The sequence below is a fragment of the Aphis gossypii genome, chromosome 2 (genome assembly GCF_020184175.1).
Source record: "Aphis gossypii isolate Hap1 chromosome 2, ASM2018417v2, whole genome shotgun sequence".
Classification (NCBI taxonomy): domain Eukaryota; kingdom Metazoa; phylum Arthropoda; class Insecta; order Hemiptera; family Aphididae; genus Aphis; species Aphis gossypii.
Window position 1 is genome coordinate 52,633,816 of NC_065531.1, and position 108,268 is coordinate 52,742,083.

Here is a 108,268-nt window from a genome sequence, read left to right on the forward strand (position 1 = left end):
GGCTCTTAAATCTTATCTAATTTTCTCGCTATAAAGTATTTATGAAAGATAAAAACCCTTTTACACACAAATAATCTAATACCCATACTATAAAAAAATATGTTAATTTTATCTTAATTTATAATATATATTTAATGATCTAACCTAACAATTATAACCTCTATCTGGTCATACGGAATTCAAGTTTGGAGTGGAGCCAAGCAAAGCAATTCAATAAGACTTATAAAGGTACAAGCTTTCCAGTTTATATGTCTTAAAAAAAAAAACTATAGCCCTGTGGTATGTAAATCAACAATACATTAGATAACGACTGATACAAATCAAATCAGACAAATCAAATTAAATAGTAACTAAACAGTTAGTAAATAGAATTCTACTCAAAACTTCATCCAAAACAATTAAAAATGGTTACCCTACGTCCCTACCACAGATATCAAATTTGTAAAAAATGTTGTTATTTTTTAATGATTTTCCTTCTCGTGCCCATTCAGCCATTTGTACCTTTTAATTTATATTATTACCTACCCACTATATTTACTCATTATACATAATATAGATAGTAAATACAGCATTTTACAAAAAAAAAAATAATGAAAAAAAATTCTTAAAGGACTTAATGACTAGCTATTTTTCTTTGAAAATATGATACTATAAATTATCCTGTCCATTTTCATTCATTATTAAAATAAGAAATTGTTACTTTCTTATTAATTTGAATTTTATAATTAAAAATAACGTTCCATATATTTTCATTCATAATAATCAAATACAAAATAAATTAAAACTGTAAGTTATTGTGATCAAATATAGTCTAAAATTATTTTTTCATACCTAATAATAATTTCAAATTATTATAACTTCAAATTCAAATATAATATACGAGTACATATTGTTATTATTTTTTTAAATTTTATATTATTAATATTATGAGTATTATATATCTATATATTATATTATATACTTTATACTTTTATAAAAAAACAAATTATTTACCTTATTTGTGATATAAATACTGTAATTTATACCAACAAGATTTATAACCTACAAGATAACAACATTTATAACAAAAAATTATGAACATTTATAAAAAAGAGCTATCATACAAGGCAAAATTACACTTATAGTTTCCCTTAAATTCGTATCTGGTCCCCAACTCCATGTGGCGTGTATTACAAAACGTAATTCTTTAAACAAGCACAACACGTAATCGTTTAAACACATTTTTATGTGCTTCCATTATATGCATCTATTCAAATTCTGATCTTTGGCATTTTTAAAATTAAAAATAAATTTAAGTATTATAGTTACATTATTTTAACACACCTACATATTCTAATTATATAAATGATTGAGTTGGTTGACATTATTTAATAGTACCTAACTATATTTTAGATATTTTATCATAACTTATAGTCTCAAATCACTAATCTTGCCTTATTTTTCTTCTAAACTTGTCGCTTTCTTTTAACATTATATACATCTCAAATTCTCCAAATTTGATATAGTTATGCTTAAAACCTAAATATTTCAAAAAAAAAAATTAACAATCATTTTAAAATTTAATGTATTTTAACTGCTCTTTGTATTATAATTTTATATTATAATAAACATAAATCATTATTTTAATTAAGTAGGTACTATAATTCAAATAAAAAATAAAGTTGAACTCGATTACAATTAAGACACATTCACCTATATAATTCGGTAAATAAATACAAATAAAAAAATATTTAAAGGAATACAATAATAACAAATAAATAGTTGTAACATTAAGAATATTATAATATAACTATAAATTAAATTTAAGGAAAATATAACTATAATATAACTTATTTTATATTTTAATCCAATACTAACTCCATTTCGTCGGGATGTTTCGAATATTTAGTTTTATGTTCTTCAAATAGTTTAGTCAGTTCGTCGATAAATATATTGTGGTACTTCTCTATGTCTTCTTTTTCTGGCTTAGCAATTTTTGGTACATCAATTGGCTTTCCCACTGAAAATATATATGGTTAATTAAAATATATAAAATATATATACTTATCAGTTATCACAGATATGAGGTCAGAGGTTTTGTTTACTTTATAAGTTGAAGGTGAATAGATAAGGGAATATAAAAGGCAAAATTACACATAAAAAAGTACTAACAGTTATTTATAAGAGCCTAAATAAAAATGTATTTTAGGCTATAAGGTTAAAATGTCTGTATAATTAGATAATATAACACAAATTATTTTCATTCCATAAGTATAATAATAAATTACAATGCAGAAAATTATTAACTAACAAATTTCAGTAATCAATAAAAATATATGTATATTATATAAATTTACCATATGGACATACGGTCCGTATATTTTCTAGTTAATTTCTAAAAGAGATAATAAAAAATTTATAAGACCATTAAATTAACATTTTCCTCCTCATCACAATTGTTCAAAATATCAAAATTTGTATTTTGTCTCTTTCATATTTCAATAATAAATTAACCAGCGTCCAGCATATTTACATAATAGTCAGAGTAGATTAAAATTCACAGTAAAACAACATATAACAAAAGTCATTCTTAGTTTTTTTAAAGGTCTGGATAGTTATTATATTTTATATTTATCATTCAAAATTAGATGCATAAATAGATTGAAAATAGTATACGGGTATTTAAATTTAAAGGCTCCTAAATTAACCATGATTTAAAAAAATCTGTTCTTAAAGTGTTTTATTTAGTTATTTAGTATGTATTACTTTTATACAAATATTTACGATGTATAATAAAACTAATCTGATTTCAAGGTTATAAGTTATAACTATTTAACTATAGAATCGAAATAAAAAAATTAACCAATATCATTTAAAAAGGGTGTTAAACATACCTATTCACATAAAATAGATATTTAATATTTTACATTAGTTACAGTAATTATATTTCTTGTAGTAGAACGAATTTACATAATTATTTAGCTACCTATGTTTTTATTTATGGTTTAACTAATATTTTTATCAAAATGACTTGGCTATTTTCATTATTTCTTACATGAATAAATACTTACACTTAATTTATTGCTAAATTTCGCGAAAAAATTATTTACTATAATATTTTTTTATCAGAATGCCTTTCAAAAATTTTATCTACAAGGGGACAAGATGTCAATAAATATTTATACTCATAAATGTACACTAGTATCGTTTTAAATTAAATTCAAGAGGAAAAATTGTAGTTTATAACAATTAGATAATAAGTTGAGCATTTTTAATGGATCTTCAAAAAATATAAATCATTAAATCAGGCAATTTACGTAAAAATAATAATACTGGTCAGTTCATATAGTCACATACCAGATTCAATAATTTTAATTTATTGAAAATTCTTAAGCTGTTATTTAGTTGTTATCATTAGATTTGTTGGCTTCTTAAATATTTTTAATAAAATTGGAAAAATTATTAAATGACTATATATGAAGTATATTTATACTTTTTTTTTAATGTCAAACAATAAGGTATAAATAAACTATTCTGTCCAAATTTTTATGATAGATCAACAAAAGTATACATTATAATACAGTAAAACAAGTAATATATCATATATTGTATTGTATTACTTAGGTATTAAGATATCTTAAAATAATAATGTAGTTGTACATAATAGTACTTATACTTACCAACAGTAACAATCGGATGTCTACGAGGCACAATACCAAAACTATATTGGAAAAATCCACGTCCTACTGGTACTCTATTTCCACTTTTCCATTTAATAAATTTCAACACTTTCTCCCAGAATGAATTTGGCTCAGCTTCACCCAATCCGTACACATTTGTCTCACCAAAAGAAAACACGGGCACTAATGACGCTCTATAAATTAAAGTTTTCGATTTATAATAACGATAAACATTATTTTATATTTATATTTCAAATTTACCCAGTTTGTAAAGCTACTCGTATAAATCCCTTCCTTTTTTTTAGTATGAGATGGTATGGTCCTGGAAAAGACTTGAACGCTTCGGAAACACCACCTACCATAAGAACGGCAACCTTACCTTTCTTATTATCCAATAAATTCACCAAACTTTTTTCAGATGACTCTTGAAGACCTATGAAAATAGGTTATTTATTATAACTTTTAATAATCTTATCGGTGTGTATTGTATAATTACATAATAAATAATACAGTGTTAATATAATAATGTGTAAATTATATTTTTTTACTGCCCCAGTTTCACCATGCGTTAGGTAACTAATACTATGTTATATGGGAGAAATTTTAAAATGCTATCTTTTAATATATTGCCCATTCGTCATTACAAAAAAGTAAATAAGGCTATTAACCTTTAAATTAATATATTATTTCATATATTCTAATATTTCATTCGTAAACATACCTACACTCATTTATAAATTCGGCAAAGGTGAGAAAGTTAATGAAAATAATTAACTGTGGCTAGTTAAGCTAATTCAATTAAATTTCCTTCAGTTACAGTTTAAAAGTTAACAAAAAAAAACTAGATAAGTTAAAAGTTAAGATAGAAAATAAAATTTACTTAACTCAGTTAAAAACAAGTTAATTTTTTTTCAAATCATAACATTCATAAGTCATAAATTGCACTATTATTTTGATTTGTACAAACTTTTACCAAGACTCTTAGCACTGTGTAAACATAAAATTTAAAATTATTATTATAGTATATACTACATTGTTACTAGAAATTTATGAGCTACATCTATACATAAAAAATTAAAATTTACTTAACTGTACAATAATGACAATTAACTATATAAAAAGCTAATTTAGAACAAAATACATTTTAACTGAATAAATTAATAAGTTTAAAATTAAAATACCTAACAAGTTAAGTTAAAAAGTTAAAAAAACATTAACTTTTTAACAAGTTAATGTTCACCATTGAAATTCGGTCACAGATTTAGTATTCGTCGCTTTTCACTCCAATTAAAAATATAATTGTGTAATAAAACATTAAAATAAAGTCTTTTGGCATTCAATTAATCTCGTATTGACTTGATGAGAAACGATAGTGTACTAAAATAATTACGGGTTACTACATAGGCAATGTAAAAATAAAACATTTTAAGTTGTTATTTCAAATGCAATTATCAATATGGAAAATCAGGGAAATATGAAAAATAATGCTTTATAAGACATACTTATACAGCTGCATTTCTATATGGTCCTATATTATTAGGCATAATATAGATAAAGTAAATTACTTAAGCCAAATATATTTGTTAAATAATTCTTAGTTAAGTAGACTATATTAATACAAAATTAAATCATTATCCGACTTAAAAATGCGATTATATTTGAAGATTCACGAAATGTAAAATCTAATAATTGTGATTAATATCAAAACCATATCAATACATTATACTTAAATAATAACTGTTGCTTGTTAGTTGACAATTTGTAATACAATTAGTATACTCACATAAACCAATGCCAATTTCGCGAGTGAATGGCATGCTAAAGTGTAAGCTGAGAGTTATAAGATGCGACGTTAGACCAGGAAATAGTTCTGAAAATTGGCCTGCATCTGTCGCAAAATTAGAAAATGATCCAGCACACAACACTCCATGAGGGTAAGCAGCAAATAAATATGATTTATCAGCTGGCAAATCATGAGTTTTTACTAGAGATACTGGAAAGTAATTCTTAAAATAGGTCCACCATGTCAACCTTCTCATAAAACGGAATCTATAATCATAATATATTATATACATTATACATTATACATTACATACTGATTACTGCTATTACTTTACAATTAATAATAAAGATTTAAAGAAAACTGTGAAAATTATCGATTTCCTGTATAGAAAAAAATTTAGTGTTCCTCTTTATTGAGTAGGTCACTATAATAGAAGTTTTAAATATTGCATACGAAAAACGATTATGAATGGAGACGGCCTATCAGCCTATATTTCTAATGATATTGTATAATTTATATTTATTTCTATTAGTCAATTATTATTTATCTATTAATATTATGGTATGTTGAATTAATTTTTATCAAAAACGAATCACATAAATTATACAACAACTATTACAAAATTAATTTATGTAATGGATTGTTATAAATTATTTACTTATAAGTCAATATCGACTTGCTTCTGGGTACCATAGAACGGAAAAAATAGGTCCATAATATAGGTAAATAGCTTAAAATTTGTCTAAATATTTAAAAAAAAAAGTTTTTTGAAAATTTATACAGTCTAAAAATTACCACCACCCTTAAAGTTTAAGATCGAACTATTTTTTTATTATGCGTTTTCGAGTACAAAGTTTTTTCAACACATATTATTATTGTAAGACCAATGCAATCATGGTTCAGTTCAGATTTTCAGAATCTAAAATTCTATTAGCACCTATAACTATGTGAATTAGTTCACTCAAATGTGATATTATTTTATAATATCATTGGATCTAGATGATAGTAAAATATTTTTTACATAAATTAATGATAGAAGATTATACATTATACCTCAATTAATTTTAAATATTGATCAACTTATTCATATTAATACTTTAGTGTGAAACCTGGTTAAATTTATTTAATATTTGAATATTGACCTATTACGCACCAATATTAAGTAATAACTAAAAGTATTAACACGGAAAACGAACATTATTCTGATTATTTTTCAATAAAGAACATAGGTATTAAAAATATAATAGCATTACATAATATCAATTTTAAAATAAGAACAATTATTTTTTTAGTAAAATCAAAAATATATATATTATTTACTGGTACATATAGGATTTTTTATTTACCAAAGAAATATTTTAATAACTTCTATAAAATATTATATTTAAACCTTCTTTATTCGATAAAATATTAATAAGTATAATTTTTTAAACTTGAAGGATCATTTTTATGTTTAATAATTGATAAATGTATACCATTATTATTTAATTAGTTAATTAATTATATCATACAAAAATAGTTTAAATTTTGAATACCCAACATGGGTTCGTTTTTTAATGAATGTACAATTATTTTTCAAGGCAATACACATTTGGCAATATCTGGCAATATCTATGTTGTTAATAACCTAATGACTTATAAATATTTACAATAATACAATTTAAAATTGTATAGTTTTTTTTATTGTGTTATCACGTGAATCAATATTTTTTAACTATAATTTTTTAATGGATAAAATAATGTAATCCAATATTGCAAAATAATAATTTAATAATTATAATATTATGAACATTTCTAAAATACTAATGTCGCTCTGTACTAAAGTGTAAACTACATTTAATTATGTACATTTTTCTCTTACAGATAATATATAGATTATAGATAGGTATGTATTAATATATGTACCTATATAAAAGTATCCTTTAAATTTAAAAAGATAATTTTATAAATGTCTATACATTATTAACTTTTATAATAAAAATAAATGTATATAATAAATATTTACTTGCCGAGATGAATATCAAGTTTAATCACTATAAAATATATTTTTTAAACAAAAATCATTAAATGACTTTTGGTCGTATTTATTTTATGTCTCACCTATTCGGGCTAGTCCACGCTACTGATCGGTCGAGATATATCCATAAACCGTATAAGAGTGCTACCCACCAAAATCGAGTAGCCAGTAAAAGGTACAATAGTGTAGCCCATCCGGTTAGTCCTCCGAATACTACTAAGTAAATCCATGCGGCGGCCGCGAGCGTCTCGAGCCTTCGCCTGAGTGGCACACACAGAGGTGCAAATTCCACGTCCTTTAGCTTCATTGATAAAATCTGCAAATGGCATTTTGATAATATAAATCTCATTGTTCTCAAACATTGAACTTGAAAATCAAAAAAATTACCTTAAAAATACACTGCCAATACGAGGTGAAACGTGTTTTGTCGTCGTCGATATGAACGGAATCGATCTAACAAGACCTAAGGCGTAAATGTTAACAATCTCTGCAAAAATTATGTTTCCGAGAACGTGTCAAGTTCAAAACTGCACGTACACAATCATCGTTGTGGAGCGCATCTCGAGTCTGGCATAGAATTAGAGAGGTGGCATTTTGGTTTGTACTTTGCCTTGGCCGTTTATCTGATAGCTGGTCATTAATTTATTTATACTTTTTTTCAATACAGTACAGTTAACTCAAATAAAGAGATAACGCATATAAATGATAACCAGATGACGTTATATTATGTAAAATATACATTTATACACCCTGTACACGCAACACAGTACCTACCTAAACCACTAATATAATCTACCGAATGTCAATAATATTAAATATTATAATAATTATTATTGCTACTTATTAGGTAGTATAGTAATGGATACTTACGTCCTATAATATTTAATAAATCAGTGTTAATTTGTTCATTATTATACAAGCAGGCCGAAGCATGCATGCAATAGTACACAATATACTGTATAGCACGTAGATAAGTATTAACATTTAAATTATAAGATAGGTTGAATAGGTACCTATTCAATTTTATTTTTTCAAATATACTTTATTGCGAATTCAATCTTTTTTGTCTGAATGAGAATTATCTACTAGACTTTTAAACTCAAATCTAACAAACGTATGTTTCAATTTTAAACATATATGAATCACGATTTATAAGTTTTTAAAACTGTAATAACATATTAATATTATCTTAATATTTTACAACTAATATTTTATTTCATGTATATAACACATATTATATTATTGTATTACCACAGGTACAACGTACGAGTACAGTATATTTGTTGTTTCATTTTAGATTGCCCATAGTAAAATGATTTCACTCACATATTAGTCACATATAGACCCCTATCTCTATCTGTGTTAATTAGTGTGTTCTAATGTTATAACTCTTTAATAATATACCTAATTAGAGCAGTCCTTAAGTAAGAATCAGCGATACCCCAACCCTGCCTCGTGCTTTTATATATGACAGTTTGGGGATCTTGTTATAAAAAATTATATTCTAAGGCATCGCCTAAAATTGCCCAGGTAAATCGCTCCACCTTAATTCCAGCTCTCCCTATTATCAATTAAAAACTTTATTTATTATTGATTTGTAGGTAGTGGTAATTAAATATACCGGTATACTATACAGATTATAGGTATACTAATATTATTTATTTAAAATGTTATTGCTTATTGTGTTACATTATTATTTAAATAAATTTACTGTTGTTTTTTGTTTAAAAGTTTAATGGAAAGAAACCGTCTACTATTTTGCTGTTTTTAGTTTTTATTTTATTCTTTATATTAGTATAATGTACAAATATACCATAATAATCATCACTAAACCTTTTCTAATCTGTTTCAACGTCCAACGACCAGTACGACAGTGCAAGACTGTTATCTTACTTAGCATTATCATTAACTTCGTACCGGCTACTACTATAATATTAATCAAATATATACAAGTCAAAACAAATAACAATATTGATGTTTGATGCACTTACCTACGTATGTGAACTATTAAAATATATAAAAAAAAGCCATAAAACAATGAAATATTACACAATTTAACTGATTTAAAAAAATTATAGGTTCTCAAAGTCTAAGGTCACATATACGTACTGTATAGTAAATAATCGTATTTAATATAATAATAAAATAATTACATTAATAATTAAGCTCGCATTACAGACCATTATATATTCATAGGTAGAATTAAATTTAATACTTGTTCATCAAACATTTTTGTTCAAATATTGTACTTGACTTACACCATTTATCCTTTTTTAATTGTAATTTATTTACCAATATTGATTTATTATACATCTAATACTTAAAAGTAATAATATTTAATAAAACTTAAATGTGTATGCTGTACAGTTTATAAAAAAGGCCTAAATAGTAAATATATGCTATTTTAAATAATAATTTGCGAATTATGCATGAATTTGTGTAAAACCAGTAATATATAAAATATTCATTCTAACTAATTAAAACTTTTTATCGTCTTAATTCTCATTTTTTTTTCAGCTAGGAGTAATGACTTTTATAAATGCGAAAACTATCCAAAGAATATGTAAATATTTTTTTCTTATTGAACTATAAAGTTTATTATTTTTTATGTAGGTATTTTAGTTAATTGTTATATACTTATATCGGAGGCGAATCTATAATTGGAGAGGAATAAAATAAAACTACACGCTCATAAAGAAATCAAAATTTTACCAAGTTTTATAAAAAAAAATTCTAAAATCTTTTTATAATTTATATATAACATATAATACTATGTACAAAAAACATTTTCCCCTACAATGGACAAAATCTTATGTCACCGCTCAACTCTTTATATTTTATAAAAAGCATATTTAGGAACTTTTGTATTAATAATTAAATCAGTTTGACAAAAATATATTCTATACTGCTAACAGTTTACTATTAAAATTTACAATAGTCGGATGAAATTGGACACCCATCCCTCCTGGCGATCGTTTTTAATGAGCAAACCGTTACATGATTATCTATCTACATGTAAATAGTTAACGCATTAGCTCTTAAATGTTGAAATTAACTTTATACGTATAATATGGTTCATAGAGCATTAACCTTTAAGTGAATCAATTTTATGATAAATCTTATGTGTTTATTTTTAAACCCGATAAGGCGTTTCATTAGATATACGGTTTGGTGTTAAGAATATTGCCTATCTTATTTTGATAAGGAAAAATAATATTATGTTTTAGACTTTCCTCATTATCTACTTACCTATTTATTTATTGAATTAAAATACATTTTGTACGTAACAACGAATATATTAATATCATAATAAATATGAATTTTAGATTCTGAACGAAGTGATGAATGCATTGATTTTACAATGATGTATGTTTGTTTTGTGTGTGTGTGTGTGTGTGTGTGTGTGTGTGTGTGTGTGTGTGTACAGTATAACTTATCGAAATAATGCTTCAATTTCAAACTTCGGGGGTGGTTTTCGTTAGCAAAGTGAATATCCTTTATACATTATAGGTATTATATACCGTACAGTGAAGATCAAATGGTAAGATAGTCAATGTTAGTATGTTCATAGACCTTAGACTTAGTCCTTATACTATGTATGAGGTCCTAGGCCTAGAATCCATGGATATCTATCAAAAACAGAGTGGAGCTGGTTATTGTGTTGGCCACTTGGTGAGTGTCATGTAGTTTATTTGCTGTTGCTGTATGATTGTCGGTGGGCGGATAGATTCAGCGAAGTGCAAGTTGATCGTACGATCAGCATTCCATTTCATGCCTGAATTCATCGTAATTTGCACAATTGACCCAGCAAAAAACACTGTAGTTACATAATAGCCTCTCCCCCTTTGGGATCTCCTACTAATGTTTCCAGAACGTTGGTGGGTGGTAATTCCCTCATAACAAAACGACAATTGTTTTATCATCACCTTTGATTACAATTTCACATGTACTTTACTCTCATGTATTTTATATGTATTTGACGTCTGCTAATTTTTTTTTTATTTTCCAACAAAAATTTAAAACATCTGAAGCAATTTTACTAAAATCTTAAACCACGTTATCATTTTAAAAACCGCTTAAAAAACTTATCTAAATAAGAAAAAAAATTAACGTTGGGTTCTATCACTGACCTCCCTCCTCGTGTGTTTCATGCTGTATAATAATTTATTGTATGCTCAAATTTGCTTGTTATGTACCTAGCATAGATTGTAAATATTCTTTTTAAATAAAAAAAAAAAAATTATATTTGTACAAATATGAATCGCTATTAGTGAATTGTGGTTAGTAATTAGTTTATTAGCCTTTAACTCTTTTTTTTTTTAATTAAATACTAAAATGTATAGTATTCATATACCCATTAATTAACTGATAGTTTAAAAAAAAGTAATTTAATTTACCTCATTTAACAAATATAGTCAATAACATCCTAAATATACATCCTAAATATTATATAAATACATAATTGAACATTAACCTTGAGGTGATGCATTAAAAGTTTAAATCTTGAACCACCTAAAATGATATAAGTGTACACCTAGATGAGAGTATATAGATTGTCAAATAAAACAAATACTTGCATAGACTTGTATAGACACAATCATGAATAGACTCTATATTTATATGGATCTAAATTAGGGTGTTGTAGTAAAAAATAATAGAGTATCACTGATATAGAGTGAATATGAGTTGTTCTCATAAAAAAAACTAAAAAAACGCTTAAATACAAAATCACAATTTTTTATATTAATTTCAAGTTCAAATTTCAATAAAATTGGATATTTAAATAAAAAGTCAAAGTTTTAGTTTTTTTTTTTGAAATTCAAAAAAAATTTATTTAATACTATTTTTTATGAAATTAATTAGTATATTAATTATAATATAACTATCTGACCTGCGTCAGCTTCGCATGGAAGTAGTTACTTATATTATTGCTGTTAACAAAAACTGATATCAACGAAAATATTCATACATGAAAGTCACTTATAGTTTATAATTTATAAGGTATGTATAATAAAAACAAATATAAATAAAAAAGTTTTTTCATCACCATTAAACGTGGTTCAGACTACTCTTTAAATTGTTCAGGTATTTCTTTAAAGAATATTCTATGAAATTTCCGTCTTAATTGGTCGATTAGATTTTAAGCCTGTAGGCTACAACAAACATTGGATTATGTATGTATACATACACATTCGTATAATTCAATTCAAATTCCAAATTTTTATTTTTCACTCAGAAAATGACCAAGCCCCTTAAAAAAAAAAAAAATGTTTGATAAAGTAAAAAAAGGAACTTATTAGCAAAGTTAAAAATTAATTCAAAAAATAAAATAAAAGTTAATCTACATAGTTAAAATTAACTTAAAATATTAACTAAATTTTAATTCTCAACTCATGAATTAATGTCTAGCTTTGCCGCACGCTGCTACCGGACGACCGGATGCGGAAGCGGTGACACACCTAAATAATATTAACAACACACGGACATCGTCACCCCCACCCTCCGATCCACCACCTATTTGGTAGCCGTGGTTCCTTCCTGTCATTTGCGTGGTACGAGTCGGAGACACGGTTCGAGGCACACACTAATTCATAGACATAGATGAGGAGTCAAATGTTATGGAAAGAGGAAACTATACATAGCATAATCAAACAATTTACCGTACATTTTGTGTGAACTATGCTCTTCACAGCTCCCTACATGACTTACTAAAATGTTGGCTCTGGTATTAAATTTATAGATGTTAATTTTTTTTATATAAATTTACAAAAAACACGACGAAAAATCGTCAACAAACGCATATCATAAACGTATAGGTAGTCATTTTAAATAGTAAAAAAAAATGTCACTATTATTTATCACTAATCAAGAATGAGCTTGTTTCACCAACTGTACTCGGGTTTATTATTTTGACTCATTATTAACAAATGGAACAATAAATTGTAGTAGGAAAAATGTATCCTACAAAACGTCATTGTACAGTTTATTATATTGTTATCAATTATCACGCGAAAAAATAAAATAGGTATCTATACAATATACACATAAATACAATAAAATAATCGACATACTGTAGAATGATTATTACATTTTTTAGAATTTCGTCGAGTGTAAGAATTAAGAGCAAAGCCACGATAATATTTTAATATAGCGTTTGAATTTTGATTTGTCAAAATCGCAAAAATTTTTATATCAACAAATTATTTTGTAATTTAAAAGCCAAGGTACCAATCTATAAGATTTAAAAATTGAATACAAGGTTCCATAAGTTTTACTTATAATAATTTTAAAAGTTCTATGAATATTTTTTATCGGACGTTAACATTTTGACGAAATTGGATATTCACGTAAAATAACGATTTCTCTTGATGCCATTTCTTATTTTATTTTGTTATTCAAAAAGCATTAATCGTAGGAACTTGAAACATTATACTATTATTAAAAGTATTATTTTCTATGATTAGGGAAATTTTTAAAAAAGTATAAATAATTATAAGATATTTGTTTTTAAATTTAAAATTTTTATTAAAAAAATCTGATTTTCCAAAAAGCTTTAAAATGTAATATAAGTTTCCCCATAAACTGTTCTTACCTACTGTTATTTATAAATATTTAAAATATATATAAACAATTTATTTTAAAAACATGAATTTCAAATCTTGAAAAAATGTCATTATATTCAAACAAAAATAACTATTTTAAACATTACTTATTTTATTGTTATTCGAAAAATATATTGTTTGTTATGGCTAGAAACTTATCGGTATGGCGTATATCAATGTTTACTACTCACGATAATAGATTACGATAACTTGGTATTATTTATTTCTATACAATAATATTTGTATATACTATATATCTTATCTGTTATCGTAGTAATTGTCAATCGATAACAAAGATAAAGGCATAATGACGTTGTGAAAACGAGTACTCTAAAGTTTTAACGACAAGAGTCTACAACTACGGACCTTTTACGTCTAAAAAATCAAGTGTCGGAGAGGTTTGGAACTGAACTTCGAAGTCGTCGGACTGACAACCTGCAGTGCCTAGATCGAGGTCCTATACCTGACCGGGAATAGCTGATTTTCATCGCTGGAGAGTGGGTACCCAAGTCTCTCGCTAGGTGTAGTGACTTAGGACTGCTATCTTACACCAGTCACACATCCATCGCGTTGCAGCCGAGGTAGGATCTTCAATCTTGAGAGCCAGACAGAGCCATTATCTTCGGAGCGGCAAGCCAATCCGGAAAATCGTAGCCATCAGTGAGCTCTACTTCTCCCGTGGCACTAACTGAGTTTGAAATTAATGTCAGTCAATCAACCCGAGATGAAAGCACCTCTTCTACTTTTCTAGATTCTCAAACCGACTGACGATGTGGACGGTCACTTTTCTGCTATGATCTATTCGTCAATATTTAGCTCCCTAGTCCCTATACTATAATATGTATTTATAAATTGAATTCTACAATATTGAAGTAGACAGTACTAATATTAAATCAAATGTTTTAAAACGTATTATTTGATAATTATAATATAATTATTTAATAGTTTTTTAAAATACCAACCGTTTTTTGGTTAAGATATTTCATCACAGTAATTGAATATAAACTGGAAACTGCTTATTTTAACCAAATAGAAAAAAATATTTTCGAATATATAAAAGAGTACCTATAACATGGAACATTGATATTTTCGAACGGGCTTTGGTCAATACTTAGGCCAGGTGGCGGATGGAATAATCCCTCTTAGTCCATCCCCTCCAAATATACGTCTATTATGCTCACCGTACCGTCACGTTAGCTAGCCAACCCGCCCGTTCGCCACCGGTTCCATCCGTGTCTGTCTTCCGTCGACCGTATTACACGTTTACTCCAGTACCAAAGCAACTCGTTCCGCGTGTCGTTTATGTACGCGAGTGTACTCACTCTCGTCGTCGATTGTTGATGTGTTATAAATTATAATATTATACTTTATTGTCTGTGATCCGATAGTGTCCTCGCCGGTCGTTAGTTAACGGTCAGCCGACGATCGTTGATACCTTATATGTAATAATTTTAATAATGTGTATATATGTGTGATCATTGCTGCATTGTTATTACGATAAGATCGTAGCATTAATAAGTGTTACTACTCCACAGTCTTCGAGCTCAACTTATACCTGTTGCCATAATATTTGATTGTCGAGACTTCATCGAACATCATAACCAGGTTAATACATAATAATTTTTTTATTCAATTAGTTTCGTAGTTACACCTATCCTAACCTACGGTTTAGGATCTTTCATAACACGGTATACGATGAGTCGTTAGTTAAGGATTTCTGATGACTAATTTGTCTCAACGTAAAAAAAAAATGTGTAGGTATATTATTATAAATTCTGTGATCGGGCAAACCTTCAAATAATAATAATAAAAAAAAATGCAATCATTTCCACTCAACAACTCTGTTGAAAAGAGATGCACTTTTCTACGTCTCCAATCGTACTTTAAACCTCATATTTGCATGTAATACTCTCTCAAAACCAACGTCCAACCTTTATTAACTTTTCGATTCCACTTAGCCATTCATCAAAGGAGACTTTTAGCCATGTTTAACACACAATGTATTTACAAAGTTTATATTTATATAATACAACCTCGGCTAAAGAGAAGACATCCACAGGCTATAACCATATTGTGGTAAATAGTTACTAAATACATTTTAAAAAGATTAGGTACCTGGTTTTGTTTCATTAATATTTATTGGTTCGTGGTCGGTGACACTTAGGAATTAAATGTTCACTTAGGTACTTAGAAATATTCATTATTATTCTACTCACCTTATACTAAAACAACTAACTAAAAATTAAAAACACGAGAATGTAAGAATGTATTCACAATTCACCGTAGCCGTGCAGCTATGTATAAATAAGCATAATATGACACTGATGTAGCACCTCTACTTGAATATTTGTAAACATAGTAGTATTAATAGTGCCTATTAATGTATAGTATTATGTTATATTGTTATAAACTGTATCTAGTTATTCTTACATAAATAATGAAAAATAATTTTTTTTAACGAGAAAATTGCTCCGTTAATAGCAGGTTTTTAGTGAATCTCGTCATTGAGTAAGTCACTATACGGTCCATTACAGACGTACTAATTTAAATTCAACGATAAACCATCACATTATGTCATACGATTTTACGTTAAGATTATTTTTAGCCTATATTTCTATGGATATTTTATGTAGCATTTAATATTAGTGAATTATTTGTTTATTAGTCGTATGGTATGTTGAAATAATTGTTGTGAAAAACATCTCATAAACTGTACAAGGACAATTATTTTATTATTTATAAATTATAATTGTTTGTAACTCGTAAGTGAATAGTGAATACCGACATACACTAGAGTAATATGAATATGTTGGTACGTGGTTTAAAACAAAAATATTAACCGTAGATACTTGAAATATTTTACAATTACTTAAATTATATTTGTCTATACACGATGATATTTTCAAAATATTTAGACTAAATTTTATAGACATGTGCAATTTTCGAATTTTTTTTAGTTTTTTTATAAAGGTATACATGTATATAATGATTATAAACATTTTTAATTTTTATAATTTGTAATAAAGATGTGAAGTATAAGATTAATCATAAATTGTGCAAAATACAAATTCACAGTTATTTAAGGATTTGAAATTAAATATTAACTAACTTCGTCGAAATCATGAATATTTACTAACTTTAATAGTTAAAAATTGAAACTTAATACAATATTTCTATTTTCTAATAAGTTGTTCTTTTACCTAAAAACTTTAAAATACTCCAATTGCTCGATTTTCTTTATAATCATTTCAAATTTAAATTTCGACGAAATATATTTTTTAACCGTGGTCTAATCGCTCACCTCTAACGCCGAATCGGCTTGTCTGATGCATCTTCATGCAGCCAATAACTGCTAATAAGTATAGAAACTACAATTAAAATATTCTACGAACATTTTACCAATCAATTTATTTTCATTCTCAACATTTAAATCATCGTTCAGAAAATCGTGCTGTGAAATAACGATGATATTTTAATCACAACAATAATACACAGATTGTCGCGACTTACAATGAGGCCAATTGTTCAGTTACATTTATTATATTTTATTATACATTTTTACGGTCGTGTTTCGCTACACATCTAACGGTTGTTTCAATTTTGATTGGATTCTGCAGACATCTTGTATTCCGATTCTACAGAGTACGAGTAAATGAGTACATTTCAAATAGGTATATCTCGACTAGTGTGAGTATTCAGTCGTGCACGTCCTTAATGACTGAAGACATTTTGATTTTTAAATATATAGACCGCTGACTGTGGTAATGTGGTGAATTTCAACCTGGATCGATCCCACATAAAATAATAGTTATGAATTATGATTAAATAATTTATTAGTTGACATCACAATGTCACGACAACAACCATTCACGTTTATTATTTTTTTTTTTTTACCAAATCGTCGCAATGGAATAGCTCGTTAGTATTGTTCAATGGTAGCCTATAGGCTTCATCGCCGCGTTCGTAAAATAAAATTATATATTAAATCAAAACCACTATCGAATTGCGTGAAACCGTAGTCCGTAATAGGTATGCCCGTTTTCTATAATCCGTTTTTTTTTTATTTATTTTGCGGGTAAACCTAGTGCTTTTACATGATTCAAATAATTACCTTCGTTTCCTATATATTAGGTGAAAATTAAGAAAGTTCTTTATCGTGACACTATATAATTGCATCGATATATATATATAATATACGATAATAACATAATATTATATACTTAAATAACCAGTAAATATGTATATAGTGTATAGTATTATATTATATATAGTAATACGAATTGTAATTAATAGGTACGTACATAATAGCCAGTAGGCACTAGGCAGTAAGTTCCTATACTTGTGTATATATACAGTAGTAGGTACCTAGTATAGACGGTATTATTAGCAGTAATGGATAACTTAAAATGATATATATATGTGCTATAAACCTGCCTAGTACATACCTAGTTTCTTTTTTTGAAATCATGACATGTGATATACTGATATACGACAAACTTCCTGCTAGATTTATATCGAATATATGATATATTACCGTATAGTTCTTCGTCGACGCACTCTTACGCGCTAATAATTTCTGACTGGTGTTATATATATAAATACAAGGTTTACGTGCATAAACGTTCTTTACAATAGAGTTTTTTTATAATATGAATACATTATTATACGTTATATATAAAACTCTCGTATAATACGTTATGTGCGAGTGGTGTGTTCGATGTACGCAACACTTCAGTCTGCTCATTTTCGATGTAATAATACACATGTTTTACCATTTCGTTTTTGTTTTTTTTCCGTTAACTCGGCAGACCAAAACCATAATAATAATAACATCGGTATATATTAGGTAGATATAATATAAAATAGCGCTAACACCTGCATTTTATAATAATCGGCTTGCTGCAACTGTTTAAACACATATTATCGCATTAAACATCGTTATTGCATTCAAATATTTTAACGTCATAATTTTTAACATAGGCCATAATATTATTGTTGTGCAATACTGATGAGTAACGAATGTTTTACCGGCACAAACTTTTTATTTATAAAAATATGTTTTATAATATTATTTGCATTATTTCACCCAGTATAATATTATTTATTAAACTATTTATTATTAACAAGTTTATAACATTAAAACAAACATTGTATCGGTCGTCGACTCATCGTGCCTTCTGACTTCTAGAAAAGAAGCCTACTAGAAGTACCGGTGCGTTTGCAATATGTCATTGTTACAATAATCCGTTATATCTTCCACTGACTCAGCTGTTTATTCTACCTACTTTTGTAGTTTATACAATATAATATCCAGACGCGTAGCCTGATTCCCATAGGTAAGCGGGTGTTATGAGAAATAATTACCCTAATATAGACAATTTAAAAAATAAATATTTTTGTCAATACAAATATTTATTTTTGAAAACTTATTTATATAAAAATAATTTTTAAGGAGGAAGATTGTTACTACGCTTACAACATCCTATGGATAAATTAGTAGTTAGGTAAAGAATTATTTCAAATAACACGCTTAACAAATAACCTTTTTTTCTTATTAAATGAATAACTGAAGTGAATTACATTTATTTGATTGTCACAATAGAGGTTGTACAAAAATGTACTTATAACCGATCGTTGACTTCTATAGTTTATATTCGAATAGTGTAAATCGATACGCTTCACTAAGAATTGATGGTTGGTCATCAATATATTTTTTGATATTGTCGTCAGCTTCTACTATACTATTACCAGCAGTGACGTAAATGAAAATGTCTCATGATGTAGGTAAAAATATTTCTTACAGCTTTTAATTTTTTTTTTTTTTTGTAATAATTTATAAATTATAGAATTTGGATACACAATAATTTATAAACAAAGCTTAAAGGAGTAGAGATTTATTCCCCACATCCAATTCCCACAGTTATGAAACCTAACCTTAACTCTGTTACAGTGAAAGTATATTTTAAGTTCGTTTGTCATATAAAATAGACAAATGGTAGATACATTATTTACCTGTGTTCTAACTGCTCTCGATAAATAATTATAGATAGTAATCTAATTATGTTGGAAACAATTGTTGCTGTTTTTTAGAGTCGTAACAGAAATTGTAGAATAATTTTTATAGACCATAAAGTGAATGCCATTTTATTCACATATGATATTATTATTGTTTTAGTACGATCACTACTATCGTATTGCAAGTTACTATGTTACAATATATAAAACTAAAATAAACTATAAATTGTATGATGTACATTTTAAATGTTATTCATTTTGAATTTTGCAATAATAAATATCACAGTCATATTATTATCATTCAATTATTGAATTTAATAACATTTGTATTGTACGTTAGTAGTTTAGTACGTACTTAGTTATGTGTAAGTGATACAGAATATATATAATAAATACAATATAATATGTAATACTAAGTATATACTAATACATTTATTGCATGTATTAAGTACACGTGTATATAGCATTATATGTCCAATATACAAAGTAGTACATTAAACAATACAATATAAATATAATATGTATAACAATAGTATATAGCTGTTGAAAATTGTTTTCGATTCGTTTCGTTAATTTTGATACGGTTCTTGGAAATTTAGATACGATGGCCTACGTTCAATGTACAACAAATAAATATTTGTATAAAATAAACTCTAAAAACAGTCAAATCGATTGTCAACAAATAATAATTTCTAATTGTAATGAATTTTTAACTAAAATATGTCAATTAAAGAAGTAATGATCTAAAATAATTTATGCACCTATTGTATCTACTAATCACTAAAAATCACTAAGTATTTTAATTTCGTTTCAACGATTACTGTCTAGAAATTCTTTACGCACCAACTTCAAATCTGATAAAAATTATACGTCTTCAAAAAATATCATGCTATGACTATAAATATATTGAAAACTGTAAAACAAAAAACTAATATTGTTTGTACCGTTTTAAGTTTTTAAAGTATTACATTTGTCATGTTTAATTTCTTTATATATATATGTTACACTGTTATGTAAATTATAAATATTAAGTAGGTAGGTAGAGTCCCAGACAGATCTTAATTGCGTATTATTATATAGTTATATTTTATCAACATACATTTTATGTACTCAACATATATTTATGGTTTTAAAGTTATGTTTTTCCTTTTTTACGTAGATAAATTGATTTTTAACATTAAATTTATAATTTCTGCTTAATTAGTAGCCTGTTCTAGATCATAAGTATCTATGAAATGGATTTGTTACATAAATATTAGTTTAAATTCTCATAAATTCATAAGCTATAGAAATCAAAATATTTTACCACAGAAACGTAAGATACAAGATGTATCAATACACCTTAGTAAGATAATAATTGTTTTAATGATAAAACTTATTTTACCCTACAGATATATACAATAACATTATTGTATATTATATATGTGTTTGACCCATTTAACTTTTATCTGATTTTAAAATTAGAATATAATCGAGTTTTTTTTTTTTAATTTTCTATACCAATTGAGTTTTTATTTCTATTTAAGAAAAACGATTATTAAAAGCATATTTCGTCGGTGAAATTAAATATGTCATTGAACTTATAACCATATTTTGGAATAACTATATCTATATAGGTATATAACTATATCTAATCTAACCATCAATACTTACTAACCGCTTGACAGTTGGTAGTATTATCAATTATCTATTCTCCATATGGCTATGTATATTATTATCTCTCATAACTCGTGCATAATATAAAGTCTGTAATATTACTTTATATTTATGTGGTTTCTCATAATAGTTATAAATTTTATAATCGTCTTAAGAGGACAAGCCGAACCCACACGAGTACGTTACGTGTTATTGAAAACAACGTAGACAAAACAAACGTCGTATTAACGTAAACCATTAATTATAGAATAGAATATTTTAAAATCAATGGTAAAACTTATCAAATCTGAATTTAAAAAGCAAACCACAATTTTATGTTATTAGCTTAAATATAAGAGTTGATAAATTTAAAGGTAACAATTAGGTCATCTTTAAGAGCTGATAAAAAGATATTCGATATTTAAATTTACTAAACTATAAACAGTTTAAGAATCTAATATTTTACTTAGTACTACAAACAAAATTATTAATACAAGTCTATAAAATGCAATAGATATTTTTTTTTTTAACTCATAATTTGATAATTTATCAATTTTCACTCGATTATTCAATAGCTAATTACTAAATATTGAGATTCTGTACGTTTTTACAAGATTAAAACAATCGACTTGTTTAAATCCAGTCACGCGTAAACCGCAATCGAATAATTTACAATTTAAAGTATATTATTGTAGCGTACTCTGAAAATCTAAAGTACTAGCTAAAATTATCTATGTAAGATATTTTATATATGAATAGATTTCCAATATGATCTTATCATCTTAAAAAGAAAATTCGTATTCGTGGGTATATTTTGTATACAAACTTCTACTGCCCACAAAAACGGAACCTAATCATCTTTAGAACTCGTAGTGCGTACTACACGTTATTATAAAAATTATAAATATGTTTTATGTAATGCCGTAATGATATAGAGTACTGACAATACTTAACACAATATGTATTATGTACGTAATTGTACCTATCAAAAGATGGAATGGTGAAACCGTGAAGGACAAATTATAACATCTCGTACTTTGTATAGATTCTATGAGTTGGAGTTCTTTCCCGTTATCCTAATCGTGGTTTCTAATACAGTAATTCTTAAAAGAAAAAATTGGAGAGTAAATCACAGTAAAATAATAATTTATTATCAGACAATTTTAGTTTTTTGTTTATAATTAGATACTCTCATAAAAATTTTCCAAATATTTAGACTAACTTATGCTATGTATTATAAATTTAATTTTTTGAAAAAAAAAGTCAAAAAGTTTGAAAATTGAATACATGTATCACAAAAGTTGTTTTTTTTAAAATTTAAATACACATAGGTACCTACGTTTTTTTATAAGCACTTGAAGTTTAAAATCACGAAAATATATAAATTGGTTAAAAATGTATATATAATGTTCAATTTTTATAGCTAAAACTTGGACATTTGATTCATAGTTCCTCGTAAATAATTCTAACTGAAACCAACAAATGTATAAGCACATTTTTTGATGTGTTAACATCTTTACGCACCATCCCCAAAAAAAGAGTGTGTGTAAAAACGGGTTTAGAGTGAATTAGTATTAATTCGATGTCACGAAAAATTGTAACGAAAGTTTAATGGTTGCCATGGTTGCCCACCAATAATTTATTATGATATAATATCTTTTTAGTACAATATTATATTTTATTATAATATTATAAATTTATATCTCCAGAAAGTGATACACAGAGGCAAAGAAAACGGCGCGGCGAGCTCATATTAGATGTTAACACTACAATATTGAGCGTTAGATACAAACTCTGGTCTCTGACACACACATTTTTTTTATTGACATTCATTCAAGAAAACAATATAGGATATTTAAAGAAATAAAAATGATTTTACTTATTTTATTGAAATTCAAATATATTCATGTGTCGAAAACTTATAATTTTTGAATATTATACTATTATATTTTACTAAGAACATTTTCAAAGACCAAAGTATTTAGATTAATTTTAAATTATTGCCTATTTATCAGTATTACCTAAAGTAATTTGTTTCTCGGTTATTTTAAGAAGTGATTAGCATGTTTTACTTCTGAGTGTTTGATCCCCTCAAAACTCAAAAGTACCGACTAGACTGAATAATTGTCTATACCATAGGTCATTTTACTGTTACGAAAGATGATAAGTAGAGCAAGGACTTTCAAACATTTGCATATTTTCCTGATTAACTTTATCGGATACTTGGTAAGTACACAATACATTTCACAACGTTTATAATCAAATACTCAAAGTTTTTACAGCATATTTTTGCATATTCTGACATTTAAAAAAAAAGTAAAAAATTTAAAAATAATTAAGCAAGCCAACATTTTCCACCACCATAGTAATAATAGTGAAATGTAGAAGTAATTTCGGACATTTACTAGTGAATAGTGATGGATAATACATATACAAAAATCCTACAATAATAAAATTAGATAAAGGTAAAACTATATAAATTTATGAACTTCTATCTCTTTTAAATTAATAGCAGTCATCATCACTCATCAGCAAGTATTTGTATTTATATTGCTCATTATAATATTACTTTGAATCTTGATTACACTGTCATTACTCATTATCTATAAATACAAGTATATAATTCAAATATTTAATTTTAGCACCTTCATTTAAAATGACTAATATCGGAAATTAAAATCAAAATTCTTAATTATACTTATAAAGCAGAAAGCAATAAGCTATAAAAAAATAATTATGTAAGTTGTAAGCAAGCAGTTATTTGAAAATCAATAAATTATTTGGAGTTTGGATAAATTAAGAGCTCTTCAATAATTAACAAAATAAATAACGTGAAATTGATTTTTACTAATTTTCAATAATTTATATCACAATCTTAAAAAATTAGTAAGACAATTATAAATATATTTTTGACTGTTAAACCGTGATTATAATCTTATAAAGTTATAACTGTCAGTTTTGTCAACTACAAATAAGATGAAAACAATACATTATTATAATAAAATATTTTTCAATATTTTTCAATAATTATGATTTAATTAATATTTTAGCTGTACCGACACAGTATAAAATTAAGGCAAACCCATATATGGTACAGAAAAAATAAGGCCACTAATTATGTATACATTGCGATACTCCAAATTGCGCATCTATTTTATGATTATTATTATTATTACTTTATTATTATTTTATGATCTATGAAAAATGACTTCAAATTAACATAATAATATTTCAAAATACGTTAAAACTTTATGATAAAATTAAGGTTTACTTTTTAACAAATCACCCCGTAATCTGTTTGCCTATGAATAATAATATTATATTTTATTATGTTCATTCGCGACTGCGTCACCGTACAGACACCTTCGTATTATATTACTCACATTTCGCGTGAGAACACAACTCAAGATATTATTATTATAATACTTTTTGCTGGAACACACGGTTTTTATTCATCAGTTATCACGGTAGTATGTCCAAGTCGCCATCATTATGTCACGCGACAATACATCCAGTGATGGTGACAACTGTAACGAAACGCAGTAATGAGTTTATGCATACGATATAGGTACTATCATATGCACTTATATTATAATATATATAAGCTATACATAAATAACTACATAAGAACCTAGTGAATACTATCACGTCAAATATTACAATATAAATAAATACCTAATAGTATAATATCAAGTACAATAAAACGCGTTTGTATATGCAACACCGCCAACACTAAATTAACCTAGGTACTTATAGTATATTATACAGAGTGGGGAAAAAAACGATAGTCTTTTAAAAGTAGGTATACCATTTTGATTATACAGATTTCCCACACATTTCGATTTTACGTGATGCTTTTCGAGCACTCAGTCAGCCAGAAAAATTAGCTTAAATTGTATAAAATACTCCTTCTCGGCTTTTTCCTCAGGAAATAATTGTATAGTAGAATTAAAGCTATTTAGTCACAATACTTTCAAAATTAAACTCTACCAACCGATAAAATTCCTGCATGTGTTATTGTGAATTTCTACTTCACGTTTGTACCCAGTGTGAATTACATCTTAAGATCATAACTCATAAAGTCATGACTACAGTCTGCAAAGTAAGTAATAAAAGAGACAATGAGTATAATATGTGCTCTTTCATGATTTTATCATTAACTTAATGTACCATAGAAAATAATTGGACGTTTTACTTTTCTAAAAACAATTGTTTAATACTTTATAACCATTAAAGTATAAAACAAAAATTTCCTTCATACTCTTTAGATACACACCGCTTATGGAATCTAAAATAACAATACCTACTCTATTGTGCATACCTACGTGAAAAATACATATGCCAAACTACATCAAACTATACTTTAATAGTTTAATTCACAATAGATTATTGTTAATAGACACAGTTAATACATCTTAATCGTTAATCAGTTTTTTACACATCGTATAGTCACATTGGGTGTGTGTAGTATTTGTTTATTTTCGTAGTTTTAAACTAGTTAAACTATTATTTCAGCTATTATTCTATTAAAACTTACATAATATCTTTGCATACCTACAAACTTCACTGTATTATGCATGTTATACTATAACAACTATTTATTCAAAAACCTATATTTATAAATTATATTTACGCAGAGGCGTGATTTCAATGAAAACTCATATGATAATACGATAAGTAAATCAGTATGACGTATACTATAATGTAATTTAAATATATTTTATTAATTTCATTCATAAAAATACATTTTTTAGTATACCTACTCATATTATGAGTTAACATGTATTAATATTTTTTTAAATTAAAAGTTGATGTTTATATAGATACATAATGGTTAAAAGAAGAAATAAGAAACATTAAATTATTTTATATTTTTATTATCTATTTTTTACAAAAAATTATTTATACGTAGATACGTTATTTTGGGAACCAATGTGTGTTCGAACGCAATCGAGATACTTATATTAGAGACGCAATAACACTACCTGTATTCGGATGGCAACCGGGCATTACCGTCATCCGTTGATACACTTACAGGTGAACGAAAAGTTTAATTAAGTATACAAACAATATCATCGAGTATAATTATGTATTTTATTATAATATACTACATATAGATAATGCCACAATGGTAACTGTGTGATTAACTCAATAGTAATAAAGATTAAAGACGCATATTATTATATGAAAATAGAACGTTCTATAATATGTACACAAGTGTAAAATGTATACATTATTAATCAAAGTCGCGTCGTCGCCGCTATTATCGCTCACCGATGACAAAACTATGAAATATAAATAATATTAAAATATATCCTTATCCTATACCTATACATACAGACACAGGTACAGTGTACGCTGTCTACCTATACATCGACATCTGCGGTATTTATAAACAATAGTCTTTCATAAATTAATTGTAATTTTTTTTCGTCCGTATACCGTAAATTTTACATAATAATATATCTATACTAACCCACATATTATGTAATCTATTATAATATCCACTTTAGTGAGTATAGTGACGGTGTGGAGAAAATCATTTAATCTATATCTCATCTGCAGATACCAAAAATGTGTTAAGTTAAAAGTATCTATACTGACATTTGTTATAATTGGAGAAAATCATGCTGAACAGTGAGCTAATCCCTACAGGCCCTACAGCTCACAGAATTCTAAAGCTAGCCCCGCGAATCCATCATTGTAAGCACGTGCTACGTGGCACATATATAATAATAATATGTACTGTCTTAAACAATTCATTTTCTTTAAAGTTCCTTCTCGTTCAGTCAATCACCAAGAATCCAAGTTTTTGTACTGTTCCTATTTACAAAACTAATTACTTATGAGATGAGAGTCTCGAGAACCAACTGATTTATTAAATGATGCGTCCAAGCAACGAGCACCCTTTTTAGTAGGTTTAATACCGACCTACGACCTATCTATTATAATTATTGTTAATAATATTTACCAAAAATATGTAATAAGTAATAATATTGATAAGCAAAAAATGGTTCAATACGCCAAATAATTTTTAAAAAACTTAATTATCTACAACTTACTATATAATAGTAAGTAATAATATTAATAAATTATACAGGTTGTGATACACCGAGCGAAGAGCTTGAAATCGTTAATCGTTTTCAAAGATATCATTATATTGGATGATGAGGTAATAGTGCAAGTAGCAGGTACTCTCGAATTAAATTATACAGCAAAGTGACTTCCTTGATTTTTTTTTTTATACATAGATAAAAATGATAAAATGTATAAACTTATGAAGTTATACGTAGTTTAGTCATATTTTAATTGTTTTTCGGGAAAAGAAATTTTTAGAACGGAACGGTAGGTTAGGCGAATGATTGCCCTCTATCCTTATATTTAATAATGTAATATGTTAGCACCTGACTGGTTTTTTAATACGGTAATAGTATACCTTCACTGCGTATTATAATACAGTCTAATTGTATAACTTTTGAAACCAAAAACTAATTTCGAATCCTTTAAAGTGCTTAGGATTTAGGAGCGTCAAACATTGATTAACAATGAGTTATGTGTTTATGACGTTTTTAATGTGTACAAATCTGTTCGTTTATACAACTATTATGTCACTATTATTATTATTATTTTTTTTTATGTAGTAAATTACATACAACACCCGCATAAGCTATAATTTAAGCTTGAAATAATGGACATTATGCCGACACTCAATAACTAAACGCCAGTAAATTCTATATAATTATAAAGTATTAGGTAAATAATATTATAATGAATCACCAAAGTACCAAAGTATATATATTATATATCTATTAATTATTATAATATTACCTATTTTAATATTTTATTATGATATTTATAACATATGGTTTTAATAGGTTTTGGCCAATCCATAAAACTAAATACAATAAACTATTAAAAATTAAATAATGTTTATGTAGAGCTAATCGATATACCTTAGGACACGGAAAGACCATGGCTTAGATATACTCGTTTATATAAATAATAAATACATAAAACCGTGCCCCGTGAGAATCCTAACCCATGATTGCCCGTTGACATTAAATTCTTTATTACTTATGTGGCTATGCCCCATGGGTATTATGATATTTTAGTGTATCACACAGGACAGAGAATGTTATAATACACTCGAGTACTCGACGTACTTACTGACAATTATTACCTAATTTTATTTTCAAAATAGGTATACGACGCGAACGGATAATATTATTTGTAGCGATATTTCCACAGTAGTCCGTGTGGGTATCATCGTAAAACGTAACAACTAGAAATGACGTTATGACCGTAATGACGATGTGACCGTGGTTATGGGTCGAGTATAGTAAACTCGTCCGGCGCGGCAGTAGTAGTACTATCATTCGCCTCCTCCCTCCCCCCACACTCGTTGCCCACCTGCAGCTCCGGCGACCTTATTGCCGTGCGAAACTGCAAAATGTTACGTTGAAGTGTTGAACTTTCGTAGGCGACCGTCGTACGTTTATTGTGATGGCCTTGGTCCGTTGCGGCCCCCGTCGTCACGGAATCGTTCGGTGTGTTTGTCGCTCTTCAGTTTCCGCCGTCACACATGTTGTGGCCATAAAAGGCCGAACGCAATAAGTTCCACACCCCAAAAATCGCAATGGCTAAAAGGTAAACCAAAAGTCTCTTTTCGTGACATCGGTTACCGTCTACATTTGTCTAATCCCCGGTTAGGTATTCCGTCGCCACGCTACATCGCCCGTTACATCGTTTATGTGCTATGATAAAATAATAATACTTGTCACTTACCCTTCTAATATGCCTTGTCCATAGGTTTTCTCGACTGTCTTGTAATTTATTTTCAACTGATCAAAATATCCGTGTTCTTTTTTCAGAATGGAACAAGTGGTCTGGGTGCCAGACCCCAAAGAGGGCTTTGTACTGGCCACGATTGTAGATCTAGGAATGGACGAAGTCACCGTACAACCTGTAGGAACGTCAAAAGCTAATTTTACACTGCCTTTAGACCGCATGTATACAGCTGACCCTCATTTTGACAATAAGGATGTCGATGATAATTGTAAGCATAATAATATATTGTACTACAGATCCAAGACAGATATAGTGACTTAAGTTGTATTCTCAATTTACAGGTTCTCTGATGCATTTGAACGAAGCCACTTTATTAAACAATGTCAAAATAAGATACTCAAAAGATAAAATTTATGTAAGTGATGTCTAATTTTTTATTTTATTGTACTTATTCAATTTATATCTATATTTTAAAACTAATCAAAGTTTAAGTTAACTGCAATAATTATTTATAAATAACCTTTAACAGCCATTCATTTTATAAAAAATCATTAATTAATACCAATTTTTTAACAATTTTTCAGACCTATGTTGCTAACATATTGATATCTGTTAATCCATACATAGAAATCAAAAATCTTTATTCAACTGATGTTATGCAAAAGTATAAAGGAAAATCTCTTGGCGTTTTACCACCGCATATATTTGCAATTGGTAAATATTACTTTTAATACATTAAAAAAAAAAAAAAAAAAATCAAGTAGGTATAATAACTCATTATCTGATTGATATGTAGCCGACAAATCATTCCGAGACATGAAAGTACTTAAACAATCACAATCTATTATTGTGTCTGGTGAATCAGGTGCTGGAAAAACAGAATCTACAAAACATTTGTTACGATACCTATGTTATCAGTGGGGATCTTCTAATGGGCCAACAGCTGATCAAAAAATTTTAGATGGTAACAACTTTAATTATTTAATACTAACTAAAAACTGTTTTTAGTACTTGTGCTTGTGTAATATAAATACATATGTATATTTTTTTTAGCAAATCCTGTCTTGGAAGCTTTTGGGAATGCTAAGACAACACGTAACAATAATTCATCACGGTTTGGAAAATTTATGGAAGTTCATTTTGATAATTCATGTTCTGTTGTTGGAGGATATATCAGTCATTATCTTCTAGAAAAATCCAGAGTTTGTATTCAAAGTTCAGAAGAACGTAACTACCATGTATTTTATTTGTTATGTGCTGGCGCCCCATTGGATTTACGTAGTAAATTATCACTTGACAATCCTGATGCTTTTAATGTAAGTTGACTTTTAGGAAATATATATATATATATATATGTATAAATTGTCTATAGAAAATCAATATTATATATTTTTATAGTATTTGAGGAAAGGCTGTACTCAATATTTTACTAACAATCAAACTAGTAAAATGTTAGAAAATGATCAAAAGAGTAAACTTCAAAATAAACAAGGAGGTCTTAAAGATCCAATGTTAGATGATGTCAAAGGATTTTCTATTATGGATGAAGTTAGTTACTTTTTTAAACAATATTTTAAAATTGTATAATAATGTTTCTTCATTAATTGTAGGCTTTGAGTAGACTTGGACTATCAAACAAAGAAAGATGTGACATTTACACAATTGTAGCAGCTGTTTTACATTTAGGCAATATAGAATTTGAAGAGAACATTGAAAGCACTAAAGGTGGTTGTAAAGTGACAGAACAAACTGAATGTAGTTTATCTGTAGTTGCCAAATTACTCTCTGTTGATGTTGATGAGCTTCGACAAGCACTAATTACTAAAGTAATGATGACTAATCGAGGTGGACTCAAAGGGACTGTAATTATGTATGAAAAAATATTAATAATTGTTTTAATTTTCTTTACTAATTATATTAATTTCAAATAATAGGGTACCATTAAAACAATATGAAGCAAATAATGCTAGAGATGCTCTTGCTAAAGCCATTTATGGAAAACTATTTGATAATATTGTCCATAGGATAAATTCAAGTATACCATCTAAGGCATCTAATTACTATATAGGAGTATTAGATATTGCTGGATTTGGTAAGAAATTAATAATAATAATAAATAAATAAATAATAAAATCCTTACACGTGCATTTTAAAAATCATTAATTTTATAAATGCTTTATTCCTAATGTAATCAATATGATGATTGAAAGAGTTTTAAATCAAATAAAACACCTTGGTCCATAATTACATTTCTACGTGATACATTTAAATTATTTAACTTATAATAAAAAAATAGCATACTTAAAAAAAAGAGATAACAGCACATTTGTTTATATTAAATGACATATTATATACATATATAAATTGATTAAATCCTCCTGAAGTTTTATTGCATCATAAGTCTTACTATAGTATCATATTATAATATTATAACTATGAAAATATTTTTATAATTATTATTTCTTTTTAGAATATTTTACTGTTAATAGTTTTGAACAATTTTGCATAAACTACTGTAATGAAAAACTTCAACAATTTTTCAATGAACGCATACTTAAAGAAGAACAAATGCTTTATGAGCGTGAAGGTTTAGCTGTAAGAAAAATTGAATTTGTTGACAATCAAGATTGTATAGGTAAAAAATATTAACTAATAAAAAAGACATAATTGATAGTTAAATATGGTGTCTTACTTACTATTAAATTTGGTTGATTATGATACTATTCAGATTTAATTGAATCAAAAAATGGTGGTATATTCAATTTATTGGATGAAGAATCAAAGCTACCAAAACAAAGTTCAGAACATTTTACTACTGAAGTTCACAAACGTTGGCAGGGGCATTTCAGACTTGCTTTAGCTAGAGCTTCAAGACTCAAAGCTCACCGAGAAATACGAGATGATGAAGGTTTTATGGTTAGACATTTTGCTGGAGCAGTGTGTTACCAAACTGTAAGCATCAATTTATATTTCTTTTAAATTTATTATTATTTGAGTTAAAAATTAAATTTAATATTTAAAGACCTTGTATTAAATTTGTGTTACAATGAATGTTTAATTGTCTTTCTGATATAAAAAATCCATTATTTTTGTTTTATTATAATGTAAATATAGATTAATGAAATTATATTTGTTTATTTATTTAAGATTTATTAAATTTATTGCTTTTCAGAGCCAATTCATTGATAAAAATAATGATGCTCTTCATGCTAATTTAGAAGGTCTAGTTCAAGAAAGTAACAATCCATTTTTACAAAGTCTATTTGCTACGAGCACATTGTGTGCAAACAAAGGAAAGTTGAACTTTATAAGTGTTGGATCAAAATTTAAAAGTCAATTGGCTGAGCTTATGGAAAAATTAAGGAGTACTGTAAGTTAAGTTATTTTGGAATAAATCAATGTGTTATCTATTTTAATTATTTTATAGGGTACAAACTTTGTTCGTTGTATTAAACCAAATGACAAAATGGTGGATCACTTGATAGACGGTGGATCAATTTTGTCCCAATTACAATGTTCTGGCATGACGAGTGTATTAGAGCTTATGCAACAAGGTTTCCCATCACGTGCTCCATTCCAACAACTTTATGATATGTACAAGCAAAGACTACCTCCAAAGCTTGCGCGCCTCGATCCAAGAATATTTTCTAAAGTAATTAATGAGTATGAGATAATATGCTTCTTTAAAGATATTAATAGATTGTGTCAAATTGATAATTATTGTAATTTTTATATTTATATTAGGCATTGTTCAGAGCAGTTGGAGTTAATGAAGGTGATTACAAGTTTGGTGTTTCAAAAGTATTTTTTCGACCTGGCAAATTTGCTGAATTTGATGCAATTATGCATTCAGATCCAGAAAATTTAAAACAAATGATCGAAAAGGTACAGAAATATCTGACTACTTTACATTGGAAACAATCTCAATGGTGTGCTTTATCTGTTATTAAATGTAAGAAATCGTATCAATTTAATTATTTGCTGACTAAGGTTAATTATTTTGTAAATGGCTTACCAATATTTATACTTATTAATTTTATTATAGTAAAAAACAAAATATTGTATCGTCAAGCAAATCTTATAATAATTCAAAAAAATGTGAGAATGCATTTATCAAAAATTAAACACAGGCCTAGATATATGGGAATAAAAAAAATAAATAGTCTAAAAGTAAGTTAATCAATAATTTAATTAGTTGTGTTGTGGATTGTAACACAAATATTTTACTTAATAGACTAATCTTAAGTTACTATATATGAATGTATTATCTATTAAATATTAATTCTTATTGTTTTTTTTCTTTCTTTTTTTAGACTATATTGAATGAAATGGAAACATTAGCAGGACAAATTAAAAAAGATAATGCTGCTTGTGTATCTGATGCTCAAAAGTTGCGAATCGAATTTGATTTAGCTATTAAAAAGATTAGAGTAATAAATTATTAATAATATTATAATTGTCATTATTTTAAATTCATGATTAATAATTTTAGAATAATGAAAATATCAATGCAGCTGAAATAAACAATATTTATAATAGTTTGGTGAAAGCAGCTAATTCACAAATGGAGAGTTTAAGAAAGAAAGCAAGTGCTGAAAAAAGTGCTGAAGCTGAAAAACAACGATTAGCTAAATTACAAAAAGAAATGGAAATAGTTAAGGCTATTAAGGATAGAGAAGAGCATGCTAAATTAGAAGATGAACAAATTAAAAAACAGTGAGTAAAACAAATAATAATAATAATTTTGAATGTTATCGTTATCATTTAAACTTAAAAATTATAGCTTAATTTTTTTTTATAGAAAAATAGAAATAGAACTTCGTCGTAAGGCAGAAGAAGAAATACATAAAAATGATATTTTCTTAAGTAAAGTAAGTTTTGTTTAAATTTACATTACTAAGTAATATATATATATTATTATTATTATTATTATATATTTTTTAATTAAATTTAAATATTAGGAGGAAATTGATAAGGCTGAATTAGCTGAACTTAAATTTAGAGAGCAAATGGAACAAGAGAGACGTGATCATGAACTCGCTTTACGATTAGCACAAGAAACAAATAGTTTTGTTGAAGATATCTCTAATACCTACTCAAAGTAAGTATAATGAAAAATAATATTATGAATACAAAAAAATACCAGAGTACAAAAATGTATACATTTTTATCAAACAGGAGATCTACAAGTTTAGAACAACCGTCAAGTAAATATGATTTATCAAAATGGAAGTATTCAGAACTTAGAGACACTATCAACACTTCCTGTGATATTGAACTTCTAGAGGTAAATCTAAATTCAATATAATTATTGTTTAATTGTATTAATGTTTTACAATAATGACATTTTTGCAATAGGCTTGTAGAGTAGAATTTCATCGTCGCCTCAAGGTATACCACGCTTGGAAAGCCAAGAACAAAAAAAGGACTTATATGGACGACAATGAAAGAGTTCCTCGTTCCATAATGGATACTGGTAAATGCCATAAATTTTAATAATTTTTTTTTTACTTAATCAAGTATTAATGTGAATGTATCCAGCGCCACGGTCGTGGCGCGAGCTAAGTAAAAAAAATAAAAGCGGCGGCACGACAGTGTATATTATCTTGAAGCAGGAGTTTCACATTAAAACCGTGTAAATTTCGGTGTTTTTTGTCAGATGAGATAATTAATTATCTACTGAATCAATTTATACCTAGTAAATTGCAAAACATGAGGAAAATCATGCAGATGATCCTTTTGTAAAAATCATAAAAATCGTACTGTTAGAAATTAAGTTCAAAGGAAACGTGAAACATTTTTAATGAAAAATTATATTGAAATCTGGAATCACGGCGGCCGCTTCTCGCGTTGTCGTGCCGACCGGGAAATAAACACTAATATATGATATGTTAAATAAACATTAATATAATTAATATTAATTAATATATTTATTATTATTTAGGTATAAATGATAAAAATTGGTGATATCAAAACAAAAACCCTCCGTCTAACTCCGTGTAAAAATTAGCTAAGTAAAAAAAAGAAGAAAAAAATCAAAAAAAAAAATCATTGTATAACCAAAACTTTTTTCGCTTCATATAGAATTTATAAAACCAGTAATTTCAAAGCACTATAAAGATGTGATATCATAAATAAATGCTAAGTAAACTGAATTTAAGTATATTTAGTCTGTTTCGATAATTTATTTACTTGGCGAGGAAATTTTTTACTTCATACGATACAATGATACAATATAAGAACCGTGGCGCTGGATGAATAATTAGACAATAAGACATCATAAATTAAAAATATTACAGTTAACATTTCTATACTAATCAAAATAATACTCTACAACCAATAATAACACTTTACACTGTATACTCTATATTAATACTAAAATTTCCTCGCCAAGTAAATAAATTATCGAAACAGACTAAATATACTTAAATTCAGTTTACTTAGCATTTATTTATGATATCACATCTTTATAGTGCTTTGAAATTACTGGTTTTATAAATTCTATATGAAGCGAAAAAAGTTTTGGTTATACAATGATTTTTTTTTTTGATTTTTTTCTTCTTTTTTTTACTTAGCTAATTTTTACACGGAGTTAGACGGAGGGTTTTTGTTTTGATTACATTATATATATATATATATATATATATTTTTTTTTTGTAGCCAATCAGTCCAAGGGAGTCAAACATTATCAAAACACTAAGGCACAGCCAATAATTCCTACGAGTAGTCAGCGTTATTTTCGCATTCCATTTGTACGTTCTAATACACCTAGACCACCTGGATCGGGAGGAGATCAGCATCGCGGATGGTGGTATGCACACTTCGATGGGCAGTATGTTGCTAGACAAATGGAACTACATCCTGATAAACCAGCAATTTTACTTAATGCCGGTGAGACCTAAATAATATTGATTATATTTAGTTAATCTAATATTATCTTTAAAACTTATTTGTTACATTTTATAAACATCACTTAAAGGCAATAAAGTAAAAATACATTTTCATTTTAGGGAAAGATGATATGCAGATGTGTGAACTAAGTTTAGATGAAACAGGATTAACTCGTAAGAGAGGTGCTGAAATATTAGAAAATGATTTCAATAAAGAATGGGAAAAACATGGTGGTAAATCATACACTAAAAATGTCAATAATTAAGTGTTTATAGCTAATTTATAAAACTGACGCGTTAAGATTGTTGTTTCAAGTAAATGTTTAAGCTATAGGTATAAAATTAATTCAAAATGTTACATTCCTTTCAGTTTTCATCTTTTTTGTATTATTTTATGTTTTGTTCCTATAATTGGGTGATTGGTTTTTATCAGATTGTGATAGATATGATAAATATAAATTACAGTATTCGAAATTATTGTTTTAAACATTTTTTTTCTTTTTTTTTTAGTCATTTTCTTGTTAATTTAACTGTTGCACCAATGTCAAATCTTAAGTTAGAAAAAATTTTTTAATTTTTTAATTATTTAAAAACTAAATATTAATATTTACTATTTGATATTGTTATCTGTTAACAAATTGTCTAATCACTTAAAAAAAAATATTGAATGTTAAATCTTTTAACAATTTTTGTTTTGTTGATCACTAAAATTAATATATCTATTGTAAAACTCATTAAAATTATTAATATAAATCTGTGATATGAAATTGGGAATTTGAAACAAATATATTATAAAATTGTTATTTGGATATTAAATTATTTACATAATCATAATAATTAATTTATAAAACAATATTTTATTTATAAACAAATAAGGATAAAATGTAATCAATATACAAATTATTATTTATTCTGATTTTTATAATATTTATTTTCATTGATGCTAAGAATAATACAATTTTAATCGGTTGCCTACATGTATATTAAATAAAATAAAACTATAATTATTAATTTTGTAGTTTGAATTAATTTTATTGTTTAGCGTGATAAGCTATTTCCATACTCTATTCTATACCATAAAATCATAGTTTAAAAACAATTATAATACATATCACTTTACGAATGTATAAAAGTACTTTAATTTTACAGTGGATGACTTTTTTCTAGCTGTATAATATATCTGTATTATCTGGTAATTAAATAATTATTATAATATTATTACTCATTACGAGTGAAATGTTATAAAAACATCATTATATTATGATTTTGCTATCTGAGAAAATAATAATATTTGTTAGATAACATTATTATTATCATACATAAAAAATATTAAAATATTTTAATAATTAAATATGGTAAAAATATAATAACAATAATTATGTTATGATAATTTTATTATAATATAATAATATTACTATCGAATTACAGAAAAAATATTAAGTTAATAACATAATTATATTGTTATAATATTATTTTTAAAATAATATTTGTGTACTGTAATAATAATATATTATACATAGCCATTATATTAAAAATGGCAGAAAATAGTGAAAAACTATTTAAAGAACTAAAGGTTGGTAATCAAATAGTATTAAGTGTTCCAAAAGTAGACCGAGGACCTCTCGGTAGTCAAAATATAAAAGGATTAGTGATAGAATGGTAGACATTCGGAACAGCGCTTATCAAATCGGCACAGAAGTTAGTATAATAAAAAATTGGTGTTCAAGAGAAGAACTTCAACTAGTGTCAAATAATGGTTTAAAAGACAGCAAAGCACAAAAAGACAAATTTGTGTCTGGTTCGAGCACGGACGCGACGTGTTTATCCTTGCCCCGTGTCGGACGGGGAAGCTCTGTAAAGTCGCTTACCCCCTCCTCTGCGTTCCGGCACAGGACTGCTAGCCATTGACTACTCTCTGCCGGCACTTTCCGAGTATGTTTTTTCCAAGTGGTCGAGCCTAACGCATCGTTGCGTCCACTGGCTGCCTCAGTGCCTCGCGCTGGTGTTGCGATCAAACCGCGTGTGCGGACAACACACGATTACCTAACATTGCATTCAAATTTAACACATAAATAATAGTGATCTTTTATACAGTAAAACATTACTCACTTAACCACCTTTTTTTTCATGAATTTTCATGTTAAAATTTTTAATTTTTCTTGAATTGTTTCCGAGTTATAGCTACTCAAAGTTGGGTGGTTTTAGAAGATTTTTATTGGTGGAAAATGTTTTCAGCTGCACTTACCCTAACCCATAAATAGTGTGCAGGTCTTAAATTATAGTAGGTACAAAGTACAATGATTAAACATGGATTCAATGATATAAAATTCATTACTATTATGGCTACTGGTCTGCAAATAGAAATCATAGTTCTGACATAGCTAATTAGTAAGTATATATAACACCTGAAAAGCTTCTAAAAACCACCCAACTTTGAGCAGCTATAACTGTCAATAGATTAAAAAAGTTACAAATTTTAATGTGAAAATTCATGAAAAAAATAGCTTTATAATAATTGCATAAATTAATAAGGTAGTCAATTTCTATGCTCAATAAATATAAACAATATTTTTTTATAATTTATTATTATATGCTTAAAAACATACACATTCTTATTTTTAAGTTTACTGTATTATTACAAATAGACAGTCAATGTATCTGAAAAATTAAAACACAAAGAAAAATATTTAATGTAGCTTCAATTTATACTATTATTATATATTTTCTATAAAACTAAATTATATATTTTATAAAAATGAATTATAAATAAGAAATTATAACTTGAACTTGTAATTAAAATAAGGCAGTATTTAGGAATATTTAATTATATAATTTGAAAGTAACATATCATACCCATGATAAATAATTGAAATATTTTTTTACCAAATAATTGAATTATAAATATTTAATCGTACATAATTTGTTAAGAATTTTCTTGAATAACTCTATTTAATTCTTCATCTCGTTTTTGTTTAGTATGTGACATAAACTGATCCAGCTGTTGGTCTAAATCTTCTTTAGAAATTACTTGATCCTTACGAGGAAATTGATCTCTATAAAACATACATAAAATACTATTATGTAGATTTTATAATGAAACATAATATTACAATTAACTAAGTATAATTAATAATTAATTACATTTATTGCTATATGAATAAATTATTTTTTATACAGACAGCAAAATTAAATAATAAAATAGTTGATCAATTGAGTAATTTATAAAACAATTAGACAATCACATTTACTTAAAAATAAATTAATTTAAGAATTTTGACATTATGTTAATGCTGAATCTAATGAACAACCCATCTTACAGGAAAAAAACAAAGGTTTGTACACGAATGTATTATGTGAGTGATAATTTTGTATAATTGTAATACAGTAGAACCCCTCTCACGCCACTCTGGTTGATCCGACTATAATATTATCGATATGAATATTTTAAAAATATGTACATTTAGGTCAAATATTTATGTATATAATATGTAATACTTTTATTCAAATTTTTTGTGTTATACATATTTATAAATAAATATAATTATAATTTAATATATGTATGTAATTTAAAATAATTTAATAAAGAAATTTGATAAAATTTTTTCTACAAATGATTCTGTAAATTTTGATAATCCGACTTTTATCGCATTCCAACCACATCCCCAGACCCAAAGTTGATGGATTAGAGGGATTTTACTGTAGGTTCACAATAAAAAACTGAAAATACTATCAAGAAAAAATATAATTGGGACCATAGATTAAATATTATCTTTATATTATATGAAACTAATGACTAAGGGTAATTTATTATTGTTTATCTGTTTATAATTATCAAAATCTGACTATTTTATGAGTTTTTTTTACAAGATAACCTTTTGTACATAAAACATGTTGGCTTTGTCATCCTAACATTATAGTTCTGATGTTGACATTTTAATTTATAAAGGTATTTATTTTAATACAATATTAGGTACTTGTGCATTATCGCAACTACCTCGATGTCAAACGCATGGCGTACACTGTTTGCACGTCTGTTTAGTCTGTTTAATACGTGTATAATAATACAAAACTATCCAAAGCTAATGTCAATGTAATTTTATTGATAATGTTGTTAGCAAAATTATGGGCATTGTTTTTTTTACCCTTTGACCTACCTTAGGTGGTGTTTTATAGCAAATCGAGGGATATTTTTGTTTTGAATGTCACTCGCGAGCTGCGCTCATGAGTGGCAACGTTGGCTCCTAGGCCATAATTATCCCTAATTGAATTAGAAATAGAATTAACTTGCAAAATGTATTATATATTATGATACATTGTAACTTGTAAGATAATTTCATTCTAAATTTCAGTTACCAACTGATTTAAAATATAATGAAAAGATGACATCTATCTTCTTATAATTAGAGATATTAACTTGAAATTTTTCAATTTTTTTTTTTTTTTAACAAAATACTCTTAAGTAATAAAATATACTAAACAGTTAGTATTTTTATTTTCTTAAATGGGTAAGTTTTTGGTGTATAAATGTATAACTAACAAATTATCTGTTGTCTGAAATTTAAAAAAAAATTATTTCAATTTTTCATGAAAATGTACAATTATACCAATATTATTGATTGAAAAAATGTGTAGTTTTAAAAATTAAGTTATTAAGCCCAATAATACTCAAAAATATTGGAATGAACATGGTTTTTATTAGAATTTATTATTGATGTTTGATTAATCATAATTTTATGTTTGTGATTTTAAATAGGATTTAATTTATAACTAATAGCTTGTTTTAAATATGATTAAAATTTACAACTTATAATAACTATTTAATAAATATAGTTTTTATAACTAACCTCTGTTTTGAATTTTGTCGCTTTTTAGATTTAGAAACCTTAGGAATTCTTTGGCTATTTCCATTAGTGTTTACATTAGGTTTAACAGGTTCTCGTATTTTAGTCTTAGGACCTCCTGAAATAAATGGTTCATTATGAAAAACAATTACAAATCAAATATTTACATCACATTACTTCTTCTTCTTATTCTTCTTCTATCTTCCACCAGTGGAGGTCTTCCTATAGTCAGTCTTTCATGAACAGGAATACCTACTCTATCTGATGATCGTATCATATCATGCATAAGACTATTATACATGCGATTGTTGATTTCAGTTCTTGGAGGAGGTAAGGGTGGTGGAAGTGGTACTCGAAGTCTTTCTCTATTCACAAAGTCCTATTACAGCAAAAATGTATAAGTGAAATATTTGTAAGTACAACAATTTAATGAAGAATTGAAACATACCTGACTCATTAATAGGGAAGCTGCTACTTCAGGTCTACGTTCCATATTAAATGATAGGATACGATGCTTCCTGATAATTTCATCTTCTACGACTGGTTTAGATTTTTTTTGTATTTGAGTGAACCTATATAAAAAAAAACGCATTCAAATTGAATAACAAACAATAACAAAATAAACATTTACGACGACAAACAAAATCTTCTACGATACCTGTCATTCAAACTCATTCCAGTGTTTTTCACCAGTAAATTGCTTTTTCTTGGTGTTGACATTGCAAAAGTCACTGACCACAGAACGGAAAACCGATAAATATTAATATCGACAAAAAAGGCTTCAGAGACGGTGTAACATGATTTTCGGGATGAAAGCGTGAAACGTCGATTTTTATGGATGTCGAGTAAACTGTACCGAACACAAAAACAAAAAAAGCGGGATATTAGTTCAACTCAATAATTCACAGTAAATAACGTACAGATATCCGGAAATAAACCGAATACGAACACAAAACACGACCAAAAACAAAATCAGAATAATCAATGATTATAAAATCAAATAATAAGTCCGAGAAGTATAATAAAGGGTATAAATAACAATCATAAAGGTAATGAATGTAGTACCTATTGTATATTAATTAATGATAATAATATAATAGTACATAGAACAATATTCCGAAAATCGGATGATAATAAACTAAGAAGATCGGGATTTGGGAGATCCCGTTTTCGGTAATAGATAAATAGATAATAGTATATATACAAAGAATAGTTACCATTTTTCGGTAACAAGATAAGATCTTCTAAAGACTGTGGTTACCACAATAGTGGTTATTGTGGTTATGAGTATGGTTTGTGATAAAGAAAAACATTTTTATCTCTATAAATCCGTCACCTGCCAAATTTTAAATTCAATAAATTTGAATTTAATTAATTTCTGTACAGTAGGATATCCGAACATTCCGAACGAGATTATAGAAAGAGATCGTTTAAATTACCTATGATCTAAAAATAAAATTTCAATTTTCTTTCAATTTAAATTTTATTTTTATCTATACTACATTGATATGTAAAAATTCGTCATTGAAAAAGACAACGAATACGATCAAAATTATTATAATTATTGTCTATACATAAAAATATAACCAGTTAATATATTATGTACCTATTTATTTAATAACGTAATCGACGTTCATAATATCTAAACAGTAAACAACATACACGTGCGAACGTTCGATGTAATCGATAAATTTTATTACCAGGAAATATTACAATATACACACATGTATGTGTGTAATTAATATAGCGATGGGATAATAGTTCTTAAGCCTGTTTGGATCCTATTTAACAGGGCTGTTAAACTTTTATGGACTTTGACCGACCCCGTCGGCCTACAATGGTTGAAATGTAGATATTTCTTGTATATTTGTACATTTAAATATACATAAGCGATAATCGATTAATGTAAGTGGGTCCCGGTCCTAAAATAGTATCTGCATACAGTTTACTAAATAATCGTACATGAATAAATAGATCTATAAATAGATCATTTTGTCATGTACTCATGTAATCGCAGATCGCGAAAACAAAAGATAAAAATAATGAACGTTAATAGTCGACAAGCTAATGGAAACTGCATGTGTATTATCATTAAAATGTAATTTTCAACAAAAAAAAGTGCAAATTTATAAATATAAAAGTACAAAAATTGAATAAAATTCACCAACAGGCAAAAATACTAAAAAATGACCGTTAAGCATAAAATTCCTTAAAAATGCAAAATTAAAATTGTATCATTAAATTCTATACTTCATGAATCAAATTTCTGTATAAAAGAGCTTTCAATGTGAGCATTAGAAAAAAAGACGCAAATGCATCATGTTCCGGGCCTACGTTAGAAAAAAAAATACTCCATTGCCTGATTTTTCTTTAAAAAAAAAAAAAAAAAATAGAAAATTTCTCTAATTTAAAACATGGAGCTGTAGTTTTCTAAGTTTTCTTTCTGTTTTTATTTTTTGTATTATATTTTGAATAGGTTTATGTTGATGCTTCAATTAAAAATGATTTTACATTATTCGAGTTAGATAATGCATAATTGTATAGATTTTTACTAAATAATGTTCTACTACTAAAATAATCAAATAATTTATTAAAAAATTCTATAAACCCTGACGTGATTTTTGCTGTTTTACTTTTTAATGTTTTGTTTAAATACACGTTCGTAAAGTGGATGTTATCGCGTGACTTAGTAAATGAACAGTTAATTTTATTAACATTTTTTGGAATGAACTTGGATTGATATGAGGCATAGGCGCATAGCATCCGTTATTTTTAAAAGAGCTCTACTTTTTGTATTTATTTTATCTATTTGATACGTTACTGCTATATCACTGAATGAATTTTAACATCACCCTATTTAGAACAGGAACCAATTAAGTTATTTCTAATACATACCTACTTTTGAACAGGTGTGGAATATCAAAAATATTTTGCTTTCTTCGACAAAAAAAATGGTTTATTTTCATTAATTCCTAATGGTAAAAATACACTGGTTGTTTCATGTTTGTGGTAGCGCTCTGCAGTGGTCGCCAACGATTGGCAATTAGCCGTTACCTAACCGAGTTTTCATTTTTTTCTACGGTAATGGATTATCTGCACATTATAAAATCAATGGTTTTATATAGATCTAAAGCCGTGGTACCTACTGTCACCTAGCGCCTACCTGTTGAATAACTATTGTAAGTCTAGGGATGGGAGAAATGAATCATTATCTGATTCGAATCATTTGAATCGATTCAGTAAATACTAAATTGGTTCGGTCAAATGAATCGTTCATTTGATTCACCAATATAATATTATATTGAATTGAAATTCATTCAGTAAACAGTTATCAATTTATCATATACACTTAATGATAATTAAATAACAAATGAATCGATTTCGATTTTTAAATCATATATTATTATGTGATGTTTTATTTTTTATTTACTATTTATAATCAATGGTAATATATATACGATATACCACATATATTACATATATACTTTTATACCAATTATTATGAACGATTTAATTTTAATATAGAAGTACGACAATGTGTAGGTATATTAAAAATATCTCATGGGACATTGAAATTCGTGAATTAAGGCAAAATGGATCTACTCTCCCCCTCAATAATGACACCGTTTTATAGTTCTGCTGCATAATCGTCTTAACTACAACTATACGTGTCATGGGTTCCCGATTGAATGTCTGTTAACACAATTACTGAGAATCTTATTATACTAACATCACATAGTTTTCCAGTCTTCTTGGTGTTTGTCTACATAGTGTCATAAATATTCCACAAGGGTCCTATGCGACCTCTTTAATTCATCTTTAGATTGTGGGCGATATAGCGTATTATTTATATTTTCTATACTTGCAGTAGCTCAACAACATTCCTTATGGTATGTATACTCGTTAAATCTGTTCCACAATCGGGTTGTAATTGGTTTCAATTAAAAAAAATAGAATATTTGTGTTAATTTTTAGGTGATGATGATTTTTTTTCTGGAATATTACCATTCCCGATTATACAGTCTGCAGGGATTTAATATTTCGGGATTCTATGATACGAGAGGCTATATTAATCTGGATCGAAAATTCTTAGAAACTATAAACTAATAACTAATATTTACACTAACATACAGTAGTTACTAAAAATAATAAAAAATACCTACATAAATAATTGTTGTTTGGCTAAATGATTTGAAAATTAAAGAATCAATGGCGATAGAAAACTTCCAACGGAAATGATTTTGAAATTAAATCTAACTGCCAAATTATGATTTTATTAGAGTTTTTAGTACACTTAACTATGAAGTAGAAAAGTGTCAAGGAAGTTTTTTAATTTATGTTAAAAGATCCAAATTTGAGGAAATTGAAAATTAAAATGTATAATAATAATATCTCCTCTAAAGATTTTTGTTATATCGTGATACCTCTAAAATTAATTTGATCAATTTTTAGCAAATCTTATTCATGCCATTCTATTGTTCTAAGGTACGTCAAAATTGACTATTGACTTTTAAGTTAATAATAACAATCATATATTCAATCTTTTTGGCAAAAATTAGTTCAACATACCTTATTAATAATAGAAAAATAAATTACCATAAGTAATATAAATAAATTATAATATAGCCTTAATAATATAGGTTTACATACCGTTTCTTATCAGAATCATATTTGTATGTAAATATTTATGATTAATTTCAAATTAACACTACCATTACAGTGACGAGTTACAATCAAATCCTACAATACAGTAGAGTAACTTTTCTAGGTTTTTTTTTATAACTAAAGTAAAAATGTACAAAAATCAAAGATACATCATTTAAATGCATGCTAGTTTTTAATTTAATAATCAAAAATAAAATATAGGTATCTGGTACTGATTTTTTTTTATAAAAAATGTATATATTAATCTATTTTTTTATGGTTAATTACAATAATAGTTTAAATAACGGATTTTTAGAGATGGATTTTAGGTCAATTTGTACAGTTAACAAAAAAATCAATGTTAACATTACATGCAAGTATTTGTACAAAATTTATGACAACATAACTTAAAAAATTAACAATAGTATAATTATTAATTTTTAAATATTTACATTTAAAAATAATAATAAAAAGAAATTAATTAATTTAAATATATATATTTATCAAATAAAAAAATTATTTTCAACGAGAAACATGGACATATTTAATACTTAAATAAAGATTGTTTTCTTTAATTTTAAAGGGACTAAATCGTTCCTAAAAAGACCAAGATTACATGAAACGAGCTGATATGTTTTTACGCATGCTCACTCCTATTCGCCAAGATCAAGTTCACCAACATTGATACGTTCTGAAGCGACCACATTAAAGCCAAGTACTTTATTATCTAGTGGCACCATCTTATTCCGTTTTTTGTTTTTGCTCTATAAAAATAAACAGAACATTACATTAGATTTTATAGTTAAAATAAAAATAAAACTAAAAATGTATACTACAAGACTTCAAACATTTTAGATTAAGACTTTAATTCGACTCTACAGTAAATGTATACTCAAAACTTTTGTCTTCACTACGTAACTCTAACAAAACTCAAACCTTAAAAATAAAATTTCAATTTCAAGTAGGTACTAAAAGTAAACATAATTGAAATTAATTAACTATTATAAGTCACAATTAAAACTATCAATATTGAATACTATACAATAAATAATAAACTAATAAACACAATAAATTCACATCTAACTAACTACCAACTACTACATACATACAGGGAAATTTATTTTAATATTATATATTTATAGCTAAGATGTGGATTTTTAAATAAAAATATAAATTTTATTAAATGCAGAATTCTTAATTCTAATTAAAATGTATCAAGTTTCATAACACTTTGTATAAAATATATTCATTAATATATATTTTGATGAAAATGCATTTATTGTTTAACTATTATTCCAATAACTTTTTTTCTTTCTAAAATTAAATTATGATTATAATGGTTCTAAGAATTAATTGTAAAATTATATCAAATAAAAGCTAATTACAATCAAAACTTGATTTTAGACCAACCAAAAAAACGATTTAATTACTTTGATTATATGATAGATAGGTATTTAACTAAAAAAAATATTCTACATAATACTACATTCTTCTTCATACATTTTTGGTAATATGACTTAAGTTTCTTTTAACTATTTCATTTAGAGCACATGTCCTGTTTTGCAAAATTAATTTGTAACCTCGGTTGGAAAATGTGTCTACTTCTGAACAATTTACTTCTAACAAAATATTTTAAAATCAGGAAATTTTACTTATGATAAATGTTTCTTTTTTTAATGATAATATAAAACTTATTAAAGAAGAAAACTGTTCAGAAACTAAAGTCACCATAAAAATTATATACTTTATCAAGAAATTATAAATTTTTTCAATGACATGATTTGTAGAATCATAGGTTACATAAACAAAAATGTATGAACAACTGTTAAGTGGGAAAATAATTTTTAATCAATTAACTTATATTGGTGCATTTTTTATATTTTTCTAATTTAAGTGATATTTACTAATATGATACTTTTTTAAATTCATAGATATTAAAAATATAATATAATATAATATAATCATACATAAATATAGACTAACAGTTAATAATACTATTTTGTTGCAATTAATATGATATTCATTTCATATCGAGATGAAGTTTTTAATATCATTAAACCTAAGAAATCACACACATTTAAATTGTTCAAAATTATGAAAGGTACAAGCAGAAATAAAAAAATAACTTACTTTCATTTCTACAAAATCAGAACTCCTTTGTTTATTTTGTATTTTTAAGCGCTTGTCAAAGAATTGTTTACTAAATTCTCTAACTTCTTTATTATCACCCAGATAACTCTGAATGTAGTCCTTAACTTCATATTCAGATTCAACATCTTTCAAAAATGTCACAAATGTTGGTACTAAAGAAAAAATTTGTTGAATTAAAAGATATCATAATGAATATATTAAATTAACACTTACTGTCAATAGTATTTTTATTGAGAGTTGCTAGATGTTTACAACACCACTGGCTAAATTCGTCAGTACAATTATTATTTTCACCTCTACTTTCTATAGCTTTTTTCATCGCGTTTGTTTGCTGTACGGTTTGATTTACAGTTTTTGCTACATTTTTTACATTACTTTTATTATTAACTGTAACAGCAGGAGTTTTATTTGATTTTTGTATCTGTGGTTTATCAGTATCTAAAATATAAAATAAATTTTATTTATAAGCTATGTTAATTTAAACCTTTGGTTTTATTTTATCAATTAATCGAGTAAAATTAAAATAGTAAATAATTAATAATTTATGTAAGTTTTTGATAAAATATTAACTTGTTTATCATATAATAACTTAACAATACAATTGATTTAATAAAAAAAAGCAAATTCTTAGAGGCAAGTTAAGTAAAAATTACATTACATTGTAGTAACATTAGTTAACATACTCGTTTGATTGGATGATCCCCAAACAGAATTATTAGCCACCGGAGTAGATTGAGGAACATTTTTAGTGATAACAGTAGACCAAGACTGCATTTTAACTGTAGATCTTGCTTTTTCTTGTTTCGCCTGTTCAATTGCTACCATAGATATTTCTCGTTCAGTGCGTTCACGTTCTTTTTGTTTCATCAATTGTTCACGTTTTTGTTCTTCAGCTTGAATTTCAGCCATAGACTTAATTTGCACTTGTTTTTTTTGATCAGCAGCAGCCCACGGTGCAGATGCATTTTCTACACCATTATGTGCCACTGTTTGAGGTTCTTTTTTCTTTTTCTATATATATATATATGAAAAAAAAATTAGACATATTTAAAAGATAGCAATAGTAAAACATCAGTATTATTTTTTTTTTGATTTTTATAAGTTTTTTCTAGTATCTGATTATTTAATAATTTTAATAGACAACTTAAAAACTAGAATAAACAACTGTAATATTTTTATTACATAATCAAAATGTTAATATTTAGAATATTATTTGTTATGGAAAATAATTTGCAAATTAAATAATACATGAGAAGCATTTAATTTTAAACCTTTAGATACAGTATTGTATACATATTATAAGTCTTTAAGCTAAAACAACCCATACCATTGTTAATTACAAAATTGTTTAATCATTTGTTTTTATTGATTAATTAATGTTAGTTTTTCTACGTGTTTTTCTCTGTTAAGTAGACTTAATAATGTATATAAAATTAAGATAGTCTATAACTATGTTTAATGTCAATGGCGAGAGTTTTAAAACACAATTGTACTAGTATTAGAATGCAACACTTTTTTTAATTAAAAAATGAATAGAAGGGCAATATTGGAATAAATACCAAGAATATCTCAACCATTACAGCACATTTTTAGACTCGGTGAAATAAAGAGTTTACATTGATACATTTTATGATGTAAATAATCCCTTTTTAGTTTTTAATTAATTAAAAGTTTATATTAATTTAGTAATAGGGCAAACAGACAATAAGAGGGTTTAGCAGAATAACAAATAAGACCTTTTCCACAGTAAAATTCAATATTTCCTTTTCTCTTATGTCCCAGTATATTATATTATATATATAAATAAAAGTAGCAAAACGAAAACTTTTTAAAAGTTGTTACACTTTACATTTACATTCAACTAATTATTATGTACAAAAGTTACAATACCTTTTGTGGCTCAGTAACTATAGGAACAGCACTTGATCTAGAGGTATCTTGTTTCTTTTTATTTTCTTCTTCTTTTTTCTTCTGATCTTGTTTTTTAGTATCTTCCTTCCGTTTTAATTCATCTTTCTTTTTTTGTTCTTCCTTTTTCTTCTGTTCTTCTTTTTTTTTTAAATCAGATTTTCTAAAATAAAAAAATTAATTAATAAGTTTTATTATTTGAAATTCATTATAACTACAAAGTAACTCTATTATTATGAACCGATTTATTATTTCAAAAACAAAAAAACATCTTAAAAAATAAAATATATGTTAAATTATTGATTGTTATAATTTTATACTTTTTGTGATGATAACATAGATTTTTAATTCATATTTTGAAATAGAATATTCTTTAGTGTATTTTGAGAACATATAAAATCGAAATTCGGATGAGGAGTTAATGAGTTGAAAGTATTTAAAGTTAAGTGGAGTACTAAACAAATACTTATTGGATATCCTTGTCTCTATTTCACTCACTAATAATTTAAACGCTTATTAGTTTATTAATTTTACTCATTAACTACTCGGTTGAATTTTTAATTTTTATGTATCAAAATATTCCAAAGCATATTCTACTGCAGAATATGAAATAAAAATGTATATCGCCTTCAAAAAAGTAAAAAATTAGTTTTAGTTTTACTGTTAATTATATAAAAGAACATTTTTTAAAAATACCTATAAATAGATTTAAAAATAATGAGTGAATCATAATAAAAAATATCTCCCGGTAAAAAAAATATTTATAATTTAACATAATGCAATAAATCTAACCTTTTCTTTTCTTCTTCTAAAAGTCGTTTTTCTTCCTCTTTCTTTTTTTCTTCTAACAGTCTTTTTTCTTTCTCCTCTTTTATTTTTTTTTCATGTTCACGTTTTTTGGCCTGTTCTTCTTCCAATTTTTTTTTCTCCATTTTTTTCTTTTCAGCTTCTTCTTTTAACTTTTTTTCATGTTCTTTAATTTTACGAGCTTCTTCCTGAAATTATGTATTATTATTATATTATATTTATACTGCATAAATATATGAATAAATGTATTCATTAAAATTCAAGGAATTGGAAATTATTCATTTATCTAAATTAACAGTATATACATCAAGTTAATAATTTATAACTATGAAAATTAAAATTAATTAAAAACAAATTAACATAACATTTATTTAACAATTCTATAAACAACCCTTAAAAATTTAATAAATTAATATTGAATTCAAATATTTTATAAATTTTGATAGTGTTGTCATGTGGAAACTTTTAACAGTAAAATACAATCAAAAAAAAAATATGTAGAGAAAAGTATGTTCTTTGTACTAGTTCAAAAAAAGTTATTTATATCAAACATTAAATTGACTAACTACTTAATAAATTACAACTAATGTTTATTCCCTTATAAGTTTGTAAAAATAATTTAGTGAATAAATTGATAAGAGTATATACCTTCTTTTTTTCTTCTTCTAGTTGAGCTTTTTCAAGTTCTTGTTTTTTTTTTAATTCTTTCTGCATTCTGGACTTTTCTGCTTCTCTTTTTTTAATCTGTTCATTTTGTTTACTATAAATTAAAACAAATTTTAGTGGTAAATAATTGTAATTTTAAGGTATAAATTTGTAAGTAACAATAAAATACATTTCTTGTTTTCTAGCTTCTTGACTTCGTCTTGCTTCTTCTTTTATTGTTTCTTCCTACACGCATATAAATAAGCAAGTAAAATAACCAGAAATAACAATAAAAAGTAAATTAAATCAACGTTAATTGAATATTTTTTAACAATTAGTTTGTAAATGAGTAACACAGGGATGTTACTTACAATAGCTTTATGATCGGCTCCAATAATTTTAGTATATTCTCCAGATCCCCACAAAACACCAGGTGTCTGTTGAGATGTTTCAATAGAAGGTCCAGTTTGCCAACCACCAATGCCAATTGGGCCATTCATTTTAGGTTTATTGTCTGGACCCGTAAAATCCATACCCCATACACTCGTTTCTGCTACCTGATGATAATATGATGATCTTACATATAAAAAAAAAACAAATTAAATTGAAATAAATAAATACTTTGAGTGGTTTATCTTGAGGAGCACCCAATTGTCTTAAAAGATCAGATATCGGATTGTTTTCTGGTTGAGCACTATTTGGTCGAATAATATTGGAATTTTGATGATGATGATTTGAATTCACTGGCGGTGGCGTAGATGTTTTTAAACCTCCCATATTTTGTACTAACGAATGGAGAGGGTCCAGTTGTTGTGTCATTGGTTGAGGTGGCACAGAATGAATATGTTTAGGATCAATTTGCTAAAATGTAAAGAATGTTATTTCATGAAATATATGATATTATTTTAATTTGTATATTACATGGTTGAAATGTTGTTGTTGTTGTTGTTGTTGTTGCTGCTGCTGCTGCTGTTGCATATGGGATAACATTACCATTAAATTGTTATTAGGTGGTGCATTCATGGGGTGAATATTTGGTGTTGGCTGTGGTTGAGGAAGGATAGGGGCTGTAAACATTGGAGGAATTGCAGTGTTTGCTTCTACATTTCTAATGTGATGCATTATCAACTAAACATACAAATAAAACAAGTAGTAGTTACAGTAGTAGTTCAGTAAGTATTAAAGAAAAATATAATAAATTTAATAATTACTTGTTGTTGTTCAATAGGTGATAGGGTATTCCACCTTTCGGATTGGGATAATTGATGAACCGCACTTTGAATAGCTAATTCCCTTTGCCTACAAAATGTATATTTTGAGTTTTTATAACATTAAAAAATAACATATTTCATTGATTTAATTTTCTACTTTGTTTTATGTAAGTAAAAAATAATGAATAGTATTTGAATAGTTAAAAACTTACTTTAAAAATAATTGCCTGTATTGGTATTGTTGCTGTTGTTGTTGAAGAACCAATGATTCATTCATTGTGAAAGGGTTGTGTGTTGGAGGAGGTTGTACTCCTATTCGGCTATTGATTTTCACATCATGCTCCTAAAAATATTAAATATAATATACTTAGCATTGATCATAAATAAAAAAAAATCTAATACAAATTTAATATAATACCGAAAATGGAGTGTCTGAAAATGGTACATTTCCTTTTAATCGTACAAGATCACCTAAGGAATAAAAATGTTCATCACATGCTCTCTTCACCATTAACATGTTGTCATGGAAATATCCCAAACTATACCATTCTGCCATTTCAGTTGTCAAGAAAGGACCTAAAGAATTAAATTATTATCATTGATATTCTAAAGCAGTTTACTAATAATTTACCTTGAACTTCGCCTTGAGGATCTCTATAATACCATTTATTATTAGTAAGAGGTGCAAGTGGAGAATGCGAAGTTGGGCCTATTTTGAAATTATCACTGGTCAATCTAGACACCATTGATTCTGCCTCAGCATCCAATGTATCAATTCGATGATGAGCATTAGCATTTAAACCTAAAAATGGTAATAATAGTTCTAAATCAAATTTTATTAATAATTTAATGGTACAAATTAAACACTCAATATTAAGTTATAACTTAATTTTTAAATTTTAAATTATGTAGGGCAGTAGTTCTCAACCTTTTTATATTCGCGTACCACCTAACCATTTTTTGGCTTTTTTATTTTGCTTATAAATAATGTACATGTTTATGTTTTTTATAGAGGGAGATTTTCTACCCATACCTCAGGTTGAGAAGCACTGATATAGGGTATTAGAAAAATAAACAAATCGTGTAAATAAAATACTTACTTGTTGATCGATGGATGGGGTTAATATTAGTATTATCAATGTGACTGCCTATACCAGGCATCTCTCTCAAGTTTTTAATGTTTTCTATTTTATTAGGTTGACAATCAGACATTAGTGGAATTGCTGGACTGCTTTTGCTATGAATAACTGGAATATCTGGAACTTGTTGAATTCTTACTGGTTCAGGATGATTCATCATTACTTGTTCATTCTGTACGAATACTTCTTTAGTTATTTGAGGATTAATTTGTTGATGCTGTTGTCTTATGGATTTAAAACGTTCAGGGGAAGAAATTATTTCTTCATTATGTGATGGTGAAGTAGATATTGAAGACGATACAACTTCTAAAAAATAAATAAAAATATATTTAATTTATTAATATAATTCTTTGGTGTCAATATTAATAATTGAATTTGAATACCAAATATTATCAGCAAGAAAATATTAAAATATAAATACTTTAAATAAATTATTAATTATAACACGAGAAAGTCGATTTTATGAGGATAATATTGAATATATTCATCATTAAAATGAATTAAAACAAACAAATGATTCTAGTTTTTTTATTAAAAATATTAAGTAAAAATTACTACTTGTTTGTATGTTTCACATATACATTTGTAACGAAATTTGATTATGTAAAGCATAAACACAACAAACACTATAATAATAATTTAATGTTAAACTACATAATACAATGATTATTAATATATAAATTTTTTAATACTAGACTGGTCATTATTAAAACTTAAAGTAAGTTTTTGTTTAATAAATAGTAATGAATTAAGTACAAAATTGATTTTGGTAGATAAAATACTAGAACAATATTGTGATATAGAAAATAATTTTTTTTTTTTTTAAATGGAATTTTACTTTTTTTTTTTATCAAGATTTAAAACATTCTACATACCTTCTTTTTCTTGGCCATTTAATTGTTTATCGTCTACAGGTGAAATATTTGAGCTTTCTACATTATTAACATTTGTATCATTATTATCATTGTCTTCTTCATATTCTCGCCCCTCCTTAAATTAAAATTAAGTATTGAATACCAATTGATTTTTAGAACTTTAAAATTAATTTTAATTGTCATACTTCTCTAGATAGTTCATCTGCCATGTTATAGTGATGTTCTTCTTCATAATGATTATCGTGGAAAGCACCCGATGAATCAAAACTTCCACCTTTTTCACCAGGATTATCAACAGCCCTACAATAGATGTTACTAAAAGAAAAATCAAAAACAAAAACTGCAATAATAATTACCATTCTGGTAAATTTTCTCCCCAATCAAGTTTTCGTCGTTCGGTTGTGGAATTATTTGACCATCTAGATTCACCACGATCCCATCCTTCATCTTCATCATATTTTGATGTAGGCCGTCCAGCAGGCCATCTATCATTGTTATAAGAATCTGTTCGAGTTCGTCCCCAACGACCATTAGATTCATCAGATTGGCCTTGAAGTGCGCCACCTCTATTTTTCCTCCACCAATTTGATTCATCTCTTCCTCTCCAATCATTTGAATATTCACCATTGCGATTCATATTTCTTTCATTCTAAAAAAATAGTTTATTTTATAAAATTTCGTTTTTAGGTTAGCATAAATGTCACATTATTTTATTTTTTTTTAAACAGTATTCATTTCCCAAAACAACCTCCTAATTGTCAGATCAATAGAATATTGTAACCTGGCATTAGGGGCTAACTGTATTCATATCAATATGTTTTGTTTTTATTAGCAAACAAATAGTATGGACTGTCACTGAGCCATACATCACACACTCACAAAAAAAAAAGTAAATATTTTTAATAAAAAATGACATTATATAGACTGTCTAGTTTAATAAATTAATGTACTGTATAGAGCTAAATGGATAAAATTGAATAAACACATCAATGTTAGCACCTTGCACTTATATACTATAACTAGTATAACTAATAGATAATAATAATTTTTAATAAAATTTTAAAACACCAATTACTAATAATCAAATATTTATAAGCATCAATTAAATTTTAATAAAAAATAAATAATATACCGAGTTAAGTCTCTCAAAAGGCCTATGAGGACCTCTGTTCATTGGTGAGCCTCCACCTTCAGGGCCTTCTTCATAACCTGGACGTGTAGTATTGTAATAATAACCACCACGTCCACCTCTTCCTCTGGCACTTGTACTTCCTCCACGAACTTCAATATTAGCAGTACCTCTACCACCAGTTGTTCGAACAGATGCTCTGATAATGGTATCACTATTTATACCTCGATTCCAAAGTCTCTGAAAAATCAAAAATAATAGATTCAAATTTAAATATTTACACACGTTTTAAGTGTAAAAACATACAGTTTCTTCTTCAGACATTTGTTGTAAAGACAATGGATTTTGAGGTTTTTCATTATACACCATAGACAGTTCTTTAAGCGATTCAGGTGGAATATTACATGCTGAAATATCGAATAAGGCTAACATTTCTTCTCGGCCATAACGATGTTCAGCAAGCTGTGGTTTTGATATACCTTGAGACATATTCCTTAACCTATTTCATAAATAGTTACACATGTTAATATATCTAATAATTGAAAAATAAACAACAATGAAATATGTTCAAAATAAAATAAAATTTAAGATTAAAAACTAATATCAACGAATCAACAATATCATAATACTCTATAATAACTATTTGCAAAATCTAAGAAACATAAAATCAGTAGCATAATTATGAATGAATTACAATGAAAAATTGTGTTTATATTCAAATTATGTCTTACTATCAATACATTTGGTAAGCTTGCATCAAATGAAGAATGATTATAATAGGGTGATTAAGTTAGTTTTAGGAAGCATATAATATAATTTATGTTGAAAATTAAATAACATAGAAAATACAATAGCATATTTTTAAATGACATCAAGCTCAGTACAAGATACAATAATACAAGAAATATACTATAAAAAAAATTCAAGATAAAATATGATCCATACCTAAATTATAAAAGTTTTAATAAAATGTAATTATTAAGAAAGTGACTAGAAAATATTAGTAATAATAAGTAAAATAATATTAATGTAGAATAATCAATTTTTTTTTATATAGTTACTATATTTATAACTTAAATATATTTAAAAAATAAAAAACATGTATGGTAAGTAACATACAACAGTTAATTAAATAAAAAAGTAAAAAGTATTAGATATGTATATTAATAACTAGCATTACACTCAAAAAATAAAAAAAATGAAATAAATGGTTAATACATACAAAGTTTAAAAATCATATAATTCTTATCACATGGATTTTTAGTAAATAGGGAATAAATATTTTACTATTTTATACAACTACTAAATACAATACTTATAATTTCATAATACTAAGATGCATGTGACAAATTTGAAACTTAAAATATATAAAATGAAGGTTCTGAATGTTTGCCAAAGAATTACTATTTCCTATCTATGGCCAATTAGTTTTTACGAAACAAAAATTAATTTTATTACAAATTCTACATTGTAGATATCACAGATAGAGATATTACTTTTAAAATTATTTTATATTGATTATAATGGAAAAAAAATGTATTAGGTTTAATATATAAGTAACAAGTATGTAACAAGGATCCATAGGCGTAATTATAAAATTTATAATAAATACCAAAAAATTATTAAACAAGTAAACGAATACTAGCAAATTAAAGTAACTAAGAGAAAACCAATTATAGTAGATTCTTTCATTAAGCAAATAAGCTAAATAATACTCAAATAATTAAAAAATGTAACGTAGGTATGATGATTTTTGTACAAATAGTAAATAATAAATTATAATAGTTTTAGGATGAATCAACTACTATATATTTAAATACACTAACTGATGAAAAATGAAGGAAAACAGTGATTGAGATTTTTTATAGTGGAAAGAAAAATAAGAACTACATGCACTACTACTATAGAACGTGCACTATGAAATTAATAAAACGTTGATTCGTTGAGGGGAATCGACGTGCACAATTGCAAGTGTCGAGAAAATAGAAGAAGATGAAATAAATAAAATATAAAGAAAACATAAACCTAGACGTGCTTACCACTCTGGACCAAACTTAATGGAATCTGTCATGATTTCACCTTTTTTTTAAAAACAAAAAAAAGTAGTATGAACGCAAAACGCTGGAACAGAAAAAAAAAGGAGGATTCGAATATTAATTAAAAGTTAAGTAACACTAAACCCACATTAAACCTGTTGATCGTTTTTGACACGGCAATAGAGGTACACACACACACACGCACGAGTTTAGTCTCTAAAATTTGAGTGTGGTGTGAAATTCGAGAGCGAAGAAATAAAATTATACAACAAATATTCTCCGACAAAAAGAAATTTAAACATCACAAGGAAACAAACTGGGGCATAAAATACACGGCAAATAAATATTGTAGTTTTGCTGACAAAAAATTATTAAATATTATCAAAAACGAAAAACGGAGCGTGTATGAGGGGGCGGGGTAGAGAAAAATCAAAATTTGACCGTCTAACCTTTGGTTGAGTGTGGCAAAAACAGAGTACGACGGCGACGGCTGCACGGGAAAAACAATCGGTGAAACGGGTTGCGTACAGGATTCGGGAAAATTGCGCTGATGCCTGATGTGGACATTCAAGAACACTATACAGGTAATACGGTTACAACGGCGGAGAGTGCAGTGGAAAATAATAATAATACACTATATACACGCACCACACATACACATACATGTATATATACATAGAATATCGAGTGACAACAAAGCAAACATAACCTAACAATTGCGCGCGGTAAGGGAAACGGGACGGATCCACATCCACTGCACGCACTTGCGCTCGCGCCGCCGAAATCTTGTAATGTTATAAGCTATATTAAGTGCTCTGTTAACCGTTACGACTTGCAACCCACAGTCGGAAGTCCGCGAGTCGTGACGGCAGGCACCGGATTATGGCTCTCAAGATCGGAGACTGGAGATTGAAGATCCCGCGATCCCTAAACGGCTCGTACATCGAGAACAGATGACGAGCAATGCGGATACAGACCGTCGTAGTCGGTTAAAACCAAGCGAAGGGCCGTTCTTTTTTTTTTTTTTATGTTTTTAATAAAATTATTATTATTATCTACACCGATGTTATTATATTGCAAATGATGCGTGCAAACGGTAAATACTATACAAGCCGTACCTGAAATATAATATAATCCGGAAACACGGGACAAACGACAACGGTATGACTGACGTAGGTGCACAGTGAGCTCGTGCGTAGAGAGGAAAAAACGATTTTGTGTTTCCTCTGCGCTTAGTGCCAGCGTATTATGTAAAAAAAATAAAAAAAAAAAAAAACGAAAAGTTCATAGACGTACGAGATTTACACACTTGTATGTTGTGTATATATATATGTACGTAAATTATATATATATATATATATATATGTATGTAATGTAAACCTATATATAAATTGATACGTTTGTAGACCTACGATGGGACATGATACGCGAGCGCGTGTGTGATACGTAGAAGGTGTAAATCGTCGGACACCGTCGCCGCCGTTGGTGGGATGGATCAGCGGAAGGGTCGAAATAATACGACGACGGTCCCGTCCTCCAATCGACGTGCGGTCCTTTTGTTTACGTTCAAACAGCTGCTTCAGCTGCTGCTGTTCGTCTGTTGACCAGCTCGTGTAGATTGCGCCCCGGACCATCGACAATCTGGCGTTGAATATAATGTAATTATACGATCACGCCGGACCGAATAGATAAATAATAATAATAGTACGTTCCCTTCACTCTACTCCGCCACGTCTGTGCAGTCGGTGATGCCAACCCAATGACCGAGAGGTGTAGCCCTGATCACGTTCCGATTTTGAGGTTAATCCACAGACATCGGCTTCGTCGTGTTCTATCATTTATGCGGATACTCTCCGCATGTAAACATCATATCATTTAACAATTTCATTGCTCTTATAGTTAATAGTTGTTCTAAGTTAATGACCAACAAATAATACCTTTTCGCAAAATTACTGGTGCGATTCGGTCGTTTTTGTTTTGTGTTTTGTTTTCTGACTTCTTGAGATACAATGGCTTTACCGAAAAAGAGTAAGTACTACTAAAACACCTACTATACTTTGTAACTTAAAATGTTGTTTTCCTTAATACAATTTTAAAATTAATCCACAGGGAAACAGTCTAAACGTTTAAAATGCAGGACCAAGTACAAGGTTGCCAAGAAAGTACGAGATCACAATCGAAAACTCAAAAGAGAAGCGAAAAAAAATCCGAAAAAAAGTGAGTTCTAATTATCAAATAGTATTATAACATGCCTTTTTTGTAGTCGTGTCTGCTTACTTTGATATCATGTATTACCTCTACAAAAGATCGTATAATATTTTTTTTCTTATTAAAATATGCATAATTTGCTTCCACATTTTTTCTTGTGATAATGATTTAATGTTTATGTACTAATAAGTATTTAATTTTATTTATTTATTTTGTTTAGAGTCAAAGAATAGTATGATAATTGCCCCAAACATGTGTCCATTCAAAGAAGAAATTATTGAACAACTTAATGAAGCTAAAAGAAAAGAGAGAGAGATTCGTTTGTCAAATTTTGCTTCTATGGAAACACAACCTGAAGAAGAAACTAATAAAAGTACTGAATCAAAATTGCCTTTTAGACAAAAGTGGCTTTTAAAAGAAACCAGAGAAGATCGATATATGGAACATAATTTTAAAAATGTAAATAAGTCGAATAGATTTTCATAGTTTTTTTTATACCTATCTAATTAAATTAATATTTGTTTTAGATAATTTCAATGTGTGATGTAGTTCTAGAAGTCTTGGATGTTCGTGATCCATTAGCTACTCGTTCTAAAGAAATAGACGATTATTTAACAGCTAATCCAGATAAAAAACGTATTATTTTGTTAAATAAAATCGATTTAGTGCCTAAAACAATAATAAATGATTGGGTAGAATATTTTAGCAAAATAGCACCAACAGTGCCATTTAGAGCCAGTCGTGAAGTACGAAATACACCCAAAACCAGTGCAAAAGATCCAAATTTTTTGGCAAGAATAAAAAAAAAAGTAGCCAATCGATGTTTTGGTGAATCTGTAGTATTACATTATTTACAGACTTGTATAGATGCACCAATCTTAGGTATTACAGTTGGTGTTGTTGGTATGCCAAAGGTGGGAAAATCTTGTGTTGTAGATACCATTAAATGGAAATATACAATTGGTGATGAACCTGTTCCATCAAAAAAAAATCAGTGAGTTAATAATTTCTTTTTTATTAGTAATAGAATTTAATGGTTGAATATTTATAGATCAGTAGGAGTATTTCCTTTCAATAATATTAAAATTGAATTATTGCCATGGAAATGTACTGGAGCTAATACAATATTGGAGAAGCCCAGTGATAGTCGTTTGTTATTAAGACAGGCATTACAAGTAGATCTTCAAAATGTAGCTCCAACCAAGATATGTGCTTTAATTTTACCACACATTAAAAAAAATCAGGTTTGTAAACACGATTCAATTTATTTAACAGTGAAGAAAGTTTTATGAATATAATCGTTTTTTTTTTTCTAGTTAAAGTTATTGTATGATATGACTGTAGAAAATACTGATGATTATACACATATACTTGAAATGAAAGCAAAGCGACATAGCTTAATAAATAGACAAGGAAAACCAGACCAACTTAATGCAGCCAAATCTTTCATGAAAGATTTAAAAGAGTAAGTGTTATTTTTATTAATTTTACTTAAACACATTTCCTTGTTCCTTAAAAATTGAATGAAATTATAATAATGTTTGTTAAGTTTCAAAAAATGATACTATTTAAAATAACCTTGTATCTAAGATAAATATTATTGGTGTATTTTCTTCAATATTTTACTAATTATTTGTTTTTGATGATTCTTATTGTAAACTATAAGTCATCTAAAAATAATATACCTTAATTGATTTAATCAGCAAACCAATAAATTATGTACAGATACAATTGATCCTCGTTATAACACATAGATTTAGCCATTCCTGTATATAACCTACTTAGTCATTTAATAATGTATATTTTTTTAGCGGAACATTACTGTACTACACACGGCCACCTGTTACCGAACCTTCAGGAAAAGCAATGTCTACAGAACTAGAAACACAATTCAATGTTGAAGATATGAGCACAAAAATTAATAAAGGTCTATCTCATTGTAGAGATAGAGCTAGAACTCTTTATTTTGATATGACCGATTCAAAATGATTATTGTTATAACTATTATTTCATTTTTGTTATTTTATTATCAATATTTTCAAAATACACATATATTTTAATAAAGTAACAAATATCAAGACATTTCTTAATAATTTATAAAATTAAATTACATGCATAAATGTAATTTTTTTCCTGTTTCTTATTATCAATCTAAATCGTATTTTATTGGTTACTGTTTATTAGCCATAATTAATTATTATATAATAATATACTCATCAGTCTTATAGCTATTTAACATTCTCGTTGTGTTATTGAAATATTTAAATTAAATCATCATTAATGTTTATTAAAAAATAAAAACAACAATCTACAATTTTTCAACTAGATATAAATAATATAAAACAAGTTCCATAGGACCTACAATTTTTAATAAACATACAAGTCATTGTTCATATTAAACAAATTACTCAAATAATATTAAATGGTAAAATAAATGTTGGCACAAAAATATGTAAATAGGTGGTTATTTTTTATCAAAATACTTATTACTATATTCTTAACTATTCTTAATATTCTAGTGTTCACTACACGTCATTGGTTGAAAATATCTACAGTAATTAAACATAATATTTGTTAAAACTAATAAAATGAAAATTGATGTTTATAGTAGTTATACTGTATTCAGTGAACATACATATTGTAAACATTTTCTTAAAACTAAAATGTATGACATTAATTTGATAACAATTAAAAATGATAACTAATGAATGAATATTCTAAGTAGTGTCTATTTGATATTAACATTGCCTAATTTCTGCTTTTTTTACATTAAGGCCGCTAATTATGAATATTGTTATAATACAAATGTGACCGACAAGACATATAATACCAAACGTTTTATACATTTTGAATCCGTTTGCAGCAGCTGCAATGTTTAACACAATCACACTGATGATCAAACATATGCAGTTAAAAAATAAATCGTTGGTTTCCATCAAGATAGGTCCACCATTCATAGAGAGTGGCATAAGACTTTTGATGAACCACGGCAAACCCAAGCATAGTAGTATGTCCAATGTGTTAGCACCTAATGCGTTGCTGATGCTCATCGATCCCTCACCTAGTGCATTAAATATAACATAAAATAATGACAAATACAGTAATAATAATACGACCAAGGTCGGATTTAGAATTGTTAGATCTCAGGTCTCATATCCATTAGAAGCCCAAGTAAATTAAGTTATGGTCTATTGTGAATTAGAGGTTTTAAAATTCTTTATTTCAAGATAGTCCGTCATAAATTGAATTTTGTGGGGGGGCATGCGCTCATCGCCCATGCTATCTCCCTAAATCCGGCCTTGAATACGACTAGGTATCATCGAAATCAAAATTATTTGTCTTGTTAAGTTCTTACCGTTACGGGCATTTATTATACCCGAAGTGGCCTCAGGTATACTACCACCGGCTGCTAGCACACCTATACCCATCACGATGTCGCTAATATGAAATGTGTCCCCTGTTCAAAAACAATAGAAAAAGTATAGAAAATTATTATCACACAAACTAGGTATTAATTATAAAATATTATACAATAACTGTCACTATGTTACTCACCGCATATTGACAACATCCAAGACACTATGTATGAACTGATGCCTATCCAAATTATACACATGATGAACGTAAACGGATACACCTTTCGCCTTGTCCGGCAATCCGGCACTGTTACCGACAACATAAAGGCTACTGGTAAGGAAAATACCCACCACATGATGGGCAATACACCTGTGGGTACTTTCCATATGGGTGAAACTACAAGTTAAAGTTTAAATATTATTTTTAATACAGACACGTTATGTATTACTTATTAGATATCTAGGCTTTAAAGTTAAAGGTAAACCTTTAGGCTTTATTAATAAAACACAGATCACGATTTACGGCAAGTGTTATTCAGAGGCGTCATTACAAAATGCTGACTGGAATCACATTTATAATAACTTATTTTTATCATGCCAATTAAATATAAATATCAAGTAGGTATTCAAAAACTTGTGTTTGTATTTTGTACATACGAATATTTAAAACAAAAATATGTAAATTATTAAATCAATGAAGATTTAAAGCATGTATCATGAAGCAATTCTCAAATCTAAGTGACTACTTCTGTATATTCCTATTTACAATAAATTCAAGAAAGAAAATGATGATGCTTAGGCATGTGGTATATAAATAAATAATAGCTATTTTATACAATTTTTATAAAACTCATAAAAATGCTAACTTCAAATGCATATAAAAAAAATTGTGTATTGTATTTTTAATATTTTTAAGCAGATATAAAAATAACTTTAGTGGGATCTTGAATTAAATTTTCAAGAGTTTTGACCTAGTGAATAATTTTTTACTATTATTATTATTTTTTTTTTATTTTTTTTTATTTTTTTGAAATATAATAACATTGTTAATGGTTTGAGGAGTAGGTAATAATTATTTTTCGGGTGAAAATCGATTGTTGACTGTTGTAAACATTTAAAATTAAAATACTTATAACAAAATATTGCAACGGTAGATTTTCGATATTTTTTAATTGAAAAGTTAATAACTTATGAGGAGCTCTATATCAAACTTTCAAGCTTTTTTTACTCAACAAATAATTTTTAATCGACATTTATAAAAAAAAACCAAAATACATTGAAAATTTTTTACATTCCTATAAATAACTCAAAAATAGTCGAAATATTTTGAAAAATTGATAACATAAACATTTAGTAAAAATGTGTATATGAATAATTAAGTACATTAAGTAGTTTAGTTTATTTTGAGTTTCGTTAAAAAAACAAAATCGATTTTATTAAAATATTATATTAAAATAAATTCTCACCGTTCAACAGATACTAGTAAGTAGTAGGTATTGATTTAAAAGTTATAACATTAATATATTAATATGTATATGATAAATAGTATACATATACGATATACCTAATATTAACTATTATAAATTATAATAATTAATAATAAATAATGTAATAAATGCAATGTTTTTGGAAATATTTAATTTAATCTCCCTTATTATCATTGATTATATTATTATGATCAATAATCATTGGTATTATTTAAAATTGTAAAACTAATTACTGTAGAAGTAATAAATATATAATAAACAATAATTATAATAAAACATACCTACTTGTAGGTAATATATAGATTAACATATCATATCCGCTTAGAATCATTTTTTCTAAAGTAGGTATGTTAGATTTATAATTTAATTCAATTTTAACATAATATTATCCATTATAGTGATCTACTTAATGAGGAGATACCACTGTAAAACGTTACCTGATTTTCATTTACCTAATTGAATATTATTTACTAAAAATAAATTCAGAAGATAACTTAAGATAATATTTCTACTATTCCTATAGTTAATAATATTAAAATAGATACTTTTAATTTTCAATAAATATAATAGCTAAGAAAAATCCAAATTTGAAAAAAACGATCACTTAACTTTAAAAATGTTTAAAAACCATCAAAACATTATCATCTGTATTAAAATATAGCTTTGATCGATTTTAATAACAAATCTGTAATGTATAAAATATAAATAGTATTTCACGGGTGATGCATCCAATGTCAAATGCGCTTAGATATGCTTTTACAGTTATACTCAGCAAATCGAAAATGACGCCTCTGCTTGCAACACTATGTCATCGCATGTTATTTTAAAATAATAATAATAATTACTCGGTTCTTCGATGTCTATTTCATTAGGATCTTTACTCGTCTGCGATTTCTTCACCGGTGGGGGTGGTACATACTCCGTAAAATAGAATGAACGATAAACGCCGTAACCAATGTCGAACGCCGGTGGTTTCATCGAATTTGAAGCTATAATTCAAACATATACAACATGAGATTCGTGTTAAACCCTAAAGCAGCAAAGCGAGTTGTTAGCATAATAACCAAAACTTGAAGGTAGCTCTGTTGTGTAGAATATATATAGTTAGGTATTAAAGTGAAGACTGATTTTTTGTTATTAACGGTAGATATATGTACATACAGCACATTAATAACATTATTAATAATGATGATTTATTAATACATTAGAAATAGAAAAGAATATCAGAGACGTCTTCAAATTTTGATATAAGTTTATGTATAAATCATGCTCATGCATATTGTTGTCGTTATTCAAAGCGTAAACTTTTAACCAACCCGTTCCGTATTGACATGCTTTTGCACCATTTTCAGGCAATGAAATGCTTCGACATTCATTCGAAGTAAATTTCCCATAAAACAATGCATTGATTAACAGCCGTTGAACATAATCGAAAACTATAGCCCCTGCAACAGTGAATAGGTGTGTTGCTAGGTAGGTATTGGTACCTACTATTATACTAACTGTACAGAAATATCAGGAATAGAAATTGGGTACAGGACTAAAAGTTATTTTATTAATTGATTTGTGTATGGTGCGTAGTGCGTAAAACGTGTTTGTTTGTTTCTAATCAAACTTGAGACATTAAATTGTACTTATGTATTTTATTTTATAATTTACTAATTAGGTTTATAAGTTAGTACCTAGTTATGTATCTAATTACATAGTTGTGAAACATATAAATTTGTTCAAACATAACAATTTTTCGTCTAATATATAGATTGTGAACTATTTGAAGAGTTATAACGAATTTAATAATAATAAAAAAAAATTTAAAAAGGATTAAATAAAAATATTCTATTTGTTGGTTACTATCCATATACTCATTGTCTTAATATCTAATTTAATGTTGAACAACTAGGAACTTTATGTATAATGTCTTGTGGTAAATTTAGATAATTAAACCATAGTACAAATGTGATGTTATTATTTTCTATACTATAATTTATCAAAAGCGAAAATATTACATATAATTTATAGCTGCCTGCGACTATATTTATTAAAAATACTGCACTGCTGGAAATACAGAATTCTTAAATATACTCAATATTTTATAAAATTATTGAAATTGTTTGTATTATCTACTTAAGGTATGTCCTGATGTGATATAAATTTCTATTTTTCAAACTAGAACCTCTGTCTTATTTAAGGAATTATTTTTTGAAAATTTGAATGTACCTATAATTCAAAATTCGAACGAGTTTTAGTTATTAAAATGTTTATGCTAATAGTCCATAAAAATAGTTTTATAAATAAATAAAACACATTTTCTAACACCATTATTATAGTTCTATTATTCTCGATACAAAAAGTTTAACAAGGTATTAGTTCGAGTAATGATTTAAATATTTAATTTATTCCGCTAAAAATTTACAGTATAAAAGTGAGGCTCGCATCTGAAAAATAAGAGTTTGCATCTATACAGAATACTCCTTATAATTAATTCCAAAATTTCAAGAATTTGAAAATATGGTCTTTAAAGGTATATTTAAAAATTAGATTTTGAACAAATGCAAAGAGTGTGTGCTATGTAGCTTTGTCACTTTGTAGACTAATTAAGTTGAGGATGTTCAAAAATGCAAACGCGTGTCTTAGGAAATCTACATAAAGTTATAATCACGTGACTTATAACAATGATATTATTATGATATAAGATTTCTAATATTAAATTACTATAGACACCACGGGTATTTTTTACAAACATTATTAAATTACAACAATAATTTAATAAGTAATATTTCTACTATAAACAATATTATACACGAGTATAGGTGCATATTAGGTGCATTATTACTTATATAGCCGCTATATAGATATAGGTAATATAATAAGTTATAAGACTAAAACCCAACTCCTTAAGAAGTAACTTCTGGCTAGAATAGTTACTTGTCTTAAAGTTTTAAACTAATATCTTATAATGAACTCAGGAATTGGCAAACCACGATCTGCTATACCTACTCTCGATTACTGAAACCTCTGCAATGTAGCCCGTAGGCCATAAACTATGTGATGAAACCCAAATATAAAGTCAATTATTGATACCTATATAAGATATCAAGAGCCATAATGTGATGTAAATTTGAATTGGACCAAAAATAAATTTGTTCTAAAAGTCTTCATATTTTATTAGAGTGAGTTATAAATTTACAATAATAATGATCTCTCTTTTTTAACAAATTTACTCTACAACTGATATTTATTGTTAAAGAAGTACTATAAAAGATTCAAATAATCTATTTTTTTCCAATCGAGTTTAGATTATACTTCGAAGAGACCATTTTTCTATAATTTTTTAATCATTACTGTTGTAAATCATATAATTAAAAATGTTAAATCAATCTTTAACTTATAATAATTAATTTGTCTTAAGAAAGAACTACCGACAATATTATTAAATATAATAATACATCAATACATCATAGATATTTCAACATCGATGATATCGCTTTTTTAATTGAAATTTATTTAATAAAGTTTTTCGAATTCAACGACTGAATGATTAGTAATTGATTTTAAATTTACACATAATAATAATAGATATCTAAATATTATGTCTATACTATTTTATTCTGAGACAAGATAAGAGAGACGAGTACACCAAGTCCAACATCTGGTCTCTAGAAATTGTCTATAGTTTTTTAATTTGGCTAATAGGTCTTGCAATTTGACTTGAGTTATTTACACAATAACTTAATGAAAAATTATAATTACAACTTCATGCACAAAAAAATCATTTATACATGATTATAACACTTATAATCGCTAACTTTTCAATTAAATTAAATAAAGTTATTAAGATACAAGGGTATATGTTAAGGACCATTAGAGAAGGTAGGTAACTAATAAAATAAATTTTATTATACCTATTATGTATAAAAATCAATGCTACTTATAATATAATACGTGTTATAATTATTAAATAATATAAATTTAAATATATTTTACTTATTTACATTTTACAAGGTCATAAATTGTTTGTTTACTTTGTTGTGAAACCTATTTGGATAGGCTTAGTTATAAAAAACAAATACAATAATAAAAAAAAATATTATATCAAATGATTTCCTATGGTAGACACGTATTTTCAATGGCACATACCTACATAGTTTTAGATTGTATCATAATAATATCGTCTTATGAATTATTATTGTACACCTAATGCTCTTATGTAAACTAGTTATTCCAAGAAAATGTTTAGAAAAACATTTATTTGTTTAATAATTAATTGATTCAGGTTGTTGAATATTATTACATAATACATTAGAATTTAGAAGTTGTTTATTTATTATTCAACCTGTGTTAACTAAACTATATACGTCATAACATACTATTTGTATTTTAATATAAAACAATTACTGTAGCCACGTGCTATCTAATATAGCTTAAAAATAACAAACTGCAGTTTTTATGTAAATTTTTGTAAAGAAAAACAGTTTTTTTTGTTGGTTTTAAAAAAATGAATCCATCGTTTATTCTAGGTTAGTATTATATTATATAGGTATAACTACAGACAAGTCAATCTATTACGAACAAAGAATCTTTTGTAAACAAATATTATTGTGTACCTATAGGCGTGACAAAGAAAAATCGATGACTGTTAAATTATATTTAAATAACAAATAGGTATTATAGGTATATACTATATTTGATGTAAATATATAATATTATGTATGTTATATAAGTTATACCTATACGTTAATTTATATATTGAAGCTTATAAAAACATTAAGTATAATATAGATACGAATTACATGTATAATTTTGTATCTACATTCTACACTACAACACATTATATTTTATAGAATGAACACCGAACGGAGATTTGAATAGGTAATAAGTACAGTAGGTACCTAATTAATAATAGGTATGTAGTAGGTATCTAATAACCTGTACTATGTAAGTATTAAAGTACTTATGCACGGTATTTCAATAGTATATAAACTATAACCTTAATTTTTTTTTTGTTATACGGGGTGATTCATCAAGCATTCTCCCCCCCAAATATTTTCGTTAATAATGAACAAATTCAAATACTGATTTTTGAAATTTTTAAATATGCTTAAAAACCATATTGTAAAACTATTGAAAATTTTTGGTACTAATTGAGGAATGCTCTGTGGGCTGTGTTGAAACAAATGTTTTTTTTCAAATTAGAACCTTCGCTTTATATTTTCAATTATTTATGAGATGATTTTTTCGAAAACATATAATGATTACATATATTATGATTATATTACATAACATATAATAAATAAGGTACTTATTTGAAATTTGAACGAGTAGTTTTTCAATTATAAATATGTTTATGCTTATGATAATAGTCATTAGAAATAGTCTTATAGAAATATACAATAAGTATATTATGTGATATTGGATCTAGTATTTATTATACTTAAAAAATTATTAATATTATTAATTATTAATTATTTTTTAAAACTATAAATGTTAATAGATTAATATTAATTACTAAAATGTTAAAATTACTATAGCCTCCATATTTTCCAAATCGATTATTGTGGACCTATTATCTTTATAGAACACAAAGTTAAAAACCACTTGCTTGAATTTTGATTTTGATATGTTAATATTCTCAGATAAATTATCTACTAAATAATTTATAGTAGTAAAAATGTAGCTCTCATTTGAAAAACAAAAGCTATTATTTCCACAGGGTACTTCCATAAATAGTACAAAAATTATCAAGAATATTGAAATAAGATCTTTTAGTACATTTACAAATTCCAAAAATCACATTTGAAAAAATAAAATTTGGGGTGAGCATACTTATTGAATCACCCTGTATAATATGTTAATGTATATCGATTTACTATAGCCCTTAGGCCTCTCAAGGTTATCTAGAAATCTGCCTACCAGTGGCTGTAACTACTGTGGTGAACTGTACTCGAAACTCTCTAATCGTCCGCGTCGTCGCCGACGGTTATAAGTTATAATAACTTATTATAATTATAAATTATAATGGTAATAGTGATACAACATTAGGATCGCCAAAAAATTCGCGTTTCTATCAAATGAAACACTACTTTATATACCTATAGCAGTATAGCCTATAGGCTATAATATGCCATTATAATATTATAAAGTAGGTAGTGTGTAGGTAGGTTAGGTTGGTGGGTACCTATAAATTAGTATCACAGGACCGTTTATCCTATGTTCGCAAATCCGTGTTATTGACCCTTATAACAATATTTTGATATTGCGTATACGTATACTGTTTACAGCATAATATACATACAGTATATACATCTAGAAAAACACAATAATATAGGTCTTGCGTATTTTTAAGTTGACCCAAGTTGTTTTTAATTATTGTCTTGAATTTATTTATGTTATTAAAGTCTTCGAAATCAATACGGATTACTTTGAAATAATGGACGTACAAATACCTATTACGCCAATTCAATAATATTTATTAAAATAATTTATAAATCATCGGTATTTATACCTATTAAAGTAAATTGAATAGAGTTTATAAGTCTCATTTATAATTATTGTATTAACCTAAGTACTTTTTTTTAAATAATTTATTGTAGGACTTTTACACTAACTAAATATTCACTTACTTACATATTATTCCTATAAAAAATGATAAAAATAGGTACTCATTTATAAAAATATCGATTTATAACATCGTGATTAATTTTTTTTCCTAGTACATTTTAATTCAAACTTCAACTTTATTTTTGTAAAGTATTTTTGAATAACTTTGTCCTTTAATTGTCTATGCTATTTTACTTTTTTTTTTTGATTACATGACGTATTTCTTTCCAAAATAAATATTGATGATAAATAAAAATTAATGATTCCTAGGTATCATATTCTTGAATATAGTATTATATTAATACAATATGTAATATGTACATAAAATGTAAAAGGAAATTGGAAAAGTTATATTAAACTTCAAAATAATAATAATAATAATAATAACTAATAACATTAAATCTTAACATGATAAACTTTGAAATAATGTTATATCGTACATTAATACAAAAATTGTAACATTTGCTCAAAAAAGATAGCTGTTCATTTATAAGAATTTTATTCTAAAGGTTAGATAAAACTTTACTAAAAGTTACGTTTGGTGTGCTTCGCTTAGGTTAGGTTTTCGAAATTAGGGCTAAAATATTAGCAACATGAAACAAAAAGCAATGAAATGTGAACAATGCAAAAATTCTTTATAAGCTAATAGGACAATTAATAAAATATAACCATGTAATACTTAATACAATAGAAAAAAAATTCAACAGTTGTAAAGGGATAAAAAGACTAAGTTTGAGAATAAATGATTAAAATTTCTGGATGCAATGACAAGTTTCCGAATTTCTGATATGGAGGAAATTATATTATACAGAGATAAATTTAGGTCTATATTTACTATTAAAGGATAAAAACCTTTAGAATAATTAAGACGATTGACATATAAGTATAATTCTGGATAAATTATTTATATCAAATGTCAATAGATCATTTTAATGGTAATTGAAAAAACTACTGAATTATGTACTCATTTGCACCAAGTATTGCCATTAGTTTTGATTTGATACAATTTTACATACACAATAATTTCTTGAATGTTGTGAAGTAATTTTTTGTGAGTCAGATACCAATCACCAAGTATTCATGATACATAATATTGTTATGGTTGTGAGCATATAATAGACTTTAAGCCAGTCTGTGGTACTTGTTACTACGGCAAGCGTCCTGTTAAATATGCCTATACTGAATACATCTATTTGTGCACACAAGATGATTTAACGATAATTTTAACTATAAGTATTTTCTATTACTTATTTATTTCTAAAACAGAATGATATATACTATATATTTTGAATTGAAGAATTTTTAAGCATTTAAGCATTTAAATTTACGGCGAGAGTTATTGTATATATGTATAACTTATAAATATTTTATTTATTTGCTTGATGAAAATATCAAGAAAAGTAAATATTTTATAAAATTAAGAGCGTTTCAAAATCATACTGTAATATTATATTAAATTATTATGTTATATTGCGTGATGAATTAAATGATGAAGATGGGCGATGTAGTGTCAATGGAAGTTATTAATGTTTATAAATATAATCCAAGCATATTGAAGCACGCCTATTCCCATTTTATCCTTAAATAGTAGTATTTGTTTAAGTTCTTATTACTTATTATTATTTTTTTTAATTTATAATATTTTAAATTTATAACTAAGTGTATAATCATAGGTTCTATAAACATTATACTTTATAAAATTTTATTCAAACAATTATGGATAATAATTAATAGGTATTATCAGTGCGCTCAGAATAAAATAACCAAGAAAAATCATTACTTATTATTTAAATTTCACGATAAATATAATTAAATTTTTAATTGTTCGATATTAAGTTATTTATTAAAAATTTAGAGATTTGTAGTAAAAAAACAGTTTTTCTTTATAAAAAATTGTAGGTGAGATAATTGTTCTTAAGCGTACCGTGAAAATATTTTATAATGTAGTATATTATGTACACAATATGTATACATTTAATAAATGTTATGAAAATAAGAATTTAAACAACTTGAGGATAAAATGGTAATAGGTGGTATTTGCGAATTGTCCTGTATAGAGGTATTATATTATGTTTATGTTTGAGTATGACCGTTGAAGCAAAATTGAAAATACTTACACGACCGGAACGAATTTTTATTTTTTAACTTTTTGGCGGCCGTCCTGAGCTTTCCTTGCGTGAACATCAGTAAAAAGTACCCAAAGTACATGAACAGCAAAAACAGTGCCTCGTACCACATGACCACGTCGTCGACCACAATGATGGCCAGTGCAATGATGGACACCAAGTACACGCCACTATCCCGGAGCAACGGCCACTTTTCTAAATTGATGGCTTTCCTGGCTGCAAGTCCGGCACACGCCGACACGCCCAACGTGTTATAAATGGCGCTGCCCACCACTGTGCCTACCCCGAGATCAGATTCTGTTAGGAACGTTCCGATGACGCTGACAAAAAGTTCTGGCGCGCACGTGGCCGTTGCCATGAACGTCGCGCCCGCCACGTCCGGCGAGATGCCCAAGTCTGTGAAAAATACACATAGAAACGGTGTAGTGTAATGATAAAAAATCGTTGACCATCGATTAACCCAGAGATTCCCAACCAGGGTGCCGCGAACTTTATTTAGGGTTCCACGAAGTTATTTGAAATGTATTTTCATTATAATATTAATTATACAATTATTTAAAAAAATTAAAATATATAGTTAATTTTCAATTTAATAATTTGTTTTATAAAATATAATATGTGTATGTAGTATAATATTGTATCTACATCTTACTATTTTTGTTTATACTTATGCACTGTTAAATAAAACCGAAGTTGTCAATAGAGTGCTTCCGGATTTTTAGAAAATTACTAAGGGTGCAGTGAGTCAAAATAGGTTGAGAACCTCTGGACTAACCTAACGTACAAGAGGCGCATATTGACGATTCGTGTTGATGATGTGCGAAGACCCCATCAAAATTTTATTTTAGAAACGGCTTTGTGCAACTAAATTTAGTAGGTTTAATGCACTATATCTATTGCTGTTGAATTATTTTATAGATCATTGATATTCTATGAACACTGCTATGAGTAATTCATTATTTATTAATACAAATAAGTTTTCATAGTATAAAAATAATACGTTGTCTAATTGTTTATCAACTACGGTCTACGATCAAATAATGAGATTCAAATTGGTCAGAAATTAATACTTATAACACGTCTTACGCATTACTTTTAGTAGGACTAGGATTTTAAAGCATATATGCTTTTTCTTTTTTTTTTATATGAGATAGAAATCTAATTTTTATACATAAGTTCGTTTCATGTCATTCTGATTTCAAATAAACCAATTTATTTTTGCTTTTTTTGGTTGCTTATTGTTTTTTTTTTCAATTATTCTAGCTGCGAATTTTTTATATATTTATTGTGCTATTGTAATAAAAAAAAAATAAGGAATAAGAAATGTAAAAACCCAGATTGCGGTTATTGGATTATTATTGTTTTCGAAATCGGCTTATTTATTAAATGTTTAAATGTACTTATAGATTAGGTATCGATCTAAATATAGCCTGCATTACCAATACGGCCAGTATGCCTGTAACATCGATATCGACCATTTCAAAATTTGAGATTTAGTGTTTTAATTTGAAATCTCTTGTATGAAGTATGCACCAGTCACTTCAGGGGATGTAGAGAGTTTGTTTTCTACGTATAAAAATATTCTGTCGGACAATAGTCAGTTTCATTACTGAAAATCTGGGGAAATATGTAGTAATTAATTCTTTTTTTTTTAATTTAAATTAATATTTCAAAATTTTTATTCATTTTTATAACTAGTTCATGTTAATTTTTGGTCATGCTTTTTTTAAAAATAAATATGCTTCCTTATTGCTTTTTTAAAACAATCATGTACTTTTTTAGTTGTTTATTGTAGCCCTAATTATTAGTTAAGTATAGGTACTTAGAAATTAAATTATTGTGAATTACTAAAGGGGGGGCATATAATAAAAAGTAATATACATATATATATAGATATATAGATAAATAATTTGTATTAATTTGTTATAATATTTTATTTTTTATTTTATTTGGGGGGGCACCTTCACCCCCCCCCCTCCTCTGAACCACCATTGTAGTTAACGTACTTATACGTTGGTTTGATATTATTTACAGGATAATATTTATAATAATTAATAGCTATAGGAATTAAGAAGAACTACAAAATCATAAATGAAGTGAAATCTATAGGTATATTACCTGGTAATTTTTATTACGTAATGAGTAAGTAGGTATAAAGTTAATATATTATGTGTTATTTAACATATTATATAAAGTAACGGAGGTATAGTTTAATACTATTATAATACTACAATATGTTAATTGTATACAAATTCAATATAAATGTTTGCTGAGGCTTTTCTTAAATTTAAGTAGTGATCGCAAAAGCATCATATAATTAAGTAGATTATTTTAATTATGTGCAAAATGTATTTCTCTCACTTTATGATTTAAATGGAAAATTTAAAAATTAAAAATTATCAAGTAATTTTTAAACATATTTTAGGTTTGTCGAATTTTGATAAAATTTGTTCTTTAAACGCATAATGTTATTTAATATTCTGTTTAATTTTTGTGAAAATAAATGAATGTTGTATTAAATATTCAGTTTTTATAAATTATAACAAACACCAATCTCATGGTACATAAATCGTTAAAAATTAGAAAAATAGTAAACAAAATGGAGTATTAAATTGGAATGCGATTATGTAGAAAATGGAACTATAAATATTCGGAAATATTTCTAGTTCCGGCAAATTTCATTTATGTATGAGTTGAAAAAAAGACAAAATCTTAACATTAAAAATATATATTATTATAATAATATGATAAATGAAATATTTTAGAAAAAAAACCGTATCAATTTACTGTGATACTAAAAGTAAAATAAATGATTTAAATAGCTATAGCAAAAAAACATATCACAAAATATACTCAGTGATATAGGCCAACAGATCGTTTTCGCTTGGAATAGATTTTTGTAAAAAATTATAAAACATTATTAATTTCAAAATTAACACATCCATATAGTACTATCCTACTCAACGACTAAAGTTCAACGGAATAGTACCCACTTGCTTTCCCTTTTTTGCCAATTATTTTGATAAGTGTAGTGGGAAATTAAAATTTAGAAGTTAAATATTCAAACGGGAAATAACGATTGTAGTTATTTTGTTACAATTTAAAATATTTTGTTTTTGATTTGAAATATTTAGGTACGTAATATTAGTAAATATATTAATATTTTTCATACACACAATGACTTTTTCAAAAAAAAAAAAATGTATATTATTGCCATAAATACCACGATTATATTTAGAATTCTCACCATTCTTCAGTGCGTAAGTCAATATTGACCCAACAATTATTAATAATAATATGATATAAATATTAATGAAATATTGATAATATTATAGGTAATAAATGCAATACTTTCAAAAGATGTTGAATTAACTTATCATTATACTAGGTAGCTAATAGTAAAATAAATTAATAATAGCATTATGCCAATAAATATAATATAAAATATTTTATAGGTTGATAGACCGTCTCTACTCAGAGCTGTTTTTTGTATACAATGGTAATATATAATTGAATTCAAATTTAACACATCATTGGACATGGGACTCACTCAACACCTACTATGCAGCAGAGTGCCACGTCTACTTTTTTAATCTTTACCACACAAAGTACAAACTAGATCCAATTTTCTACCAGAAATAACCCTCAAAATTAAAGTATACTATGTAGGTAAATTGCACTTAATATTATTATAGTAGGTTTTGTTGTATAATTAAAAAAAAATTACAATTTATTTTTCCGTTATTGGTAAAATAGATAGGTAACATTTTATGAATTCTTTTAAAAGTAGTATATAATATGTACCTATTGTACCTATATTATAATGTACCATTTTAATAAATATTTTTTTGATAAATGTAACATACCTAAACATATGCAAAACACCGATGGAAGGAAATAATCATTGCATACAAATGCTATGAAAACGAATCCATAAAAAGCCACCAAGAAGTGAAAGACAACAGCGCCGTGACGTCTCTGGTCGTCAGTGAAGAAGTCTGGAGGAAAGTCATCAATGGAACGACTGACATTTTCACACGTGATAGTACTGCTATTATTGAACTCGTAGCTGCCACTTGTATCATTTCCTGATGAAAAAAAAAATTAAAATTTGACTACAAATGAAACAGATTATGCTATTCTCTCGCCGAATTTTCATAGTTTTATACTACATTATTTTATTTTGTTAATTGTTAATCGTTAATGTAACGGTATAGCCTCTAATAGGCTGAATGGGCCAAAACATTTGTGTAAAAGTCCTAAGCGGGATGTAAAGAAAATAAACAAGTACTTAATAACGATTACGTTATTATAGGTATTATAATATGATATTGTTTAAATTACAAATTACAAATTACTTTATATTATTTTATTTATTATTAGCGCCATGTCTGTGAAAAGTGATAACTTACATTACTTTTCTGTTTTTAAATTTTCTATATCAAAAGAAATTTTATTGTTTGAGGCCACTTTTAATATAGAATGAATATTAGTTAACCTGGATCTAACAGGAGACTTATACTTTTCTACGTTGATTGCGCAAACATAAGATTTTTTCGGTTTAGGTAGTGGAAAATTAGTTAACATGACTTCATGTAAGTCAAGTGCGTTGTTTTTATTTTCTTACTGTTTTTTTCTAAACATCTAATTTAAATTGAAAGCATTAATGTTGTTTAATAAAATTTAAACTTTTCCTTGTGAATTTGAATTTAAATTTGACAACTGATTTGTTGTATTAATTATGAATATACGTTTTGTAAGTTTGTAACCAAACTAGATTTAATAAAAGACGGTTGATATATTATTGTTTAGAGCCTAAAACTGTTTTAATGAAATCTTTTAATTTACAGAATTTTTTTAAAACAGTGGAACACGAATACAAGATAACTATGGTAGGTACTTATTTTATGTATGACAAATATAAATAGTAAATACTCGCTTACTACATTTTTTAAAAAAGACGAAAATTGTTGTTGGATTAAATCATAAGATCTTATAAAAATTGATTACATTAGTGATAGTTCATTTTGATTAATTTTGAATATTATACAGTATATTACTATCTTTATACTATAGAATTATGGTATTTGTGCTTAATCATGTAATTTTAACTTTAATCTCGTCTCATAAATATACTTATATTTATAATCAGTGTTATTAATATTAAATATAATCATAAATAGGAGGAGGTCAAGAGGATGGAACAAAGGGAGCATTATAATATAAAATCAATCTCTTAAGACTTAAGGATGGTTTTAAAATTGTTCTGTACTTTTTTGAGACTTAAGCTATTAAATTCCTTAAAGAGACAAACTTGTACCTATGTTATATAGAATATAATTAATAATACATAACCTTTATTTTATAACGATATTAACTAACTACCTAAAACTGTCTATAACATAATACCATAGTAATGAGTAATAATCATACAGCCGATCAGCCGATGTGTTAATAACAACAAATAAGTATAATTGATTATTGATTTGGTAGTAAACTAAGTGCTAAAATCTATCTATCTATATTCATATTAAAAACCAGGTTAAGTAGTGTAAAAACAAGTTTTTTTAAACGATAATATATATTGCATACCTATTATAACAAACGTGCCAGCGTATATGATCATAATTAAAAACGATTATTGATATATTTTAAAATATAAATCTTTAAAGCGACACGACAACCTTCAATCAATATTCGCAAATTATTAAAATAACGTTACATATTCACATGATTAACGCAATCAAAATACCTCAAGTTAAATACAGTAATACATAGTATTAACCATCAAACTGATACCAAATTTCATATTATAAGTAGTAAAATTTAAATAGGTACATTCGATAATAATATAATATACAAGTATAATATTATATAATCAATTTAATATAGTTTAGAAAAATAAAAAGAACAAGGACATAAGTATACAATGATAAAATTCGTAAACTGTATGGTACTTACTTTTATTCAAAAAAGTAAAGAACTTGATAAAGGTAATAACAATATAAATATAAGTAAACAATTACATTTTATTTTAAAAATAACATAACATTTTAAAAAAGCATTACTTTTCATTTTTCAAAAGTGTAATACTTTTTAAGATAATGACTGTTTAGTGTTACTTTGTTTGTTTATTATTAATCGAATCACCCAGTATAAACATCATACATTATACACAGACTGATATATTTTTTTAAGGTCATAAGCATGACAATAATATCTGACTTCAAGTTTATTTGATACATTAATAATTATATATTATTATAATTTATAATATCAAGTATGTTGTGTGCATTTCAAATGGTTGATAATATTTACCAACAATGATTGTAGATACCTAAATTGCATATTTATAATAAAAATAATTAATCTTACTGTATATATATCATGAAATATGCCTATATCTATAATCGATGTATAGTGCCGTTGGGTAGGAGAATTCAATTTATTCTAGGTAGAGAAATCATTAAACTAATATACTTAATAAATTATAATGATTGACTTTAAAGATTTTTCAGGTGCCAGAGTCACGCTGAGTAGAGGTCAATCTTAAAAAATAATAAAACTAACAATTACATACTGTCAAATAGAATGTAGAGCAATAAATAAAGTATTCTTTGTAAATTCATTTTAGGTAGGTATTTAAATTCACATTAAATGATTTATTTTATTTTTATCTGTAACTTAAAATCTAGGTTGTAATAACAAGTCAATATTATTAAATATTTTCTTTTTTAGAAGTATTTGGTTGTTTTATTATGGAAATATGGAATTTAAATGTTTATAATGAAAGATAGTAGTATAATTTTATTCTTAAATTAGGTTACTAAATGTAATAACTATTATAATATATCAAGAATTCTGTGAAATATATTCGAGACCGGAGATTAAATTTAAAAAAAACAGATAGTAATTATAATATGATTTTTCTGTAAAATTTAAATTATTTATTTTCGATAACTTCACAATCTCATAAAAAAAATATTCGTTTTATTTTTTTTACTGGCCAATGGAGAACAATTTCATCATCATAAAAATAGTCTTATAGAACTAGGTACATTATTTGTCATAATACAATATTCATTTTATGTATAAACATTACCTATACACATTATTTAATAATAATTATTATTAATATTGAATTGCATTCTTCGGTTTAATATTGATATCGGCATATCACTATATCTCAGGTTATAATATTATGTAAAATAAATTTGAAAACATAAAAGTATCATGTTTAAAAGTATGATTTATTATATTGTTGTTTATACACTGAACTTTACAATAATAAATGTGTAATATTGTAATAATATTATGTACCTACTTAATAATATAATATGTCTTAAATAAGTATATCATATGTATGAATTATACAGAACCGTCCTCGTATCCCATACGCCCACTCTCAAGGAAAATTGATAAGTATAATGTACAGATTTTCATGTTTATTGAGAAACAAAATCATTTAATAAATTATAATTTAAATATTTGTCATTATTTTTTTATAATTATAATTAATATTTCAAAGATAATTAAATTTAAATTTTTTTTTTTTTTTTTGATAATACATTAGTAGTTATAATAAAATAAAATGTTTAACATTGAATACATATTAAAGTAGAATCATTAAGGATTATACATGAAAATAAAATACAGTGTTATAAAAATATTTGTATTTTATTTCAAAATAATTTTTTTATCGTCTTTTCATGTATATTATTGGTACATTTAAATGTTTCCAATAACAGTTTTTCACTTGATTTTATTAGTTGCTTATTTGAATTTTTCTCTAAGTTAACTTTATTTTTATTTTTTTTGAAATTTTGTAGGAGTATTATTAATTTCTTTAATAAATTATTTTATTTCTTGATTCTATTATGGTACTTTGGTTTTTGTTTTTTTTTTTTTTGTGGCTGTATTATAGATTGTGTCTGTTAACCTTTCAACTATGTTTTCTTTATTTGTTATTTGTTATTTTATGTGGGTAAATTCAAGTTTGAGAAGTTCTGTAAAAAGTATTCAGTTTGGGGTTTTCAAAGTACATTTTTCTTTGCATTTCACAAGGATTTTTTTTCATTTTATTGATATGTAAAATTGTACAATAATATGGAAGTGATTATTGCTGTTAATTTTGAATAGGACCATTTAATTGAGTATGGACAAAACATTGTTTGGAAAATGTAAGTCCGTATTGAAAAAACTGTTATTTGATAGACTTAAGAAATTGTTAAGTATATTAGATTACCATTTTCTAAAATGTTCTTCTATATCTTTACCTTTATTGTGTGTTTTATCTTACTTCTATCTAACTTGGTGGCTGTTGAAGTCTCCTGTGGTTATAAAGGTTTTGGGAAATTATTTTATTATTTTGTGTATTCTGTGTTATTGTTGTTGATTTTACAGTAACGTGAAGAAATATTTGATAAGATTGGTTGAAAAAAAATGAGCTTGACGTTTGAATTGGTTTTTTGCTCGTTAAATTATAAATTTGAAAAGTTTCGATCATACATTTTGGATTAGTAGTTTCTTTGTTAGATGGTAACAATGAACTATTATTAAATTCAAGTTTTGTACAGGGTGACTGGTAGTCTAAGTTTTTTCTCTCATACATTGATATTTGTGTAAATAATATTATTTTATAATATTGATTATATTACGTCTTTATTGTTATAATATAAAAGTGTACTCACAAAATAAACAAACATATTATTCAATAATAAGTAGTCAAACATGCATTACTCACAATAATATAATATCACAATCAAATAGAAAAAAAATATGAATTTTAAGAATGAAAAATATATTAGATAAGTTCTTACTAATTTACATAAATATTAAACATAATACCAAACATCTCTAATAATTACCATTTTATTAAAATTATAAAAAATAGATAGCTAGATATAGATCATTAATTTTTAATGTTTTACATAGGAGTAGTATAAGAATATGCATGGTGTACTTATTTTACTATACGTGTTAATACTATTACAAAACGATTCATAATGGCTATAGAGAAGATTAATAATAATGAACAATGATGATCTGAATATAATGTTAAGTAGGTATTAGGGTATAACAATATACAATAAACAATTTTTTTTTCATATAATGCTATTTCGAGTAATTTTGTTACAACATTTTTAGTAGATACGTATATTGTTAACGGGACAAGGAATTTATCAGTTACATATAATAATAATAATAAATGAGTGTCAATATTTATAAAAATGTTAACAACTTTTAAAGTAATATAAGTAAGTATATAGTAACTTGTAGTTTGATTTTTGATTTGAGTGTTACATATTTGAAGTAAGACTTCAAGTCATTATTTAAAATTAATTAATAATGTTAAGATTTTCTCATACTAATATATTAATAATACTAATTTTTATTAATAACGATAAACATAAACCCGTAATAATGTAGTACCTACTCTAAATTAAGTAAATTATTAATACTCTCATTAGTCTCATATATATAGGTACGAATCATAAATAGTGAAACTATAATCACTTCAGTTATATAATATAGTATTTATTGTACCCGTACATAATGCATACTTCTAAGAGTCTAAATATTGCATTATTGATATAGAAAAGGTTTAATCACCACTATATCTATGTATTATATTATATTATAATAGATATAGGCATTGGTACTGAACTAATAATAAAAAATGTTTGACTCATTTTGTATAGTACTGATAATGATAAGTGATGACTTTTATTTTATTGACGTGTAAGTGCATTTTATTTTTACAGTATACATCTTCAGTCCATGTATAAGACAATAATATAACAATATTGTAGTCATAAAACGTGTAGGTATACTCATCCAATAAAGCAATAAAGCTTTATATAACTTTTCAGTATCTAATGTAACTTACAAACTTAAAATAATACAATTTTAAACCAATTAGTTTTAGCTTAAGATTATTATAAAAATAAATTGATAACATTTGAAGATTTCTACTAAGTACTTATAAAGTCTTCATAGTTATCTTTTTAGCAACGTTGATTTTAAATGCATTTTGAAATTTCTTTCCTTTTATATTACTATTATAACTATTTTATTTAAATAAACATAATTAAAAACATCGAATCAATTAATAATAAAAAAAAATCTTCATAATATTCTAAAAGTTTATTTAATTAATTTATGTACTTTTATGAAATCAACAATGCATTATGTAGTAACTACAATCATGTAATTAAGGTAATTAATTATGGCAACGAAATACGCAACTGGCAGGTATAATACAAATTTTATTGAATAAGTGCAGTAAACTCAAGTAAATAAACTAATAAAACAAAAGATTTATCATTCGATAAAATTGATATAATTGAAATAAAATAAAAATGTATGAATATGGCTCATAATTAAATAAAATAAAAGTTTAATAATAATTAACATACGTGATATTTATTATTTACTATAATATAAGTACCTACAGTAAGTCAGTAAATAATAAATAACTCTTATTAGTGCCTAATTTAAAAACTATAAAATAAATTAAACAATTAATGGCATAATTGAAAAGCAATTTTAATAATTTAATGGTCAAAATAATACCGTTAATATAATTCTTTATTTCTTTAAGGTATAGAATTATAGACACTATAATTGATTAATATGAATGAAATAATGTAATGTTTTTATTTAAATAAGCGTATATCACAGTTTGTACTTAAATATTAATTTCCAATTATTACAATATAGTTGAAATATTTATTGATTTATAAAGAGCATTCGTATACTTATTACTTAATTTTTGTAAAATTGTATCTTTGTATCGTAAAAAATAATACAATTTTAAAATTAAAATACATTTTTTATTAAAAATAAAATATATAATTTACCTATGTGATTAAAGTATAGATTATTTTTTAAATTATAATAAGTATTAATCCAACAGAATTAAAAATCTCACTACAAAAAATTTAAAGATTATGTGTATTATAATATTATATTATAGGCTATATTTAAGAAATTTTCCAACAAAATTGTAAACCAGAACGTACTTTAATTATTAAATCCTATATAAAATTGTTTTACAAAATAAATAAATGTATTGAGAGCTATCATAGTCTTAGACTACATAAAAATTGAAATTGTACGTCTCTCCCAAATTTAGCAACACTATCTATAGCTTTAAACAGTAGCGTAGGTATATATTATTATATTATTATACTTATTACAAATCATAAAACATCTTGAATACTTCTTTAGCAATATTATTAAACCACTGAAGCATGAACCAATGACGTAAAACCAATTGCACCATAACATCCAGTATTACAAATCATATAAATACAATTAAAAACATATTGCTGAATCCTATAGTTGACAAAAATCTATGAATTATAAGAAATTATTTAGCTTAAAGAGTTTAAAAATATTTTATATTTTGATTCGTCATATTCGTATTAAAGTACGGGTATACAGTGCATTAAAAAAATATTATCTCTGGTAATTATATAATATAAAGATCTAGGATATTAATATTATTTATTTCCATATTTTAAAATTTGTTCAAAACTCAACTATCTATACTTTGTATGATAAAGTATAGAATCTTTATGTTTTTTATTACAAATAAAGTAAATATTTTTTTATACAAAACGATAAGTGTTAATAATGCTATCCTAGTATTTATTTTAGAAAATAAATTTTTACGAATGAAGAAAAAATATTGAATAAAGAGAATAGAATAATAATATATATAATATGTAGTAAGTACTATTGATATTTCTACGAACACTTAAAGATAGTGGGTTTTTAAGTAATTCATTCAAATAAGATTTTTAACTTAGGAGTATTTGTATTAAAAAAACTATGCCTGTATGCTTTTTTCTATACGAATATTTAACGTACCATGAAATTTAAAAAATCACTCTATTTTAATTTTTAATTGTAGCTTCCATTGAAAACTTAACACAATGTCATCTATTTGTCGGTAAAATATTACATAATTATTATTAACATGTCTCAGTGGTGACATTATTCAAAAATGACAATATGAAAAAATTAGCACAAATAAGCCGCATTCGCGAAGACGTGTAATTTGTTCCAGAATAGTATAAATTAGTCACTTTTGCAAGTTGTATACTATATTATTATGTCGTCCTTGCAATAATAGCTCTAGTTTCCGTAAATGAAAAGTATATTATACGCTTTTACTATGCCTCCCACAATCTTGAAACTTAAAAAATCAATTGTCTGTTCATTGTTTTTGTGTATTTTCGTACACACCTATAAATTAATTGAGTTGTTTAAAATGGTAATGAAACAGAGCAGGAGGGTCACTATTAATGCGTTGCGGTTGCCATGGCCAGTGGGAAAACTAGCAATAATAATTTTTATTGTAGTGTGCATATCGATATTTGAAGATCGAAATATCAAATAATATTATTAGATTAAAGAAGTTACAAAATGAATTACTAAAATTAATGAATAATAACTATTCTAGTTATCTTTTGTGTAACCATCGTTTTCCAAACAATTTTTTTTTAATATTATATAAAAAGGGTTTGTAATACAAGTTTTATGTATTAAATTTCTGGATCTAAATTGGGCGAAGCACCAGGAGGATCGCCGTGATCTGATAGAGCCTATCAAGGAGTTATATAGGGTTGCCATATGTACCAGATTTATCGAGAGATGATGTCCTGAAGAAAAATCGTCTTGGAACATAGAAATGTTCCAAATTAAAGTTTATAGTTTTAAAAATGCTAATTTTAATTAAATGCATAAAACAAATTGATGAATTTAAATTATTGTCATAAAAATACGAGATGATTGGCAAATATGGATCGTAACGGATCGACTTAACCTAACCTAACTTCCCCCTACTAAGTACAAAATAGATACAATTTTTTATTTCCTACAAAATTGACAATTCAATTTTTTCATAAAAAAAAAATCACACAGCGTAAAAAAAGTATATAAATCGTTAAAATTAAAAAAAAATATTGTTATAAAATTATTTAGGAAAAATATAAATAAAAATATTATGTTTTAATTGAACTAAAATATTTTATGAAAGTTCGTAACAGTGAGATTGTAAGTATTTTATCTACCTACATATATTTTCACATTTTATATTATCTCTCTTTCTCCTCCCCCCTTACGTTCTTTCTTTCTTGTAAACAAATAAATATTTTCAAAAATATGAAAGTTATCACTTATCAATATTAAAAGTACCTATTTAATACTATATTGTATAAATGAGTATTTCTTCTTTTCAGATAAACTTAGCATTTAAAAAATTGTTTCAAAGATTCAGTATGTAGGTATATGCAGATTATTAAGCATATTTCTGATAAATGCCAATTTGTTTAATAATTTTATTTAACAAAATAAACTTTTAAACTTGTTCAAATTTTAAATTGTATTTTTTTATTTTGTTATAAAATTAATAGATAATAATTAATAACCCAGGATTATACGATAATAATATATGATACCTATTATTATTTATTAATTTATTTTATTCATAAAGTATTTTGCTTTTTTTTTAGTTCTCGAGTGAAACAATAATGAAAGGGCGCATATGAACTTTGCACAAGTACGGTTTTTTAGTGTAAACTCTAATTGGAAAAACTTAATTTTAAATAACTCTTAACATATTTAAGAAAACTATATTTCTGTACCTATAGGTATCAATTATTGACCAAATTGAATTTGCTATTTTATGGTAATTTAAAAACTAACAACCGTAGTACATATATGTAATTATCATCAAATATATTTTATATTGGCATTTCATAGACGACTTGGTATTACTTTTAAGTTATTTTTTTGATTTATAAAGATTAATATTTTTAAAATTTTTAATATTTTTTGTTCTTATAATTAATATTGGTAAAAATACGCCTGTGTTTGGTAAAAACCCATGATCATTTAATACCAGGTTTCACACGGATTCTTCTTACTAGAATTAAAAAAGAAAGTTTATCGTAAAGTCACTCTGATTTTATATGATCGTTTAAAGTTTAAATTTATTAAAACATTTTAAAATTATTTTCTAGATAAAAATGTTCACAACATTTTAAATTTTAATAGCCAAAGCTTATAAAAATTATACAAAGTTCCTAATAAATTTTTCTTACAGTAAACTAAAAATATTGATAATACACATGAATTATTTTTTATAGAAATTTAAAATCAAATTATTATAAAATTTTGTATCTAGACAAAAATCAACGGTTTAAATTATAAGTAGAGACTTAACATTTTTACTTAAATTATTTTATACTATACAAAATTTAGTAATACATTTTCAAAATACTCTAATTAATTTTAAGATATTTATCGCGGGAATCTGTTTGGCAACACGGTACGCTATAGTATTGATTTATAAGTTAATTACAGCTAATATTAATACAATAATTTTAAAATAATTACTATGTAATGCATGCGATTTGTTTTTGAGAAAAAAATGAATTCAAATACTTTATACAATTTTTGATTATTTTTTTTCATTATTATCATAGTATCTTTTTTCAAATAAACAAAACAATTGATCACATAAATGATAAATATATATTCAAGTATTCAACTTAACATATTTACCATAATAATATTTATATGTTTAAGTTTAAAGCGCAAAGTTTTCATGAGTAATATTTCTGAATGCACGATAATATGATGTAGATATCAATTAGGACTGTGCATTGTTTAAGTTTATTGTAAAACTTGGTAATCTTTATTGACTTTACGAATAAAGTATGAATTAATTTAATTTAAAAAAATTATTTAGCATTTTTTGATTTTGAATATTTATTTTTTGTTTAATTTTTCACACTTTTTATGAATTGTTTTATTTTTATTTATACACGTTTATTTGTCACAGTTATTAATTATATAGGTCTGTGAGATTATAGAAAATTAATTTTTTTAACATATTGTACGACGTAGCTTTCTTAACATTATAAGTTTGAATCTTATTATGCTTTTATAAATTATATAATCAACTCTCTATAACACCTATAATATGTATTATATATTATACACTTATAATACATTTTTATATTTTTCAATACAACACGTTCGACTAGGATCACCATAAGTTCTCTGCGTCTGCCATCGAAATGCAATAAAGTTTTCTATACAAACGGCTACGCGGCTTATAGATGAATTGATATAAAATAATGTTTTAATAGGACCTATACATTTTTTAAATTAGTCAGGCAGTAGAAATATGAATCACAAATTTAAAATTATACGAATTAATGTTTAAGAATTGAACTTTTTATCAATACAATTTATAAAATGTAATTAATATGTGTCTTTTTTTGCAAAAATTCACCAAACGCGTAATAATTAAATGGAGGTATTTAAATAATATTTACAAGAATCTTGTTAAATATTTATACTTACATTACCTAAATTCTTCTCATAAAAACTACTTCACAACAGCTACAGTTAACCTTACTATTATTGGTAATCAATTCATTCAAATGACATGTATAATGTATATATATAGCTTTTTTATTTCAATGTTGGTAAGAAAAATATAACATAATAATATATACGCAGGTATAATTATCTGCTTCAAACTAACCCTGATATCGTTTATTATTTTAAAACCTCTTGAATTATTATTATAATAATTATAATTGATAAGATTCGTACGTCATACAAATTACACGTGTAAATTTAAGGGTAATCAACTGAAGTTAATACATTTTTCACTCATGGCTATAGATAAGACGGATCAGTTGACATTTATAATATTATTGTGTTAATCTATTTTTTTTTTTTTATTATTATTTTAATTTTAAATTTAGACACACATATATATAGATATCTACTTGTTCATTATTAAATTTCGTAAAAAATCCAATTTTAAACCCTTAATATAAAATTGTTGACTATGGATTTTGGAATTTTTCTAATTGTTGTAAGAACGATATACTTGAGAAACTTTGAAATTATATCTTCAAGCTTCTTATCTAAGAAAGCATAATACTTATACATTAAAAAAGTCCGTTTCAAAATTCGAAATAAATAATCCAATGAACCAAAATATTTTAAAAACAGAAATATAAATATTTGTTGAAAATATCTAATGTGATCATAAAAAAATAATAAATGTCAAAATATTTGTGTGGTAATTTATTTTTAAATTACTTATAAAAAAACTAAATCAATTTTTATTGTAGCTTTTGGTAGTAAATTGAATCTAACTAAGGCTAAATTAGAAAATTACCAATACTTTTTCAAAATTATTAGGAAAAAAAATAACGAGGGATATTGGGAGTATTTAAGCAATATTAATATTTGATGACACTAATTTTGTTGTAACTCAAAAACAAATTGTTTTATAGACATTTAATAATTTTTAAAATATTTTGGATTTTTATAAATTTTTTATAGCCACCTAAAATTGTTGATATATTTAATAATTTTTTTTTATTCTTGGTCAAAAAGCTTAAAACTTTAATAACAATGTTTTTCATAAGTTACTTTTACCAAAGTTAAAAATTTAAGCATAGAACATTTTTATTGATCAAATACAACTTCAGCAGCCAAGACCATTATAGTATTAACTTTTTTTGATAAAACTTCTAAATACATTATATATTGCATTTTTTTTTCTTTAAATATATTTATTATTTATATATACTGGAGTAGAATATTAATTGTAATTAAATTTATTTATCCAGTCCGGTTTCTTTGAGGAAAGAAATGAGGTCATTCGAGATGTCTGGGCCAACGAGTAGTATGCGAGAATTAATAAAAAGGTATAGACTATAATATTATAGTCTGTTGGGGAAAACCCAAAAATGGATCCGTTTGATAAATGAAACAGTAATATTAAAAATTACCACTGTTTAAATATGATCAAATTAAAGAATAAATTTGCTGCACCATTTCTTTACTCAAATAACGATGATATTTAAGTTATTCTTATAAGAAAATTTAAGGCAACACTTTATAAAGAAAAAGGTATTTATTATAATAATATTTGCCAAAGTAACGTATACATATTTTAGTAGATTGAAATTAGTATGGATATGAACATTTGATAAGAATAAATATAATGTAACCACATACATGCCACATACAAATGTATAATAAACCTATGTAAATTAGCACCAAGCTACAAAAATCGTTGAATTTAATAATGAACTATAATAATAAATTGATTTTTAATTATTTTCAGTCAGCGAGTAGTTTATCAATCAAAAAATTTATAGTGAAACTTTTAATAAAAAAAAAACCTTCAAGCATTTCAAAATATCCCACTCCATAAAATAGAACCAAATTGTGTACTTATACAAAAAATGCTAGAAAACTGAATATCCTTTATCTTCCTTAAATATGCCGTTAATATTTGGTTCTAAAGTAATCTAGTTGAAATATTTTGTATTACTATTTATTTGTGTCACACTGTACGAGTATATGCGTGGGTTGAAATATTTGTTAATAATATGTAATACAAAAAAATTCGTTCAAGTTATTTGTTTAATATAAAATATTAATTTGTATCTGTATAAAATATGTAAATTATGGATTATAAACTTTAAAATATCTAGGTAAAATTCATCTACATATAAATATTGGATGTTTTATTTGTTTAACCTACGATGCATGTGTGGTACAAAATTTAATTACATTTTTTTAACGTCAACATAAAAACCGGGTTTACAATATTAAAAATTAATTTTGTGTAATTAATACAATAATTTATTATGGTGATTAATTTCTCCTACAATTGTATTTATTAAGTATTATGATGTACGATTACAAACAATAATACGTTATAAATAATATTTTGATTAAACTACAAGTGAATTTTTTGTTTAATGTTTTCAGATATTTGAGGTAAGTTTTGTTTTAGTATTGATACTTAATCTTAATAAGTATATTTTATTCAAAATATTAAGTTACAACTTATTTTATTATGTACACAAATAGAAACTAACTGTAAAAGATTCTAATCAAACAATTTCGTTTAAAATTATGATATTTATATGTATACATTATTAATTATTGATAAAAACAAATGTATTAAGTAACTTATATTATAAAAATACATAAACATAAATATATATACATATAATATTTATACATATTATACACAAGAAAATTGTGAAAAATAAATAAAGTTTTCAGAAAAAAATAACGTATTTTAAGAATCGCGTATTAAAGTATTGTTAATTTGTACCATACAAATTCGAAAAGACAAGGCAATAAATTATTAAGTGAATTAATTGTAAATTCGTAAATATCAGATTATCACATAATGCATAAGTCTACGAGTATTATTGCACATTACATGACATTGTACTGTAGTTGTATACTCATATAAAACAGGATATTCAACAGACCGACAAAAAAAAATTTTAACATACATTTTAAATTCTTGTCAAGTTATCAAAATTAATTATAATATCTTACAGTATATCCGTATTTCAATCCTTATTATTGAATTATAGAGATTACAAATTATATTTAATTATAAGAAAGCCTCGATCGATCAAATATGAGACTATCTACTATATATTTTATTATGTTCTTGAATTTTAATTAAAATTCAGAAATAATGTGAATAGATAGAGAACAGCATTAAATACGTATAAACATTATAAACTCGTATTAGTATATAATCTGATTAATAATTGTTATAAACTACAGGGACATTTTAAGACTTTAAGTATTGAGAATAATATGTTTTGAATTCTACTAACGAACTTAAATTGTTTGTGAATAAAATCACTTTTCCTCTCTAACTCATAACGAAATTTAAATTGGATATATAATATGCAGTACATTAAATATATAGCATAATCTACCACCTATTTTGTACCCTATTTTTTTTTTTTTTTTTTAATAATTTATTCAAATGTTGTAATTTTTTTTTTATAACAAGGAATATTGGGGTATACAATTTATGAAATTATTCAATTTGTATTGTATAGCTAAAAATTTAGAATTTAATACAAGATTTCACATTAGTGGTTCATACTGTAGGTAAGTCTGTATCCAAACAATCTTAAAAACTTAATTATCACTAATTTTGTTAATAGATATTTCAAGTTAAAATTTGAATCAAATTAGATATTTAAACAAAGTCTAGCTGTTTTAGTCATTTTTGTAGCTTAAGAATATTTTTCGTGAGTATTTAAAACTTTTAATATGCTTATTACTGAATATAATGTTTTTAGTTTAAATTAATACTTACTGTATAGTAATTGGGCTTGGTAAGTTCTCACACGAAACATAGTAGGTAAGTGGTTACATAATACGTAAGTTCCTATACAAATAAAAATATACAAGTACGTCAAGTACGTCAAGAACGTAAGTTTCTTCACGAAAAAAAATTCACCGACTTGTATAATTTCTTACGCAGCGATACATACGCGATTACAATCTATTTACCAGTTATCTCTATTAGCTATGATTATATAAATGGAAATTCACTGGTTGAATTCAATATTCGTTGATTATTAACTGAGGTAACACTACAAGTTTATAAAAATGAACATAATTTCTTATATGTACAGTGAAAAGGAAAAAACTCTTTAAGTTCATAATCATTATATATATTTTATAAAAAATACATAATATGTAGGTACATTGTATTTGGATGTGTTATTTGTTATAGATGCATTTTTTTTTGCGTAAGAAAAATATAAGTACTATTTTATTATTTTCGTGTAAGAACATATTATGTAAATATGCATACCTAGGGTAATTTTTACCTTTTATATCTCGTATGAGAACTTACATTTGGCCATAGTAATATAGCAATAATTTATTTTACTTCTAGTAAGTAGTTATTTTGATAAATTTCTTAAATAGCAATATCAATATAATATCATTAAATATAGGTTGATAGACTTTGCTCAAAATTGTACTCTTATGATTTATTATTGAATTCAAATTTAAAATACATAATTACAATGACGTATTTCTAAATGGTGAGATACACTGATACAGTAGAGCTTTTACCTATTTTTCTTTTTTTTTCTTTTTATTTATTACTCTGATAATTTTATTTAAATATTGACGAGTCTAAATTGAAATTTAAGTGAGTAGTTACCAAATTATTAAACTTTATATGGGTTCTAAGGATAATAGTCTTTAATTATGGTTTCACATAAAATATACAGTATATTATGCAATATTTAGTGTAGTATTTATTATATGCAGATTTTTTTCCAAACACTAAACATTTTAATAAATTAATATTAATTAAAAATATTTTAAATAACCACAGCTTCCAATTCCCATATCTTCTTAAACTATTACAACTATTATTATGGAGTATTATCCTTAATATATATAAAATGAAATAAATTTAAAGCTATTTATCGAATTTTTTTAGATCATCTCGTTTTGACAAACAACAATGAAAAAGGCAATTCACCAACAATTTTTTTTAAAAATAAGATTATTTTGTCACAGGAGTACAGAACACTCCTTAAATGGTATTGGAAATCAATATATTTAAAAATATGGTCCTTAAGTATTTTTAAAAATTCTAAAAACAAGGTTTTGAATAAATGAATATATAAAAAAGGATTAAATGATTATCAAAAGAAAAAAATGATGGCGATCATGCTTAATGAATTGTAGTACTTATATAATATACTCATCGTCCACCACTATATAGCCAAGCAACGGTTACATAATTAAACTGGTACTTTATTTTATATAAAATACATAAACAAAAAGCATATAGTGCGTTTGCACTACATATAAATATATTACTGATACAGTCATATCCTCATGTTATATTAACTACATGTCTACATACACTTCCAGATTTTAAACCGGAAAGAATTTTCAAGGTTTTTAACCTCAAGAAACAAAAGTACAAAATACTATTTGAATATAACATAAAATGTTTAATTTAATGGTAATCGTTTACCATCAACACTAATAATAACAATAATTAAATCACAAATGGTTTATTTTAAAAGTATAGCTCTACATACATATTACTTATAACATTCGTGTAGGTAGTAGGTACACAGAGAAACGTCATATAGGTTTTTATTTCATATTACACCTATAAATATATTAAATATGCTGGTACGTTTATAAATGAAAACCTAATAAAATTCTTGTGAATAAAATTGAATTTTATAAATTTTTCAATCCAATAAATATTTTATTTTATTTAGGTAGGTACTTAAAAAAAATGTTGAAACAATGTATACTTTCTAAGAAACTTAAATAATCAGTACTAATAATTATCCATCATTAAATAATTAATTATTATTTTTAATGATACGATTTCTTATAATCTTTAATTAGAATCATTTTTTTTTTTTTTAATTTGTCACGTGGATACTTTTATGTAAACACTTTTTCATAAACAAAATACGTCAGAAATTTCGGGGTCGGGCAAATAATTTTTTTTCTTATTTTAACGGTTATAATAATTACGAATGAAGATGAGATAATAATAATTAATTATTTACAGATAGATAATTTTTCATTTAACCAATTCAGTTCTCGGCCATTTAAATATGGGCGAATCGTGAATGGGCAATAAAAGTTAATAAAACATGCAAATTAATGACATTTATTGTAGGTATAAGTATTTATTGAACATCACCGTTTATTTGATATAAATACATCGAGGGACGTTTTACAAGAGGTTTTAAGTACTAATAGTCAATACAAATAATCTCAATAGGTTTCAATTTTTTTTCAATACTTTGCCCGGGGGTATTTTTAAAGGAAGTCTGTTTTCTGACTGGTTTTTATTACGTTCTACCATTAAATGTTGTTGTATGATAAATATATTCCTAACTCGATACGTATACCTACCTACGCACATATTCAATAAAGTGACTAATTTAATTTAGGTGGGAAGGGTTAAAGACAAAATATTCATATACTTACAAAAAAATTAAATAAATACTCGGTGTTATAATAAATAAAAACCATAAATATATAAAATACTGTGAGTTCCATTTTAGATTAAAGTGCTTATTTTTACCTTTTCATAAATTAATTTATGAACTAAAAAAGCATATTTGAATAATTATCTAAAGGAAGAGTCCTTCAGCATCCACAGTACCGTAGGTCATACTAAGAAATATAATAAAATTATGTATTGGCATATACAGTATAAAGTATATCTACATTAAAAACCTAATCGTACTTGTCAAATTCACTAAAAATGTTTAAACGTTGTCGGTATATAGAATTTATTATTACATGTAACAGGTGTCAAAAAAGAAAGCATTGCTCGTTAAAAATTATTATTATTCATTTTTTATAATTTCACCTATGCCTTAGATAAAACAACTAAAGATATTTTTACATACGAGTATTATACCTAAGCTACCAGTAACGTTATGGTTGAAGAGTTATTACACAAGTAATCACTTATATAGCCAGTACTTCAGTTGCATGTCCTATACATGGTATAGAGACAATATTATAATATTAGAAGTATAATGAATACAACTTAACAATGATAAGTTATGATTCATAGCAATTCAATTTATAGCTGTAAAACTCTAATATTAACTAGTTCATAATAGGATATTAATATATTTTAAATAGTTTTTAAATCAATTTATCGTAAAATATTCTAAAAAGATTCGTAACTGTGTTTTGTATTAGCTAATACTTACCTATTTAATTAAAAACATATATTATAATATCTGTTGATATTATTACACTTGTACTCATTACCTACCACAAAACAATTCAAAATTAGTCTATGTAAGTAATAACTAAAAAAACATATTATACTTAACTACAGTTTGTACGAATATTGCTATAATTTGTAAATATTAATTTCGTTCTAAATTTATAATTTATACCTCCATGTTACTATTATTATTACTTTTGTTAATATGTCGTGTGTTTTCAATAAATATGTTGTGCTAGTTTACTAAATTGAATGTTCACATTCAAACAATATAATTATTTGAACGATATTACTTTTTAAGATCATATAATGACTATTATGGCCTAAAAGCACATTTTTTTTAACTAAAAATTTTATAGTTTCAGCATAATATGTTATAGTGTCGAATTATTAATATTCTTATTATTTATTATATTAAAAAAATAAAAATATTAAATACGCATAGTTATATATGTATTTAATAATATGTTATATGTAAGCCTACTTCAATATTGCAATATGTTGAAATTCAACTATTAATATTGGTACATAGATGCACCTATAAGATCATGAATGAGACTAAATATTAAATTGCATTATTTTTACTCATAGAATGAGCAGTTCGTTTTAGATGCTTTAATTATTCGTTCCACTAAAATTTGAATACCGACTCAATAATAATCCGAATGGAATAGAAAATCTTTAGGAATAAAAGTACAAAATAAAAAAAACATATTATGAAAAATCTGTACGGTTTTTATTATTTTATATTGTATTTTAAACGTAGACAAAATAATAGTTGTTTCGTTTATGAGCGATATGGAAATAACGGAATAAATAATCATCGATCGGGAGTAATTCAGAACTAATGCACAATTACATAATAAGTTATTATAGTGATAAAAAAAAAAAATAAATAAATTATAGTATACCCGAGGAAATTGGTTAATGCAATAAATATTTTTCCTTCAATATTCTAAATTTTACCACTAATAGGTGCACTAAGGTGTATAATATGTAATCTGCGCCCAAATAAAATAACATGCGTAATTTTTGCTTGGTCTAAATATTAATTTGGTCATTTACGTTACTACAAAACATGAAAAGGCATAAGTCAATTCTATTTTTTCAATTTAAACTGCTGTGATTAACTTGATTAATCTACTTAACTCATATTAGCTATACATAGACAATGTGAATAAATAATATTAAAATACGAATAATTGGATACATTGGATATATTATAATACTTCTAATTTGTATATACTTTATTATTACTGAAATATTACTCATTCGTGTACAAAATAGGTATAATTACAATTAAAATTAGCTTACATTTTTTTTTATTTTACTTTATATGTATAATATTCTAATTGCTTTCTTGAAATTGCAACTGCTAAAATTAACTTGATTGACAATTTATTTTAAATATAAATTAATAAGTTAGAATTATTATTTATTGATGCAAATAAAATTTTTGTAGGCACAAGGTTTTGCAGATCTCATAATGACATGTTATTTAATTTTATGTGGTGCAAATTACAAACTTAAAAATTGTGCAATTAAGATTAAAATTTTTTTCGTAGTAATCTTTGAAACATTACTTATATACAGGGATAATAAAAATAAATGTGTACAGACAATCGATAAAAATTGCGATACACCATATACTTAATACTTATGTATGTAGTATACTTTCAACTATATTCTTTAGTTGGCATTTCAGACGTAAAGTATCAATAGGGCCAAAAATATTGAATGAAATACTAATATGAGTAGCACAAAAAACTTGTCAAAAAAAAAACATTTTATACAAATGTATAACTATTATTGCTGGGAAATTACATAAAATGTATACAAAATATTATATCTCTCAGTTATATAGTTACGATACAAAATAAAACTGTATTTGTTTTTACTTAATTTTTCAATTATCCCGGTGGCTGCAGGTCGTAAAAAAAGTTTTGAAAAAAGTGGTTTGACACGATGCTTGTTTTAAATTATATGATAGTATTTTGAACTAAATTTATGCTTGAAAATCAAATAAGTTAAGAAAGTTCACTTGCAAGCTTACTAAGTTCCTGGTTTTTAAATACAGGTATTTGAATATGACACTATAATTATTTAATTTACTTAGAGTAACTACAGAAAATAAATTAATATTTTAATATTTTTTAGCATTTGAAAATAACATATTATCATTATGCTTCCAAAGTAATTTCGATTTCTGAGGAAATTTCATCAAAGTTCTGATGACGTTAATAATTTTTTTTTTATACTATAATATAGTTAACAGATCGGACAAGTAAAAGAATTACGAAGTTTTATAAGGCTTAAACGAGTACTGCGAAATTTTGAAAAACACGTTTTGGTTATTTTCAAAATCGTTTAGACGTTGACAACGATTGCAGTCGTTTCGTGTCACCATCATTCATTAACGCCGGCCTTTTAATTTTTAATTAATTTTTTTTTTTTCGTCAGTTCTTGCACGTACCTCGGACTGCGTCGTTTGTCGTGGAATCGTCGGCGGGCGACGCGACGGCAGTTGTCGCTGCAGTGGCGTTGTCGGACGACGACCGCGCAGGATGTGCCGAAAACGCGACGAGAACGAACACGATACCCAACACCGGTTTGTACATAATCGCACGTTGGCACAGACTACCGCGCGCGATAGTGGCGGCGCAATAATATCGCGTACCTGTGATCGTCGTGACGTTGTTGTTGTTTCGGCCGGTCATTAATAACGACGCCTTCCACCGTCGTCGCGTCGGGTCGCGCGCGCCGAATCGCCACTGCAGCAGACCGTCAGTCTGACGAAGAGTGTGCCCTGCACCGCCGCCGCCGCCTTCACCTGGATACGGTCTACCGTGGTCCGAGGGGGGGAGGATATGTGCTCGACTCCTATCGAACCGTATCATCGAACTTATTACCGTAGCCCATAGGCATTTACATAGACGTGTACAGGTATGCGTTGTTGTTAATTAACCGTGACGCGTGGGAGACTATGTCGTAAGACGGGTCGTGACAGGTATCGTTTTGAACTTGAAGGGACATTTTTCTTCCGTACGGAATGTCCGGAGTTTTTTTTTCCGCCTGGCGAGTCACTATACCTCAATAACATTATGTTCCAATATCATACTTTGCTTTTCGACTGTCGCCATTCTCGTGGTGCAGTGAACGAGTTTTCCGGGTTACAGTCGTTTCACAGCAACTACATATATTATATTACGTATATAATAATTTAATATCACGTTCCATTCGGTGGTAAATGACCTTCCACGCCATCGTTACAGATTTTATTGTATTTTTATATTGCTCGCTCCTATATCAGCGTATATAGAAGAATGTATAGCACTATATAATATTATTATAATAATAACTATAGTTATTACAATATGTACTCATTACGACCTACCTATACTACTCTGGTCGGCGAGATCGTATTAGACACTATCATACAGCTAGACTGCTTGCGAAACATAGATATTCAAAAATATTATGTAGTAATGTAAAAATAGGGCACATGCTTAATATGTATATATTTATCTATTCATTTTAATTGTGTATAATCTATTATCTATAATCTATATGTATACGATATACCTTGTTATGGAGCTTCAAGTTTTCCACGATGTGTTCATCAATAATAATTTTGTTAAACTTTAATTCGTAAACGTTTGTACATGAAGTGTTGTATTTAAGATTATGTAGTTGCTCTAACAGTCCTACTTCTAGGTAATCTACTCAAATACCTACAAATTTATTAGCTTAATACTATAAACTGTGTTTTTAAATAAATTTTACACATAGACATTGATGTACAATGGTATACACATAAATCTTAAAGCTACATTATACCTTAATAATTATTAGTAGGTATGAATACTTTTTTAAGTAAAGGTTTTAAAAATATGTTGCCCCTAAAATGTGCCACACAGGAAAATGGATACTTACCTCTTTTCAACCACAAATCGTACTACTAAAATTATTATTTTATTGATAAAATAATTAATAATTATTAACGACTGTAACTGTTATAATGTGATATGTAAACATAAATATATAAATAAATACCATATTATCAACTATTACATATTGATAAGTAATAGCTAGATTTGTTAAATTCCCCGTTGCTAATGGTTGAAAAAGAAGTTAAAATGATATTAATAGATTAATAAGTAGGTACACGATTATTTACAGCTACATTTATAACAATTTAAATATCATAATATAAAATATTTAAAAAGGTTTAATGATTTATTAATTTTGTTGTTAAAATTTAAAAAAAAATGTAAATAATAACGAACTTAATTAGAGATATATACGACTACACTACAAGTTGTTAAAAAATATTTGTATAGATAACTTGTACATACCTACTAATATAATGTTATATATTATAAATTCAACTTATTACTGAAGTGTGTATAGTGTACACATGTACGTTATGCGTTGAAAAGGTTTTTTGTTTTCAACAAAATCCCTAGATCGACATGTCAAACTCAAAGTATTACCGGACCGCGTGTTTGACATGCTTGCATTAGATCAATAACTAACTTAAAAAATGTACACATAGATTTACAATCCTTTTGATTTTATTTGTATCTACTTCAAATGATTTTAACTGTAAACATTTCAAATTGTAATATAGATTTAAAACTTGATAGATTATACAGTAATAATTAATATATTTTGTTATGAAAAATAATTTTCAAAAAAATAAAATCAATAATAAAGAATAAGTTTAGAATTTTTAATATAAACAATAAATATAAAATATCTATTATATGTATTTAAAATAAAAACGAATTTCCACGTAACAATTCTCATTTTCGGATTTTCATTTTCTTGATTTAATAGATGCAGCATTCATATTCTTGCGTTAATATGAATTACTAATTATAAAGCAAAATTATTCTTCATGTATTAAACATGTCTAAAATATAAACGAGATTAGGAAATTAATAAACTAAATAAATTAAATTTATTGAAGTATTTAATGCATTATAAAGGTAAAAAACAAAACCAAGTTTAGCTTATTTAAATAACTATTGGTAGTTTATAAGCAAATTTCAATTTTTTTTTTCATATTTAACTATAAGTCTATAACAGTAAATTTAATATTATACTTACATGAATATACACCTAACTTAAAATTAATCAATTACATTATGAATATCACATTATGATAAGTTATGGTAATGTAATTTTTGATAATTTACCGTAGAATAAAAAAAATGAATATATCTTAGATTATTATAACAATCAACATTTTTTATTAATTTAAAATAAGTGACGAGTAATTCTTTAAGAAGATTGAAAATGATACTTATGTGTAATGTTAAAAATAACTTTTCCTTATGAGTGGAAGGATTTTGACTTAGGAGAAAGGCGAGGGATAAACTAAATTTATCCTATGTGAGCTAACTTCTTTAATATTAAATAAAAAAATAAAAAGTATTATAAAAGAAATGATTATTTTATTTTTATTTATAATGGAAATATTAATAATTTAAATTAATGCCTGAAGATTAAAGCCATTTTTTATAAAGTAAACAATTATATATAAAATAGATTAAATTTAAAAATTATTTTGTTCTCCGAATTTCAATAAAAAATTTCAATTTTAACATGAATATTTATTTTGTAAAATGTAATAATACGATTATAATCTTCTGTATTTGTTACACAATGCAATCACTTGATTTATTCATTGCATGTATTGTATACTTAGGTATTCTTAAATTTTAAGTTACATTAGCTTATTGCTTATACACATTATTAATTAAATTATCATTACATCACAATAAATACCTATATTCAATACACTATTTAAAATAACAGATTTTAACTAAGAAAAAAAAGTGATAAATTTAAGAGAACATATTATTAAAATATATTAACATGTATGTTTCAATAATAGATTAGCAAAGTCAATAGTATCCAAATATTTTTAATTAGTAGGGCTAGAATTTTAAAGCATATATGCTTCTTTTTTATGTATGAGATATAAATCTAATTTTTATACATAAATTCGTTTCACGCCATTCTGATTCCAAATAAACCAATTTAATTTTGTTTTTTTTTTCAATTATTCCAGCTGTGAATTTTTTATATGTTTATTATGCTATCGTAATAAATAAATAAAAAAAAATCAATAATTAATGTAAAAACCCAGAATGCGGATACTGGATTATTATTGTTTTCGTTATCGGCTTGTTTATTAAATAGGTATATTAAACGTATATAGATAATAGATTATCGATCTACATATAGCCTGCAATACCTATATTATCAGTATGCCTATAACATCGATATCGACCATTTCAAAATTTAAAATTAAGAGTTGTATTTTGAAACCTCTTGTATGAAGATGCACTGATCACTCCAGTGGTTGTAGAGAGCTCATTTTCTATGTATAAAAATTAAAGATATTCTGTCAGATAATAGTTAGTTTCATTACTGCAAATCTAGAAATACACACAGTAATTATTTTTTTTTTAATTTAAATTAATTTTTCAAATTTTTTTATTAATTTTTATAACTAGTTCATAATAATTTTTGGTCATGCTATTTAAAAAAAATATGCTTCTTTTTTAAAACAATCGTGTGCTTTTTTAGTTGCTTATTACGCTTTAAAATCTGAGCCCTATATATCTTACACACTAATAAAATTATCTAGCTATAATAGCCATTCTCAATACTTACCTCTAGTTAACAAAATATTGATATAGATCAGGGGTAGCAAAACTTTTGTTTGATCACGATCTACTAAAAATATACTTCACCTTTGAGGATTGCCTTCCATATAAACTATTTTTTATTATTGAATAACTATAATTATTAAGACACATATAGGGCGCGTGACCATTAAAATAAATTCTAACATGATCGACTTTGAAATTGTCTGCGATCGACCGTTTGGCCGACCCCGATATAGATCATTGTTGAAGATAAACATATGAATATTATACTTGAATACTATATTTATATTACTATATTTAACTAATACTCTTATTGTGTCTACTAATACAGATTATGTATAAATTTAAATAAATTTAAAAATACTCCATATTATATAATTATGTTACTTAAAATATATAAAGTATAATATATATAATATTTTTTGCTCTGATTATTATTCATAATCAAGGTCTAGAAAAACAATCAAATAAATTGATGTAATCATTTTACAGAAAATATTATTCTGAAATTACTAAAATCTCTTTTTATTTTAAACATACATAATTTAATTGTATTTTCATATAACACTAATTGGTTTACACTTATAATTATAGTTTATTATATGTAGACATAGAAGGTAGTTATATTTATACTTGTGCAATTATAAACTTGAGAAATGGCTAGAGCCTAGAATTAAGCTATATAATTATTTTTTAGTTTTAATTATTATAATATTATGAATATCATGATATTTTGATTATTAGCATAAAGATTGTAATAAATAAAAAATCACAAAATAAATCATTTTAATTGTGTATATTTTGGTATTTTTAGTAAATTTTTAAGGAAAATATTATAAGCGTAATATTATTTGTTCTAAATACTATTCATATATAATTGTTGTATAGAAAAATAAAACAATTTATTTTAAGTTTTGTTCATAATTTTTTTTTTTTTACGTGTATAAGATTAACTCTTTATCAATAAGCTTTAAGTCTAAGACAATTAACCTATTGAAAACGTAGTATTAGTAATAGTATTAATATCATAGTTTTATTTTATAACGTTAAAACGCTTGACTTAATTTCAACCACTAAAATGTTATTAAGGTATTTTTTTCGTAGTTAATCTTAAGACGACTCGTACAAATACACCTTATGAAAAACTTAACAAATATCTATAATCTAAATAATATTTTCAAATTTTTCTCATGACATATTAAAATATTATCATTTCATTTTAATATTCAAAAAAATAATAACGATTTGCTCATGTTTTCATTAGTTAAATGTCAGCCGTATGTAACAGTCGTGACATTATTAATTATGTTTCATTATATTCAACGAAGTTTGCTGTTTTATAGAAAAAAACATCGCTTGAAAATACGTATTATTTTTAACTGATAATATAGCAATAGACAATGACTAGAATATTAATGTCTCCAAACAATAAGACTACGTACGTTTCTAGGATACCTGATCGGTATCGTTAATCTACAAAATAATGAAAAGTAGATTACGACAACCTTTATTTAATATTAGTAAATTGTCAATATAACTATTGTTCTTATTTTTTTTTACAAAGTAATGTGTTGGGATGTAAACGAATGTATTTTCTTATATAATTTTATATTTTATTAATATAATTAATTTATCCTAACCTTAAAACCGACAAAATGTAATGTGTTTTTGATCTAATTTTAAAGAAAATACCTATATTTAACTATTTAAGACATATTTTAGAATACTTATTTTTTATTTATTATTTATTATATTTGTTCTATGGTGATACCAATTTTTTTTTTATCAAATGAGAATCACTATTTTTATCTGTAAATTATTAATTAAACGATTTTTTTTTAAAACGTTGATGTATCTAAATCAAAATTCAAATGAATAGTTTTTATGTAGTTTAAATTGTTAAATTGTTGTGATAAGTATAGTAGGTTCACGATGATCGGTTTAAATTAGGGACAAAGGGACATAATAATTTCAAAATATTTTGCAATTAATGATTAATATTATATTGTTCGTAAAAATGTATCATGTATAATAAACAATAAGGCTAGGTTTAATTATACTACATATTTTATATTTTGTATGTAATGCAATTGGATTTACAATAATGTGTATGTTTTATATTTTGTACCTATTATCACTTATAATTGGAGCAGTAAAAATACTTTTCTTTTCAACATTAAAGGTGGTTCTTAGTATTTATCATTATGACATACACTTAGCAAATTTGGTTTGAATTCAAATATTGGCTGTTTACTGTGGCCTATACTTCTCTTGTCAACCACACCAGTCCACGGCATACATAATATCCACCTATGAAAAAAAGTTAAAAGAGTGCATCCGGAACCTCGTAAAAGCTACCCTGGATGTAATCTCCATATCGTCACGTAACAAACAATTTTGGGGTTTATTTTGTCCGTTAGAATTGTTCATACGCCAATAAGGTACTGTACAACGCCATCATACGGAAATTTGTGTTATTCACTTACGAATGTCGTACGTACAACGTGCAAAATAAACCCCTTGTTCTCAGTAAATGGACACATACGACCTAATTCGTTTGTAAATCGAACTTTATCTTGTAAGTACACCGATTGTCTTTAATTCGCTTTCGCGTAAACATTGCGTTTTCGTTTTGTTCTCTTTTTCTTAAAAACTACCTTTGTTTGATTTACTGACCGCATTGGACCAACGTCACTCTGACCAGCTGTTCGTTGTAATACACTTTAAAAATTAACAGCTATTGTTGTTGTTTTTTTTTTTTTTTGTATATTTTATATAACCACACAACGGTGATGATCGCATAAAACACGGGTTGTCAAAGAAGCGTTGTGGTTAAAATTTTGCTGTGTGCTTTTATATCTACAGTCGAATAACTTACACCATCATAACCGTATTGATAAGTGATAACAATAAATGTATTCTTATTTTAGATTTTAAGCGGAGCGATGGATGTATTGATTTCACAATGATATAAGTGTTTTTTTGTCTTCAGATTTCGAGACAGTAAAAATGTACCTATATCTATAAACTTTGGAGTTTGTTTCTGGTAGCAAATTGTATCTAGCTGGTATTTTGGGGAATCAGAAATAGTAAAACATTGCCATAATTTTTCTCAATTATTGAGAAAAACTATTTAAAAATAAATATTTGTAGTTAGGTACTTGAAATTTTCACTAAATGTATATATTATAATTTTATATATTTGATAACATTTTTGACTCTTTTGGGCTATTTATATAGATTTGACAATTTTGAATTTTTTAGTTTTTTTTTTAATTACAATAATGTCGGTAAAAATTATTGGTTAGTTCAAAATGCTTGAACATTTAATATAAGATCCTATATGAGTTTTTTTTTGTGTGTATAATATGCATAAAAATATTAAAAATACATACACATTTTTTTTTTTTTATATGCATTTTAAGTTCATATTTTAACAACATTTACCAAAACCACGGAAGTATGCAAATTGTTTTGCAGTTGAAAATGTATAAAACCTTCAAATTTTATAGTTAAAATTTGAAAAATTAATACAAATTCTTTATTGTATTATAAATTTCATACTAAAATTGAAAAATCTAAAAAATATATAAACATAATTATTATGTATCTCATAATATAAACATTTGAAGTTCGAATTTGGATAAAATTGAATTTTTTACGAATATTATATAATGAATAATACGATTATTATATGATGTTTATTATTTTGTTATAATTTAAAGTCATGATTTATGTGAAATTTATTGAAAATTAATCAATAAACGTCTCTTATAAACAATGAACTTACAGCTATATTGAATAAGCCCGTGAAGCTTGTCAAATAAATGAAAAACAATTAGTATTCGTTAAGATTATTAAAATTTCCAACTCCCACTTTTACATAAAGTGATTGCTTCATAAAATAGCTATTCATATTACCACTGATTATAATCAGCATGCATAAAATAATAAATTAATTGTATTCAAAACTTGAAACCAAAACATCATTTGATATGAATTTGGAAGTTCAATTATTATTCATGCTTAAAGATTAAAGGGTAAAATATTATTTAGTAACTCTGTTTATGATCTGTAGATACTTAAGTCCATAAAAAACATGAATAAAATACATAGATAAAGGAATATATATTTTGAACACTTAAAGCGACACATACACTGCTGTTCCCAATAATATATTTTAACAGTTAATAAATTGAAATTCAATGATTGATCATTAGTCATTACATTCAAAATAGGTTAGTTGAAGTTAGGTTTTTATTAAGTAGTAGTTATTACTAAGTACTTATTCTTCTAAGATTAAGTTATAGACGTTTTTAGTTTTTAACTAAAAAATAAAAATAAACGCATACCATATAACACTTTATTATATATATTACAATATTAATAAATATCAATAGGTAAATTTTATGTTTATAGGGTATTATTTTATTAAGCTATTGCTGTGGTAAGATTACTGAATGTAATATAATATTTGATTATAATGAAGTTGTTACTTATTGCACCGTCAAGTATAATATAATAATATGATTATTTTAAGTAGAATGACATAATCGTAGCTAATAAATAGTTCATAGGTAATGAACACAAAAACCTGAAGAAATCATCAGTACCTATATTTTTTATAGAATGTTTTTAAAAAAAATAGAAAAAAAGAATAAGAACCTTTATTTATGAAAATACATACTTCATTATTTTAATGGCTATCAAAGTACTGGTAAATGATGTCAGTATTCAAAATTCATATACTACATGTAATGCATTTTAAAGCTATACTCCTATTTTGAAGTCTGACTAAAAAAATATTACTTAAAGACCACATTACATACTATGGGTAATGGGTATAACCCGTGGGTAGCATTTTATTCATGTTGGCTGTGAATTACAAGATATTAAAAAAAAGTATTTGAAAATGTAATTATTAAATTAAAACATTATTATTTAAAGTTTAAAAATATCACGTTGAGCATCTTATTACCTTTCATGTATTAAAATCTATTATGATGATCAGTGAATTATGTGAAATTTTTTACTCCAAACACACTAATGAAACTAGAGAAACTTTAACTTTATTAACATCCAAAGATTTCAAGCTATCGGACATCATATAATTTTTATTATACTTATTTTTTTACTTTGTCGTGAAAAATTTGTTATAAAATTGTGCGATTGTTTATATATTTAACACAAACTTTATACAGGTAATTTTTTTTGATTTTGTATTATTTGGTACCTTATTTTCCTCCCTAAATTTTAAAATCTGTTAAACAATAAAGATTAACGATTATATAATTCTTGAAAATTTAAACTTTTATCGTTTTGATCTACGTTCATTTTTAAATTATTACGTAGGTATGAAGAAACTAAATATTACATATTATTTACAACATGTAAATGTTCCAAATT

General features: G+C 25.8%; 6 protein-coding genes across 15 annotated transcripts; 2 read left to right on the plus strand and 4 right to left on the minus strand.

Annotated features, from left to right (window-relative positions):
• Positions 1–1,547: 1,547 nt before the first annotated feature.
• Positions 1,548–8,065, minus strand: LOC114121812 (2-acylglycerol O-acyltransferase 2-A). Its single transcript, XM_027984285.2, has 6 exons — positions 7,847–8,065; positions 7,543–7,775; positions 5,443–5,708; positions 3,921–4,092; positions 3,660–3,853; positions 1,548–1,999 (listed from the first exon to the last, which is right to left on the minus strand). The coding sequence occupies exons 2-6, from the start codon at positions 7,764–7,766 to the stop codon at positions 1,842–1,844; spliced, it is 1,014 nt and encodes a 337-aa protein (XP_027840086.2). The 5' UTR covers positions 7,767–7,775; positions 7,847–8,065; the 3' UTR covers positions 1,548–1,841.
• A 7,275-nt stretch (positions 8,066–15,340) lies between these two features.
• Positions 15,341–36,863, plus strand: LOC114121793 (myosin heavy chain 95F). Of its 2 annotated transcripts, none has more exons than XM_027984258.2 (23): positions 15,341–15,666; positions 29,583–29,767; positions 29,841–29,914; positions 30,084–30,213; positions 30,296–30,463; positions 30,553–30,815; positions 30,898–31,047; positions 31,110–31,369; positions 31,434–31,591; positions 31,970–32,134; positions 32,228–32,451; positions 32,672–32,869; positions 32,927–33,151; positions 33,244–33,451; positions 33,545–33,669; positions 33,813–33,929; positions 33,992–34,215; positions 34,301–34,370; positions 34,461–34,600; positions 34,678–34,786; positions 34,858–34,975; positions 36,160–36,390; positions 36,510–36,863. In XM_027984258.2, the coding sequence occupies exons 2-23, from the start codon at positions 29,584–29,586 to the stop codon at positions 36,653–36,655; spliced, it is 3,687 nt and encodes a 1,228-aa protein (XP_027840059.2). In that variant the 5' UTR covers positions 15,341–15,666; position 29,583; the 3' UTR covers positions 36,656–36,863. The 2 variants fall into 2 exon arrangements, with proteins under 2 accessions (XP_027840059.2, XP_027840058.2); XM_027984257.2 differs by lacking the exon at positions 15,341–15,666 and adding an exon at positions 29,097–29,358.
• A 2,335-nt stretch (positions 36,864–39,198) lies between these two features.
• Positions 39,199–44,211, minus strand: LOC114121831 (uncharacterized). 3 transcript variants are annotated; one of them, XM_050201891.1, is made up of 6 exons: positions 44,126–44,211; positions 41,889–42,080; positions 41,679–41,802; positions 41,408–41,609; positions 41,234–41,348; positions 39,199–39,442 (listed from the first exon to the last, which is right to left on the minus strand). In XM_050201891.1, exons 1-6 carry the CDS (start codon positions 44,194–44,196, stop codon positions 39,313–39,315), a joined length of 834 nt encoding a protein of 277 aa, XP_050057848.1. In that variant the 5' UTR covers positions 44,197–44,211; the 3' UTR covers positions 39,199–39,312. The 3 variants fall into 3 exon arrangements, with proteins under 3 accessions (XP_050057848.1, XP_027840113.1, XP_050057849.1); XM_027984312.2 differs by lacking the exon at positions 44,126–44,211 and adding an exon at positions 42,296–42,445; XM_050201892.1 differs by lacking the exon at positions 44,126–44,211 and adding an exon at positions 42,151–42,299.
• Positions 44,212–45,832: 1,621 nt separating this feature from the next.
• LOC114121797 (GRB10-interacting GYF protein 2) lies at positions 45,833–59,095 on the minus strand. 6 transcript variants are annotated; one of them, XM_027984264.2, is made up of 23 exons: positions 58,894–59,095; positions 57,779–57,860; positions 56,046–56,238; positions 55,743–55,979; positions 54,967–55,259; positions 54,796–54,925; positions 54,611–54,725; positions 53,697–54,041; positions 53,228–53,398; positions 53,015–53,172; positions 52,809–52,939; positions 52,597–52,684; positions 52,307–52,513; positions 52,007–52,246; positions 51,757–51,942; positions 51,576–51,631; positions 51,389–51,500; positions 50,726–50,928; positions 49,916–50,096; positions 48,709–49,036; positions 48,239–48,463; positions 48,005–48,177; positions 45,833–46,638 (listed from the first exon to the last, which is right to left on the minus strand). In XM_027984264.2, exons 2-23 carry the CDS (start codon positions 57,808–57,810, stop codon positions 46,528–46,530), a joined length of 3,915 nt encoding a protein of 1,304 aa, XP_027840065.2. In that variant the 5' UTR covers positions 57,811–57,860; positions 58,894–59,095; the 3' UTR covers positions 45,833–46,527. The 6 variants fall into 6 exon arrangements, with proteins under 6 accessions (XP_027840065.2, XP_027840067.2, XP_027840064.2 ...); XM_027984266.2 differs by lacking the exon at positions 58,894–59,095 and adding an exon at positions 58,225–58,797 and having other exon boundaries at positions 54,796–54,910; XM_027984263.2 differs by lacking the exon at positions 58,894–59,095 and adding an exon at positions 58,225–58,797.
• Positions 59,096–59,596: 501 nt separating this feature from the next.
• Positions 59,597–62,065, plus strand: LOC114121800 (guanine nucleotide-binding protein-like 3 homolog). The gene is made up of 7 exons (XM_027984272.2): positions 59,597–59,803; positions 59,885–59,992; positions 60,204–60,442; positions 60,511–60,977; positions 61,035–61,227; positions 61,300–61,448; positions 61,795–62,065. The coding sequence occupies exons 1-7, from the start codon at positions 59,785–59,787 to the stop codon at positions 61,970–61,972; spliced, it is 1,353 nt and encodes a 450-aa protein (XP_027840073.1). The 5' UTR covers positions 59,597–59,784; the 3' UTR covers positions 61,973–62,065.
• Positions 62,066–62,249: 184 nt separating this feature from the next.
• LOC114121799 (sodium/potassium/calcium exchanger 5-like) lies at positions 62,250–99,091 on the minus strand. 2 transcript variants are annotated; one of them, XM_027984270.2, is made up of 8 exons: positions 98,653–99,091; positions 77,416–77,637; positions 73,541–73,945; positions 66,143–66,271; positions 65,672–65,815; positions 63,539–63,736; positions 63,339–63,440; positions 62,250–63,044 (listed from the first exon to the last, which is right to left on the minus strand). In XM_027984270.2, exons 1-8 carry the CDS (start codon positions 99,074–99,076, stop codon positions 62,722–62,724), a joined length of 1,947 nt encoding a protein of 648 aa, XP_027840071.2. In that variant the 5' UTR covers positions 99,077–99,091; the 3' UTR covers positions 62,250–62,721. The 2 variants fall into 2 exon arrangements, with proteins under 2 accessions (XP_027840071.2, XP_027840072.2); XM_027984271.2 differs by lacking the exon at positions 66,143–66,271.
• Between the last annotated feature and the right edge of the window lie 9,177 nt (positions 99,092–108,268).

What these genes read in the sequence shown, in the direction of transcription:
- LOC114121812 (XM_027984285.2), bottom strand. Translation starts at nt 7,766, where the DNA reads ATGAAGCTAAAGGACGTGGAATTTGCACCTCTGTGTGTGCCACTCAGG. An exon ending in CGAGTAGCTTTACAAACTGG is followed by an intron (nt 3,854 to 3,920) that starts GTAAATTTGAAA and finishes TTTAATTTATAG; the next exon opens with AGCGTCATTAGTGCCCGTGT. An exon ending in ACATCCGATTGTTACTGTTG is followed by an intron (nt 2,000 to 3,659) that starts GTAAGTATAAGT and finishes ATATATTTTCAG; the next exon opens with TGGGAAAGCCAATTGATGTA.
- LOC114121793 (XM_027984257.2), top strand. An exon ending in TGATCAAAAAATTTTAGATG is followed by an intron (nt 30,464 to 30,552) that starts GTAACAACTTTA and finishes TATTTTTTTTAG; the next exon opens with CAAATCCTGTCTTGGAAGCT. An exon ending in TAGCTATTAAAAAGATTAGA is followed by an intron (nt 33,930 to 33,991) that starts GTAATAAATTAT and finishes TAATAATTTTAG; the next exon opens with AATAATGAAAATATCAATGC.
- LOC114121831 (XM_050201891.1), bottom strand. Translation starts at nt 44,196, where the DNA reads ATGAAAATAAACCATTTTTTTTGTCGAAGAAAGCAAAATATTTTTGAT. An exon ending in GGAATGAGTTTGAATGACAG is followed by an intron (nt 41,803 to 41,888) that starts GTATCGTAGAAG and finishes TTTTTTATATAG; the next exon opens with GTTCACTCAAATACAAAAAA. An exon ending in CGACAAAATTCAAAACAGAG is followed by an intron (nt 39,443 to 41,233) that starts GTTAGTTATAAA and finishes TATGTTTTATAG; the next exon opens with AGATCAATTTCCTCGTAAGG.
- LOC114121797 (XM_027984264.2), bottom strand. Translation starts at nt 57,810, where the DNA reads ATGACAGATTCCATTAAGTTTGGTCCAGAGTG. An exon ending in GAAGCTAGAAAACAAGAAAT is followed by an intron (nt 51,501 to 51,575) that starts GTATTTTATTGT and finishes TTTAATTTATAG; the next exon opens with TAAACAAAATGAACAGATTA. An exon ending in GGGATCATCCAATCAAACGA is followed by an intron (nt 48,464 to 48,708) that starts GTATGTTAACTA and finishes TTTATATTTTAG; the next exon opens with ATACTGATAAACCACAGATA.
- LOC114121800 (XM_027984272.2), top strand. An exon ending in GAAAAAAAATCCGAAAAAAA is followed by an intron (nt 59,993 to 60,203) that starts GTGAGTTCTAAT and finishes TATTTTGTTTAG; the next exon opens with AGTCAAAGAATAGTATGATA. An exon ending in TTCATGAAAGATTTAAAAGA is followed by an intron (nt 61,449 to 61,794) that starts GTAAGTGTTATT and finishes ATATTTTTTTAG; the next exon opens with CGGAACATTACTGTACTACA.
- LOC114121799 (XM_027984270.2), bottom strand. Translation starts at nt 99,076, where the DNA reads ATGATACGGTTCGATAGGAGTCGAGCACATATCCTCCCCCCCTCGGAC. An exon ending in AATAGACATCGAAGAACCGA is followed by an intron (nt 63,737 to 65,671) that starts GTAATTATTATT and finishes TTTAACTTGTAG; the next exon opens with TTTCACCCATATGGAAAGTA. An exon ending in TATAATAAATGCCCGTAACG is followed by an intron (nt 63,045 to 63,338) that starts GTAAGAACTTAA and finishes TTAATGCACTAG; the next exon opens with GTGAGGGATCGATGAGCATC.